This window comes from Phacochoerus africanus, chromosome 16, assembly GCF_016906955.1.
Source record: "Phacochoerus africanus isolate WHEZ1 chromosome 16, ROS_Pafr_v1, whole genome shotgun sequence".
Classification (NCBI taxonomy): domain Eukaryota; kingdom Metazoa; phylum Chordata; class Mammalia; order Artiodactyla; family Suidae; genus Phacochoerus; species Phacochoerus africanus.
Genome location: NC_062559.1, coordinates 22,834,498 through 22,945,724, shown reverse-complemented (window position 1 = coordinate 22,945,724; position 111,227 = coordinate 22,834,498). Strand labels below are relative to the sequence as shown.

Below are 111,227 nucleotides of genomic sequence, written 5' to 3'. Positions count from 1 at the left end.
CACAAGAAACAGGTTTATATCCAATCCCTCATGACCTGCCTTAGGATGTACTGCTGGCCCCAATGGACCAGCATTTCTGACAGATTGTCCATCTTCCACAGAGCTTTATATAAATACAGTAAGTGCCACAGACTGGGCTCCTAAAAAACCTCACTGCCAAATAGGTTCAGGCCATAAATGTGTGGGTCCACAGAGAACATTGGTATTCCCCTGCAGGTCTCCCTTTCCTGTAAAAATGAAGTGTCAGATTATGATAATTCTCTCTCCATCAAATGCCTATAAAAGGCAGACAAATTGAGGGAAGATAAAAGTTAGCAAAAAAAGTATGTAAGAATCAAAGAGGAAATAGCAAGCTGTTAAATGCTCCCAGGCGTTCATAACTGCTGTCATTTTGATAACATAGTTTCTTGCAGACCGTGAGGCCATAGCCAGCTTCTTCCAGCTGACAAGTCTGAGGTTCCTGCTGCTCTTAGAATTGAGTGATGTGTCTGCAGGAAGGAGCAAACAGTCTTGTGAGAGGGTCTGTACTTTCATAACCATGGGAAAGGTGGTAAGGTCTACCCACATCGGTGGTTTCAAACATGGAAGGTCATCACGACGGGGGAGGGGAGGTTGTTACAAAATACAAATTCCTGAATCCCACTCCCAATATTCTGATCCACCAGATCTGTTTTTGTTCCTTTTGCTTGTAATTTTTCTTATGTCTTATTAAAGTTTTACCTACAATGAAAAAAGCACAGATCTCCTTCTTCCCCTTTTGGGTTAGTGAGTATTAATGAGCATTCCATTAAAAACTTTTTGGCTTTTAGCTACACCTCTGTTGATATTTTTAAAAGTAATTTATGTATAATTACTATATGCATCCTTAATTTATCACTGCCTATTTAGTTAATATTTTTCCACTTGAACTAAACTCCTAGAGCCTAATAACAGCATGAACCTATCTACCCTATCTTTGGTAATATTGTTAACATATATTTCAAATTTATATACCTTATAAACTCTACAATACAACCTTATAATATTTGTATTAAAAGATAGTAATCTTTTTAAAAAGTTAAGAGGAAAAAAAAGATTTTCCTTTGTATGTATCCATTTATTTATCTTTCCTTTTGCTCTTTAATCCTTCCTGAAGATCTGGTTCCCCAGTCATGATTTTCCCTCAATCAAGAAGAAAATCATTCAGCATTTCTTGTAGTGCAAGTCAGCAGGTGGCAAATTATTAGCTTTTACTCATTGGGAATGTCTTGTGTTTTGCCTTTTTGAAATATATTCTTTCTGGAGAGAATTCTGAATTTTCTTTCAGCACTTCAAATATTTTGTTCCGTCATCTTTTAGTCTCTACTCTTTTCGATGAGAAGTCAGCCATCTTTGAATTATTGTGTCTCTGTATATAATATTTCAATGCTCACACACACACACTTCTGGCGGCACTCGGGATGTTGTCATTATTTTTTGTTAACCATCAGTTTGATTATGATAATGTACACTTATGGTTTTCTATGCATTCATTCTCTGGGATTTTTTTTAATCTGAAATTTTTGTATTTCATCAAATTTGGGAAATTTCAGGTATATGGCAATATTTTTAGTACAGATTCTTTCCCATTTTTTTATTAGCTGGGGTTCCCAGTATACATACATTAGACAACCCGATATTATTCCACATATGTCTAGATGTCTGTTCCTTGTCTTTAATCTTTTGTTCTTTGTTCTTCAAGTGAGGTTAATTTCTACTGATCTGTCTTCAACTATTTCTTCTGTCATCTCTAATCTATTCATCACATCATGTGACTTATTTCAGTTATTTTAATTTTTGGCTCTAGAATTGCATTTTTTATAGTCTGCATTTCTCGAAGTCTCTACATATTCACTCAATATAACCACCTTTTCCTGTTAGCCCTTGAATATATTGATAGAAGCAATTTTAAAGGTGTTTTCTGATAATTCCAGAATCTTATCCATCTCTGGGTCTGTTGATCTATTTCTATTGACTAATTTTACTCTTGATCTAGTGTCCTGATTTTATTTTGCGTATTTCCTGATGTTTGTTATATTCTAGACATTATGAATGATACATTGGTAAGAAGCTGATTCTATATTGTTCTCTAAGGACTTTTTTTGTCTAGCAGTTATTTACATTATTGGCTTCTCACCTTTAATTTGTGAAGGCTTACTTTTACATTCTCTTCTTTCTTTTTTTTAAGGGCTGCACCCAACAGCATATGGAGGTTCCCAGGCTAGGGGTCCAATTAGAGCTGTAGCTGCCAGTCTATACCACAGCCACAGCAATGCCAGATCTGAGCCGTGTCTGTGACCTACACCACAGCTCACAGCAATGCAGGATCCTTAACCCACTGAGTGAGGCCAGGGATCAAACCTGCATCCTCATGGATGCTAGTTGGGTTTGTTAACTGCTGAGCCATGACAGGAACTCCTATTTTTACATTTTCTTAAGTGGGCCTAATTTCAGATGGTTTATGTCTTAGGAAAAATTCCATAGGGCAATCCCTGTGATACTGTTTTTAGTCTGAAAACAGGGGTTCCAGTGGAAAACCTAAGGTATTTATCAAGCCATTTTGCTTGCATGACTCACACTCCAAATGTTTGTCTTCCTTGTAGTGGGCAGCCACTAAAATGCATGAACCTTTCTATCGTCCAAGCTGTTGCTTTCTCCATTGAACTCCTTGGATTCTCACCTTACTCTTCCACAGTCGCCAAGGATTTGAGGAGGGTTTTTATTTATATTGTGGTGCTCCTTCCTCTATAACTCTTTGCTAATGGGAAGTTATCAATCTTTTAGGTAGCTCCAGATTCCATCCCTTGACAACTCAACCTCAAAACACTGCAGGTCTGACCCAGAAATGTATTACATGGTCATCACTAACTACAATGGAGGGATATTGGGCCAAACAAACAACAGTGTTTGCCATAAATAGCATCGATGGAAAAACAAACAAACAAACAAGATCAAGACCCTCAGCAGTGGCTTTTACCCTTTACACTCTTATTGAAACTCTTCACTGCTTTTAACAGTAAAACTAATCACTGTGAAAATTTAAAACTGATATTTACATCTCTCTCTGCTCTTCTTTAACCCCCCCTCCACACACACACACACACACACACACACACACACACACACACCTGAAGAAGAGGAATAAAAAGGAAAATATATGACTGGTATATGACATTTCAAAATCACTTTGGCACCTGAAGACATTCATAAATATCCGTCTCTATCGCCCTAAGAGTACTAGTGACATTAAAAAAAAAAAAAAATGTGGTGTTCCCGTCATGGCACAGTGGTTAACGAATCCGACTAGGAACCATGAGGTTGCGGGTTCAGTCCCTGCCCTTGCTCAGTGGGTTAATGATCCAGTGTTGCCATGAGCTGTGGTGTAGGTTACAGACACGGCTCGGATCCCGCGTTGCTGTGGCTCTGGTGTAGGCCGGTGGCTACAGCTCCGATTCAGCCCCTAGCCTGGGAACCTCCATATGCCGCGGGAGCGGCCCAAGAAATAGCAAAAAGACAAAAAAAAAAAAAAGGGCAGTACTAAGAAAAGTGGAGACCACCCCCTTGTACCACATGCATAATTTTTGCTCTTTTATAATCTGAGAAAACAAGACAAAAAATTGTGCATGCTGTCAACCGTTTCCCTCTGTTACAAACACCCACTTCAAGGACAGTGACTGGAGGAGTTTCACACCTAAACACTGAATAAATAATAAGGTTATACAATGTAGTTTCTCACACTGAATTTTAATCTGATTCATTTTAATCACATAATCTCTCATTTCTAAGAAAAGGTTATCAAAGAAGGTATGTATACTGGAAATAAACAGCTTCAAATAAATACATGGAGGGAGTGAGGTCTCATCAACTGTTAAGCATAGTGAGAAAGACATATAAAGAGTAATTGTGTGATGTGGTACAAGTGTTAGCTAAGACTGTGGTGGTGATGATTTTGTAATATACAAGTGTATCAAATCAACACATTGTACACCTTAAGCTTACACAACATTATATATCGTTTGTATCATAATAAAGCTAGATTTAAAAAATAATGTTGAAAAACCTATGGACAACTATCAAACTAAATTAGGCTATCTCTGCCTCTGCTTATCTGAAATAAAATCTGTTTTAAATAAACCAAATTTCTTTACACATTTTTTTTTCCTTATGTAAAGGTCCACATTTATGGCTGACTTTTCTGTTATGAGAACATTCTTGACCCACTGGACATCTCCATTCTTCAGAATCTCACATACAGAGTTCTTCAAATTGTCCATAATAATCACCGTGGATTATGAATTCTTATTGTTACATGACGGTGTACATATATGTTAAGTGGACAAAAGACTCTCCTACATGAACCAGACAGACTATTCCGTAAAATTCACTGCCCAACAAAACTTTCATGAAGAAACTGAAACTATGGGGTCAAAGGTTTCTAAACTCATCTAAATTCATTAATGGTTTTAAACTTTTAGAAAAATATTGGCTTTCCAATAGACACATTTTTTTTTTTTTTTAGCTTATTTGTTCTATTAGGATAAGACAGGACAGGAACAAGGACAATTTGGTTTGGATTTAATGCAAGACTGATCTCATAGAACTTCTGATACTTCTACCCAGATTTATTTGTGATCAAAGAATCTTTAAAGAGATATGGATAGTGACTACATAGAAAAACCAGTTAATCTTCTGACACTCACCCTCATCTGATACAAAGTCAACATTGTTGAAGTTTAAAGCACCTATCTGTATCATATGCAATAAGTTTCTTTAGCATTCACAAAACCCAGATTCATTCCTTTCTCCTTTGGAAAGCAATTTCAAATGAATTTCTGATGGAGGAATAAACAAATGCAAAGGATCCAATTCACATCTGCTGAGTGAAACTGAAAATTCTGAGTACTGCAGAAAAGACCAAATGGATTATTTTCTGCCTGTTAAATCGAAAATAACTAAAGTGAAGACAATGATGTATATTAATCACCTTGATTTTGTGAAAATGGTCTACTGGCAGCAGAAACATGAATATCCTTGGTTGCTTCAAGTTTAACTGTTATTTTCTCTGTATGATTTTGAAATTTATTTAAGGGTGAAGCAAAACTTCATCATTGAAATCATGGCCTAATTTTTACAACTAAAAAAGCAGCAGAGTTCCTGTCAAATCTTTTAATATTAATTTGAACTTCTAATCATCTACAAAGTTCTAACAAAAATTAACCTTCTCATCAACAAGGGCATAAGAAAAAAATGAATACTGCTTAATTTGAGGCTTATGAAAAATGTAGAAGACCTTCACAAAGTTAACTTACAATCAACAAGGATTTTCTTGAATTATGCATTACATCTAGAAACCTAATGGAATCAAAAGTTTTTCCAGTGATAATTATAAATTGATCAACTATTTAATGAGATCTTTAAGTGGGATTTTTGGGGTTTTGTTGTCTTTTTAGGAACACACCAGAGGCATACAGAAGTTCCTAGGCTAGGGGTCCAATCAGAGCTGCAGCTGCCAGCCTACATCACAGCCACAGCAACGCCAGATCTGAGCCACGTCTGTGATCTATACCACAGCTCACGGCAACGCTGGATCCTTAACCCACTGAGCGAGGCCAGGGACTGAACCCATGTCCTCATGGATACTAGTTGGGTTTGTTACCGCTGAACCATGACGGGAACTCCTAAGTGGGATCTTTACGCAGAATTTAAAATGACATACAATACATGGTGTTCTACTTTACTGAAAAGATGTTAAATGATATTATACAAATTTTGAATAGCCAAAGCATTACTAATAGAGTAAAGCTCCCATTTTTGTATCAATTCTCCCTGGAGACATTTGACTAAATTTTTAAAGCAAGCCTCTTTTAGTTGCAAAATGGAAATACCAGAAAAGAGTGTGCTCTTTTGAGTAGTTTTCCCCTTATTCTGGAGAGTAGCAACATATTGTAAAGACTATCATAACTACCATGATGTAATGAGACTGCTTTTTTTTTTTTTCTGCGAGAATTTTTCTTCATGTAAGCATGAAGTGAGTAAAGTTAAAAAAATGTATTTATGTTTTATTCTGCATATGAGTCAATATATGTAATCTTCTTAAGATTCTGAAAAGTATAGATGAGTTCAAAAAAATCCCAAACTGTCAGCATTTTGGTTGGTTCTGCCTGTAATCCTTGGTTCATGCATATGATTTTGAGGGAAGGGACTTTTTGATTGAGAAATGTATTCCCAGTTCTCATCGCAGTGCTCTAAACAAAGGAAAGGCTCATGAAATGTGCTTGCTGAGTGAATGGATACATACACCAAATGGGGTCAGATCGTAAGTATACACCTTTCTTTTTAGCTGTAACAGTAAATTTAAGAACGTTCTTAAGCAGTCCCCTAAAATATGATCTTTGAAAGATGCATTATAATTCAATTTGGGGGGGATGACTTGTAATTTATCTAATCAGTACCCTGGGACTTTTGGTTGTTCCCACTTTTCCTAAATAGTATTTTTGGGGTATTAGTGTCATTCTCAATTTTTCATAGTTCATAAAAGAGGAAAACCCTGGAAAGAAGTAGATTCTAAATGAACACTGTAAAATCACATTTATCCTGTTATCTATTTAATTCAAACCACACACATAGAAATGTACTTATGAATTCTCTCTACAGATAGGAAAGATCAAATCAATTATTACTCCAAGGTTGGAGGAGGCACATAAGAGAAGCTAGGGCAAATCAATACTACCAATCTGTACTCTTCAGAAGTGCATTATAAATTGTAAAGGGTTATTGGAATGTATATTATTATTTCTTTAAGTCTTTAAATTTCCATTTAAAATAACACCTACTTCCTAAATGAACTGCCAGGAATTTAAAGAATATTAATGAATCTATTTTGGTTTGCCAGAACATTAGTGTTCCACTTGTTACAGGTTGAAATTAATAGCAAAAGCAAAAACAAAAACAAACTCCATTCAGATGAAAGATGCAAGCAATTAATTTTCCTTTTTCTTAAAACACTGAAAGGAACACAGACAATCTGAAGTTCTCCAGGAATAATCTTTCAAATGCCAAAGAGAAATTCTCATTTTGGAAGAGGAAAGCAACCAACAGGGAAGGAACTGTGAAAGGAATAAAGGTCAGTGATGATTCTGGACCAGAGATACTATTTTGGGTTCTATTTACTTTCCCATTAGGCTGCTTTAGGTTTGTGTGTTCTTAAAAGATGTCTGAAAGGCAGCCCGTAAGGCAGTTCTCTATCGTTTCCTTCCCTCTTTCTGCTGAAAATGCTCATTAAGTCTTTCAGTTATAGAAGGTGGAAGACATTTGTTACTGGAGAGAGTGAAGCCCTACGGCAGGGCAGCCAACAATGGAATACAGCAGAAGTGTCTCTGGCAAAACTGAAACCAAGATTCATTAAACCAAAGAAATGTCAGAACTGGAGGTATTTTAAAGATCACCCTGGCTCACTGGTTTACAATCTGAACTGCTGAAATAGTAGAGGACTTTAAAAGAGCCATGGGTAGAAAGTGGGAGTCTTAAAAGCATTTTAAACATTGCAAAAAGCTGGCAAAGTTGTACAGTTACTCACGAGAAATCAGCACTGATTCCTCGCTTTTGCTTAGGATTACATGAATTTAGTTAGCACTAGTTACACTAATCAGACCAAAAATATTTATTTATGTTGTCTTTAATAAATAAAAATGAGAAACAAATTCTTATTTAAGAGGTGAAATTTCACAGGTATAACCTTTTCAAACTAATCAGTGGTGAAAACTTGGAAACAAATGGTCTATCAATAAACATGATAGTCTAGTGACATGATGTGCCTGACTCTGGACTAAGTGAACTAGTGTGAAGCCTTGGACTGGACAGCGAGTTTGCTGATTCCCAGTAGGTGACAAGAAGGATAAGAAACCCCTTCTAGTTCTGCTGCTTCTTTCAAATCTCTTAGAGGCTGGTGCCACCCCACTATGTACAGCCTGCGTGAGGGTCGACATATAGCCTGTGAGCACCTCTTACTGTATTTGGGAACCCTGCACAGCCCTCTATTTTCAATAAAATGTCACTGAATATTTTATACCAATTTTAAATATTCATAACATCATAAGGTATTACCTTCTTTCTAGACTTATTTGCATTATATGAAAGTCTAAGGCCTTGAACCACAAAACTGAAGCTCTTCCAAGAGAGGTTCAACCTCTCGCTAGGTGTTTTTTGGCAGAAAGGGATTTCTGGTAAAGAGCCAATGATTAAGGGAAGCATGGAGTGGATTTTAACTCTCCAAAAGAACACAGATCTATTTAGAGTGGACCTGGGGAAATCACGTTATGAATGTCTGCAGGGCTGGCTTCCTTGCAGGAGAAGTAACTGCATTGTGCCATGTGGTTTAACCCCTCCTACCATGATACTGCAGGTGTGGTCTGGTTCTGAAAGATCAGTTTCATCACTGTCTTATAATAAACAAATGTTTTGTCATAAAGACTGAAGGATACGGAGTTCCTGTCATGGTGCAGTGGTTAACGAATCCGACTAGGAACCATGAGGTTGCGGGTTCGGTCCCTGCCCTTGCTCAGTGGGTTAACGATCCGGCGTTGCCGTGAGCTGTGGTGTAGGTCGCAGACGCGGCTCGGATCCTGCGTTGCTGTGGCTCTGGCCTAGGCTGGCAGCTACAGCTCCAATTAGACCCCTAGCCTGGGAACCTCCATATGCCGCGGGAGCGGCCCAAGAAATAGCAAAAAGACAAAAAACAAACAAACAAACAAAAAAAAACAAAAAAAAAGACTGAAGGATACCTGGAAGCCACGTTTCAGTAAATTTTAAGTTCCTAAGATGTGTACTATCTATAAGAACCAAACCTTATTTTCTGAGGTAGATAAATTACATTTACTACATGCTCTTTTTGTAATCTTAGAGTAGAAAGTAATTTTTCACATTTAATATTGAAAATTCAGTGCTTTCAATAGGTGTCAGTTATGGTCTGTGGAGCCATAAAATAAGCATTTAAAATATTTCACCAAATATACTAGTATAAAAAATGCATTTTGATTTGCATTTAGATTTAACTAAAACCATAGGGACTCAACACTAGCAGTGTATGACATCAATATTCTTTGTTTAAATCTCTATTACAAGAAGAAGAGACAAGTAAGTGGGATCATTACAAGCCCATTCCAAAATTAGATTCCATCCAATATTAAGAAAAAACTTTCTTGATGACTCACTGAAAAACAACTAATGGGGAGTGGGTGACATTAAATATAACTACTTTTGAATGATAAAAGCAGTGGGAAAGCCATTGTTTTATTCGTATTTTAGTTTTAGGTGACTCAAATGCAGAAACTGAGGAAGCTTTTACAAAATGACTACATTTTGTTTTTCTTTCTTTCTGGCCACACCTGTGGCATGTGGAGGTTCCTAAGCTAGGGGTCACAATGGGAGCTGCAGCTGCCAGCCTATACACCACAGCCACAGCAATGCCAGATCCGAGCTGCATCTGCAACCTGCACTACAGCTCACGGCAACACTGGATCCCAACCCACTGAGCAAGGCCAGGGATCAAACCCGTGTCCTCATAGTTGCTAGATGGGTTCGCTACCACTGAGCCACAATGGTAACTCCCAGAGCTGTGTTTCTTAATCAGAAAAAAATATTTTCATCCTTCGCAGTGTACACTGCAATGTTCAAACTCATCTTCCTGCCACCTCGACAAACTATCCCCTATTTAAAAATAAAAATCAGGCCTACTGGCACAGAATGATTGCTATTTATCTTGAGTTTGCTTCTCTGTATTTTTCAGAATATAAATGAGATATTGGGAAAATGGGATTTGAAATAAAAAACTATCCAAGCTAACCATTTTGGGAGAGGATTCTTTGGTCAATTGGTCCAATGATACTCACTTCATTCCATTCCCATTTTTCTAACAGCTTCACTAGATTGGGCCTGAAATGATCCAAACTGTGGTTTCCCTTTGTCACCACAGCACCAGGGCTTGCTTGGGATGGTAAGGAATTCAAAGCAGTAGGATAAATAAATTTCAAAAAATTTTTTAAGAGAATAACAATGAAGATTAATTTTTCTCAATCAAGTTTAGTAATTGCATCTAATTATTTATGAGGTGTCAGAATCTGGGTGTGGGATTCTGAGTGTTAAACATACATTATTTCACTTAATTCACTCTTCCATGGCTCCATTGTTTTCTGAGATGGGCGCTATCACCACTCCCAGTTTTCAAGAGAGGCTAACCAATTTGCCTCAGGTCAAACAACTAGTTAGGGACGCTGACAGGGGCTGAATCCATGCATCCTGAGCAAAAGCCCCAGGGTCTGATGCTACGAAAGCTCCCTCCCAGGTGATGATAATATGAAGCCAAGGCTAAAAACCAGACTGGTTCAGAGTCTAGTTCAAGGTGCTTCAGCTCAAATGGTTTCAAGTCCAGAAGGTAAAATAAATGAAGTAAGCAAATATAGACCCCATACTTTAAAAAATTATAAGTCTTTAAATAATTATGAGTTTTAATCAATCGGTCTGGCTGCTGTATGGAAGATATTCCATGTGTGGAAATTGTGTGGAAAGCAGGAAGGCCAGTTGGGGAGATATGGCTATAGTCAAGGTACCATGGCCAGCATGGCAGCAGAGGAAGTGGTATAAGAAGTAGTCAAATTCTGAATGAATTTTAAAGAGCAATCCGTGATGATTTTTCAAGTGGATTGGATGCAGGCTGCGAATCAAAGAGAGGAATCAAGATGACCAGACCAAAAGTTTGGGCAGTTAGTGCTTAGTGTGTAGTGCTCTGGTGTAGGTAAAATACTCTCCCAGCAAATTCCCGGTTGGGCACCACTGTGACACTTGTTTTGCTTATGACTAAAGCAATACCTTCCCTGGAGCACTGAAGGTGAAATACTGGAGCACACATCTTCCAAATGACTGTGATTCATTAAAATACATTCTTCTTGACATGAAACACTGAATACAAGACATCTCTTTTATTTCATTAACTGCAACTAGAAAAGAAAAAGTTAAAAGCAGCTAATTTTCTCAGTGGTATTTGTATCAGAAAGGAATTAATTTTTAAAGTTTTCTCCTGTAGTAAATTATTAAGGCTTCTAATAATCTTTGATTAGGCAGAGATATCTGAAACACTTTAATCATTAACAATAAAATCAAATTAAAAAAAAGGACCTCAAACAAGAGTCAAAAGGTAGGTAGCCAGTGGAAAATTCTCCTGCTCAATTTGGTCCATTTTTCTGAGCTTACTTCCCACCATTTTGGATCAAGTTTCTACTTTTTAAAATAAATCCTCTTAATGACAAAAAACATTCTGTTGTTTCATGTGCTTAATACAAAAATTCACCTTGTTACTCTTAAAATTGAGACTAATAACAGGTTTGTATCTACTAACATAACTTTTGATACTTAAGTACAATGTCACCTCTTGCATCTTCATATGCAAGTTTTGTTCAAAACCTGTAGTAGTCTATGTTGGGGATTTTGAGTTGTTTTAGTGCTCTTCTATTTAGCTCTTGTCTTCTTGACCTATTTCTAAAGGTTGTGTCCCATATGAATAATAAATGAATGAAAATGTGTGAGCTGACTTAAATGCTATTTTGTACTTTGTATTCTTTATCTTAACCTCCATTTAAACTCTGACCATTGTACAGAAATATCTGTCAATGATTCCAAAATTTAAGGGCAAGTTTATCATTCTAGAACCTCATCTAATGGGGAATAAGCATACAGGATTTCTATCCAACCCAATAAAACCATAACAATGCTTATTTATTGCAAACTATGTTTTCATCTGACTCCACAACAACTATAATTTTTAAAATGTGTTACCTTTTCTATTAACTGTTATGACAACTTGGGACAAAAAGTTGCTTAAAATGGAAAAAATAAAAATTAAAAAAAATAAAAAAAATAAAAGATTTAAGAGGTAGCTAAATTCAGCAAGAGAAATTCTATAAGAACTTTGCTCTCTAATGGAGGGCAAAAATCTGGTGAGCAATAGAGTTATATGTAAAGACAAATCAGCTTTTATCTGTGAGTTCATATTTCATAAAAGGAAAAAATCATCCTAAAGGTACAGGGGAAAAAAATAATGTAAATACCAGAGCTTCAGGGTTGTATATGAAAAGGTGCTTGTTTACAAACTACAAGATTTGATAGGATATTTTATTAATACATAAAGCTTTCAGTAAAAAATATGTTCCAAATCTTCAAAGTACTGTGAGTAGGTGAAATAAGAGAAACTTTTCACAGAAGTTGATAATGTCTTTCTTCGGTGGCTTATGGACAAGGTTGTCAAGTAAATTCCAACATACTACCCTGCAAAGTGAACTCAAAGCAGAGAATAAACGCAAACATGCGCTCAAGACACACGCTCACAGGAATACCAGCATGACTTTGTGGCCTAGATTTCAAGGGGAAAAAAAGAGACATTCATCAGGATGCTGCTATGGTCTAAAAATAGCAGAGGAGTCTCTGAACTATCCATGTTCCACCAATCAGCACATCTGAGGGAGAACTCCCATACGCACTGATGCATTACCCTTATCATTGTAATTGATGCCTAACACGTCTCTACCCATCAAATGCCATCCTGAATGGAAGGGGCATTAATCTCCATGCAAGATGATCATCACTTTGAAACCCTAAGTGATCTCAAATTTCCTAACAGCTTAAATCACAATACTGCAGGGAAAAATAATACATAGGACTACTGATTCATGTCCTGACTGCTGAAAGATATAATCTCACATACCTGAGCACACTGGTGACTTCTGATGCTATTTCCAAGTACCAGAGAGAAGAGAGGAAAGATCGCTCTGCCCAGATTTTGAGCCGCCTAGTTCTCCTTTTCCTGGAGTGGATGAAGGGATTTGACATGATCTGGAGACCCTGAGGGACAAACACAGGAAGAGATTTTTTTTTTATTTCCCCTAAAATTACGTTCTAGAACTTTAGCGTGACTCATCAGAGCCTTCACAGTGCCTGAATTTCCTAATGAAAAGCGTCACGGGAGGTGTTTTTCCTTCTTACATTAATGTAATTCTTTTCACAATGGGCTTTTCAAAGCATAAAAGAATATATCAAGACAGCTATGTCATGGCAGAGTCTTGACTTGTCTGAGGATGTCTGGACAGGCTTTCAAGATTCTGATCAACCTGAAAACCTTCAGGAGATATATGAGACCAGGTCGCAGGGGCTCCAGATTTATTTAAAGGGAAAATAACACCAGATAAAACACAGACTGAATACTACTACTATGAATAACTTTAAGATAATGAAGGCAACAAAACAGACAACATAAATACATTCTATAAAAATTTAAAATATCAAAATTGGCATGGTAAGAAACATAACACTTAAATAGACCCAATACCATTATAAAATTAGGAAGTGAAATAATCAGAGAATTCTCTACCAAAAAGTTACTTATGTTGTGTGATTACAAACAATTTTCTCCCTCTGTGTACTGACATAAAAAAAAAGTCTACAAAATGACAGAAGCAAGTTGCAGAAATATATTCACAGCATGATGCTATTTTTGAAAAAAAAAGTATATATAAGCATACTTACATGTTCTCAGGGAAGACAGTCTGGAAAAATTATACACCAAACTGTTAAAAGTGGTTTCCTCTGGGGGTTACTAGTTAAAGCAGGAATTAATTCAACCTTACATACTTAATGCCCTTTCAAATACTTACAAGTACATATTACTTTTATTTAAAAAAAATGCTGGATAAAAACAAAATTTGATGAAGCACATGGTCAAAATTCAAAACACTGAAAATAATCAGAATGTTGCACTTTATGAAAACTTCCAGAGAGTGTAGAAGAGAATTGGCTGGATTGAGAGTCACAATCAGTGACAAATGCATGCTTTGACTTCAGAAACAGCATGGCAGTCAGCTGGGGAGTGGGCAGGGGAAGATTTTGGTCCATTTCTGTGTGTGCATGTAGCCCAGGCACAGGATCTACACTGATTCGAAAACCAGGCAGCTGGTATTGTGTGAAGACTGCTTTCCCAGGTAGTCAGAGATTTATTCAGCTTCTTCTATTTTGCCATCACCAGTTTTTCTCTGTTCATTTAGAAACAACACCCAATGCGCAACGTGACCAGGGCAACAAAGAGACATGGGGAATGAGGCACTGCTTCTTGGCAGGTACAGGTCCCTCAGATAAAGCAGTATAATGAGGGTGGCTGCAGGAAAAGCCTGCGAGCAGTGCAGTTTGCATTATCACAACTTGATAAGGAAGAATCAACCTCCTCAGATCTTGTAAGACATGCACTCTCTTTCCATACATAACCGTGCAGGAGCGACAATCGGTAACATCTGAAACAATGGATGCTGAGGGGACTGAAACTGAGGAAGAGACTGGACACAAGCTACATTCTTAAATTTATGTAACTTTAAATCTGACAGGAAGATTCTACCACTAATCACAAGGACAACAAAGGGCACAGGGCTCAAATCTGGGCATAAAGAACTAGGGTCTAGTTGCTGCTCCAGAAATAGAATTGCCCTAAAATTTGGGTTTCCGATTTGGGTAAGGCACACACACCACCACTGGATAAACACTAGGGGTTGACGAACTCTTCTTGTTCAAAACAGAGAAGTTAGAAAACCAAACAAATGAGGACAATGTAGGGGTTTATTTAAAATAAAAACAAAACAAAGAAAAAGAGAAATCATGAAAATTCATAGGAAGAATTTTTAGGGAGGCTGACACAGTGCAGTGTCCCCTGCACCTCTTAACTCCTATTCTCCCAGAGGCTGGGTGCTTCCCTAAGAGAAAACGTCTCACTTTAGCATTCCTGGCATACCACGGATATGGAGACATACCTGTTCAATTATAGGGATCTTAAAAGTTCTGCCTTGAATATGTTTTGAACCAAGAGTGGACATCTCCAAAACAGCATCGTCAGTCTCTTTCACTGTCACAAACAAGCTGATAATTCAATAATGGGGGAGATGGGTAGTTAGGTCTGGAGATGTGCTAATATACTCAGGAACTAGAATTTAGTGTTACTATGAGCAGAGAAAATCCTGTTTGCCAGGAAGGTGTGAAAAAGTCTTTTGGTTAGAATAAGAGAACACATCATTGACTCTCTTTCCAATGTTACTTCAGATATTTAAGGCAGAACTCATTTGCAGGACACCCCATGATACTAGCTTTTGCTACAGAATCTTGATGTGGTCCATAGTGCAGCTTCTGAGCAGAGATTACCTGAATTCAAATGCTGGCTGGCACTGAATAATTTGTATGCGTTTAGTCAAGGCAACTCACCTATAAAGCCTCAGTTTTCTTCTCAGGAAAATGGTTGTTTTGAAACTAAAATATACATCAAGTGCTTACTTAGCACAGTACCTGGTATACAAACGGTCCTAAGTATCTGCAGTATTTACACACCTGCTTTGATTCTTCTCCTCAAATCATGCCTCAGCTCAATATAGGGCAAATAAATGAAAGAGTTGAAATGTGCGCATTTATTTATTCTTTACTTATATTGAACTAAGTAGATCTGTACCTCTCAGACTTTAGCAAATAACATACATAAATCTATACATATATACAAATATATAGAAGCATTTGCATAAAAATGAATATTCATGATTTTAAATTTGATGAATACTGTCAGGTAAAATGCCGACTATCATACTGAGTTAACCTCTCATACAGTGTTCAAGCTGAAATATATTTTACATAAGACTCTAACGAAAAGGGTTACATAAATAAGTCACTAACATTGCAAATCAGACCACTTGATTAAGCTGAGGTGGAAAAGAATAACTTATCACATCATGTGGTGAAACAAACACACACATAATTCCAGTCTGAAAAAAATGGGTTTAGCCTTAATTGGTCAATATCAGCCCTTAAAGGAGGCAATTCTGCCACTTCCACTTAAAGAAAAATCACTCTTTCCAGCACAGTGTAGCTCACTGAGACAAACACTTCTTCAAGGGGTACTTGTTTAAGCAGATCCTCTTGTATGAAAACAAAACAAAACAAATCCTTGTACCCAGTAAAAGTGGAAGATTTAAGGTAAAGACATTTTCTCATCTCATATACAGGCTAAAATAATCCACGCTACTGATATAAAAATCAGAACAGAAAAATTTTGAACCAACCAGGGATGGTATATGGCAGACAAATCAGTGACAGAGACATGGAAAAACCAACAGGGAAAGTGATTTTTAGGGTAGGGTAACAAAATACCTTCTCTTCAAGGACTGCAAAGAGTTAATGAAAATGCAGTCCTTACTTATTTGATGTCTCTCTTTTATATCCCTCATGGCCATCATATTGGACATTCTGTGCAACAGGAACATTTTTAACTTACAAGAGGGCGTTAAGATAACACAATGCCTATTTGTCAAAAAAGTTTTTAAGTACTGGTTAAAATGGAAAATAAACTATAGAGCTAAATTTTTATTCCATGTGTTATAACAATCTCATAGAAAATAGTAATGTTTTCTAAAATTACAGTATTTTACATATGCTAAGTTGAATGTCAAAATTAGATAAGATCTTCTGCAACTGTGGTGTCAAAAATCTGATAGCAAATTTGCTGCTCCGTTCCACTTGTGACATTATACGACTTGATGAAGCATTCCAACCATGGATATGCATCTACAAATCAAAAAAAGACAGGCTATTTAAGTATTAAAACTAAACAAATAACTCTGAAATATGTATTGAAGCATAATGCTAAGCTAGTGAAATTAACATATTTAATTTAGCTTGAAAAGTAAATAAATACACTCACCAAATTTAAAATCATCTGTTCTTCCACATATACACTGGATGCATGTTATTGTTTTGCAATTCTAATTTGAATTTTTTCCCAACAACCGGAAAAAGTAATTAAATGTGGGGTTTTCAAAATGTTTGATGGCAAAGGCAGTAATCCAAATCCCTTCCAACTTTTACTGCTTTGTTTTCTGCTGATTACTTACTGACCTCCCTTGTTCTGCTTTCTTTGGCTGACTGCAAAGAAACCAGCTACCCTTTCATGTATCTAGCTGAAACTCCCCCCAGGTACCAGGTACTGAGTCCAGGTAATGCTGGCAGCTACAGAGGCCATTTCCAAGCTTTGGTCATGAGCACAATAAATTTATAATTCCTAGAACAATCTGTTAATATTTCTTCAAGACTAAATCTGAAAGACATTTAATGGAGTGCTCAATACTGGCAAGTGTCAAGCAAGACAGGCAGTCTCCTACACGGCTGGTAGGACCATACATAGGCAAAAACTGTTCTGAAAAGCAATCTGGCAGTATGTATCAAAAGCCTACCAGCCTATGCCTTTAGATATGGCAGTTTTATTTCCAGAAATCCAACCAAAAGAATCCAAATAGCCAACAAAAATTGAAACTGAATCAAACAAAAGTGTATGTTAGACTTAGTTATGGATGTACAAAAACTATCTTTTTGGAATTGTTATAAAATGCAAAGATTGACTGGGGGGGAAAAGTCTGATTTTAAATAGCCCATATGGAGGAGTTCCCATTGTGGTATAGCAGAAACAAATCTGACTAGTATCATGAAGTTGCAGGTTCGATCCCTGGCCTGGCTCAGTGGGTTAAGGATCTGGCGTTGTCATGAGCTATGGTATAAGTTGCATACGTGTCTTGGATACTACACTGCTGTGGCTGTGGCGTAGGCTGGCAGCTACAGCTCCGATTTGACCCCTACCAGCATGGTAACCCCTATATACACCCGTATAGAGCCTGGTAACCTCTATATACTGTGAGTGCGGCCCTAAAAAGCCAAAAAAAAAAAAAAATTCATATGTCATGCCTGCAGCGCTAAAAAAGCATAAATAAAATAAAATAATAAATAACCCATAAAAGTTAAACTGACAACAGCTAAATCTGCAGCTGGTAAAATCTGTGACTGATAAAAAATTGTGTGAAGTCATCAAACTGTCTTAAAATGATTTAGATCTGCAAGTTTCAATGCAAAGAGAAATAATAGCAATAAAAGGAAAACTCAGTGGCAGTAGTTGTAATCAATACAATTTGACCTGGGCGTTTGGGGGTTTTTTGAGCACGAGCTACGAGTTCTCCTTGCTTGGTCCTACAGTTAACCTTTCTCTGCTCCAAAAAACGCCCCCAAAACAACAACAACAAAAATTTGACCTGAAGATGAGCTGATGAATCACAAATGTAACACAGAAAACAACTAAAGCTGACAAAAATATTAAGTAAAATAAAAACATCTAAAACCTGAAACTAGTTTATACTGAATAGACAATTTATCCATGGATTAAACTAGCTAAACAGAGATTATTATAGGAAATTTTTCTTATTAAAATTTCATCCCTGTTGATTTAATTTCAACTATAATGTCTGTATGCATAAACAGTATCAAATTGCATGTGATCAAAACTGCCTCCCCCTGTTAGATTCAAAATATTAAAAAAACTTTCCAATTCAGGAATTATGATTCGCACCAATTTTATCCCTCCACTGTCTTCATCAATAGGTAGATCACACAGTATAACCAAGCAGTCACTACTTAGTAGTTTATTTGGATTCATATTTCCATGTATTTATACCTCTAAAAGTCCACACATTAGTCACAGGCTAGGTGCTATTCAAGAAAAAGATGAACGGGATTGTTAAAATATTACTGCCTACCAATTTTTGCTCCTGTAGGACAAAACATATCCATAATCATATCCATAATTTCCTGAAGGTTATCACTGAGTAGGACTTCTGATGCTGGAATCTGGAAGAATTTTTCCTTAAAATAAAAGAAGAAACAAGGAAAAAACAAGAAAGAAAGAAATAATATTTATTGTCTTCAGAAATTATCATTAATATGAAAGTATGTGAATATTATCTAATTCAAATAATTTAGATGATTTAACCCTACAAAGATTGTAGAATTCATAAACTACAGTGCTAAACTCTAAAATCTGATTTACTACTTTAATCTAAAGACAGCTTTGATTTTTTTAAATGATTTTTATTTTTTCCATTATAGTTGATTTAGTGTTCTGTCAATTTTCTGCTGTACAGCAAAGTGACCCTATCACACATACATATACACATTGTTTTTCTCATATTATCCTCCATTGTGATCCATCATAAGTGACCAGATATAGTTCCCAGTGCTATACAGCAGGATCTCACTGCTTATCCATTCCAAAGGCAATAGTTTGCATCTATTAATCCCAGATTCCCAGTCCATTCCCTTCCCCTCCTCCTTGGCAACCACAAGTCAAGCTGTGAGATATATACATAAAACTCAGTTAAACTGTTTTAGACTTAACAGTAAGAATACTGATTAGAATATAGTGAGGCTTACTTCTCTCTTGACAGCACATATATTGACAGTAAAACAAATGCATAAGTGTTAAGTTTACAAGTTAGGTTTACTTACAGAATCCATGAGATAAGCTTCCAGTACTCCTGTTCCATCGTCAAGAGTAAATGTCATCACAAACACATGTTGTAGGGGTACAATACCCAGTACTAATGAAGGAAAAAAGTTGAAACCATATGAATTTCCTATTCTTTATAATCAAAGTAAATAAAAAATTATTTAATATTATGTACCTGTTAATTTTGTTTACTAAATTTAAGAGAGTTAAAAATAACCTCTACATGTATTTTTTGTTCTCTAATACCAATATATTAAGGTCATTTTCAAAGGGTCATTTTGGAACATTATACAACGTCTGTGTAGGGACAATGAGTCATGGACAATTGCATCTTTTTGTGGAATCCATATTCAAATAGGACTAACAAAAGAGGCAAGCAAGAAGAATTAATTAGGGCATACGGAAATGAATTAGGGCATACAGACATGAGAAAAATTGTTAATACAGAGGAATTGATTTTTAAGATCCAAAAGGTCTCAACAGGCATAAACTGTGAGCTAAAACCAAGAAGGATAAAACCTACCCTGAGGGACCACACAAGCAAACAAAGAGCTATATTAAGAACAGATTGAGGAAACCAAACTTGAAGTACCCAGCAAGAAGCTCAGGAAAAAATAACCTGGAATTTCACTGGACCACAAGAAAAAAATGAGTTAGCAGTATCAATAGAGGTGTATTAAAAGAAAAAGAAAACAAAGGCAAATATACAAGTATCTATATAATAAAAATTTTAGGCATGTAAGAGCAGTGTCCAATTTTAGGGGAATAAAGGATTTCTTCATATTTTATACTGGCCAACGTCTTCAAGCCTGTCTCCAGCACTGAGTGCCAAACTTTGAGAAGAGTATTGATAAAATGGAATGTTTATTGAAGAGGAGAAATAAAACAGTAAGGAATGAGGGAAAGTACCAAAGGAAGTGAGGGCACCTGCTTGGAGAAATAAAGACACAATGAAGGCTTGACAGATTTTCTTCAAATGTACAGTCTGTTGATCCTATAGAACTGGAAACAGATGCGCTCTAATTCTACCAGATAGAATGTGGCCCAGTTAAAATGATAGGTTAAAATGATTCTGCCTCAATTTTAAGTACTGTTATCATTAAGAGATATATTACTTTACCACATAATGAGTTCCCACTCACCGAAGAGTTTTAAGCCAAAGCTGGATGACCACAGTTAATAATGTGATATAAAAGGAAACCTGCTATTCCAGCTAAAGACTTGTATTGGGTAAAATTATAATAGCTATCTCCAAAACTCTTTTAAAACCCAAAATACTATGAAATGGAGAGATTTTTCACAAGTTGTATTTACAATTAATGATTAATACTAAAATTACTGAATATTAAAATGTAATAATCAAAAATATTTAAATAATAAAAATATTAAAAATGTAATAATTTAAAAAGTTTTCAAGTATTTTAAACATTTACTTTTTTGTCTTTTTTGTCATTAAATTTTAGGGCCACACTCATGGCATGTGGAAGTTCCCAGGCTAGGGATCTAATCGCAGCTGTAGCTGCTGCAGCAACGCCATAGCTGAGCCGCGTCTACAACCTACGCCACAGCTCACAGCAATGCCAGATCCTTCACCCACTGAGCAAGGCCAGGGATTGAACCTGCATCCTCATGGATACTAGTTGGGTTCGTTAACCATTGAGCCACAATGGGAACTCCTAAACAGCTACTTTACACTTTTGTTGTGACCACGCTGAATAGTTTTGCTTAAGAAAAATTAAACTTTATTTAGCTCAGCCTTTGCTTTGGTTTTGCTATATCTGCAAATATTGAAATATAATCAATGAGATCACTTTAGACAAAGACAATTTCAATCAAAGGACAGAATCTTAGCTAACCTTCTGCCACAGAAGAAGGAATCCACGTTGTTTTATCAGCCAAGGAATTTAGATTTTGAATTGATCTCAAATGAGAACACTGTTTACATCTGAAATTAATGAAAACATTAACTTATAATTATTACAACTCATTTAATTATTATAATATTTTTGATCTTCAAGCATGCATAGTTTAAAAAGTATATTAGTAAACAAAAGACCATTGCATCTCCTGTATTAAAATATGTATATTACAAACAGAATTATTAAAAAATGAGCTTCTTACAATAGAAGCAATCAAAAAACAGTATGGTTCAGAATAAATAACTCTAAATTGACAACAAAAGAGGTTCCAGGTGAAGACTGTTCATTAATTTGGCTAATTCCCTTATTTGGTAAAACTAGAAAGTTTAAAGATACAACTTCTAAAGACTGGTCCCATTTTACAGCTCTGTCAACAATATGTAATCACCAAGGTCTTAAATTTATAAATAGAGCCAACAGGAGAAAGTTATTCCAACTAAAGAAGTCAGTACTAGCACATATTTAAAGTTCACAATTCATGATGCCTAATACTACAGTTACCCTTTGTAATACAAATCAATCTAAAACTACACAATGTACTAAAATTGCACATTATTTAGTATAGGCATTTTGCTTTGCTTACAAACAAATTTTAAGTACAAGCAATTTACTTTTTATTATATATATTAATATCTAGATGTTGATAAGAAAATAAGTGTGGATAAAGTATCAATCTATACTTAAATAAAAAAAGAATTAACTATAACAAAAAAGGAAAGAAAATAAGCTTGAATAAAAATAGAAAAATCAACATTCAAAAGGTTCATGAGTACTTGCAATCTGAGGAAAAATAGATGGTAACTATATTACATGTCACCCCCTTCCACTCCTCAAATACACAAAAGTTGTAAGAGAAAAGAGGGTAACTGAATGAGGAGTATTGTTGCCTTAAAAAAAGGCTGCGATAAAACTTTACTGATAAAGCAAGTATACAAACTACAAAAATTAACGACAAACTAAAAGTTAAGGGCATAAGTAGAAATTAGAGAATTCATTACATCCAAAGTAAAAAAAAAGAGGAAAAGGAGAAAAATAGTAACACTTTTATAAATTAATCCAAAAGAAGACTGGAGAAAGAAATAAAAATAATAACCAAAAAGAGAAGGGCAGCAATAATAGTGGGGTAAGTGGAAAACAAGATGAAATGTAGAAATAAAACCTAAATATTTCAAAATTAACATATTTTAAACTCACTTATTTTAAAAAACTAAACTTAGCAATCATAGTCAGAGATTTCAGGATTACAGTATGAAATTTTCAACGGAAATCAAGACTTACACATTATAACAATGAGTACCACAGCTACGAATTTAGGAGTAGAAGCGGGAGCGGGTTGGTATGACAAGATGTAATCTACAATCCAAGGTTTCGCAAAGCAGAGCACTTCCAGGGTGAATGCCCCCAGCAAGGGGAAACAGAGATTCTATCCATACTGCCTCCTTCCAAACCTATACATCAGTGTCTAGTTCCTAATATATCCTGACATCTTCAAACTTCTCGGTGGCAATTAATTTATCACTTTGTGGCACAAAAATTCTGGAATTCAATCACTTAAGTTTTACTATAATGTGGCTCTGAAACTTTCTCTGAACTAATATGTAAATTCTTATGAAAGAAAGCAAATGAATATTAGCCTTTGGGGCAGACTTAGACCTAGCGCGTTGCAGGCACTCAATATACATGCTATCCAAAGAACAGGTATATGTCAAAAAACCTAGTACATATAAATTGGTACTCAATAACTACTCATTGAATATATAGTAACAACCAAGAAAAACAAAATTCCAAAAATTCTCATTATTGAAACCATACCCATAATGATGTATTTTTCCTTGTATAAGGAATGGTGCTGAAAGGTCGAGGAGTTCCAGGTCTTCATGGCCAGATCTCACAGGAATTACACTATGAAACTTCTTTGAGAGTTTACAGACTTCACTGAGTGTACCTCCTATTAAAAGAGAATAAGTAAACCCTTCAAGTAGTACAAATGTGAAGTTGGCAGCATCGAGCAACTACTGCATAACACATGAGGTCTAGTAAAAGACTTAAAGGGACTGACAGAAAAAGACAATGAATGTGATGAATTTAATATACTTCTACATTTATTGTTAAAAATAGTAACTTGTAAACTTAGGATCCTATTGATTAAAGAAACCACTGAGCAAAAATGCTGAGACTTGGGCAAGACATAAGGTTTGCAAAATATTAACCATCTTTTAAAATCTATACAAATCCCTCTTTATGCCAGGAACACTTTGGTTCAAATGATCTAGAAAAAAATAAGGTGAGAGCCAAAATATGGGAGGATTCTCATCATTAAATTTTGTACATACTATTAATGTCGATGCAAATTTGAGTTTGAAACAAATCTTTTTAGTTTAATACAGAATTTAAATAGAAATGCAAATAGTTCATGTAATATGAACTCACATATACTGTTCGTTCATTTTTCCTATGAAAATCATCACACTTACCCTAATGTTATGATAGGGTGGGCATTAAAACTATTACACTGGGAGTTCCCGTTGTGGCTCAGTGGGATACGAACCCAACTAGTATCCATGAGGATGCAGGTTCGATCCCTGGCCTCACTCAGGGGGTTAAGTATCTAGCATTGCTGTGAGCTGAGGTGCAGGTCACAGACATGGCTTGCGTTCCGCGTTGCTGTGGCTGTGGTGTAGGCCAGCAGCTGCAGCTCTGATTCAGCCCCTAGCCTGTGAACTCCATATGTCACAGGTGTGGCCCTAAAAACCAAAATAAAATGAAACTATTATGCTCGCTGAGAAGGAAGAGTATCCTCAATGGTGCACCACTATTAGAAGGCAGCTTTGTCTATGATACCTCAAACCTACTGGTACCTTGTGTAGTGTACTTTTCAATCAGATTGATAATTCTTCCTCTCTGGGGAAAGAGAATATGATTTATAAAAATACTTCTCTGTATTTCCTCAAATTTGTGTAAAATTTGTAATGTTAAAATTCAACTGTGAGGGGGAAGCATTTCTGGCATAGCAGAGTCAGAATGTCCAAAAATACACTTTTCTATAACAGCAAAAAGAACATTGGCAAAAATGGTCAAATTCAACTTTTTCAGAACTCTAGAAATTAACCAATGCTTGCAGCAATTGAAGGAGTGTTTATTAAAAAAAAAATGTGGATATATCTTGGTAAGAACAGCAAGCTTGCCGGCTCCTCTTTCCATAGCTCTGTGATAGCTGGAAACCACAGTTCTGCCATGTTGCACTATAGTTACAACCATAGTCTATACTTAGAGTTATAATATTCAGAAACAAGACAAAATAAAAACAGCTTACATTCTGATGAAACCCTTTTAAAGTGCTTGCTTTCATTTGACTTTACAAAAAGAGCTCTGTCTGTAAAGTAAAATGCTATTACTTCGGATGTACTTACAAGTTCAATAAATATTTACTTGAGAACCAGTTACATGCCAGGTATACCACTCTAGATTCTGCAGGTACTTAGATTAAAATTAAAATAACATGTATCCTGACCTTAGGGAGCTAACATTCTAATAAGGAAATAAATCTATAAAGAGACAGATGTAACACAAACATAATACAAGAGGAAACCTGCTCTGCTAGACATTCATACAGTATGTAATAAGAAACACTCAAATCCGCCTGATGAATCAGTGTTTGATGCATGTAGGTGGTCATTAAATATTTCATATGAATTTCTGAATAAAGGGAATTATTGAGTTTACTTCTGAAGATGTATTAGAGCAGAATTTCTCAAGAGGATAGCCATGGAATGGCAAAAAGGCACAGAGAAATGTACTAGATTTAGAAGATGTGGCTGGAGAGGGATGGGAGCTGAGGATCAGGAGGACAGGAGACTGAAAGTTTGAAGGATGACTGGTAATTGAAGACAGGATTAGGAGTTAAGGGGAGTTCTTCATTTAAGCTCCTCTGGACACTCAAGGCCAACTGAGTTGGCTGCAACACAGAACCCTGTGGGACGCAACACAGCAGAGAAGGCCCTGAAGGCACATTTGACATCCTCTAAGTCGGCCCTACAAGGACAGTTCTTCTGAAGCTTGATAGAGCATATAAACCGTCCCACTCCGTATGTGCACGCACACATGTTTGTGCATCTTTCTGTTTTTATATCTATCTCCTGGTAGAGATTAAAATATTGCTGATGGAATAAGATATCACATGTCACTCCCCAAAGTGGCCAAGTTTTTTTTTAAAGCAGTAGTATATTATGATGAGGGTAGAGAAACAGATCATCCCACACTCTGTTAAAGCACAGGCACACTGTGATGCCTTCACTGGAAAGTAACTGGGAGACAATTCTTTAATTCCTTGTACCCCCATAATTATACTTTATTCCGGGGGAAATAAAGTCTATCACAGTTACTATGTCAAAAAGCAGGAAACAATTCAGTTTCACCACTTACTACCTACACTGGGGAAGACACTTATCTTCTCTGTGGTCTATTTCCTCATGTATAGAAAACAATTTATAAGTGTACTAACTTCACAGGATTGCTGGGATGATTAAATGAATATATAGAAATTACAGTATGCTATAAATGTATTAAAACAAGAGATGTTCATATAAATAATACCAGTGTTGGTGTTCCTGTCATGGCACAGTGATTAACGAATCCAACTAGGAACTATGAGGTTGCGGGTTCAATCCTTAGCCTTGCTCAGTGGGTTAAGGATCCGGCATTGCCGTGAGCTGTGGTGTAGGTTGCAGACGTGGCTTGGATCCCGTGTTGCTGTGGCTCTGGCGTAGGCCGGCAGCAACAGCTCCGATTTGACCCCACGCCTGGGAACCTCCATATGCTGCAGGAGCAGCCCTAGAAAAGATGAAAAAAAAAAAATACCAGTGTTTACAGACGTTATTTTCTATAATGATTATACGTTATTTTCTAAAATGATTATGTGTTACTTTTATAAACAGAAAAATGTCAGTAATAAAAATTGTAATTTACTAGAATAAAGATCAGGGAGTTCCCGTTGTGGCTCCGTGGTTAATGAATCCGACTAGGAACCATGAGGTTGTGGGTTCGATCCCTGCCCTTGCCCAGTGGGTTAAGGATCAGGCGTTACCGTTACCATGGTGTAGGTCAAAGACATGGCTCGGATCCTTCATTGCTGTGGCTCTGGTGTAGGCTAGCGGCTATAGCTCCAATTAGGCCCCAGCCTGAGAACCTCCATATGCTGCAAGAGCAGTCTTAGAAAAGGCAAAAAGGCAAAAAAAAAAAAGATAAGTTCATTCACAAGACGAAAATAAGATTTCCTTAATGTAAAATATTAGATGAAAATAAGACAAAAGTAAAAAAGAAATGCAAAAATAAATTTGACTCGAAGTTCCATTCTTTAAAATATGTCAAGTTATCTCTACTTCTTTTAAGTGTCCTGTCCTTGATTTACTATCAACAGGTGATTTTCATTCTATTTTTATGAAACAAGAGTGACATCCAGAGGCCAAGATAATGGCAACTGTACATAACAAGCAGTTTCTTGAATATCATTCAGCTCAATGACCACCTTGGATCTCATTAAGATTACACGTAGGAACCCAACAAGATGGGCAAATGCATATACTTGCATTTAATGTATAATTTCAAAATGTCATTCAGATAAATGTGTATATATATATGTATGCATTTTAATCCAGTTGTTATATATACGACATTATTTGAAATTTAAATTAACAATATTATGACTTTGTATGTCCTAGGTTGCGCCAAATATATTTAACAATAATGAATCAGGTAATCAATAAGCAAAAGCAGTAATCTAATAAAACCATAACTTCAATATCATACCTTCTATCAAAATTAGACAATCATTTGACAGTGGGAGAATACCATTGTTTTTCACGAAATGAATTGCTACTTTTCGTTCTCCTTGATCTTTAGTGGTCCAGATTTTCGAATCATATAGTGATGTGTTTTGTAGTTTAGTATCTGGGGTTTTGTTTGCACCCTCTTGCAAAATTATATCCAAATCGCCCTCATGTGGAACTTCTTGCCTACAATCATCGACAATAAAATAAGACAAAAACAACTGTTATGAGCTTGGAAAGTCAAACTTAGCAAGTTATCCAATAAAAAAAAAATTGTTTACATGCTTATGAGCCAGCTACTTATTTTTAAAATATGGATATAAACTCACTTTGCACATTAAATGACTCTTATTCAATAGAAAGATATTTGATGATATTTCACATCTCTAGTTAGATCTATATCACAATTACATTAACCACCAGCAATTTCCTTGCCTAACTGTGTGATACAAAAAGGTTACTTATAATTATTTCCAGCAACAAACTGTTCTCCCGGGAAGGATGCTAAACTTCCCAGCAGGGGGTCCCCATCTTTCCTCCAGCTAAATATCTACTTACCACTTAAGTAATCTCACTTTTACATGATACCTACTCTACCAACCAACATTCCTTTTGACTCCTTTTACTCTAGAACAATATTTTTTAAAAGTAATGTGGCAAAGTACAATACAGTAGATATGGCATAAGTGGAATCGAAAGGTCTATATCCCCTTGTTCTGGTTCTGTCACCAATCAGCTTTGTAATTTTAGATAAAACCTCTTAATCTTTCTGAGATGATTTCCTTATTTGTTAAAAAAATGATCATAGAGGGTGATATTGTTTGGCAAAGCTACATGATTTTACAGAATTTTACCAAGTATAATTTTACGATACTTTAAGAACCATCTAAAATCTGTACTTATATTTTAATTCCAACTACCATTTCAAGCCCAAATGGACAGAAGATGGTCCCCCATTGTATTTATTTATTTATTTATTTATTTTGTCTTTTTACGGCCGCATCCGCAGCATATGGAGGTTCCCAGGCTAGGGATCCAATCAGCTGTAGCTGCCAGCCTACGCCACAGTCACAGCAAAGCGAGAGCCCAGCTGTGTCTGCAACCTACGCACAGCTCATGGCAACGACAGATCTTTGACTCACTGAGCCAGGCCAGGGATTGAACTCGTGTCTTCAGGGATGCTAGTTAGGTTGGTTAACCACCGAGCCATGACGGGAACTCTGGTCTCCCATTTTATAGATTTGATGATCAAAAATCTCCACAAACAGTATTATATTTTGAGGGGAAAGTATGTGTATATTAGTGCATTCAGCACACACGCAATGTACACACAAATATAATGCAGATGTTTGTACATTTACATATTATATACAGAGAGGGCGGAGAGTCAAACTGCATAAAAAAGAGAAAGGATTATAGATGATTTTGAGAATATGTCTTGAGCTAATAAGTACATACTCATTCTAATGTCTTATAATTTATTTACTTATATAACAACTGATGTTGAGAATAAAGACAATGAGGAACTGCGAAATCCTCCATTACCAACAAAAGTTTCAAATATGTTCACTATATTGTAGCTATTAAGCAGGACAGAAATATTTCCAACACAGCTTTCTATATTGCTTAACTAGAAATTTCAACTAACCAGAAATCTCTTCTATTTAAAAATTTTAGTTAATAATGGTTTACTTTCAAGATTTTTTGTGACAAATGAAAAAGTCTCCCCAAATGTTTTCAGTTTGTTTGCATTTATCAGAGCTACTAAACTGAATTTCAGATCTGCAAATCCCATCTACTTTTATTTATTATTACTAAGAAATATCAGAAGGATTTACTTTCTAAGAATTAGTGTTTTATCTTAAAAACATTACTTTCAAAATACAATACATTAAAATTATAATTTAGTCACTGCCAGTGCTTAAACTGATACATAAGAAAATATAAATACACAAATTTTATGAAATGAAACCTGTTACAAGTAACAGAAAATACTTACAGTGAATGACACTTCGGACAATAGAGTTTAACAGACTGAAAGAGTCTTCTGGGCTTATATGACCTTAATTTTGCTCGGACACGATACTGTTGAGGAGCTTTTTGTTTCAAAATAGCACACAGTGGGGTTTTCTCCAAATATTGATGGTCTGTAAGTACTATAAAGAAGTTTTAGATTAAGTTGGAGAACTCTAACCCGGATAGAAGTATATTCATGATGTGAATACCCCTGAAACAAACATACACAATCAAATCTACTTAAGTTGTATTAATTGTCAACCTTGGAATGTTTTAACACATTTGTCATTGTCTCTGTCTCTCCATATACACATAAACCTTAAAGATACATGATTCACATATGAGTCACTTGATAATAATTTCCAGACATTATGTCCTTTTGTCCTTAAGTACTTCAGTGTATATTTCATAAGAATAAAAAATTTCATTAACACATTACAGTGCAATTTTCAACAGCAGCATATTTAACATTGATGTAATATTGCTGAATCAACAGACATTCAAATTTCTCCAAATAGTTCCACAAGACTCTTGTTTAGCATTTTTTTTTTAGTATGAATGCTACCATATAAGTGATATTGTGGCCTTCTCAGGGCATCATATCAAGAGGCACAAGCTATCAGTGTTTGCATTCCTAGGGATATTAACTCTGCTGAGCTGATTAAGGTGATGTTCAGCAGGCTTCTACACTATAAATTTATTATTTCCCCCTTTATAACTAATAAGAAAGTATTTGATAAAGTATAAATATCCCAGTTTCATTAAACATTAGGGTCCTGCTAGTTTAGGATCCACTGATGAGTGACAGCTAAATAAATTACTACTATCATGACTGAAAAATGGTGATCCCCCCCAATTTCCTTTCATATTCATTAGCTGCCATTCTATTTTAAATAAGGGCTTTCCATTCAACTTTATTTATGATCCACATGGACTAACAGATTCTTATTTTATTCAATAAGTTCCCTTCCGTCACCAGTATTTTTTATTTTGATAAGAAAACTGTACCAGATTTGACACATGCCATCACTTCTTTGCTTTCTGGCACAAGATGTTTCAAAATCGTCTTATAATTCTCCTGTCCCAACCTTGGAATGTGCTATTTCTCCAAGGAGCCGATTCCTTTTAATTGGGAATATTATTTATAAACTAAGATCTATACATGAGGATTGCTCATTTTTACTGAGTGCTATTGTTTCTATGCCCTTTCATTTACAGAGCTAGGGAACATACGCACATGTTTAGATCTATCCTTACACACCTGCATACGTATGATTACGTATGTGAATGATACATATATGCATACATATATGGATACACATATCCATTTCTGTAACTGTCTCTAAAACCGTGAGTACATACTGACTCCTCCAATTCTAATACAATGCCACAGGCTTCTTTCTTCTAGTTCTCCCCCATTTCATAGTTATATACTTCTTCTCCAATACTGAGAAACTCATATTTTTATAATAGCATATTAGCGATGTTTATTTAATGGGCTTGTGTTTAAAAAATTTTCTTAATTTTTTTTAATCTTAGCTGAAGTAATAGAAGGTGGATGTCTGATAGATTAACTATCACTGCTAACATTAAAGTTTCGGGGCACATTTTAAGGAGCTCCTTTGCAGACACACCACTAAATACATGATGTCATATAAGATATTTTATATTCTCAACTAAAAAATAAGTCCCATTGTACTACTGCACATAATATGCTTTATAAACCTTAAAGATACATGACTTAAAATACATATTCAATGTAAAAACATATATTTTACTTGGTTCCATTTTATGCCAGGTAGGATAAAGTAGAGGAATAAAAGATAAATAAGGATGTATTTTTGCCCTGTGTTACACGCTCTCAATATTCGACAGGAATGAATTAGTTGGTAAGTATAAGGACAGACTTCATTAAGCTCACTATTATGCCCGTATCTCAAAAATGAAACACGGTCTTACTTGTAGCTGACAGCTGTTGACATCTTTCAACCTCATACAGTGATACTGATCCAGAGCCTATTAGGAGGAAGGAAAAAGGAATTACAGTTTTAAAATCCATTAAAAATTCAATGTGGCATTAAAAACTACAAAACATTACTGAGAGAAACTGAAGAAAATCTAAACAAATGGTGAAATTTGTTTATGAATCCATGTCATCTGTTCATGGATTAGAAGTTTCAATATTGTTAAGAATAAACACTCTTGGAGTTCCTGTTGTGGTGCAGTGGTTAATGAATCTGACTAGAAACCATGAGGTTGCGGGTTCGATCCCTGGTCTCGCTCAGTGCGTTAAAGATCCGGCTTTGCCGTGAGCTGTGGTGTAGGTGGCAGATGTGGCTCAGGTCCCGCGTTGCTGTCGTTCTGGTGTAGGCTGGTGGCTACAGCTCTGATTCGACCCCTAGCCTGGGAACCTCCATATGCCGCAGGAGCGGCCCTGGAAATGGCAAAAAGGCAAAAAGGCAATAAAATAAATAAATAAATTAATATTCTCCCCAAATAAATCTGTAGACTCAGTACAATCCTAATGAAAATTGCAGAGGCTTTATTATAGAAAGAGACAAGCAGATTCTAACTTCTAACCCTTAAGCGGAAATGCAAAGAATTGAGAATATGGAAGATAATCTTAAAGAACGAACAAAATTGGAGGACTCATACTATATGACTTCAAGACCTACTAAAAAGCTATAGTAATCAAGAGAATATGATACTGACATAAAGACTGATAAACAATATTAATAGAATTAAATAGAAATCCAGAAATAAATCCACATTGACAGGGTCATTTGATTTTTGATAAAGGCAGCAAAGCAAATCAAAGGGAAAACAAAACTCTTTTCAAACAATGGTTCTGCAACAACTGGGAAATTAGTATGAGGGAAAAAAATAAGTCATACCATACCACTAAGTATTGAACAGAAAGCACAGAAGTAAATCCACATTTATACTCATTTGATTTTTGACAAAGACATCAAAGCCATCTTAAAAAACAGTGCTCCAACTAGAAGTTTTTATCTTAAAAAATGTCTATGCTATACTATACTACAAAGCATTAAAAAAGAATAAATAGTGATGTGTGCAATGTGATGAATCTCGAAAACAAGTAGTATGTACAAGAGTACATAATATATTATTCTATTTATTTGAAGTTCTAGAACAGGCATAGCTAATCTACAGTGGGGAAAAAAAGAGGAATTTGTGGGGTGGGGTTGGGGCCAAGAATTGACTAGGAAAGATCATGAGTGAACTTTCTGAGAAAGGTCATGGTCCTAATTTTAAGAGGGATTTAGGTTATGGAGGCTTATGTATTAGCCCCAAATCATACAATTATACTTAAGTTGCCCACTTCATTGAATATAATTTACCTCAAGCATAAAAAAGAATTCTAAACAAATTCTGAACTCTAGTTAATGATGTTCATTCATTCAAGTGTTTAGGAGTCATACTTATGTCTGCAAATTACTCTGAAATGCATAAAAAATAAGATGGATTAAAAGAAAGAAAGATGACACAGCAAAGACAGTAAAATGTTAACCAGAGAATCTAGGTGGTGGATATAACAGTGTTGACAGTACAATTATTTCAACTTCTCTCTCTGTTTAAATTTTTTCCTTTTGTCTGAAAAATACATTGTGAAGGAAGTAAAGTGACAGGCAGATGAAATAATAAATTTACTAAATTTAATAGGATGATTCGATGAAAACCATAAAATATGATTTTAATTTGACAAAACAGCAAAAGTTGTGAACACAGCCATAAGTTTTATTAATAATGCTCTTTAAAGTGAAGAATTTAAAACAAAAATATATCCATATTTTGCAATTACTTTAGCTTACTACATTGAATTCAACATAACATTGTATTATAGTTTTATATTTATTGTGGCATCCTACACAAGCATATGCATTAACACTCCTTCCTCAACATTGCTAATAAATAGCATAAGAATCGATGGCAAGAGGACCTGAATGGACATCTTAAGCTGGCAAAGTAAAATTTCAACGAATCTGATTACTTACTATCTGCCATTTTGCAAGAAGCAAAAACAATGGCAAAACCTTAAAAGTAGTCAAATAAGAAAATAAGAGAACATATGTGCAAAATATATGCAACAGTCTCCCACAAACTGCTAAGAAAAAAGACAAAGAGCCCAACAGAAAATCCAGTAAAGGATAAGAATAGACAATTCAAAGAAAAAGGGGTAATAAGGGCCAATAAATATATAATAAGATTTTTAAGTTTCCAAGTACTCAGGGAAACTAAATAAGATATCACCTTTACCTAAGAAACTGTCAAAAATTACATACATTACTAGTGGCCAGTACCACTGAGAGTGTGAGGAAAGAACATTCTTCCACACTGTTATTTGCATATGAATCCTATGATGTTTTGGCATATAGTCTGGCATCATCTATGAAAATAAAAGATGTGCTTATACTTTGATCCTTCAAACCTACCTTTAGGAGTTTATTTTAGAGAAACAAAAGCATGGAAGTATAAGATTGTTCAAGAGTGTTTATTAAACATTTGTAAGAGCAAAAAACTGGAAAGAAACAATGTCTATCAAATGGAAAATGGCTGAGTTAATAACGTTAGATGCATATTATAAAATATAATGCAACTATTAAAAGAATTAGTTCGAGCTATATGAATTACCCCAGAAAGAGGTCTATGGTATATTATCAAAGAAAGCAATTTGTATAATATGGTCTTATTTTTGTAAAAATTTTAAACAGAGGGAAAAGTCGTATCTGTTTATGCAGAGTATACATATTTGTATTAACATGAAGGTGTTGAAGGAATCACAGAAAATGGTTAATTTTACCTCAGTGAGTGGGCATAAAGGCATGGGAAAGCTATGTAGCTTGATATTGTCACATGTACTACTTTTGTAATTTAAAAATAATTAGAAAAACCTTTTGAAAGGGGAAAAGACATTTCAGAAAGTATAATTACATATTATACTATCTTCAAATGATTGTCAGTTGAAGTAAATTTGCCTTCTAATGGTAGTTCAACTAATCACAGATCAGGTTAAATGCAATCACCAAGGTGACAGGAAATATGAAGAATTTTAAGGTGGAGAAAATGAAGAACTAAACATGTATAAAATATCAAATAGCCTGCAGTTGAATCTGACTGACTTTGCCATCAGGTGGCTAAGTGACCCTGGGCAAAGCAGATGACCTCCATCAAAGCTTCAGTTTCCTTTCTGTGAAAGGGAAGAATAATATCAACCTCATAGGAGTGCTGTTAGGATTAAGCATGCCTGTTAGGATTATCAAGCCACATATGTTAATTTTAGTGTTTATCACATTGGTAGAGAAAGTGAGTAAATCCTCACAAAATGGATCATAGTAGAGAAGGAGCTAGGTTGTAAAAAAAAAAAAGAGGATAGAAGCATGACATAAATTCTCAGAATATACAAGCAAATAATAAGACAAGAGTGGTAAGGAAACAAAGTTTATAGATTGAGTATTTTAAAATTTAGATTTGAATAGTAACCTATTCAGGTAGGCAGTAATATAAATATACAACAAATTGTCAGTATTTTGTAATCAGGCACTTGATTAACTCAATAAAGGCTGGGAATGCTAAGATATGAATGATCAAAAACCACTGGGGTTGCTTGAACTAAAGCAGCAAAAACCACCTTTGTTGTTACTTTTAGAAAGTAAGAAACAGGGAGTTCCTGTGGCTCAGTGGTAAAGAACCCAACTAACATGCATAATATGCATGAGGATGCAGGATTGATCCCTGGCCTCACTCAGTGGGTTAAGGACCCAGAGTTACTGTAAGCTGTGGTGTAGGTCGCAGATGCAGCTTGGATTTGGCGTGACTATGACTGTGGTGCAGGCCGGCTGCTGCAGCTCTGATTTGTCTCCTAGCCTGGGAACTTCCACGTGCTCTAGGTGCAGTACTCAAAAGCAAAAAAAAAAAAAAAAAAAAGAAAGAAAGAAAGAAAGAGAATTTATGTTGATAAAGCTATTTTACTCACTAAACTGGCAACACTAAAAATTGTCCTTACTTATTAGAAGTATGGGATTAACAGATGCACTCACCATATAAATAATAGGTAAACAGAGAGAGAGAACAAGATGGCGGAGGAGTAGGGGGACACGCTCGCCCTCTCCCATAAACACAACCAAAAAAAAGCACATCTACAGAATAAATGACTCGCACAAGAACAGCAACCAATCGATTGGCAGAAGAACCTAAACTCCATAACGGCAAAAGTTCGTGACATTACTGGGCAGAACGGGAGAAAAGAGGAGAGTGAGAGAAGGTGGAATCCGAGCGGGACGGGGCGCTCCCGAAAGGGAACTGCGGAGGAGAAAGGGATCCCGCACCCTGGAAAGTCACTACACGGGGGAAAGATCAAACGAACCGGAGGAATCTCCAGATGCAGAGAAGAGTGTAGCAGTAAGTTGGAGGTTGGAAAAGCCGATCCAAGAACCAAACGGACCATCTGAACTAAGGGCACAGTCACCAAAAAGTGAGACGCCTGGGTGGGGGGCTCTGGGCACCGAGTCCTCGGCTCCAGAGGTTAGTCCCCGGGAAAGGGCCGGGGGACGCCTGGGTGGGGGCTGGACACCGGAACCATCAGCCTCCAAAGGTTGGTCCCCGAGAAAGGGCCGGGGGACGCCTGGGTGGGGCTGGGCACCGAGACCTAGGCTCCAGAGGTTAGTCCCCGGGCCTGGGGGGGGCAGGGCAGAGCGGAAACTGCTTGGGAGGTCTAGAAACAATTTGACGGGGCAGAGACTGCCTGGGAGACTAGAAAACAAAGCTGTCGCAGAGCAAGGAAGCAATACTCTAGGGGTGGGGAAGTGGAAAGCCGCATCAGAGGGAACCTGGGAAAAGAAGCCTGGTCTGCGCCCCGTTGCTGGGGAGGGGAGAGAAGAAGGTGTGGGTCCCCATAGAATACCCCCCCCACAGCCACAGCAAGCTTACAGGCCCGCTAGCTAGCTGAAAGCTGTGCTTCCCAGTGCATCCCCTCCCCCACCCCCGCCACCCCCTACGCTCTCGCCGAACCTGGGGCTGCCTGCCATCCAGGAGGGCTGGCCTCAACAATTGCCTGAAGCCTACCACCGCAGGGGCTGTCCCTGCACAGGCCTGCTTGCCCTTTGGAGGGGCTACACTTCCACAGAGCAGCACCAAACACACCACCAGACCCCGAGAAAAGGCCTGCAGCCCAGAAAAGCTAGAACAAGCCTAGCCAGGCAGTGAATAGATCTGCCTAATTCCCGGAAGGTTTTTCTGAGTCAGGCTGCCCCGGGGAGGAGCCTCTTCGGTTTCCAACGGCCCTGCTACCCGCCCTAGCCCCCAGGGGGTGCCCTAGTGGATCAGCTGTATAGGACTGCCAGCTCCAGGCAGGACCCCCTACAGCCCAGAAAAGCTGCAACAAGCCTGGCCAAGCCGGGAAAAGATCTCAGACGGTCTTTCTGAGTCAGGCTGCCCTGGGGAGGAGCCTCTTGGGTTTCCAGTGGCCCTGCTACCCGCCCTAGCCCCTAGGGGGTGCCCCACTCCCGCAGAATAGCTGCTCAGCACCACCAGCCCCCTAGAAGAGCCCCTACAGCCCAGAAAAGCTGCAACAAGCTTGGCCAGACTGTGAAAAGATCTGCCTACATTCTCAGGCCATCCTTCTGAGTTGGGCTGCCCTAGGGAAGAGCCTCTTAGGTTCTCAGTGACCCAGATAGCTTCTCCAGCCCCCAGGGGGTGCTGCACTCCTGAGGAACAGCTGCCCAACACTGCCAACCCCCTGCAAGAACCCCACAGCCTAAAAACACCAGAGCAAGCTCTGCATGACCAAGTGAAATCTGCTACCATCATGGTGTGGACCTCCCAGTCCTGTCTGCCCTCAGGAAGCCCTCCTTTGCTTCAAAGAAACACTGTTAGCCCCATCAACACTCCAGAAAAGCCACACTGCCTCAAAAAAGATGGACCAACAACGCCAGCCCTCAGGAAATATTCCACAGCAATGACAAGGCAAACACTGCCTGATAACGGAGAGTACAACTCCCTCAGGAGAAAGAAAACAACAAGCAAGATGAAGAAGCTTAGAAGCCACCCCCAGTCAAACCAACAGGACAACTCACCTAAAACAGTCAACAATGAAACAGATCTCTGCAGTCTGACAGACCTGGAGTTCAAAAGAGAATAGTGAAAATACTGAAGGAATTAAGAGAAGATATGAACAGTATGCAGATACCCTCAGAAAGGAAACTAGAAAATATAAGGAGGAGCCAAGAAAAAACTAGAACATTTCATTTGCAGAGATGCAACACTGAACTAAGGGACAGTAAAAACCAGAATGAATAATGCAGAAGAACGAATCAGTGATATGGAAGATAGATAATGGAAATCACTCAAATCCGGTCAACAGACAGAAAACCAAATCAAAAAACTGGAAAGCAATATAAGAGACCTATGGGATAATATAAAGCGGGCCAATCTTACGCATAATAGGATCCAGAAGGAGTAGAAAAGATAAGGGGATGGAAAATATATTTTGAAGAAATTATTGATGGAAACTTCCCAAATCTAAAGGATACTGGGTTCAAGATACAAGAAGCACAGAGGGCCCCAACAAACTCAACCCAAATAGACCCACAGCAAGACACATCATAATAAAAACTGGCAAAAGTTAGTGATAAAGAGAGGATCCTAAAGGCAGCAAGAGAAAAACAGAATGTTACCTACAAGGGAACCCCCATAAGAATATCAGCTGACTTCTCCACAGAAACACTACAGGCCAGGAGGGAATGGCAAGAGATATTTAAAGTGCTAAAAGGAAAAAAATATGCAACCTAGAATACTCTATCCAGCAAGAATATCATTTAAATAGAAGGGGAAATAAAAATTTTTTCCAACAAACAAAAACTTAAAGAATACTGCAACACAAAACCCAGGTTAAAGGAAATATTGAAAGGCCTTCCTAAACCAAAAAGAAAGGAAGGAAAGGGAAGAAAAAAAGAAAAGAAAAAAAAAAAAAGAAATAGAAGGAAGAGGAAACTAGGCTGAGAGGAAACCGCAATCAGAGAGCAGTCACTCACAATAACGCCAGCATACAGATTTAATCATGAACATGCTTCAAAACAAAATAAATTAAAAAGAAAAAAATAAAAGAGTCATCAAAACCATAAAATGTGGGCAAGGGATGTTAGGAAGGAAATAACCCTTTTTGTTTGTTTGTATGTTTCTCTTCTTAATTTTAATATAGTAATGAAGTGTTTGAACTTACAGGACCATCAGGCTAAAACACACAATTATGGGAAGGGGTTAGCATACTTAAAAAACAGGGCAACCACAAGCCAAAACCAATATTGCATTTGCAAAAAATGAAAAAAAAAAAAAACACTCAAGCAGATAATAACAGGAGACCATCCACCAAAAAAAAAAGAAAGGAAGAATGGAGAACCATAGAATCAACTGGAACACGAGGTTCAAATGGCAATAAATAATCATCTATCAATTATCACCTTAAATGTCAATGGACTGAAACGCCCCAATCAAAAGACACAGAGTGGCTGAGTGGATAAAAGGCAAAACACCATCAATATCTGCCTACAAGAAACTCACCTTAGGACAAAGGACACTATAGATTGAAAGTGAAGGGGTGGGAAAAAATTTCATGCCAATACATTACACGAAAGCAGGATTTGCAATACTCTTATCAGACAAAATAGACTTTAAAACAAAAGACATAAAGAAAGACAAAGAAGGACACTACTTAATGATTAAGGGATCCATCCAAAGAGAGGATGTGACTATCGTCAACATATGCCCCAAGTACAGGAGCACCAGATACATACAAACAAATATTAACAGACATAAAGGGAGAAATTGATGGGATAAACAATCATAGTAGGAGACTTTAATACCCCACACCAACGGACAGATCCTCTAGACAGAAAAACCGATAAAGCAACAGAGATCCTAAAGGAAACAATAGAAAAGTTAGACTTCATCGATATCTTCAGGACACACATCCAAAAAATCAGATACACTTCTTCTCAAATGCTCATGGAACATTCTCAAGAATCGACACATACTGGGACAAAGCTAACCTCAATAAATTTAGGAGCATAGAAATTATCTCAGTATTCTCTGACCACAATGCCATGAAACTACAATCAACCATGGAAAAGAAATTAGAAAAAACCTACTGCATGGAGACTACAACACATGCTACTAAAAACCAATGGGTCAATGAGGAATCAAGAAGGAAATTAAAAACTACCTTGAAACAAATGATAATGAAGACACAACCGCTCAAATCTATGGGATGCTGCGAAGCAGTGCTCAGAGGGAAATTTATAGCAATACAGGCCTTTCTCAAAAAAGAAGAAAGATCCCAATTGACAACTTAACCCTCCACCTAAATGAATTAGAAAAGAAGAACAAAAAAGTCGAAAGTCAGCAGGAAAAGGAAATTATAAAGATCAAAGAAGAAATCCATAAAATAGAGACTCAAAAAAACAATAGAGAAAATTAATAAAACCAAGAGCTGGTTCTTTGAAAAGGTGAACAAAATTGACAAACCCCTGGCCAGACACTCACTAAAAAGAGGAGAGAGAAACCCAAATAACCAAAATTATAAATGAAAAAGAGAAATCACAACAGATACTGCAGAAATACAAAAACCACTAAGAGAATACTATGAACAACTATATGGCAACAAGTTGGACATCTGGAAGAAATGGACAATTTTCTAGAATCTTACAGCCTGCCAAAACTGAATCAAGTAGAAACAGACCAACTGAACAGACCCATCACTAGAAATGAAATTGAAGAGGTCATAAAATCACTCCCTGCAAATAAAAGTTCAGGACCAGATGGCTTCACAGGCGAATTCTATCAAACATATAAAGAGGATCTGGTGCCCATCTTCCTTAAACTCTTTCAAAAGGTTGAAGAAGAAGGAATACTCCCAAAGACATTCTATGATGCCACCATCACCCTCATTCCAAAACCAGACAGAGATACCACCAAAAAAGAAAACTATCGGCCATATCATTGATGAATATAGATGCAAAAATTCTCAACAAAATCTTAGCCAACCGAATCCAACAACATACCAAAAAAATTATACACCATGACCAGGTTGGGTTCATCCCAGGTTCACAAGGATGGTTCAACATACGCAAATCAATCAGCATCATACACCATATTAACCAAAAAAAAGTCAAAAATCATATGATCATCTCAATAGACACAGAAAAAGCATTGGACAAAGTCCAACATCCATTCATGATCAAGATCCTCACCAAAGTGGGTATAGAGGGAACATTCCTGAAGATAATCAAAGCCACTTATGATAAACCCACAGCAAATATAATACTCAATGGGGGAAAACTGAAAGCCTTCTCACTCAAATCTGGAACAAGACAGGGATGCCCACTCTCACCACTGCTCTTCAACACAGATTTGGAAGTCCTAGCCACAGCAATTAGACAAACAAAAGAAATAAAAGGCATCCATATAGAAAGAGAAGAGAAAAAAAGCAGTCACTGTATGCAGATGACATGATACTATACATAGAAAACCCTAAGGACTCAACCCAAAAACCCCTTGAACTGATTAATAAATTCAGTAAAGTAGCAGGATATAAGATTAACATTCAGAAGTCAATCACATTTCTGCATACCAGCAATGAAATATTAGAAAAGGAATACAAAAATATAATACCTTTTAAAATTGCACCTCACAAAATCAAATACCTCGGAATACACCTGACCAAGGAGGTAAAGGACCTATATGCCGAGAACTATAAAAATTTAATCAAAGAAATCAAAGAAGATGTAAAGAAATGGAAAGATATTCCATGTTCCCGGATTGGGAAAATCAATACTGTAAAAATGGCCATACTACCCAAAGCAATCTACAGATTCAATGCAATCCCTATCAAATTACCCAGGACAGTTTTCACAGAACTAGAACAAACAATCCAATCATTTATATGGAAGCACAAAAGACCCAGAATCGCCAAAGCAATCCTGAGAAACAAAAACCAAGCAGGAGGCATCACTCTCCCAGACTTCAAGAAATACTACAAAGCCACCGTCATCAAAACAGTGTGGTACTGGTATCAAAACAGACAGACACACCAATGGAACAGAAGAGAGAACCCCGGAAATAACCCTGACACCTAGGGTCAATTCATCTTGACAAGGGAGGAAGAACATAAAATGGGAAAAGAAAGGCTATTCAGCAAGCATTGCTGGGAAACCTGGACAGCTGCATGCAAAGCAATGAAACTAGAACACACCCTCACACCATGCACAAAAATAAACTCCAAATGGCTGAAAGACTTAAATAGACGACAGGACACCATCAAACTCCTAGAAGAAAACATAGGCAAAACACTCTCTGACATCAACATCATGATATTTTCTCAGGTCAGTCTCCCAAAGCAATCGAAATTAGAGCAAAAATAAACCCATGGGACCTCATCAAACTGAAAAGCTTTTGCACAGCAAAGGAAACCCAAAAGAAAACAAAAAGACAACTTACAGAATGGGAGAAAATAGTTTCAAATGATGCAACCGACAAGGGCTTAATCTCTAGAATATACAAACAACTTATACAACCCAGCAGCAAAAAAGCCAATCAATCAATCAATGGAAAAATGGGCAAAAGACCTGAATAGACATTTCTCCAAAGAAGATATACAGATGGCCAACAAACACATGAAAAAATGCACAACATCGCTGGTTATAAGAGAAATGCAAATCAAAACTACCATGAGATACCACCTCACACCTGTCAGAATGGCCATCATTAATAAATCCACAAATAACAAGTGCTGGAGGGCTGTGGAGAAAAGGGAACCCTCCTGCACTGTTGGTGGGAATGGAAACTGGTACAGCCACTATGGAGAACAGTTTGGAGATACCTTAGAAATCCATACATAGAAGTTCCATATGAGCCTGCAATCCCACTCTTGGGGATCTATCCGGACAAAACTCTACTTAAAAGAGACATATGCCCCTGCGTGTTCATTGCAGCACTATTCACAATAGCCAAGACATGGAAACAACCCAAATGTCCATGGACAGATGATTGGATTCGGAAGATGTGGTATATATACACAATGGAATACTACTCAGCCATAAAAAAGAATGACATAATGCCATTTGCAGCAACATGGATGGAGCTAGAGAATCTCATACTGAGTGAAATGAGCCAGAAAGACAAAGACAAATACCATATGATATCACTTATAACTGGAATCTAATATCCAGCACAAATGAACATCTCCTTAGAAAAGAAAATCATGGACTTGGAGAAGAGACTTGTGGCTGCCTGATGGGAGGGGGAGGGAGTGGGAGGAATCGGGAGCTTGGGCTTATCAGACACAACTTAGAATAGACTTACAAGGAGATCCTGCTGAATAGCATTGAGAACTTTGTCTAGATACTCATGTTGCAACAGAACAAAGGGTGGGAAAAAAATGTAATTGTAATGTATACATGTAAGGATAACCTGACCCCCTTGCTGTACAGTGGGAAAATTAAAAAAAAAAAATAGGTAAACAACAAAGATTTATAGTATAGCACATGGAAGTATATTCAATATCTTGTTAATAACCTATAACAGAAAAGAATCTGAATTTGTACACCTGAAACTTATGCCATGTTGGAAAATCAACTATAGGTTATTAATAAATTAAAAAAATTGTCCTTACTTGAAATATTTGAAAAGGTGTCCTCTTGTTGTGATTGACATATACCATCTAAGCACTGACTGGCTGGTAAATCTGCAGACTCTAAAACCCTATAATTGAAAGAATACAATTTTAAATTGCATAAAACAAAGTCAAATAATGGTCAGTTTAGCTCTACCCATAGAAACCAAGAGCTTACTGATATTACATTAAAAATTCTGTGTGTGTGTGCATTCTTCAATAAGTCCATAGCTTTTATCAATTTATCAGGGGGTTCTAAGAGACCCTCAAATTTAAAAAAAACTAAGTCTGGAAAAACACAAGTGGAACAGTGGGATGATGTAATACTGCAAACAAGCTGTGTATTTAGTAGATGACATGCTAGGTCAGAACAATCTCACTCTAGACTCAAGGAAGGAAATATTATGCTGCTATATACTGCATATGAGGACTAAAGTAGGGAAACCAATAGGAAATTATTAAAACAGCTAATTGAAATGATATCAAAATCACACTGATTCCAATATACTAAAACTTAGAAAATAGTTACAGCATTTCAATTTATTAAACAAGGTATTTTATATATCTCTTGGAATATATGCAGAAGAATTATTTTTATTTTTCTGGAATACTGGTCTAAGACTTTTTGCACACAATGACTAATAGGAATACTTCAGGGAAAATGAAACCACGTACAGCAGGATTTAAGGTACTGTTCACTTTCTGGGCACACTAGAAGTTCTAAAAATATGACACCCTGAAACATTTCTGCTATCTATTTTATCAGTTCCATGCCCTTACAAAAGGCAGTATTTTCATGGAGGATCAAGTATGTTTGGTATCCTAGATACATATACTAAGTTTTCCAAACTTTAGCTAAGCTCCAGTTTCTGCTCTTTGTTGCTGTACTTGGAGAAGGTGCACAAAGGGTAGAAGAACATTAAGTGCAAAGAGTAGATGTAAGAGCCTAAGTAAATGTTGGAAAACTTGGACTAGAAACCTAGCTCTGTAACTATTTGGTTATTTGAATCTATAATATTTGATTTGTTACATTCAGGTTATCTATTTAAAAAAAAAAAAAAAAGGATACTGGGGGAGTTTTCTTGTAGGGCAGGGGGGTTAAGGATCTGGCGTTGTCATTGCAGTGGCTTAAGCCACTGCCATGGCGCAGATTTCAGCCCTTGGCCCAGGAACTTCTACATGCCCTGGGTTCAGCCAAAACAAACAAAAAATTGATAATAGCATAAGAGGCTCTGGGAACCAATTATAAGGAACCCACCTCAGAACATTATTATGTTAGAAATCAGCTAAATACCTTATTTAAAATGTCTAAATAGTATCTAATATGCTTACTTTTTCAGTTGATCCACATCAGAGTTACTTTCTGGCAGGACTCTGATTCCCCGACCATAACTGGTACCTCCATGGAGATGAAACTCCAGGGCTAAAAATGTTGCCGTGTTCTCTGAATTGACTGACTGGAGCTTTGTGTGGAGGCTATAAATTCTAAGAAAGCTTCCAACCTAAAAATAGATTATTGATTATTTAGAAAATTGAGAAAAATCAATAATTTCTCATAGTCACAATACTTAAAAGCCAATATGGGACACAGACCAATAACTAGGAGTGTTAACCCATAAGAAAGGATACTAGTATGTTATACTGGTGTCCACTCAATATCAGCTGTAGGACACTAAACCAAAACATGTGTGATGTGTGTGCAGGCACATATGTGTGTGGTGTAGATGTGTAGGTATACAGATATATGCATGTATAGATATGTTTTTGCGTGTTTGCATGCATATTTTTTCAAATGTAAAGACACTTCCATTTTAGAGATATTAAAATGTGGAATAAGATTGAGTTTTTTTTTTTTTTTTTTGGCATTTTAGGGCTGCACCTGTGGCGTATGGAGGTTCCCAGGCTAGGGGTCCAATTGGACCTAGAGCTGCCGGCCTACACCACAGCCACAGCCACAGCCACATCAGACCATCAGACCCGAGCCACATCTGCGACATACACCACAGCTCACAGAAATGCTGGATCCTTAACCCACTGAGCAAGGCCAGTGATCGAACCTGCAACCTCATGGTTTCTAGTCGGATTTGTTTCTGTTGAGCCATGATGGGAACTCCAAGACTGAGTCTTAACATTGGTAAAATACAGTAGTTAAGATACCTATTACCTAAATCACATCTGAGCCCTCTATATAATTAAGAAATCTATTTGATTAAGGTTTTTGAAAATAACCTGCTTTAACTAATTTAAGGTAAGATTTAATTAAATACGATCACTAAGACACTCTCATTATAAGAATACTAGAAAATATTCCAAGTATTCAATACTATATCAAGGTAATACATTCCCTCTACTCCTTAAGTTCTATGGAAAGAAAATGTGTAATAACATTGAGTCCATATACCATTAACGTGAAACACATTCCATGAGTTCAAGTATAGAATTAAGCTAATTATAGTTTTGAACCAAATGTCCTATAGTTAATTTTAGATGTTTTGCTAAACTTAGTCTTAAAAATATCTTTAATTACAGAGTATTTGATATTCTTTTAACATAGAAGACTTAAAAAGAGATGCAGAGAGTTTGTTAAAGAAACTGTCACACCTACTCAAAGAAGGAAGCCATATAGCCTAAATCACATTTATTTTTATGAGGGATTCTTAAAAGCAGGAGTTAGTTATCAACTAGGATATTTAACTCATTTGCATAAAGCAGCACTCCTGACTACTGAGGACTATGGGACTACTATTCTCTTTTTTCCCTACAAGGTCAAGGCTGAGTAACAGTGGTGAGATTCTGTGTAACAGAAAAGCTGTACATGGGGGAATATAAAGAAAGATGAGGTAGTAAAGTAACCTCGCCCCTTTGCTTATTGTTCTTTCAGTTCATTGTATTTCTCTTCATCACCCTCTAGATTTGATAGAGAGAAATGAGGGGAAAAAAGAGGGGGAAAATCCACATTGCTGGATGCTACCAGTTCATTCTCAAGGGTCTTTTTCCCATCCAATCATGGGTTTCACAAGAGGAGGTAAACTGACAGAACACTGTAAACTGGCTATGATGGAAAAAATAAAAATCATTAAAATAAAAAAAAAGAGATAAAGCATTTTAGTCTTTTCTTCTCTGACTTCTTCCTCTGACAGAATTGCAGGGAAGCAGGGTAAATAGGGTCAGAGAAGGAAGACACAAAAAGAAAAAAAAAAGGTGTCAGTTGTACTATCTTCTTTACTATTTTAATTCCTAATAAAACAAAATTATATTTTAAAGACAAAGAGAAAATTTATTTATATACATAGGCTATAAAGATGACAAACTGTTATTTCCAGAAATTCCTTCTGGAGGCAGCATTGTACTATTTTTTAAAGCTTGCTAAATATACTATAAAATGAGCCAGATGCTCTATTATAATAGACAAATATATATAAGACAAACAGTCTTGTCAATAATGTGATAAGATTCTAAAAATATAAGTGCAGGGAGTCATAACCCAAACACTATAAAACATCTCTTTAAAAAATTGTTATTAAAGCCCATTTTAATACAGAAACAATAAAAATAAAGCAAAGGACATTGGCTATTAAGAAATCACCGTTACTTTAGAAATAATTTAAATATTCCTTCCTTATAAATTTCCAAAAATTTCCTTTAGGTTTAATATTTTTGGTGTGTGTCTTTTTAGGGCTGCATCAAGGCATATGGAGGTTCCCAGGCTAGGGGCTGAATTGGAGCTATAGCTGCTGGCCTAGGCCACAGCCATAGCAACCTGGGATCCGAGTCACGTCTGCAACCTACACCACAGCTCATGGCAATGCTGGATCCTTAACCCACCGAGTGAGGCCAGGGATCAAACCCGCAACCTCATGTTTACTAGTCGGGTTCATTAACTGTTAAGCCACAACGGGAACTCCAAGGTTTAATATTTTTAATGACCTGCATATGTCTGAAAATAATCAAACTATGCTTCTTGGGTTGCTGAATGCCAAATATAACTATGTATGTTTTATAATTACTGTAAGATTGTATCAGAATAAGTCTGGGATTGAAAATATACTGCTTTCATCTGCAGACAAAAGGTTTGAAAGTTGTGTATGTGTGTGCAAGCAAAATATTTAGGGAATGAGACAACTTATTTAAAAAGTAGGTTTTAGGCAAAATGTTAAGGATAACTTAGCTGTAAAATATATATAGAATTCAATTACATTGTACTTTATAATGGCCTTAACTGTTCTCTTTATTAAATAAAAACCACACTGTTTCTTGTTTCTATACAACAAAAACATTCCATACATTTCATTAAATATGTAATTTCAAATAAATATACAGGGAGTTCCCATTGTGGCTCAGGGGGTAACGAACTTGACCAGTAACCATGAGGATGCAGGTTCAATCCCTGGCCTCACTCAGTGGGTTAAGGATCTAGCGTTGCTGTGAGCTGTGGTGTAGGTCACAGATGTGGACTGGATCCTTTGTTGCTGTGGCTGTGGTGTAGCCCAGCAGCTGCAACTCCGATAGGACCTGTAGCCTGGGAACTTCCATATGCCACAGGTGCTAGTGCAGCCTTAAAAAGCAAAGCAAAATAAAATGAAATAAAATAAAATAAACATACCATTTTAGGAGTTCCCTTGTGGTTTAGCAGGTTAAGGATCCAGCACTATCACTGCAGTAGCTCGGGTTGCTGCTGTGGGGCAGATTTAATCTCTGGCCTGGTAACTTCCCATGGGTGTGGGCCAAAAAAACCAAAACCGAAACCCCATTTGAAGCAGTCACCTTTGAGTGTTGATTAGAATTCACTGGTATCAATATCATCCAACTCTGGAGATTTTTTAATTTACTGCAAAATGTTTGGTATAGAGGATGCCTCAAAACAAATAAAATGTTACGTCAATGTGCATTAATTAAATAAAAACCTACTGTTAAATTACTTATAAACAGATAAAATCCTTCTTATGCTATTGCATTGCAGATAAATATGTCATATCTTTAGAGAAAATTTAATTGCTCTACATTTTCTTAATTGTATGTGCTCATGGCACCCCCTAGTGGGTGAGATAAAGCAGACAAAAAGGAGATGAAAATAAATCTGAGGAGTTCGCGTCGTGGCGCAGTGGTTAACGAATCCAACTAGGAACCATGAGGTTGCGGGTTAGGTCCCTGCCCTTGCTCAGTGGGTTAATGATCCGGTGTTGCCGTGAGCTGTGGTGTAGGTTGCAGACGCGGCTCGGATCCCGCGTTGCTGTGGCTCTGGCGTAGGCCGGTGGCTACAGCTCCGATTCAATCCCTAGCCTGGGAACCTCCATATGCCGCGGGAGCGACCCAAGAAATAGCAACAACAACAACAAAAAAGACAAAAAAAAAATCTGAAAAAAATTCATGGCATTCATGGATTCATTCATTCACAAGCAGATATAACTTATTTCACCCTTACTATATGGAAAGCACTGTGGAGGGTGGTGCACAGGACTTGGACAAAAAAATCAGGACAACAGAGGGGGACAGAAAGACCAAACTATCTAAGTAGCATAGGGGAGTTCTGTGGTGCAGTGGGTTAGGATCTAGCCTTGTCACCAAAGTGGCTTGGGTTGCTGCTGTGGTGTGGGTTCAGTTCCCGGCTGGGAACTTTTGCATGCAAGGGTGTGGCCAATGTAAATTTTTTTCATTTGCAAAAAAACTCTATCTGTATTTTAAAAAGACTTTAGAGTTTTCATTGTGGTGTAGCAGAAACGGAATCTGACTAGGAACCATGAGGTTGTGGGTTTGATCCCTGGCCTTGCTCAGTGGGTTAAGGATCTGGTGTTGCCATGAACTGTGGTGTAGGTCGCAGACACAGCTCGGATCCCGTGTTGCTGTGGCTCTGGCGTAGGCCGGCAGCTACAGCTCTGATTCGACTCCCTAGCCTGGGAACCTCCATATGCTTCGGGTGCGGCCCTAAAAAGACAAAAGACAAAAAAAAAAGTAAAAAGACTTTAGAATTGGCTTTATCATTATATTTACCTCTGAAATAAGCTAATCAATGCAGATAAAATCAGGGAAAAGCATCAAAACTGTATCTTCAACAATCTTCTCTGATATGAAAGGTATGAACATGGTCATAAAGGACCAACAAAGTGTAGTTATCACCTTTCTTGACCTGGACTTTAACCCATTTTACTGAGGTGAATGGGATTATTTGTAACACAGTGTGAAAGTGGTAATATTTCATCCTTTAAGAACATTTATTTACAAAGGAAATGGGGCACTAAAATTCAGAACTAAAAAAATTACAATTTGCTTTGCCTGTTTTCTTCCATTAAGTACGCTGTATAACTCCCTAAAAGTAGGATGGAAGCTATTTACAATAAAGAAAATCATTTCTTCATACTGCTTAAGAGGATAGGCTCCGGAAATAGACGTTACACATTCAAACACAGGCTTAGTGGCTATGAAATCTTGGACTTAACCTCTCAGTGCCTCAGTTTTCTCACTTGTAAAACAGAAATGATTATAATACCTATTGTGAGACACAGTGCTAAATAAATATGAAGTGCTTAACAAATTTTACTATTAGTAATGTTATTATTGCACCATTCTTTGCTAGAAAGATACTTTTAGCATATATATATATATATATATATATTTTTTTTTTTTTGTCTTTTTGCCTTTTCTTGAGCAGCTCTTGCGGGCATATGGAGGTTCCCAGGCTAGGGGTCCAATCGGAGCTGTAGCTGCCAGGCTAAGCCACAGCCACAGCAATGTGGGATCCAAGCCGCGTCTGTGACCCACACCACAGCTCACGGCAATTCCGGATCTTTAACCCACTGAGCAAGGCCAGGGATCGAACCTGCAGCTTCATGGTTCCTAGTCGGATTCGTTAACCACTGCGCCACGACAGGAACTCCAGCATATATATTTAATAAGATAGAGTAAAACGAAGAAAAACATTCCTTAAGATGTTATTAATAAGCAAGAAGTGCCATAACTAAACAGTGTACTTTTACCTAGAAAACTATATATCAAAAATAGTGAGCATATTCTAATAAACTGTATGGTACACAAAGACACACACAATTTATATTTTAGACTTGGATTAACAATTTTTGAAACTAATGAGTACAAAGTTATAGACTGGATTTTATCAACCCAATTAACAAAGCTTATCATTTAGGTTTACAAGTATTTTATACATCCTTTGTCACTTTACGTATTTATTTATTTGGTCACACCCATGGAATGTGTAAGTTCTGAGGTCAGGGATTAAATCCCGGCCACAACAGTGACAATGCCATCATGGAACTCCACATCTTTTGTCATTTTAAAGCAGTATATCTTGAAGAATAAATTTTTCCTTCTTACTTCCATAGTGAAATTGGGCACAGCTTTAAGATATTCAGGAAACACTCTTTGATTTAAAAAATGTTCAAGCATTATAATTTAATATATCTTCTAATAATGTATTTCAAATACAAATTTTAAAAATCATAAGAAAAAATAACATTATAATTTAATATATCTTCTAATTATATATTTCAAATACACATTTCACAAATCAAAAGAAAAATTAAAATTTGGAGTTAATTTCTAGACTTCAAATATCATCTAACACATGATTTATCCTAAAATGTATAAAAATACAAAAGAGCAAACACGCTTGCCACTCAACATCACCTTCAGAGATTTGGCCACTTGAACATGGTTATCATAGACTAAAATGTCTATTGTCAGATTTTGCAGCCGATGGATGTGGTTTAAATCACCTTCAAAAACAAGGTCTTGTATTAAGACTCTCCAAGATGGGAACGGAGTCTTGGTGCCATCCCATACCTGCATAAGAGGGAAGCAAAGTTTATGATTTTTTTGTAAAACTGCGGATGCTAAAGAAGCTTAATTTACTGGTAATATAATTTAACAGCAATAAATGTACTCCCCCAAATATCTTCTAAACTTTAAATATGATGTATATTCATTCTTGACTGTAAAAGGACCATGTACACATAGGAAATGAATAAAATATAAGGAAAAATAGTCAAACTTCTATGAGCAAGCTTAGAAAAAATATTAACATATTGAATTTACTTTTATCTTTTTCTTCTGTATATTTATATCTTTTGTTCTTTTTACTAAACTGGCACTATGTTCTACTTTTCATTTCTTAGTTTATTATTGGACACTTTTTTGATCAATTTAAATATTCTTCTAAAATAGGATTTTCAGTGTCTTCACAGTATTTCATCTTTAAGATAGTAATTAGCCTGTGCTGTGCTAAGGTTGGAAGAGAGGAGGTCCAGGCTGTGCTACACTATAAATGTGGTGTTTTCCAAACAACCCAGTCAAAAATGGGTAGAAGACCTAAACAGACATTTCTCTAAAGAAGACATACAGATGGCCACTGGACACTTGAAAAAAAAAAAATGTCTGCTAGTGTCAGATTACAGGGGAAGTACTGAATAATGTTGGTGACAGTGCTAAGTTTTAAATAAACAATCATGAGTTTGTGTCACTCACTCGGTTTCCTAAATTATTCAAAGAATCAGACAATCACTTTGGGAGTAGTAACAGTATGTCATATGCATTTTTCTTCACTTGGAATTTGGTCTTTCATTTTGTATACACTAGTTTTGAGACTCTAAAATGACTTTACAAGGAGCCTAGCCTGTTAAGGGTCTGTCGTTCTCACTGCTGTGGCTTGGATCACTGCCGTGGTGTGGGTTTGGGTCCTGGCCCAGGAACTTCCACATGCAGAGGATATAGCCAAAAGTAAATAAAATAAAATGACTCTACCAGACCAATCCATGAGTCTTTTGGAGCAGGAGTTGAGAGAGTAGAGTGTAAGTCAGACTTTGTTTTGAAATTCTGGAACTTTTGTAATTTTGTATCAAAACTCAATCTGTTAGGAGTTTGATTATATGCAGATCTAATTATTTTTTTCCAAATAGATAACAATAACCATTTAACAATCTTTCTTTGCCAATCTGAAATATGATATTATTTTACAGTATATTTAATTATTATATATAATAAGACTATTTTTGACATTCCTAATCTTTTCCATTGATCAGTATTATCTAATTTCATAATATTTTAATATCTGATATGGAGGTTCCATTTAGTTTTCTTTCTCAAGCCTTTCTGGCTTTGTTCTTAATCATTTAATGTTTCTAAAAAAGTTTAGAATTACAGTCAATTTAGAAAATAATATAGCTTTAATTAAAACTGCATTTTATTTAAAAACATTTTAGGAAAGAATAAACTTTTTTTAATTATTCAAGTTTTTTTTTATGCTCCTCAGTAAAGTTTTGTAGTTTTCTTCACAGAAGTTCAGATACTTCCTTCATGAACTCTTGCTTTATAGTCATTAAGACTTTCAAAGATCTTTTGTTCAATTACATGTTCTATTTAGTTCAGAGGTGTAGGAAAGTCATATTTAACTAATATTTTAAACTGGTTACCTCACAGAAAAATTTTAAAAATCCAATTAGCTATTCAGTTAACTGTTGGGGCTTTTGTAATGCTGTCAGTACTGACCTTCTTTTTTTTTTTTTTTTTTGGTCTTTTTTGCCTTGTCTAGGGCTGCTCCCGAGGCATATGGAGGTTCCCAGGCGAGGGGTCCAATCAGAGCTGCAGCCGCTGGCCTATACCAGAGCCACAGCAACACAGGACCCGAGCCACATCTGTGACCTACCCCACAGCTCATGGCAACACCGGATTCTTAACCCACTGAGCAAGGCCAGGGACCGAACACGCAACCTCATGGTTCCTAGTCGGATTCGTTACCACTGCATCATGACAGGAACTCCAGTACTGGCCATTTCTTAAGAAGAGTTAAATCTCTTATTTCTTTTTCTTAGTGAATTTCCTGAACATCATACAGCTGTCATTATTGACTCCAGAATCCCAACACTAGACATTTTGTTTGTTTACCTTCAACAGAAACTGTCACTATGTTAAGGAGGTATACTTTTAATTTTATTTTGCTAAACATTTTCGTAAATATTTTTACCATTCATGAACATAAATATAATTTTCCTGAAATCAAACCATTCTGATTTTTAAAAATAAACTGTGCTGGATTATATATATATACACACACACATCCCATTTATGTAAATGTATCTTTATATCATTCCCAATTTAAAAATTCTTTTCTTTGTCTTTTTAAAAATCAGAATAACGAAACTTTGTTTTCCAAACCTTCAAACTTAACAATTTTAATTTTTTTCTATTTAATAAAAACCATTAACTATACATAACAATCCTTAAATACCTTACTATTAGGAAACAAGTATTTTCATACATGCCTAGGAGTTTGCTAAAAGAGCATTAAACTCTGTGGAGGGTAATCTAGTAAAAGCTATCAAAATTTCAAATGCACGTACTATTGACTCATCAACTCTATTTCTAGCAATTTATCTTAACAGCTCTATGAGCACATATGTAAAATGATAAATCTTTAAGTCAACCTACTAAATGCAACAACAGAATGCAGGTTAAAGTAAACTATGCCATACTTCCATATGATTAAAAAACAACAATAAAATGGTTGAGGTAGCGCCCCCCACTCAATTCATGTCTACCTGGGGCTTGTGAGTGTGAATTGGAAATAGTGTCTCTGAAGATAAGGTCACGGTGGATTAAGATGGGCCTTCAGTCCAGTGACTAGTATCCTTGCAAGAAAAGGAAAATCTGGACTTCAAGACACAAAGAGAAAAAGGCCATTTGACAACAAGAGATAGTGATTGAAGTGAAGCCAAAGAATGCCAAGGATTGCCAACAACCACCAGAAGCTAGTGAAAGGCAAGGAAGGGTTTTTCTCAAGGTCTTGGAGGGGGTATGAACCAAAAATGTCTTGACAGAAACTCCCATGTATTAAAATAGGGTCTTCTGTATATAACTATGCATAGTACAATTAGGATGATTTAAAAAATCAGGATAATAGTGATTTATTTCTTTAGCATTAACTGGATAATTTATGAGATTCAGTCTTAGATTAGAAGCATTCTGCTTTTTTTCATACAGAAAATTAAGCTGTAAAATCAGAAGACTGCTTTTAACATAATTTTCTGGTTTATGTGTTTTTTGTTTGTTTGTTTTTTTAAATTTCCAAACCAGATTATAGATTAGATACATAAACTATCTACCAACTCTGGCTACCAACGACTTCTAACAAATAACAAACAAAACACTAAAGCTATGAATATTCAAAAAGTATAAGTACTTAAAGGAAATCCAACTTAAGAGTTTAATTTTCAGAAGTCTAAGTTTTCTCTATTCTGTGTAAAAAGAATAGGGAAAACTGTGGATTAATGTTAGTAGGTCTAGAGAGATATTAAATCATGATTTTAATGCAAGCTACTGATGTAACATGTCTACTAGAATAATTTAAATGAATGTACTATAGTTACTAATAAAGGAACCAGTATTAGTGTCATATCTAAGTTGAGATGGGAAATAATTGTATGATATTCCTTGCTGATCAGACCTCATTTGGAATAAGGTCTGGCTCTTTTTGTTTTTAAAACAAAATTTAAAAAATTATTTTTGGTTTGGGATAGAAAAATCAATTTCAGAAAAAAAGATCACTCAAAGTTTGACTTCCTGTAGATAAATTGAGTAAAATATTGCTATATATTCCTCTCAACATATTTTTTGCTATGTATATAATACATTTTTAGTATATAAATGAAGCTGTATTAATCATTAATCACTGAACTTTGTGAATATCCGTCTCAATAAATATATGTATTTAATGTCATCTGTCACAGAATATTCCGTAATACATAAATAACTCACAAAATTCTCTATTGTTAGTATCTGATTTTTTCTGATTTTTGTTAATGTAAGAAATATAAGGATAAATAGTCCTTTAAAGGCATTTTTCCACATTTTAACTTATTACTATAAAATAAATTTATGAAAACAGAAATGTTCAAAGAGTATAGGAAGACTTTTGAGATTTCTTTTAAACTGTCTTCAAGACAGTCTTATTAATGTAATTTCTTACATTCACATTTGAATGCTACGTTTTAAAATAACATTTACATGAAAGCTATTTTTACTCATCTGAAAAGGCTATCTATGAAAAAGGGGCCCAGGTACTTGTTCTTGCTTTAGAGAGAAAATATAGATTCAGCTATGCCAGCAAAAGGTGGCAGGTTTGATCTCTGAATTTAAGAATTTAGTAACAATACAGCAGCCAAAAGACGGCGACTTCTCTGTGTTCAGTGATTAGCAAAGGCTCATTGTTAAGTAGGTCACTTTGGGCATCAAGTATGACTAGCTGACCTAAGATTCCTTCTCATTTTGTTTGGATGATTTTATGTTGCTTTAGCTTCAGCTTTGTCTTACTTGACTTGTTTCTCTTTTTTAATACATGCCTTTACTTTTTCAGAGTACTTTATGTGTATATAAATGGGCTATTTTCAACTTCAAAAACTTTATATTTTATTCAATGATTTCTATCTTTGCTATTCCTTAATATGGGCAAAGTATAACTGGCAATAATACTAAACCCCAATATTTGTCTAAATGTCACTGTATTCTATTTCCTGTTTTATCATTCCAAAGAGTCAGAAGCTAAAGATACAACCAGAGGAGCAGGGCTGAAGCAGTGTTTGTTTAAATGCATCCTGCCGAGGCTGGGAAGGTGAAGATAGTATCAGACAACTATATTCTCCAGAAGCTATTCATAAGTAAATTTGGATAAGTGTAAACAAAGATTAGAGGGGTCTAATGTTACATTTTTTCTCCTATGGATTTAAAAACAAAACAAAATACACCAGAACAATAAATTCTTCAAAAATCCATGATCAACCCATGAAATAGGCAGTGAAATGACATGGGAAGAGAATCCAACATCAATGGGCCCAAAAAAGCAAATGAATGAAAAGGAAGAATATATCTTGACAGGGAAACATAAATATACATATTCAGAACTGCAACTTAAAAACAGACATATACAAAAATACGATACCTTTTAAAATTGCACCTCACAAAATCAAATACCTCGGAATACACCTGACCAAGGAGGTAAAGGACCTATATGCCGAGAACTATAAAAATTTAATCAAAGAAATCAAAGAAGATGTAAAGAAATGGAAAGATATTCCATGTTCCCGGATTGGGAAAATCAATACTGTAAAAATGGCCATACTACCCAAAGCAATCTACAGATTCAATGCAATCCCTATCAAATTACCCAGGACAGTTTTCACAGAACTAGAACAAACAATCCAAACATTTATATGGACCCACAAAAGACCCAGAATCGCCAAAGCAATCCTGAGAAACAAAAACCAAGCAGGAGGCATCACTCTCCCAGACTTCAAGAAATACTACAAAGCCACCGTCATCAAAACAGTGTGGTACTGGTATCAAAACAGACAGACACACCAATGGAACAGAAGAGAGAACCCGGAAATAAACCCTGACACCTAGGGTCAATTCATCTTTGACAAGGGAGGCAAGAACATAAAATGGGAAAAAGAAAGGCTATTCAGCAAGCATTGCTGGGAAACCTGGACAGCTGCATGCAAAGCAATGAAACTAGAACACACCCTCACACCATGCACAAAAATAAACTCCAAATGGCTGAAAGACTTAAATAGACGACAGGACACCATCAAACTCCTAGAAGAAAACATAGGCAAAACACTCTCTGACATCAACATCATGAATATTTTCTCAGGTCAGTCTCCCAAAGCAATCGAAATTAGAGCAAAAATAAACCCATGGGACCTCATCAAACTGAAAAGCTTTTGCACAGCAAAGGAAACCCAAAAGAAAACAAAAAGACAACTTACAGAATGGGAGAAAATAGTTTCAAATGATGCAACCGACAAGGGCTTAATCTCTAGAATATACAAACAACTTATACAACCCAGCAGCAAAAAAGCCAATCAATCAATCAATGGAAAAATGGGCAAAAGACCTGAATAGACATTTCTCCAAAGAAGATATACAGATGGCCAACAAACACATGAAAAAATGCTCAACATCGCTGGTTATAAGAGAAATGCAAATCAAAACTACCATGAGATATCACCTCACGCCAGTCAGAATGGCCATCATTAAGAAATCCACAAATAACAAGTGCTGGAGGGGCTGTGGAGAAAAGGGAACCCTCCTGCACTGTTGGTGGGAATGGAAACTGGTACAGCCACTATGGAGAACAGTTTGGAGATACCTTAGAAATCCATACATAGAACTTCCATATGACCCCGCAATCCCACTCTTGGGGATCTATCCGGACAAAACTCTACTTAAAAGAGACACGTGCACCCACATGTTCATTGCAGCACTATTCACAATAGCCAGGACATGGAAACAACCCAAATGTCCATGGACAGATGATTGGATTCGGAAGATGTGGTATATATACACAATGGAATACTACTCAGCCATAAAAAAGAATGACATAATGCCATTTGCAGCAACATGGATGGAGCTAGAGAATCTCATACTGAGTGAAATGAGCCAGAAAGACAAAGACAAATACCATATGATATCACTTATAACTGGAATCTAATATCCAGCACAAAGGAACATCTCCTTAGAAAAGAAAATCATGGACTTGGAGAAGAGACTTGTGGCTGCCTGATGGGAGGGGGAGGGAGTGGGAGGGATCGGGAGCTTGGGCTTATCAGACGCAACTTAGAATAGATTTACAAGGAGATCCTTCTGAATAGCATTGAGAACTTTGTCTAGATACTCATGTTGCAACAGAAGAAAGGCTGGGGAAAAAAATGCAATTGTAATGTATACATGTAAGGATAACCTGACCCCCTTGCTGTACAGTGCGAAAATAAAAAAAAAAATAGATATATTTTATTAGTACTAAAACAAGAATTACATAAATACAGAATAAACTATACTATGTTTAAAACATAGATCAGGTAATACTGCTTTTCTCTGGAAGTGTGGAATAAAGAAGGAAAGTTCAAAAGTTGCATAAAAATACAGGATCATTAAAAATGGTCAGGTTTTAAGTTCTTAATACACAGTATGCATGTTTATTCCATCAAAATGCTGAAATATAAGCTTTTTATAGATATATAGGTCATTCCAACTTACCATTTTAGGTATTTTAAAATATCTACCTTTAGAAGATACGATGCTCCATCCACTTCTGCTTTGCCCAAGAGCTGACAAGTCAGGTCAAAATACTGCATTGGCTGAACATCACACAATTTCACTAACGTTGAGGAAGGTGAAATGTGAGTAGATGCCCAAACACGTAAGGCTTCCACCATTTTGTGGTCCTCGGTGGTGAAGTTAAAACACTTGCTTGAAGTACGAGGTATAATAGGAGCTCCTAAAGTTCCCTCGAATGTCAAAGATGCAAAACCAGAGCTGGTGATACCTTGAGTCTCCTTTTTATATACCTGGATCTAAGAGAGTGGGCAAACAGAAAACAAAACAGAAACAAACAAAACAGGTTACTGATCTAGAGCCTAGGAAGTAGAGACACTTGAGAGAGTATAAAATCTTGCCTACATAGTCAATAGAGGACATAACTGTTTACATATTCTGTTTAATTAGCAAACTAAATTACAAAATCTACTGGGCTATATTAATATGCACAGGCACCATGATAACTGTAAAACACTACCCAAAACTTATTATTTTTTAAGAGCTGGGTGGTAGACTACCTAATATTATCAAGCTTGAACTTTTGCTAACAAAATACTTATCAGGTTTTTTTTTTTTTTTAGGCTGCACCCACAGCATGCAAAAGTTCTCAGGACGGGAATCAAACCCACGCCACAGCAGTGACACAAGCAGTGACACTGCCAGATTCTTAACCCATCAAGCCACCAGGGAACTCCTTTATTAGTTTATTAAGGTAAAATTTATAAAAGGAAACAAGATAATACGTAACAGTTACTTATGAATGTTATAGGGAAAACTAGAATACTTAAAATATAGAGTCTGAAGTGAATAGAATGCAGCTGAGGCTAAGGTTTCATCAGTCTAGCTGAGAGAGCTGAGATAATGCCTTCAAGATGTTGAATTTTGTGGCTCAGTTATTAGATGCACATGCATTTATGATTGTTAAATTGTCTTTATAAAGCAACCCTTTAGAACTTGTGAAATGCCCTTTTTAGTTTCCCATACTACTGTCTGATATTAATAAATATATTTATAAGTTCATTGGAAATTAGAAAATATACCGAACTGAAGGATACCTAAGTTGTGATGTGTTAAAACTTGTTGGATATAACTAAAGTAGTAGACAATTTTATAGGCATAAATGAATATATTACAAAAGAAGAAATGTTAAAAATGAGAAATTTAGACTTCTATCCCAAGACATTACACAAAGAATATTTTCTGAAACCCAAGGAAAGTAGAAGGAAAACTTAAACAAGGTAAGAGAAACAGAAACATATAGTAGAGTAAGTCAAAATTAAAAACTGGTTCTTTGAAGAGATTAGTAAATATGATAAAGCTAGAAAGACTGATCTGGAAAAAAGAGAAGAAATTATAAGAGAAGTTATAACATCAAGCCTGCAAAAATGGATTGATCATTACAAATCCTATAAACACCTAAAAAATAAATAACATTATGACCAACTTTATATCAGTAATCTGACAATCTGGATGAGAAAGACAAACTTTTCTAAAAATTAAATATATCAAAACTGATACAAAAAATAGAAAATCTGAATAATCTCATTCCTCATAAAGAAATGTTAACTAATTAATAACACATCAATTAAAAAAATCACCAGGCTCAGATAGCTTTATCAGTGTATTATTCCAAGCATTTAAGTAAGAAAACCCCAGTAATCTTGCACAAACTCCTCTAGAATTGAAAAAGAGGGTACACTTTCTATTTTCATAAGGCAGCACAGCTTCAATTTCAAAATGTGTCAAGGATATTATAAAAAAGAAAATTAAAGATCTAATACAACAGGAAAATAATAAAAGACTTCAAATAAAATGTAGGGACAAGCTTCATAAACTGGAGTAGACAAAGAGTTCTAAAACTATTAACATATTGATTAGCTGGTTTAAAAAAAAACACATACTATCTAATAGCTCTACTTTCTTATTAAACTTTTTTTTTACAGGATGCAACTAGTCTGAATGATGGTATCCATCACATTTCTGTGGAAGGAGGTCAGGTAATTGGTTCAAATGAAGAGGTTTCCTAACAGAAATCATTTGAAGCTTGATTTACATTTCTTCTTATCTCTTTAAATGCCTGATGTTATGTTCTAACAAGGCAACCACATAATTAGTGCTAACTAGTTTTAGTGAACAATATGGAGTTCTGTTCAAACAAACAGAAGTTCTAGACAGTATAATTTATACCTTCAGCCTGTGAAAGCGAACAATATCTCCATTTTTATAAATTACTGGAAGGGCTTCATAATTTCCACTGAAGAACAGGCAGGTTAACTTTACATTTGTCTGGTCCACAATTGTTACAACCGAGCAATAATCTGGAAAACACAAAAATATTTTACCTGACTTTTTGCATTTTAAAACGTTCGACAAAATAAGAAAAATGCTGAGTTCAAAACACCAATCTTTATTTCTCCTTGTAATTGCCTTCTAAGAAAAAGATCAAATCACATGAAATTTTCTTGTCTCTCAAAATGCACTGCCAAATTTCCAAGTGTTCCAAGAAAAGTAATTTTATAAAGTTTAGTAGAATAAAAATAAAAACCCTACTTAATATAAATTGTCTGAAGATATAACTTTTTATTACCTCAAAGTTTTGAAACCATGAAGCAGATAAACAATTCAATAATATAATTTATAAAGCAAACATAATTAACTTTGGAGTGAAAACAAAAGACCAAAGATATTTGCAGCAAATGTGATGAACAGTCAATATACTTCATAAAGATACTAGGAAAACTGGTTATAAACCCCAAGACTTTACAGTAAATGTGAAATTCAAATGAACAAACAATTCATAGAAAACTCAAAAGGGAAAACGATGGTTTGCTAATTATCTACAAAAGGTTACACATTAGGAGGGGCATTTTATACAAGTAGGCCAAAAAAAAATTGATAGGTTGCCATGAAAGCAGTAATTTCAAACACTGATAGCAGCAAAAACTGTAACAGATGCTGCCTTTTAATATACACGTTTCCGAAACTGTGAGAAAACGTGTTTTCTTTCCTTCCCAGTACTGTAGTATGAATGACAGCACAGAGATAGAAAAGGATAAACCCAGAGAGGAGAAGGGAATGAAGGAAAGAGGGAGAAGATATCAACAGATTTCAGGAAGTTGGGAAAGTAAATGTTTAAGAGGAAGCTTATCAGAAGATACTATAAAGTGGCTACAGCAAAGACAGAGCCATTTACATTAAGGGTGGGAACGAAAAATAGAGCCCAAATCAGGGCTAATGAAAAGTTTACACACACAACTGTTTCACTGACCACCTATCCTAACCTCCACTCTCCCTGAAACTGACTACAGGTAGGCAGACAGGGTATCTTAGTCTTTACAGGCAGCCCTTCCCAGAACACAGGCTGTTTTTCAAGGGAGTTTCACTGATAGACCAGGAAATGTTAAGCCTTTTGATTTGAGTGTTAGCATCCAGAATAAACCTCTCTGCATTATCACATGTGGGTCTAGAGCCTGATAGATGGCTCTCTTTCTGCCCATTTTCAATAATCCAATCATTGTGCCCTATTTATCTCTATCAGATTTCCCATTTAAAAAAGATCAAGCTGGAAAAACAAACTTCTTACATACAAAGCAAAGGAAACAAATGTCTACAATCTAACAAAAGACAGAGCAAAAATGAGTGGAGCAGGGAGAGGAACCCAGGGTATGCCAAGAGAAGCAACCTCAGGGGACTGCACAAAGAAAAACACAACAGGTGTGTGTGCCAGGGTGTGTATGTGCGTGTTCAGAATTCTAAGTGGGTAAGAGGAGTGGCTCTATGTGCTGGTGGAGATTGATGTAGAGGAGCCTCCTGCCCCCAGCTGTGTTTTAATCTAAGTGACTCTATGTGAATGAAAATGGCATCTCCTTAGACTGCATATACTTGTGCACTTTATATCTGAACTGTCATATGCTAAGTCCCTGTTCCTAGTATACCTTCTTCCTCTTGGCTTGCATTTTCTCTTTTCAAAGTACCACCTGTGACTTTCAGCGACTGGTGTTCAAAACCTTTTATAAAATAAGATTTTATTAACAAAGAAAGAAAAAAGAGAACCTTTCCACAGAGCAAGAAATTTCTTGAAAGCCAAAAAATCTACCCTGCATACATACACAGAGTGATGAAATATTGAGAATTTTCAGGCATATGAGACTTAATTCAGTGAAGATATTAATAGTGGTGGGAGCAGAGTGAATGGTATGCAACAGAAGAATCGCCATAGAGAAGCTATAGGTGAATCACCAAGCTTGTATAGACTGAATAAATCCCTCTAGAATTTTAATCTCCTTAGAAATTACCTCCACCACCCTAGAATGCTGAATATCTCACTGATGGTTATTATTCTGTATTTTAGCAGCAAGGAACTCTACTTAGTCTCTGCTTTACTGTTGTCCAATCCAATTTTTTAAAAACATTTACATAAATTAGCCTAAAATTTATTGAGTAAATAAATTTTACTTAGTATTAGGTATACCTATAGTGCAGGAAGAATATTAAATGAACACGAACACCTTCTCCGATGAAGTTTACATTTTCCTTATATTGATTTACAGCCTTAAAAACTAATGCTGTAATCTCAGCTTGTGTGTTATTTTACATGCCAACATTTGCTAGTGTACAAAGTTTATACTCTCTGTATACGTAATGGTTCCATCACAATAAAGGCAGAATTAATGATCTAGATGACATTTTCGAGAATAACTGGAAACTGACATTTAAGCGTGGCACTGGATAAACAGCCAACCTTAAGATGTCTTTGGATCTTTGGTCAACAGCACATTAAGCATTCAAATTTTAGAAAAGTGGTAAAAACAAAAGATTTTATAAATTTCATACTCAACATTGTAGTTCCACACATAAGAGACTTTAAATTTTAAACCATGACTGAAGTTTTACCAGAGTCTGAAATTATGCTTAATGTTAAAGGATATTAGATTTTGGTAAAAGATATTTATAGTTCTAAATATAGTTTGGTGTTATCAAATAGTAATTAATAATGTGCAAAATAAAATGTCAACATTCCAAATTAATTTATAGAAATGGAATAATGTACTTTACTTCTAAGAAAAAAAAACAAAACACAAAAATATAGTACTTATGTTAAGCAAGGTATCTTATTTCCAGGCCTATAATGTGGGGGAAATTTCATTATTTAGTGGTCAGCAATTACTGAGGATTTACTCTATGCCAGGTAATGTGCTAAGCAATTTATATGCATCATATCCCTGAACTCTTAGGTAGTTGGATGCAGCAGTTTACAAACAAGAGAACTTAGTTTCCTAAAAAGTCTAGGTTATGACCCAAGTGTGAATGTCTTATAAGTCATATGTAACTCAGTGTATCTGATTCTTGTTTCTACATTTAACCAGAACACTGCACTGTCTCCAAGTTGCATGTTTCTTAAAAACATAATAATCTCAAAGAAAGTAAAATATTATGCTCAAAACTATGATGGAGGCTTGAAAGTTTTTCTAAGTAGGAAAACTATATCAACTATATTATTTACTATTTCATACATTTGTCTTGAAATATATTAAGGGAGAGTTCATTACTGAAGAATTAGTGTATCATTATAATGAAGCTTCACCTATGAATTTATTACAGAAACAGAACCCACAAACATTATCACAGAAAGAATCTACAATTAATTCATTCTTATGTGTATATGTATTTTTATATTCTTTGGAATAATTATTTTTTGACTCATAAGCTGAAGGAAAAGAAGAAAAGGAGACAAAAACGAGTGTCTCCTGAGGTATTTGAACAAGAGGTAATTCCTAGTGAAAAGATAAAGGCAATAAAAGAAGATGTGTATCTAAGTGTGAGGCTATTTAAAGAGGAGTTAAATGAATTGTGAGTGGTAAGAAGAAAAAGGAGAGCACAGTATTATAAATCAGGAGTTGGTAAACTACGGCCCACAGCCCAAATCCAGTCCACCACCTATTTATTATTTTTCCAAAGCATTCAACTTGTTTTCAAAGACACCAGTCTTTTCACATTTATACTCATCTGTTTATAGAGGATTTAATGAAATTACTTAGAGTAACAAGTAAAAGGAGCACAAAAAGATTTGGAAAAGTAATTGTAAGAACAGAATTCTTACGAGAATACAATTCCACTAGATGGAGCAGAAATAAGTAGAGGCAGATGGGCTAATCAATTCCTAGTCACCAATTCTAGTCATCAGTGCTCAGGATGACAAAAGCATCAGTAGAACAGTTTAAAGGATGGAGTGGAGAACATTGTTCATTTGTCAAATTAGATAAGAGGTTCCTTAAGAAAGCATCTAATTTAAACAATAACTTAGCTGTGAGAAGACACCCAATGTGTCATTAAATAAACTATATAAATAATTATTGCATAACAAATGATACATGTGTACATGGGATATATTTCTCAGAACAGTGACAGTATATAGAAGACTTCTGAAGAATGCTGGAAGGAAAGCAGATAATCTTCAGTCAGAAAACACAGATAGGCTTCCAGATTTAGTATTAAGTCTTCACAGTTCACAGCATCTTTGACACACAACAGGTGACCAACCATCTTTACTAAATTAATGCATATCATTACCTAAAGCGAATATGTGGTACCTATAAAAATTCTCCCTGAGGCCTACTGTAGACTGAAAATCCTTTAGCCTCTTTGTGCCTCAATTTCCTTATCTAAAAAATGGGGAAAATGATAGCATTCACCTCATATGATTGTTAATATTAAGTAAGTAATAAGATGGAAAGTGCTTAAAAGAGCACACAGAACATGGTTAAATGCCAGATATAAGAGCTGACCAGTGGTGATGGTAGTAGTGGCAGCAGCAGCAACAGCAGCATTTCTATACTGCTAATTAATGATAACATTCTTTTACTTTTTTTTTTTAAGGCCAAGCATGTGGCATATGGAAATTCCTAGGCTAGGGGTCAAATTGGAGCTGCAGCTGCAGGCCTACGCCACCACCACAGAAATACCAGACCTGAGCCACATCTGTGACCTACACCAAAGCTTACAGCAATGCTGGATCCTTAACCCACTGAATGAGGCTGAGGATTGAACCTGCATCCTCATGGACACTGGTTGGTTTCTTAACCCACTAGAGCCATAAAGAGAACTTCCTCTTTTCTTTCCTTTTTTAAAAAAATAATCAATAATGCTTTATTATAAATTTCAAAGTTGCTAAGAGACTAGTTCTTAATTGTTCTCACCACAAAAAAGAAATGATAATTATGTGAAGTGTTAGCTGATGCTGAAATGGTAACCACATTTTAATATATAAATGTATTAAATAAACATATTATACATCTTAAACTTATACTATATTATATATCAATTGTATCTCAATAAAGTTTTACTGTTAGACTAAATTTTAATTAATTTTATAGAGGAGCCTTATTAGGTATTTTATTTTTTATGTTAAGAAAGAATAGAGAATCTCATATTTTTATATTAAAATATCTAGGATGCCATGAAGGTAAAACCAGGTAAAATTTTATACCAATTTGAAATGAACTAGAACTAATACTTACATAATAATATATACTACCTCTGAGGCACTAGAATAGTGCTTTAAATATATTGAGTCTGGTGAGTGGCTACTTCCATTGGTCTCATTGAATAGGTAAGGAAACTGAGGCAAAAGTGGGGTACATAGCTAGCAACATATTGAACATAACATTCTTTTTTAATGAACTCAGATATGACCGTAGAATCTGTTTTAACAAAGTTCCTGAAGCTACTCTGCCAGGATACAGTGCCAAACTGATCACTGTCAGTTCATGAAATGGTTAAACATAGACATAAGGAACTGCAAACGAATTTCAACTTGGATTTCCACTGGAATCGCAACTAGTTGCTTTTAGATATGGTGCTATGAATCTTCCACAGAGAAATATCTTGCAGTTAACAAGAGTATCTGGTCCTCAGGAAAAACTTCACTTGGAACACAGTTTCTGAAAAGCTACAACGTGGAAAATTGCATTGATCACTTACTCAAAAATCTAAAATGCTGCTGCTGTGGCATGGGTTCAGTCCCTGAACGGGGAATTTTGACATGCTGAAGGTGTGGCCAAAAACACACAAACACACACAAAAAGGCTTTTTGATTATGACAGAATTGCGAGAGAACTTGTCTCTATAGGGTAATTCTATCATGATCAAATTGCAAACAAGTAGGAATTGGCCCTATCCCTTCCCAGTTCACAATAAAAATTATGGATAATGAATTGCTTGAAAGTGAAGCTCTACCAACCTTAACTTAGGTCAATAATCTCTAAACTTGATTCCAGGGAACAAGAATTTCAAACAGTAAGAATCAAAGTACATTAAAAAGGCTTCCATGTTTGAGTAATTTCAAGCAAAAATATGTTAAAAATAAAGTTAAATAGATTTATTTATTAAAACTTTTCAGAGGTGATAAAGTGCTAATAATGTATCATGAATCTCAAGAGCCAAATACAGCATGCAAAATTTCCCATTTTTTCATAGAATGTTTCACAGAACTGGGTTTCTCCCACTGAAAATGCTTTGCTAAAAGCTTATGTAGATTAGATATGAAAGTCATTTTAAAAGAAGTACTACTGAGAAAAGTGGAGAGCTTATAGCCTCACTTGATGAATTGGCAGACAGCTCTTCAGGATTAGTTTACTGCTGTTTTGGGACTTTCTCTTCAGCAGATTTTGCCTCCCTATTATCTACCCTATCTCCTGGCAATCCGCTGTTCTAGACTTTTTGCCTCTTTTTTGCCTTCTTATCTCCTCCTTGTGGTTACTTACAAGAGATTAAAAAAAAAAAAAGCCAAAATAGTAAAGTCCCATTTGAATGTTTTCTGATATCGAACCAACTGCTACACTGACTTCCTCCACCCCTTCCTACAGGGGAGGAAAGGGGTGGCATCCTTACTTCACCAGAAAATGCAGAGGGGCAGCTGCCATCTTGAAGACCGTTTCCCAATTTAATTACATTAACTGTAAAACCAACTAACCAAAATAAACTTTGAAGCAATCAGGTGAGATAAAACCCAGTCAAATATGTATGTAACCTTATAACTTGTCCTTAATAATGCAAGTAACTGGCAACCTCTAGAGCAAAGGCCCAAAGACAATCAGAAAAGTCTAATATAGCTTCCATCTTCTTTATACTAAAGTTTATAGGCATTTTTACTATTTCCTACACAAATGAGTAATTTTAAGCCATAAAATGATAATCAAGGCTTTCCTTTTTGTTTAGAATGTCCAAAAGTATTAAGCACTTGGTTTTATACTATTATGGATAGACAGAAACGCTCATAAACTTGCACTACAAGTGACAGATTTAAGTGGACCAACATGAACAAAAAGCCTGTATGTTTCATTGTATGTAATATTCCCTCCCCCATAAAAAACTGTAAATAGACAATGAATTCTAGTTATTGCTACTGATACAGGTGCTAAAATATTTAGGGATTATATGTATGAATATCTTCAACTTACTCTGAAGTGGATCACAAAAGAAATCAATTAATGGATCCACTAATGATGGTGATTTTATATGGGTGTTCATTGTATAATTCCTTCAAATATTTAATATATTTAAATATTTTATAATAAAATTCTGAGAAAAATAATTCATAATTGTTTTCACTTAAACGCATAATTTTTAAATTAAATACTTCCTGTATAATAGTATTTTCATTAGTTATTTGACTGGAATATCTTTATAGAATCTTTTGACCTGTTAAATTCTCAAAAAATTCTGAATTAGTTATATCAGAATTTAAAAGGTGTTAAACTTATCCATAGTACCAAAAAAGAAAGAAAATAGTTTGACAGTATTATAAAGGATAATATTATGAAGGATAATAAATAAATCAATAAACTATAACTTTGACCTTTGTTCTTTTCTCAACTTGGAGTATTCTCCTATCTATAACTCTGACATGAATCTTATTTGCAGTTATAGAACGTAACTGTGGGTGGTACAGAAGTTTTTCAGTAGTACCATGTATACTGGAAAACAGAAAAGAGTTATCAGAAGTCTGATGAGTCTGCTAAAAACTGATGGACAGCTGTTGAGGTGTGGTAAAGACCGGAGTGTACACACTCTGTTTATGTCTCAATGATCAGAACTATTTCTAGTGTTGATAGAAATTCCCTTATATTTCTAAGTCCTCATTCTATTGCTGGTGTATGTTCTCATTAATCTTTTGCTTGAATCTAATTTATACATAACACATACCACATATAAATACAATAAATCTTTCAAATTTTTGGCATAAAAGAGAGCCTTCTTATCACGACAATTTCTGCAAAGCAGAGAATATGTACCTGGTCAATCATTCCACTCTAAAAATCAGACTCACTGTTTTTTAACTAGCAATAATACCCAAGCACAGACACAAATCCTATGAAGTCCTAATACTGTTTTCCAAATAAAGCAAAATATTTCAAATTCCTAAAAGAATTAAAAGTATAAAACAATAAGGAATATTCCAATGTATAAATTAATTTTCACTTTTTTTCATTCCAGACTCCTATTTTTTCTATCCTTTTCATTTTTTAACCAAAAAGAATTTTTTTTGTTTTTTTTTATTCAGGGAATGGGAAATGTGAAGCCAGGGTTATCATATAACTCTCAGAATACTGGAAGTTTTTGAGGAAACTTTAAAAACTGTCTATTTTTTAAGTCACTTCTTTAGAAGTTATACATTTCAGGAGAATGTCCCTTATTTTATTTATTTATTTACTTATTATCTTGAATGACTCTTGTTTTAAAAACAACTCTGCCCTCAAATAAACTTATAAATTCAAAAAGTAACATTAATATATCCATACCCACTATAATTCAGTGTTACACAACTCACCAAAAAGCATTTCAAAAGTATTCACAACAGAGCCTAGAAAACCATATCAATAAATTAAATTGTTTTTCCTTTTTCAAGTAATTACAGCAATATACTTTATAAACACTTGGTGTAGTAACTGAGGGAAAGGCACATAAATTATTGCACTCAAAGAAATACTGCACACTGAAAAGACAAATTGAAAAAATTATAAAATCCCCCTATACAGACACTATTTCTCAGATTTTATTTCTCCATTTCTACAGCTTTAATTTTGGACCACTGTTATAATATGGAATTCTTTTTCTCATCTTCATGTTTTGTTTTCCCTACATTAAATCGCAAAAAATTAAAACAGCATTCTTGAAATATGCCACTACTCTTAGTATGGATATTTCTGAGTTGTTAAAAAAGGCTCACATTTAAATATATACAGATACAAAGATGTGTATATAGTTAATCAGAGAACTAGTAAGTAAAAAACTACTTTATCAACATCAAGGATTGTAAAAACAGAATTTAAAAATACTCCATTTGAAATTTACTTCTTAGTATATTAAATATAACTTTAAGTATTTTCTTGCGGGCATGCCCCCACACAATCAATTCAGTTACTGAGCTATACGCCGAGATAGACTTACGGTAGCAATATTCTTCAAACTGTCATCTACCTGCTGCAAAGAAAGCACTCTAGAATAGCATCGCTAAACATGAGGGTATTCTTTCTCAGACTCTCTTAAGGTTATCTATAAAATAAGGAGGAGTTTCAAAATAAAATTTTATATACATATTTTATATACATATTTTTAGGATGTATATACTTATAAAAGAAGGAAACAAAAACTCAGATTCAAGAAACAACCAGCATTAAAAAAAAAAATCTGTCCAATAATTTGCTCTCAAGAACAATAAAGGCAAGTAGCAATCTAAATGAAATATTAGTTTTCAGGTTCTTTTACAAATTAACATTATAAGCTACTCATTTTAACAAATACTAACAAGGCAAACTGCTAGAATAAGTTTTATTGAACTGCTCCAAAGAAGTGGTGCTCTATCAAATAAATAAATAAACAATCCTTTAATAAAAATATTTATTTTCTCTATGTCTCTTTTTTTTTAAGGATTAAGTACAGGTTTTATTTAGTTTTTTTGATTTTTTTTTATTTAGTTATTTTGATTTTTTTAATAGTTATTTCCCCAACACAATTTTTTTTTCCTACTGTACAGCATGGTGACCCAGTTATACATACATGTACACATTCTTTTTTCTCACATTATCATGCTCCATCATAAGTGACTAGACATACTTCCCAGTGCTACACAGCAGAATCTCATTGCTAATCCATTCCAAAGGCAGTAGTTTGTATCTATTAACCCCAAACTCCCAATCCACCCCACTTCCTCCCCCTCCTATCACTTATATCTGGAATCTAATATAAGGCACAAATAAAACTTTCTACAGAAAAGAAAATCATGGACTTGCAGAACAGACTTATGTCTCATTTTTGACTCATTCCCAAATGAAGGAAAAATAAACTCATGAAACTACAGTCAACGTACAACTTCATATTTTAATAATAAAGTTAAAAAACTAAAAGATAATTTCAGTCTATGTTCTTGGTAGTTAATATCGGCAGGGAAGGTAGGGAAAGTAGAAAGGATGTTTAATAAATCAGTATTCTTTCTTACTTTATAATACATAACCTCTAAAAATGCATATTTAAACTTTTGATAAAGGACTGACTTTAATATTTTCAGCAAGACTGTGTTTAAACTGTTGGTAATTTAATTACTTTAACACTTAGGTAATACTTCATGTAACTTGATATAAATCTGGAAAAGATAACAAATGATAAATTAAGCCCCATATTCAGCAATCTTAAGCAATTCACTTAATTTCCTCAGTATGATTAAGTGTAAATTGCCTTGGAGTTTTATTATAAGGGAGAGCTGGTAGTTCATCTAAGAAAGGTCTTTAATCAAAGAAGTATGCATGCATAAATTATATAATCCACCAAAAAAGTCCTCCATGAAAGCTGCTTTACCTCCTTTCTCTTACTGCACTGTTGTGTTTAAATCACTCAGTATTTTAGCAACAGTTTTCCATTTATATAAAAGTTTATTACTGAAACACTAAAGGCTATGGAGGCAAATCTCTGAATTAAGGCAATATTATGACATAATCTTATTTGTTTACAAGAAAACTTTCTATACAATACATGTGTAACAGCATTCTCTATTATGCTATTATGCTGGTGGGAAGGTAACATAATTTCCACTCATGATTTTATAACATTGCAAAAGATCACAGGAGGCAAGAAAGAGAAGAGAGCATAGACAGTATAACAGAGATATAGGTTCTAAAATAAAAACATGTGCACATGTGCCCGTGTACACACACACACACACACACACATATTAGAAAGATAGGTAGGTAGGTAGATAGCTATTCCACGAGTTTATAAATGTTATTCTGGAATTACATCTGGAGGAGTTTTTCTCTTATGTTTGACTCTACGTACTGAGCCACCACAGATAAGAGATGGTATACCTATGTGTAAGGATTTATACTAAGACTGGCAATGGTCTTTATCTTTACAGAGTTTGTGTTTAAAGTGCGGGAGACAAAACAATAATTTTTAGAATAACTATAAAAGTACACTGATATTGAGCAATAAAAAGGAACAGACTGTTTATGCATGCTACAAAATGGAACCTCAAGATCATTATGCTAAGTGAAAGAAGACTAGAGTTAATATGAAGTGTCTGGAAAGGTACAGAGACAGACAGCAAATCAGACTAGTACTGGGGATGGGAATGAAGACTGACTGCAAACAGAATGGAGATCTTTTTGTATGGTGTTGCTTGTTTACACCCATGAAAATAAAATTCACTCTTGCTTAAATCAGCATCAATCACCCAAATGTCAGCACCTGAAATCTTGCTGATATCTTTTGTTAACTATGATCTCCTCTTCTGTGCTATTTGTCATTAAAAGTTACACCTATTTTTAAACTGTCATTTTAATTGCAACTTCAGAGGGAGCAAATATAAACACAGTTGTTCTACCATCTGAATCTTTCTTAAAACTTGATGAAAACCATAAGCATGAACAAGATCAGAGGTTGGCAAACTATGGCTTGTGGGCCAGCTGCCTGCTATAAAAACAAGTTTTACAGCAACACATTCATTTCCATATTGCCTACGGCTGTTTTCATGTGACAAGGTAGAAAGGAGTACCTGTGACAGAGACTACCTGTCCTGCAAAGCCTAAAACACATACTATCCAGTGCTGTAAGGAAAAATTCAACTCTTAAACTACATTAATAGTGGGCTTACAAAAAGGATACTGGAAATAAAAGACTAATAACAGCATGCTACTCTGAAGCAGGAAAAGAAGCTGAAGTACTCTACAGTACCTTTTTAAAAAAAAATTTTTTATCAAGTTGATTTATGACGGTCATTTCTGATGCACAGCAAAATAACCCAGTTATATACATACATACATACATTCTTTTTTTCACATTATCCTCCATCATGTTCTATCACAAGTGATCAGATATAGTATCTTTAATACTTACTCTTACTTAATTTTTCAAAGTAATGGTATTAGTAGAAACAGCCCAGAATCAAACGCAGTAATATTTACCTGACTAATTTAAGAAATTTCAAGATTTAGTATAGCAGATAAAAGATCATGATATTCAAAGCAACTCTCAAATTATCTGTAATAAGAAAAACTGCCTAAGAGACAAAAACACCCAAAGAGACTAGCAATCCCACTCCTAAAAGATACCTAAAATATACCTAAAAGAAAAGAAAACATATGTTCACACAAAAACATACATATGAATGTACACAGCAGCATTATTTGTAATAGCAAAAAAAAAACCAGAAACAACCCAAAAGTCCATCAAATGATGAAGGGATAAATACAATGTGGTCAATACATGCAGTGGGATACCAGTCAGCAACAAAAAGAAATGAAGTACTGATAGAAACCACAACATGGTGAACCTTGAAAACATTGTGGTAAGTGAAAGAAACATTAATACGAATAGTTTAGAATAAGCTATAGACTGAAAGTAGATTAGTGGCTGCCTAGGGCTGGGAGGAAAGGGGGAGTTTGAGAGCTAAGAGGTGTGGAGTTTCCTCTAGAGGATGTGAAAATGTTGACTGTGGTGGTAGATGCACAATCCCATAAATATAGTAAAAGCTACTGAACTGTACACTCTAACTGGGTAAATTGTGTGTGAATTATATCTCAGGAAAGCTGTTTTTCTTTAAAGGGCCCATCTGTATCAGGTTAAACAGCTGCTTTAAAGCACTAAATGTATGTATTACAGTTTAAGGGCGATGTAAATTTATAGGTATTATTTTTCTTCCCTGTTTATATTTTTTCAGCTTTTACATACCATTAAAACTATTCTCACCTATTCTTAATCACAAACAAACTCTCCTCAGATTTCAAAAGGGTTACGAGCATAGTTACCAAATAGATTGTCAGCCTAAGAATACTTCCCCACTAAGCTAGTAGACATTTATTTTGTGGATACCAAGACTCATAAAATTAGGCTTCAAGTATAAGTCGAGCTTCATATTGATAAGCAACAGCCAGGAATGCCCATGGAGAGGTGGCATTCCTCAACAGTGTGAGACACTGCGAGCTGGTAAGTAGCAAAATATGTGATTTCAGCAGGAGAAACACAGCCTGTGCCATTTCTGACCCAAGTTTCCACATACATAAAAGAAACAACAAAGAAAGGCATCATAGAATTTAGTAAATAAGAGCTGTGATATTATGCAGAGAGCCATGACCCTGAAGAATACAGGCAATATGAATTTCACAGAACTAAAGAGTTAGTCTCTGTGGTTCACAAACAACTTCAGTGTTCTATATTATAATGCCTCTAAACTCTTTTATTCTTAATCTTATATTAAATATATCACTAGCTGGAGATGGGAGTGCAATAAGTCTCTCAATGGAAAGAGAGAAACTCTCTTTCATGACTTTAGAGCCTTAGGTGGTTTAAAAGTGGCAACAGGTTAAATCGTTCAAAGATCAAACCTATTTTGGAAATAGGACAATTAATAACATATTCAGCAGAACTTCACTATCTCTTGATTGGATTAAATATAAAGCTTAGCATTTACATGTATCTAGAGTTTCAAAAAATTTCACAATACGTTCATAAACATACACTACACTACCCAGTATCTTATTAGTTAGGCAAATCCAACCAGCCGCTAACCTCTACTGATCCTACTTCCATCTTGTTTTACAATCACATCTTTTTCTTCCTTCTCAGTGTCACAGCCCAGGTTCACGTCCTTTTCCTTTCATAATCAGGTTACTGTAATCATTTAATAGTGTCCATTTATCTCCATCTTTTCCTCTCTACAATACCAGCATATTACTACCATGCTGCTTTTTTCCAGTCTTGTCACTCTTCTCCTAAAATATCTCCAGGTATTTTCTACTGCACATAGAATAAAGTCCAAAGTATTTAGCCAGGAATGAGACAATACAATTTGCCACTAATACATCTCTCCAAATATATTCTCCACCATTATTCTTCAAGCACTTTACACTTCACACAAACTAACTCAGATATTCCTTGTGTCAATCCTGCAGTGCCCTGATACTATGTTGCTCGAATGTCTTCAGATCAAATCCAAAGTCTGTCACCTTTGTGACCTTAAGCTTCTTAAACTCTCTCAGGTTTTTCATCTGTAAAATGGGAATAATAAGAATCTAACACAAAAAAGCTTTTTGAGGATCAAATGAGATATAACACATAAAAAAATATTCTTACAACTTAGGCTTAATTGTATGTAATCTTCAAGGTACTGTCCATTCAGGAAGGCCCTTCTCTAAAATGCCTTCTCCAATCCCCAGAAATGTGGGTTTCTCCCCATTTTAAACCTTCACTAACAGCACACATCACTTTCTATCTTGCACAGTTTTATTTTTAGTATAACTTGAATATAGAGAGTATAAATACACACATATATGCACCTCTCTCCCTTAATAGCTCATAGATGATATTACTCAAGTCAGTATTACCTATTATTTGAATATTGAGGTAAAAAAATTGTACTGATACAAAGTTCAGACAGTAGATTTATTTTGATCCAGAATTTATCACAAATTGAAGATAGGTTTGTAAAGATTAATGTGATTCTACCAGAAGAATGTTCTGATTATCACATTTGTGTCCCTAAGAAAGATAAGACGGATGAGCCCCAAAACACAGATGCTCTTATCAGAATCTTAGGAAGAAATAAGGCAATAAAAGATAAATCTATAATTTCAAGTATAACACTACATTGAGTCTTTCTTAAAACTTTTCCATAATTATCCAAATAGCCACAAAAACACATAAAGGCATGTGAGTAAAATGTTATTCACACATTAATTACCAAAGGTCTGGTATATAATAAGGATTGTATTAGATGCTACAGAAGGGAGAGAAACTAGAGTGAAACTGATAATTAAATCACACTGTGATCAGTGCAATGACAGGCACTTTGGGATCAAACGGGGGTGCATCTAACCTACAGGCTGTTGGGATGGGGGCATGGGTGAGTAAAGCATGCTTTGAGCAGGATTTTTCAACCTTAGCAGCACTGACATACTGAGCTAGATAAAACACTGTTGGGGGAAGGAGACTGTCCTGTGCAATGTACAGTATTAAGGGGCATATCTGATACCTACGTACTAGAATATAGTTGGACCACCTGGCTGTGACAATTAAAATTTCTCCAGACATTGCCATGTATCACTGGGGTTGGGGGGGTGGAGAGCAAAATCGCCTCTATGGTTGAGAACCATAGCTTTAGAAAAATACCTAAATTCTGAAGGATGACAGTTTAGCCTGGTAAAGAAGAAATAACATTCTAGGAAAAGAGAACACCGAGAAGACCCAATCAAGAAACCAAAAGTAGACAAGGTATATGTGGAGCCCTTAAGTACCTCACTAAGGCTACTGAAAAGGGAAAAAGGCAAGAGGTTTTAAAAAAAAGAAGAGGAGTTCCCGTCGTGGCGCAGTGGTTAACGAATCCGACGAGGAACCATGAGGTTGCAGGTTCGGTCCCTGCCCTTGCTGAGTGGGTTGACGATCCGGCGTTGCCGTGAGCTGTGGTGTAGGTTGCAGACGCGGCTCGGATCCCGTGTTGTGTGGCTCTGGCGTAGGCCAGAGGCTATAGCTCCGATTGGACCCCTAGCCCGGGAATCTCCATATGCCACAGGAGCAACCCAAGAAATAGCAAAAAGACGAAAAAAAAAAAAAAAGGAGAGAGTTTTCTATGTTAGGTATCATGCCATCTGCATACAGTGACAATTTTATCTCTTCTCTTCCTATTTGGATGTCTTTTATTTCTTTGTTTGTCTAACTGCAGTGGCTAGTACTTCCAAAACTATGTTGAGTAGCAGTGATGAGAGTGGGCATCCCTGTCTTGTTCCAGATTTTAGTGAGAAGGCTTTCAATTTTTCTCCATTGAGTATTATATTTGCTGTGGGTCTGTCATAAACTGCTTTGATTATGTTAAGGAATGTTCCATCTACACCCACTTTGGTGACTTTTTATCATAAATTATGTTGGACTTTGTCAAATGCTTTTTCTGCATCTACTGAGATGATCATATGGTTTTTGAACCATACATAGAAAATCCTAAGGACTCAAATCAAAACTGCTTGAATTGATTAACAAACTCAGCAAAGTAGCAGGACATAAGATTAGCATTCAGAAGTCAGTCACATTTCTGTATACCAGCAATGAAATATTAGGAAAGGAATACAAAAATACCCGATACCTTTTAAAATTGCACCTCACAAAATCAAATACCTGGGAATACACCTGACCAAGGAGGTGAAGGACCTATATGCCGAGAACTATAAAAATTTAATCAAAGAAATAAAGAAGTTGTAAAGAAATGGAAAGATATTCCATGTTCCCGGATTGGGAAAATCAATACTGTAAAAATGGCCATACTACCCAAAGCAATCTACAGATTCAATGCAATCCCTATCAAATTACCCATGACATTTCTCACAGAGCTAGAACAAACAATCCAAATATTTATATGGACCCACCAAAGACCCAGAATTGCCAAAGCAATCCTGAGTAATAAAAAACAAGCAGGAGGCATAACTCTTCCAGACTTCAGGCAATACTACAAAGCCACAGTCATCAAAACAGTGTGGTACTGGTACCAAAACAGACATATAGAGCAATGGAACAGAATAGAGAACCCAGAAATAAACCCTGACACCTACAGTCAATTAATCTTTGACAAAGGTGGCAAGAACATAAAAAGGGAAAAAGAAAGTCTATTCAGCAAGTGGTGCTGGGAAACTTGGACAGCTGCATGCAAATCAATGAAACTAGAACACACCCTCACGCCATGCACGAAAATAAACTCAAAATGGCTTAAAGACTTAAATATACGACAAGACACTATCAAACTCCTGGAAGAGAACACAGACAAAACATTCTCTGACATCAACCTCATGAATGTTTTCTCAGGTTAGTCTCTGAAACCAACAGAAATAAGAGCAAAAATAAACCAATGGGACCTAATCAAACTGACAAGCTTTTTGCACAGCAAAGGAAACCAAAAAGAAACCAAAAAGACAACTTACAGAATGGGAGAAAATAGTTTCAAATGATGCAATGGACAAAGGCTTAATCTCTAGGATGTACAAGCAACTTACACAACTCAACAGCAAAAAAGCCAATTAACCAATGGAAAAATGGGCAAAAGACCTGAATAGACAGTTCTCCAAGGAAGATACAGAGATGGCCAACAAGCACATGAAAAAATACTCAACATCCCTGATTATTAGAGAAATGCAAATCAAAACTACCATGAGATACCACCTCACGCCAGTCAGAATGGCCATAGTTAGTAAGTCCACAAATAACAAATGCTGGAGGGGGTGTGGAGAAAAGGGAACCCTCCTGCACTGTTGGTGGGAATGTAAGCTGGTACAACCACTATGGAGAACAGTTTGGAGGTACCTTAGAAATCTATACATAGAACTACCAAATGACCCAGCAATCCCACTCTTGGGCATATATCCAGACAAAACTTTCCTTAAAAAAGACACATGCACCCGCATGTTCATTGCAGCACTATTCACAATAGCCAAGACATGGAAACAACCCAAATGTCCATGGACAGAGGATTGGATTAGGAAGATGTGGTATATGTGCACAATGGAATACTACTCAGCCATAAAAAAGAATGACATCATGCCATTTGCAGCAACATGGATGGAACTAGAGACTCTCATTCTGAGTGAAATGAGTCAGAATGAGAAAGACAAATACCATATGATATCACTTATAACTAGAATCTAAAATACAGCACAAATGAACCTTTCCACAGAAAAGAAAATCATGGACTTGGAAAATAGACTTGTGGCTGCCCGATGGGAGAGGGAGGGAGTGGGAGAGATCAGGAGCTTGGAGTTAACAGATGCAAACTATTGCTCCTGGAATGGATTTACAACGAGATCCTGCTGTGTAGCCTTGAGAACTATGTCTAGATACTTACATCGCAACACAACAATGGGAGGAAAAATTATGTACACATGTATGTGTAACTTGGTCCCCAAGCTGTACAGGGGAAGATAAACAATTGGTCCTACTGTATAGCACAGGGAATTATATCCAATCTTCTGGGATAGACCACATTCTAAAAAAAAGAATGTGTGTTTGTATACGTGTGTGTGTGTGTGTATGATCTATATGTGACTAACTTTGTACAGAAATTAAAAATAAAAAATTTTTCAAAAAGAGGAGTTAGAAATTGGAGGAGTTCCAAATTTTGTGACCTTTAAGAAAGGTAGACACAGGTACCTTCTGAGTATGTTCTCTGTCTCCTTCCCTCCCTCCAGAATTGTGTGGGGTGTACCCTAATGACACGGCCCTGCATAAAGCAAGTGATAGAGTTGGTATAATATTCCATTAATTTTGAAGAGGTTCTGCTTCCTGGCTTTGAAATACAAAATTTAAAAAGGATGCCTTTTTGGTAGGTTTTTTTCTTTTTTCCCTACCAGTGAGTTAGTAATATACTTAAATACATTTCTATTACATTCTCTATTTTCACAAACTGAAAAGCTGTCTGTTGTTAATTAGCAAGTCTGTATCCCCATGATTTAGTTTGAAACAAAGTTGAAGGAAGTTTAAACATCTCCTTAGCCTGGGGGTGGGTAGTGGGGGTAGGCTGCTCTCTGCGAAGTAACATGAATCTTACTGCCATCAAATTCTCTTAAAGGTCATATATGCCCAAAAGCTGAGTCATTCTGTGCCAAAAAATTTGCCCCCAAACTTAATATATCTTCATTTTATTTAAGTCTACTAAACTTCAGCTTCATCTAAAGGAAAATTTAAAAGCTGTGTAAGTGCCTCAAATATTATTTTTTTTTTGTCTTTTGTCTTGTTTTTGTTGTTGTTGTTGCTATTTCTTGGGCCGCTCCCGAGGCATATGGAGGTTCCCAGGCCAGGGGTTGAATCGGAGCTGTAGCCACCGGCCTACGCCAGAGCCACAGCAACGCAGGATCCGAACCGCATCTGCGACCTACACCACAGCTCACGGCAACGCCGGATCGTTAACCCACTGAGCAAGGGCAGGGACCGAACCCGCAACCTCATGGTTCCTAGTCGGATTCGTTAACCACTGCGCCACGACAGGAACTCCAAATATTCTTTATATTTTCAAAAGAAAACTGGAAGTTCCAGAAAAAAAGACTATGATTAATGTGTAAATAATATAAGAAGAATAATTAAAACTACTAATAGTAAAACTTAGAGTGAGAGGCCAACTACTTCAGCTTCTAACATATTCTTTTATAAGCTAAAACTCATTATACTTCTTCGTTAAAATCCAAACACTAGGACAAGCGACCAATTGTCCTAGTGAATTTACTGTTATGCTAAAAATTTCCTATTTATCCTATCAAGTATTAATAAGTTATTAATAACACATATCGTGTTTAACATTTACCTTACAAAATGTGACAGGAATAAATACATACACACACACACCCTTTAAGCACTCTGGTAGTTCCTTTAGTCAGAGCACACAACTGTGCCTCATGTTAGTTAGCTGATTACCTGTAGGTCTCCCTCACTTGTAAACTCCTGAGTGATTTTATCTAAAGATAACAATCTATGAGTCTATAGACAATAACTGAGTACTGTCCAAGGCTACACAATGCTGGCAAAGACAGTTTTTAATTGAATAAAGAATGTACCACAAGTTTTAAGAAAGAATGAGAAAAAGTACTGATATTTTGATTCATCAAAATAATTCAGTTATAAATTCATGAAACATAGGGTAACAGCCTAAATAAGCAGGCTAACAACTTTGTAGGGGAAAGGTCATGAGAGACAGAGTCCTAGAATATGGACAGAAAACCAGATGCAAGCCTCAAGCTTCATCAAAGAAGTCATTCCTGAATATAAGAAAGCAAGTCATACAAAGGTCTAGTGACAGGGGAAGAAAGATCTTTCTCCAACTTCATTCTCCAAGTGGAAACCTACTTCCTAATGGCATGGGAAGTACAGTCAGGATATAGCGCTGAACAAAGGTTTAGCTCTTTTCAAATCCTCAAAGAGATAAGTGATGACCAGCTGGGCTCTGGATGCCCTCCATTCCTGAAAGTAAGATGGCCAAGCCCATTTAAGAAGAATCTCAGGAGTTCCCGTCGTGGCGCAGTGGTTAACGAATCCGACGAGGAACCATGAGGTTGCGGGTTCGATCTCTGCCCTTGCTCAGTGGGTTGACGATCCAGCGTTGCCATGAGCTGTGGTGTAGGTTGCAGATGCGGCTCGGATCCCGTGTTGCTGTGGCTCTGGCGTAGGCCGGCGGCTACAGCTCCGATTTGACCCCTAGCCTGGGAACCTCCATATGCCGTGGGAGTGGCCCAAGAAATAGCAAAAAGACGAAAAAAAGAAAAAAAAAAAAAGAAGAATCTCAGCTCACTCCACTAGACATAAGTTTTTAGTTCTTAGGAAATGAAAAACTCCATGCCTGCCCAAACCAAGCTGCCCAAACCTGTATCTTATATAAAGTTTAAGGCCATCATTCAACTTTAAAAAGCAAATAAATAAAAATAAATGTCATACATTAAACCAAAATGTATATTGCAGTTCTGATCTTAACTGAATATTCAAATAAATTTGCAATCTGTGGCTCAAAGGGAGAACCTTTAATATTGTATATTTAAGTCTTTACTTATGCATATGTATTTTTCTAGGACAGGCTCTATAGCTGTCATCATATTTTCATAAAGGTACAGAACTGCAAAAAGGTTAAAACTTCTAAATATGCGCTATTGATTTTAAAAAATAACTAAATATTACATTTAATTTTATGTAATTAGATACTTTAATCTTTTTTGATGAATCAGAAGGACTTCTGGTTCTTATGGAGTACCAATGAGTCATTAATTACTCAGTAATTAATAAACTTTCTTCCAACCATTTTAATGTGGAATATGTGGGAGTTAATACACTTAAGAACTAAAAAGACAGTAACTACATAATCATTAATAGGCAAGCAATATTACTCATGCAAAGCAAAAATATTCAAAGATTATGCTACATGACATGAATGCACAAGTGCCAAGTGAAAATAGCAGTTTTACACAGTTTAGTAGTCCAGAGTTAACTGGTCTGTTTTAAGCAACAGAAAAAGAAAAAAAAAAAATCCTAGGGCCCAACATCCTTGCACTCTATCCTAAGAACTAAAAGAAAGTAAAACAGGGGCTCTCAGAAGTCCAGTATTTTGGATATAATTTTAGTAATTTGATTACCATGCTCAGAAAGTAGCTAAAACACTGAATAGCAAGAGAAAAAGTCTGTTTCTAAAAACACTGTAACATCCCAAACTGCTAGGTTTAATCAAGTTGCTTTTCTAAAAGAGAAAATTTTGATAGGAGGGGATGTATGGAAATAATTCAGCAGCATAAGTATTTTTGAGGAAAGCTAGGGAGCCACTGGTAATGTGCCACATCGTGCGGCACAAAAAGGCTGAGTTCTCTAGGGCCTCAAAATTTGGGGAAAGGAGGAAAAAAAAAGAGAGGTGAACAGTAAAATCTAATGATATGACTATTCTGACCATTGACTATTATCTCCCTTCCTCTGGACTCAAATATTTGGAGAGTAAGCATAAACAGGATTTTCTCTATTCTTCCCATTTGCACAAAGTTGGCATTATGATATTAACCAAGCAAGCATGACCATATACCATTAAGTACGGATAGAAATAGTTTATGACCTGCCTCCATTTACTTTATTTAGCAAGGACAGACAAGTAAAAACAGAGTGAAAGTGTCGCAAGTTTAAAAAAGTAAGCTATAAGCTATTTCTTCGAACATGAGACAAAAGTAAAATTAAACTCCTTTATATGTGTTATCTAAGAATATGTGTTCAACATTATCTCTGCAAGGCAAAAAAACTGCATACCTAGCTCTATCTAGCCAGCTCTTCAAAGCAAAAGTAAATGTGAAGATTTCAGAGATAACTGCTATAAAATCTCAGAATCCCAAGACAAAGGCAATAAACTTTGCCTTCCTATATGAAAGAGCCCATATTATGTACCCCCGATGAGTCATTATCAAAATCAATTTCGATGATACAATGACCTTTCAATACATATTTCCATAATCACTGAGAAATCCTCAGTTTTCATGATGAATCTTATAACAAAGAATAAGGATGTATCTATAGTCCTTTTAACAATAGAACTGATAGTCTTCTGCAAGAATAAAACCTATAACTCCTCCAAGACTGAATATAAAGCTTGGGAAATAAAATACTTGCTACAGAAATAAGACAGCAGCAGCTACAGTTCATGTGTAATCATTACTACTGAGGATGAGAAGTCTTCCAGAAAAATTTGAGTCAAGAAGGATGCTAAACTGCATCAAATTGCCTGTACTGCACTGAATTTAACACTAATAAAATTAATTTTAATGAAAATTTCTAGCTAGTGATATGTTAACAGAATAAACTTTTCTGAAGCACTTAAGCTTGAGTTGCATAAAAGTAATTTTCCTGCACTTAACTATTATTATGGACATCAAGATGTTAATACTTTGGTTGTGGCCTGGTATTTGTGAAATAATGTTACTTTATGTAACACAAAAAAGGGCCTAGCTGTGGACTGTTTCTGTACATTTCCTCTGGCACTTCTCAGCAGTAATACTAATGAAGTTGATCCTTTCCTGAACACAAAAACCACTGCTATTTGTCTGACTCTCCTGCAGCATGTTGAAGGATGAATTCTTTTTTTTTTTTTTGTCTTTGCCTTTCCTAGAGCCACTCCCTCGGCATATGGAGTTCCCAGGCTAGGGGTCTAATTGGAGCTGTAGCCGCCGACCTACACCAGGGCCACAGCAACTCAGGATCCCAGCCGCATCTGCAACCTACACCACAGCTCACGGCAACGCCGGATCCTTAACCCACTGAGCAAGGCAAGGGACCGAACCCGCAACCTCATGGTTCCTAGTAGGATTCATTAACCACTGCGCCATGATGGGAACTTCAGTTGAAGGATGAATTCTATCAACAGAAATAAAAACGTAAGTGTAACTAAAATCATAATACAGATAGTTTTAAAATGCTGCCATCTTGTTGGTAGTAAAGACATCTCCCTATATCTTAAGACATATTTTAGAATTTCAATGAATATGATAAGATAAAATTGATGACATTCATTTTAATTTGGTATCTCAGAAGAAATAGAGAAACATCTTCGTAATAAAACTTGGCTTATTACTACTCATGAATTTTTTTATGAAGGGATTGGATCTAACTAAACATATCTGATAGATATAAGATGCGTATGACTACATAATATTATAGTTCCCCAATGCTTTCATTATATATACATGATTTAATAACACTGTTAGAAGAAGAAAATGATTATGTTAATAACAACTTAAAATTGTCATCAATATAAAAACAGCTATCATTTTATAATACTATCATTTCATGTTATTTGTCAGAATATATTTGCTGATTTTAATGACAAGAATTTGCAACATATCAGAGTGCAAAAAAGTTTTAAAATTATATCTTTTATCAAGTTAGATGGACATTATTACCAGTAACATAGCTTATTCTGAAATGTGGCGGGCCAATTAGAGCCAGCCAGATAACACTTGCAAATTGAAGAGGAGCAGAGTGATTACACCTTTATAGCAAATTCCCAGGATGGCCCATGTAAAATTCATTTTCACTGGGGGAAAAAAAAAAAAAAATCCCATGATATGAAGAAACTTCTCAAGTTAAAGTATGCAAATGTATGTTGAATGGTATGATGGGGCATGGAAAGCAGACTTTGGAAAGAGTAAAATGGAATGAAGATATTCAAGAAGTCTGTATTTAAACAAAAATTTCTCTGTTTCTTTAATGTGTTTTTCTCCCCTTCCTAAAACAACAGAAATCAGGGTTTTCAATAAAATACCTCTTTGTAGTCTGCAGACTTAGTCACTACCTATTTCAAACTTCTCATTTCTAGATTTAACAGTTTTCACATGGTCGTTTTCACATAAAATAAAATCCTGACTTTAAACATTAACAAAATATTCTGGATTCAGAGTCCAGAGTGCTAACCATTACACCATGGAACCCCATAAACATTAACAAAATATTCTAAGCACGTGAAAATAAGACTTCTCCCCCAACCTCCCCACCAAAAGTATAACTTAAGCTCACTCCACAGTAAAATTTATATAACTTAATAAATAAAATCTTTCAAAATTATCAACTCAATGAGAACATCTTTGTGTTCCCAGCATGAACCACAGCAACTGGCACACAGTAAGTAGATAAAGACAGTGTTTCATCAACAAGACCACTGTTTCACATTTTTAAAACCTTACAATGGACAGTGAAGCATACAGTGATATGTAAAATGATGATGTCTTTTACAAATGATATTTCCAATTAGATTAAATAGAGTAATAAATGTTAAATTTAGTTGAACTGAATTAAACCAAGGTGAAAGTGTGTTGTCTGTTAATGACACTATCTCTCAGAAAACTGCAAGTTATGTTTTTTGATTCGTCCTTTTACATGTTAATCTGTATAAAAACTTACATGATTATACAGAATAATTAATTTTTAATTAATCTTTAAAAACAACTCAACTCCTATGTCTTCTGACTGGGGTGTTTAATCCTTTTATACTTAACGTAAATTACTGATAGTGAAAAACTTACTATTGGCATTTTTCCTAATTGTTTTTTATCCGCCTTATAGCTTGTTTACTCTCTTACTGTCTTCCTCTATGTTTCACTGATTTTCTTCTTTTGCTGACGCACTATGATTCTCTACTCTTTTGCATACCTTCCATAGGTATTTTTGTTTTAGTCATCACAAAGTTACTTAAAACAATTGTTACAGTTATAACAATCTATCTTGAGTTGATAAAAAACAATCACATACAAAAACGCTACACTTTTATTTCCTCCTCTACATTTTGTTATTAATTTCACAATTTATATCTTTTTATACTATGTACCCAGTAACATACATTTACAGGTAGTTGTTTTTTTATACTTTTGTCTTTTAACTTCAATACCAGAATCAAAATGATTTACATAACATCATTATGGTATAGTATTCTGTACTTGCCTATTTTCCTTTTCTAGACTATTTTATACTTTTCATATGCTGTCATGTCGCTTTTGGCATTTTTTTCTTTATTTTTTCCTTAGAAACTAAAGTCCAGATTTATTTTGCAAATATACTGTCCAAAAAACATGCATCAGTATTGTTCGGCAATTAAATAAGTCATAATTGAACTTCTGAGACTTGGAGTACTAAAGGAGCTATACTCCTGAAACCAACTAAGCAGTTCCAGTCCACTAAAATCTTGACCAGTTTTAACACCTACCAGTTCCTTTGCTTAGATATGGAGGCTTGAAGAACTTCACGACACCATAGACATTGACAATCATGCCACCCTTAAGCTGATTCAGGGGCGTGTATATATAATGCGTTGCTGGAACCTAAGAGAAGACAGTGAATATATCAATATTAAATATTTAGATTTCAGAATCACGTTATGACCAAATTTTTAAATTAGCAAATCTATCTGCCTTTTTTCAAGTGTCTAAAAAGAGGCTGTTGCCTGAAAAAGAAAAATAGAGAAAATACAGAGCTTATAAAGGTTACTATATAATCCATGTAGATTTTCGTATAAATAACTTTGATCATAAATGGTGTAATTTATACACAACTCTAAAAAATGCAATTTAAAAGATTTTCATTCTGGTTTTTAACCTTACCTAATATTTCAAAACTTGTCACATGTATTTCTTTTTTTTCCCTTACACTGTTATGAAGATTTTAACTGAGGCCTAAATAAAGCCAGGTTTTAATTATAAATAATCTCATCAAATCATAATATTAAAAAATAAAAAGAAAAATAATTGGTCAGTATATGGGACAGAAGAAAGAAAATAGATGCTCAGCTGAGAAACTACCCAGACCCAATAAATTATCTTAATAAATATCTCCCTAATGTGGAGATGAATGGAAAGTTCAGCATAGCACAATGACCCTAACCATTATGGTCTTCCCTACTTGGAACTCACCACCAGCAAATCAACCTCTTGATTATTATTTGGCTCTCAATGTAAATAAGCCAGCATATGAGTGTTTGGCAGTTAAGTTCTATTATAATGATTCAGAATACCTGAGCTTCCTGAAAAACTATTTTTGCCAAGTTCAGAGGCTCTTTCATTTACTTCTGCCTTATTTACTGGTTCATGGATATATCAAATATTTGAAGCTGACCTATCTATAACAAGTTTGAAAAATACTAAAATCCGAGCAAATTCACAATTATGGCTTATAAATTTTTTAAAAAGTACATCAATCTTTTTATTGGTTATAATTTCCCTAAATAACAAATTTAAATTATACTGGTATAGTATTATTCAAAACTTAAAATCTGTGTCCTGTAGTCACATCAAATAGAAATAAAGTCCTTGGACTCCATTAGAAGCTAAAGATTTAAGAACATAGGCAGAACATAAACTTTATATTAAACTTTACCAATGTACTACCTTCTTCCCAATTTCATTCAGGTATAAGCAGCTCACCTTTTAAAATGGGAACCTTCCCACTGTTATAAAGTAACAAAATTATTATAACATATTGAAAAAAATGATAAAAAAAGAGAAGAGCAAAATGTATCACAAGTATAAACTGCTTTACTTAAAATTACATTTGTCAAATCATAATTCAGCAGATAATGATCTGTTTAAATACGAGCTGGTGTAAAACAAAAGAAATAAATTTTCTTGATATTTAAAAGCAGTAAAACTTGATGCAAATTTTTTCCATTTTAATTTTCTTATACATGTAACATGTGCAAAGTAATCAGCACATATTCCAGACAAGATTAACCAGATATTAATGATTAGACAAATATATTAACTCAAGTGTAATATTATCACATAATGAAAAAGTAGCAATTATGTTTTCCCATTGTACCGATACTATTTCACAATCAGTCTATAAAGTCGAATACATATGTGTGTGGGGGTGTGGGGATGGGGAGGGTTTTTAAATTAAAATGAGTATCACCTTACCAAAGACATTGATTCTGTAGAAAAATCTCTTACAGATTTAACATAAACCTGAAAAAAAAGGGAGAGGGTTTATTTGTAAACAATGTCAAATGTGATTATACACCTTTGATTGTAGTAAAACTATCCATTTAACTTTATAAGATTCAAGTTCGCCAGGATGGCATATAGTTATGGCTTATAAATTGAGTGACATGTGCAAAGTTGTCTAAGCTAAGCTTCAGTTTAATTCATTAATCTTAGTACCACAGTACCACACCTGTTCCATATAATACCCCGTACAGACAAAACAACAACAAAAACAGGTAGATGTTGCCCTGTAGGCATGCAGTTTAACCCAACTCTTCTCCACCTGACAGCCTTAACCAAATAGGGAGTCTCCAAATCTGTGTGTGTTGGAGTGGGCAGGGGAGGCAGCGGGGTAAAGGGAATGAAGAGCGAGGGAGAGAATGAACAACCTCATAGAGAACGAAGTAGGAGAAAATCAGTTTTACCTAAAAGGGGACACCTGACGAATTTAAGGTAAAGTCAAGTAGACCATCAAAAGAAGCTGAAGGTATAATTGCAAAGAATAAGATCAGGTTTAGAGTGTCTGAGAGGTTTTAAAAATTTCATTAACAAATAACTATCTTTAAGGGATAGTTCTCTTCTACATGGAGTCATTCTAAACATAAGGCCAGAAAAGGATTTCTATTTTATTGATTGACTGCTTTTTAGGGCCACACCTGCGGCATCTCGAGGTTCCAAATCGGAGCTGTAGTTGCCGGCCTCCTCCACAGCCACAGCAAGCCAGGATCCCAGCTGCCATCTGTGACCTACACCTCAGCTTGTGGCAACACCAGATCCTTAACCCACTGAGCAAGGCCAGGAATTGAAACCCGCAAACTCATGGATACCAGTCGGGTTCATTTCCACTGAGCCACAAGTGGAAATCCAAAAAAGGATTTCTGTTTTTTTTCTCTTTTTTTTTGGTCTTTTTGTCTTTTTTTTTTTTTTTTTTTTTTTTAGGGCTGAACCCACAGCATATGGAGGTTCCCAGGCTAGGGGTCAAATTGGAGCTGTAGCTGCCAGCCTGAGCCACAGCCATAGCAATGCCAGATCTGAGTTGCATCTGTGACGTACATCACAGCTTGGGGCAATGCCGGATTCTTAACCCACTGAGCGAGGCCGGGGATCAAACCTGGTGTTCATGGATACTAGTTGGGTTCATTAACCACTGAGCCATGATGGGAACTCCAAGGATTTCTATTTTTTAAATTTAAATATTCAATTACAATTCACACCAAATAGTTTACCTGCAGATTTACAGAAATACTACTTCTATTCCATCGTTTTAACTTATTAAAAGCACAATATGACTAAAAAATTACACACTTACATAAACAGTTGATTGGAAGTCCTCAGATGCTTTCAAAAATAAGCTATGTTTACCATCTTTGCTTGTAGATGCTGCTGACAAAACAACAAATCCAGCCACTGCAATGGTGTCCTACACAGGAAAAAATAATTTTAAAATCATAAAATACCTTATATTCTGAATGCCATATAGATACTTGTTTTTATTACTATTTAAAAACAGGAATCATTTCTAAAAAATGAAAAAAATTGGTTAGCCTAAACTTATTTAATGCTTTTCTGTATATAAGATTGATATTACTACCTCCTATAAAGGGTATCAGCAATGTAATTACAATTAAGTACAATGTCCCACTTTGTGGACCAGGAAAATACTATCTAAATCACTTAGAAACTTTTATTGATTTAGTGGGACTTCAAAAATCAAGGGTTATCTCAACTTACGTAAATAAGTTTGCATGAATAAACACAATGAGGAGATAGTGATGACCCAAGAGTATTACAAATGGAAATTAAGCAAAACAATCTCAGAGAGACTACTTTAAGAAAGACATACCGTTAGTGGAAAACTCCATAAATTACAAAGTTAACATATGTACCTAAAGATCTGAGGTACGAAACATAAATAAGAAATTTCCATTTATATACTAAAAGTAACATATTTTTTCTACTTAGGTTTACAATTGTAACAAGAAGCCAATCTCCATTTATTCCTGCTTCTCTCATTATTTAAATCTCCCTTTCTCCCTTTTCTTATTTTCCAGATACTGTAACATCCACATTGTCAGTTTTGTCTTGCTGCATAAAACACACACAGACACACATACACACACACACAAGATAAGAAATATATATATATAAATTTCTTATCTTACTTGTCTATTTAACACAAAAACCTTAAAATACACAAATTGCTGGGCTTTAGGTAGTTTCCTTCAATAACCTTAATCTCTATCAAACAAAAGTCGTTTGCATTCTGATTTTGTTTTTCTTTTCATGGCAGCACCTGCAACATATGGAAGTTCCAGGCCAGGGGTCTAATTGGAGCTGCAGCAACACCAAATCTGAGCCATACCTGAGACCTATGCCATAGCTTGTGGCAACGCCAGATACTTAATCAATTGAGTGAGGCCAGGGATCAAACCCACATCCCACAAGCTATGTCATGTTCTTAACCTGTTGAGCCACAGTGGAAACTCCTGCATTACTGATTTTTGCTGTGCACATGCAAGGGTGTGGTGTCAGTCCTCAGGGTTCTCTATTTAGAGCCATTAACCAGGCTGTGAACACCTTGAAGACAAGAGTTATGTCTTATTTTGCTTTGCATTTATAGGGCTTAGCACAAAAGAGGCCCTCCATAAACTATCTGTGCATCAAAGGATCCTAAATTGCCTTTCTAAAAATCTCTGGCACTATTAAGATATTTTAGCTCTGCACATTTCTGCATTTTATTTTCTTCTGCAAATGCAATTGTGCCTGTGCTGTTAATGCTAAATAGCCACAATTCTTTATAGTTGAAGTGGGAGAAAATTTTCATGCTCACTGAAGATTTTCCATGGTTCGATCATGTTTTAGGCAGTTTTAAAGGGGAATAAAATAAACAGTAAGATTCATTCTGGAGTAAATTACGTTCACAAATTGAAAAATATGCAGTTTTTTCAATTTACTATAGGCCAGCAGATTCTGATTTAATCAAAAACTGAACATTTTAGTCAAAGTTTTAAAGTTGTTTAATCAAACTAGCACACAAGATAAACAGAAGTGGGGATGTTATTGGTTTGTCAGCCCTAAATTTTCTTCAAACTACAAAAAAATAACCTATCTTTTTAAGTGTCTTAAACATAAATATTACACGGAAAGATATAAACACAAGCACTAAGGGTAGAGATGCACGTTTTTCTATTTTTCTATATTATCTAAATTTTTAAAGAATAACAAACATTTCTTTTATGATGGAGAAAACATTTTAAATAAAGAGAATAAATCATTAAAAGCAGGAAGGACATCAGTATTCATAAAATTTTTTTCAAAAGTCTCCTCTAACATTAGCAACACAACTCAGTGAAAAGTTGTAACTTTTCCTTGAGCATACACTCCACAACATGCAAATAACAAAAATATTGTTTAATATTTCAATAAATATTTACCTGAAATACACATCTAAACAAAAACTTTAATATTGACTCTTAGGATTCACATCCCAAGAACTTATTAATCATAATGGCTTTCAAATTAATTCAAATACATAGAGGATAAGAAAGATAAATATATAACAGGCTGTATTTTAGTTTATATAAATATTCATTAAAAATGAGATTTAATAGGTATTGTTCTAAGTTTCTGAGAAGAGCATACTGAAGCCATTCAAACAAGGATGGGAATTACACAGGTCAGTGGAGATTACTGCTTTCTGTTACATCAGGGAAGGTGCCTATTTCGATCTGCTGAGAACAGTTTTTGGAAACCAGCCTGAGAAGCATAACCAAAAATAATAAGGAATATAGCCAAAAATAATAAGCATAACCAAAAATATTTGCATGAATATTACTGAAGTGAAAACACATTTGGTATAACTGAAATCTCTGAACTAACTCAGGATACTCAGATATCAGCAAATTTCCCTTTTGTGTCAAAGGGCCTTAGAAAGAGTGGGCGCTCCTCATTAAACCATTTTCTTTTTAGTTCAGCCAACAGGAATTGTTCTGCCCAAACCAGTTTCAGAGAAAATGAATGAAATCAGTACAGGTCTTTTTAACGCAAATTTTCTTTAAAAATAAACGATTAAAAGGGGAAAAAAAATCAGATAACTTGCTTGCATATAAACAAATACGGTTTTTGCATGCTAATAGCTCCTAACGAGGAATAAAATCAGTGGTGAAATAGGAAGCAAATCAATAGGTAACAAAAATGCAAACCACAAAACTAGTGTACTAATTTGCTAAATTTTAATGGATAATTAAAATTCTCAAGTCATTACACTTAATGAGCAGGAAGAAGGGAAGAAAACATGAAACAACTGACAATCCCAAAAGAAAAACGTATTTGACTTTAACAGGCATTAAGTAATTTTTACTATACTGACCTTGCAAATATGGCTGGGTTATCATATTTTAAGACACTGCTAAAGAGTAAAAAGGGCACAGGGAAGAGCCAGGGACCTGATGTCACTGATAGTGCAGTGATTGACAGAAAATGTTTCTCTGATATTATAAAACATGTACTTCATGGGTATTAGAATCTATTGGATCATGTAACACCAAGGATACAATTGGAATAAAACATGTAATGTTAGCATAAAAACCAAAACCTTTAAATGGTCTACAAATCATTTTATGATCTGATGCCTACTCAGCTCACCAGCCACATTTTGTGTGACTCACTTTGGAATTCTGCTTTTCCATACTTCTTTATAAGCATTCCAGGATCCTCACTCATGGCCTCTGATATGCTGTTCTTTCTTACTGACCTACTCTCCCAGAACCCCTGTGCTCATTCTTCCTGCTACTTTTCTCATTCTGCTACTCAGTCTTCTAACTACATATCATATTTGGATAAAATAATTAATTACATAACATTGGGATTAATTAATCCCACTCTTCTCCACTGAACACTAACTGCTCCATGATGGGAAGGTCCGTAACTGTCTCATTCAGTTAAAAATGTCTCTGACATTGAGCACAGAAGACAAAAAACATTCAATAAGTGTTTGGACAACTCAACGAACACTTAAATATTTGAATATACCCAAACACACACACATAAAAACATACTTTCATTAAATCTTAACATAAACTGTACAACTACTATAAAACTTATTTCACCGAACTTAGCATTTTAGAATTGTGAAGGACCTTAGAGATCACATGTTCAAACACCTTCATTTTTCAGATAAGAAAATAAGGGTCAGAGAGGATAAATGAACAGTCTTAAGGTCACATACAGCTAACTAATTCTAAACCAAGACAAGAATCTAGATCTCTGGACTTCCAGGACAACTCCCTCCTCTTTTGGAACTAAATCTTGAAGAGATGGGAAAAATGGTATTAACAAATGTCTATAATTTTGACAGTTTTGTGATAACATTCTAAACTTTCAAAATTTTTTGGAAAAGTCTTTCCTACTTTAGATCTACATATTAATGTTAAAACTTTAAGTGGAAGCTAAAACTGTAAAAAAAAAAAAAAAAAGCTCCACATGGAGGGAGTTTCAATTAAAGCATTTGCATTCCCACAAAATGTTATCATTACTCCAGTAAAGCAAAGCTGTTTTAGGATTGCTGTATTCAAATACAGAGCTAATCTTAAGGGAACAAGTGACCAGAAAGATGTAAGAATTAAACTAAACTATGGCCTCCATCTTCTCACCATTATATTTTAAAAGGAGAAACCTTGACTTAACCTTTATCAACATCCTCTGTTATCTGACAAGTACTAATTAGTCATACAGTTCTATTTTAATGAATATTACGTAAAATAATATTCTCTCTAGTTCAAGATGTGTTGTGAAATAAAGCAATATTACGTATTTCCATAGCAGAAAACACCTTCCGTGTCAGTTAGAAAAATACTAGTATCTAATATACCATACATGTTTTATAGATACATGCACATGCTTTGCTGATTTGTTGTTTTATAAAACTTTTACATTGTTTCTCATAAGAATTTAATAAATATAAGAATCTTAAGGAAGGATAAAGATAAAAATATATTTAAAATACAGACATACAGATCCCTAATATTCAATACCATGTATCTATTTTTAAAACAATTCTCTAGTTCAAGATGTGTTGTGAAATAAAGCAATTTACAAAATATGGACACTATGCTGTCACTGACAGAAAATGTACATACATATTTATATGTATATATGCATATATAGATATACATATACATACTTAAGTGTGTGTGTATATATATGTGTATATATATACATATAAAAGCTGGAAGGAGACAAAAAAGAAAAAGCACAACAGTGATTTTATCTAACAATGGGACTAGGTGATAGGAGTGGGATCAGAGGGAGGGGGGTGGCTTTTGCTTTTCTGGTTATACCCTTCCATGCTGCTTGAATATTTTTAAAATCATGACTACACAAGAATAGCAAAATCTTCTAGGCCAAGTATTTCCAAGACCTAATTCAAGTCCACAATATCTCCTAGAGTCAGGAAAACAATACAGTTGTGGAGATAGTTTCTCCATTTACAACAAGTCCTTTAGCAAACTTTGGCCTTAAAATGCCAATCTTTTTTTTTTTTTTGTCTTTTGTCTTTTGTTGTTGTTGTTGTTGTTGCTGCTATTTCTTGGGCCGCTCCCGCGGCATATGGAGGTTCCCAGGCTAGGGGTTGAATCGGAGCTGTAGCCACCGGCCTACGCCAGAGCCACAGCAACGCGGGATCCGAGCCGCGTCTGCAACCTACACCACAGCTCACGGAAACGCCGGATCGTTAACCCACTGAGCAAGGGCAGAGACCGAACCCGCAACCTCATGGTTCCTAGTCGGATTCGTTAACCACTGCGCCACGGCGGGAACTCCGAGAATACAGAATTTAAATGCTTTTTCAAAAAAAGAAAAAACATCAAGGGTGTTCCCATTGTGGTTTAGTGGCTTATGAACCTGACTAATAACCATGAGGATGCAGGTTCGATCCCTGCCCTCACTCACTGGGTTGGGGATCTGGCATTGCTGTGAGCTTCGATGTAGGCTGTGGATGCAGCTTGGATCTGACATGGCTGTGGCTGTGGCAGAGGCCGGCAGCTGCACCTCTGATTTGACCCCTAGCCTGAAAACTTCCATATGCCATATGTGCAGCCCTAAAAAGCAAAACAAAAGTAAAAATTAAAATTAAAAAAATAAAAACAAAAAACCCCCCAAAACAAACCCAGCAATTCTTAACGAATAAGAATATATTTCAGATTATACTTACGGATGAATTCCTTCCCAAGTGACCAAGTTTAATTCCTCAGGCCACACACTTCATAGTATCAAATGAACCAAGAGACCCATATGCTATACTAGATTAACAAAATTTTTAGGGAAGAGGTAATAACAGAAGATAGCTGCTTTTATTCAATTATTTACTTAATGTAGAAAAGAGTGGGAAAAATTACTGCTCAGGAATTTAAAAAATTTGACTTTAGAAATTAAGGATCAAATGTTCTCACAGACTTACATGCTATATATTATCTCAAAAACTGAAAACTACTTTTCTCTAACTATAAACACAAACACATATACAACTAATCAATTCTGTTGATTCAACCAATACTTTAGTTTTGGTCTTTATACATCCATGATAACTTCTAGATTACTGTTAAGCTCTTCACACTGATTTCCCTACCTTAGTCTCCTCCTGAAAGAAGAAAATAAATGGAAAAACAATTCATGAGGTAATGAGGAAAACTGAAACACTGACTTGATATTTGATTATATACATGAATTACTATTATTTTAGGCATAATGATGAAATTGTGTTTATGTGTATATACAAACACGAAGACATACAGATATGTATGTGTGTGTACACGAATACATAGATGATATTTCATGATTTATAAAAGCTGATGTTAATATTTCAGTGCTATGGAATGTACTCATACATATAAACACACATATATAATTTTAGGATTCTTTTTCTTTTACATACTGAAATTTTTATGGTTTAAATTATATAATTCCTGAAATTTGCTTCAAAATAGTCCCTGGTAGTAAAATAAGTAGATGAAACAGATGAAATAAGAGCCAGTAACTACTGAAGTTAGATGATGGGTAAATGAACATTTTTTACCTAATTCTCATCATTTATATGTACATTTGAAAATTTCCATGATAAAAAGTCTAAAGACCAATAAAATGTCCCCCTGAAAATCCAAATGTCTACTGTTTAATGTTTTTCCCCAAATCCAGGCAGATTCAGTTTATTGAGGCTGCGACTGCAGTTCTATTATAGCTACCACCATTAGACTAGAGAGGGCTCCATAAAGTCAAACACTGTGTCCTATTTCTTTTTGGTTTCTCCAGAGCCTAGCACAGGGTCAAGCAAAATGTCAGTCCTTAAAAAATGTTTACTGAACCTAAAGGAATGTAAATAAAAAGAGAAAGAATACAGACAATTTCATTCGATTGTGTGGTTTTGCAGAAACTTTTATGTTTTCACATATCGCTTGTTGGTAATAACCATAAATCAAAAAGGATTGAAACCATACATCTAATATTCCTTCAACATCATATTAGAAGTACTGTCTAACTCTAAACAACTTATCTGGAGACTTATCAATGACTCAACAGTATGTTTAATAGCTCTATGCTTCAATATTATTAATGGCCAAATTTGGTTTCGCAAATAGCTAGAGAATCTCCAATTAACATCAAAGATGTCATATGATTTTTTAACTTTATTTTTTAAATTGAAGCATAGTTGATTTACAATTGTCATATGATTCTTAAAGAATATTTACTAATTTGTCTTTTGGGGCCATACCTGTGGCATATGGAAGTTCCCAGACGAGGGGTCAAATCAGAGCTGTGGCTGCCAGCCTACCACAGCCACAGCAACGTGGGATCTGAGCAGTGTCTGCAACCTACACCACAACTCATGGCAATGCTGGATCCTTAACCCACTGAGCAAGGCCAGGGATTGAACCTGCATCCTCATGGATACTAGTTGGTTTCTTAAACCACTGGGCCAGAAAGGGAATTCCAGAATTTCATTCCTCTTTATGGCTGAATAATACTCCATTGTGCATACACACTATATTGTTCATCCATTCATTTACTGATGGACTCTTGGGTTGTTTACGCCCACATTTTGGGCATTATAAATAATGCTGCAATGGACACTGGCATACAAATATTTGTTTAACTGTCTATTGTCAATTCTTTCGGGTATATACGTAGTAATGGAATTGCTGGGTCATACCATATTTCTGTTTTTAGTTTTTCTACAGAAATGCCACACTGTTTTCAACAGTGGCTCTGTCATTTACATTGAGTGGACTTGGCATCCTTGTCAAAAATTAGTTACCCATAGATATATGGGCTTATTACTTGATCCTTAATTGTATTTCACTGGTGTATATATAAGCCTATCCTTATGCCATTTCCACACTGTTGTTTATAATATATTTGTAGTGAGTTCTGAAATCATGAAGCATGACTTTATTATTTTTTTCTATTGTTCTGCTATTAAGAGCCCCTTGAAAATCCAGGAGTTTGAGGACAGACCTTTCCATTTCCACAAAAATGGTTACTGGAATTCTGATTCAGATTCCTTTGACTCTGTAGATTATTTTGGGTAGTACTGACAACTTAACAACATTTAGTCTTCCTACCCAAGAACATGGAGGTCGTTCCATTCAGCTAGGTCTCACCTTATTTCTTTTAGCAATGTTTCTTAGCTTTCAGTGCACAAGTCTTTCACCTCATTGGTTAAGTTTATTCCTAGATATATTATTCCTTTAGACACTATCATACATAGACCTATTTTCATAATTTCCTTTCCAGAGTGTTCACTGTAGGTGTACATAAACACAACTGATTTTGGTGTGTTGATCTTGTAAACTGCAAAACTGCTCAATTCATGTATTAGTCTAGGTAGCTTTCTTGTGGATTCTTTTAAGATTTTCTATATATAGGATCATGTCATCTGAGAATAGAGACAATTTTACTTCTTCCTTTACAACTCAGATGTCTCTTATTGCTTCCTTATTTAATTGCTCTGTTCCAGTACAATGCTGAATAGCAGTGGTGAAAGCAAGAATTCTTGTCCTGTTTTAATCTTAGGAGGAAAGCTTCCAGCTTTTCACTACTGAGTATAATGTTAGCTCTGGGTTTTTCATAACTGATCTTTATTACATCAAGGAAGTTCCTTTCCAGTTCTAGTTTTCTGAGTATTTTGATTATGAGAATGTGTAGAATTTTTCAAACACCTTTCCTGCATCAATTAAGATGACCATTTATGTTTTTTTCTTCCCTTTGGTCTATTAATGTGATACATTACAATGAGTGATTTTCTTATGTTGAATCAAACTTTGTTTCAGGGATAAATCTTCCTTGGCCATGGTGTTTACTCCTTTTAATATGCTGTTAGGTTGGGTTTGATATCTTCTTGAGGATTCAGCAGACATTTATTTTTAAAACAATTATATATAAGATACTACAAATATAGTTACAGCTCATATTATTTTTTAGTTAGAAGAATTATTTTTTAATTAAATGAGAAAATGTACATATCTTTTAAGACATTCTACTAAATACTAAAAATTAATTCTAAATCCACTTATAAAACAATAAAGTAGTATAAATATATTTTACCCCATCGTAGAAAACTTTAGCACAGTCTTTCGCTAGTTTTCCAAAAAGTAATATGTTGATGGTGTTGATCTCCGAATTTGAATTTTCCTGTTCTATGGAGAAACACACAGAAAAAAACTACTTTAGATATAAAAGTTCTATAGATACAAGAAATTTGTTGACAACTCAATTACAAAATCTATACTTCAAAATGTAATTATGAAGAAGAGTTCTTAAAACATTTATAATTCACTTTTAGTTTACTCTAATACCTTATTGCAAAAACAATGTACAGAATGCTACTAGGCATTAAAACAAAAATTACAAGTTTCAACTAGAATATGTTTTATATATTGCTGTAAATACCACATTAACATCACATAATGACCATTTTCTATTTATTTTCCCATATTTATAATCAAGAGAAATTGAATAAGATACAATTACTCAATTTTTATAATGTAATACTCCCCCAATATTTAATTTTTACATTCTAGTAAGCTACAATTATCAATACATTAAGTTTTAACCTAGACCAAGTGTGTCATCCCCTAGCAGCCATATATTGAAGAGGGTGTGTGTAAAGACAAGCAATCTGTGATTGTGATGAAGAAAATTACTTGAAAATAAGAAATGAACATTCTACAAGGAAAATAATTTGGATATTTAGGCTCTGGCAGAGCATCTCCCTAATCTTCATTCTCCAGAGGTCACCCACCTAGAATCACTGAAGCAAAGCCAAATGCTAAGACGCAATTACTAAGTCATCTGAAGGAGGTCTCATTCACATCAGCTTCCAAACATTCAACACCCCAAGAAACTGCCATCATATTATAGTTTCAAGCATCTATGAAGTTCATGAAAGATCCTTCAAAAATCTGCAGTCTTATTTGTGTAATTTACAACTCTTGAGTCCGTTATTCTATCATCTAGCAATGAAATAACTATCACACATTTGCCTACTGCCTCCTGTCACTTACCTCTTTCATCCAACTCTTTAAAACAAGTACATATATATGAATTGAAACAGTAATGATCCTAAAAAATAAAAAATATAGTGGCTTCTAATCAAAATATAACATACTTCTTTAATAACTTATATGACCTATCAGATGTCTTCTTGCGGCCACGAAAGATTAACAGAGACTATTTATTCTCCAGCCTTAAAGAAACTAGAAAACTAAGGAAAAAAAATATGAAATAACAATAACAATTTTCAGACACTAGACCACAGAAAATGCAGGAAAGTAATCTCTTTAAGAAGGAAAACAAAGCAGTAGTCCTTGCTTACTTCCTGTAGAGAGTTTCTAGGCAGCAGAAAATGGAGGTAAAATCCAAAGAAAGGCCAGTAGCCTGACTGAATTCAGAAGTGTTCAGATCTGAGGGCAGCAAGGTGGCTAGAATTTGCAGGACAGAGCACTAAAAGGAAGAATGTGGTACATGTAGAGAGTGAGCTGGAGGTGAATGCCTTCAGGTCTTTATGAGTACTGATGTCTAAACACGCAGGAGAAGAGTATTCCAGGAAGAAGAAGAATCACTTGAAAGGAATACGCAGAATAATCCTGAGACTCAAAAAGCTCTGAACTGTTCTGGTTCCAACAAAACAGAGTGGAATCCTCATACACAAAACACACAGTAAAACTGTTAGAACAACATCTCCTTAGTGATAAGGCCAAATGAGCCCCCAAATAAAGGCTGCTCTCAGCCCACCCTAACGAAGCTGATAAAACTGATTCCATAATAGCTCAAAGACAAATATTTAAAGGATGACAAATAAATCCAACATTTGATATCCTAAATATCCACAATCCAGTGAAAAACTACCAACCATGCAGAAAGGAAAAGCACATAAAGGCGGGGGTGGGCAGCAGGGAATCAATAGAAAATAACTCAGAAATGACAGAGATTAATTGGATATCTAGAGAGGATTTTGGAACAGTTATTAAAAGTATATATTTAAGGGAGTTCCCATTGTGACGCAGTGGCTTAAGAACCTGACTAGTATCCATGAGGGTGCAGGTTTGATCTTGGGCCTTGCTCAGTGGGTTAAAGATCTGGCATTGCTGCAAGCTGTGGCATAGGTTTCAGATGTGGCTCAGATCTGGTGTTGCTGTGGCTGTGGTGTAGGCTGGCAACTGCATTTCCGATTCAACCCCTAGCCTGGGAACTTCTATACACTGCAAGTGTGGCCCTAAAAAGACCAAAAAAAAAAAAAAAAAGTACATGTTTAAGAAAGGAAAAGAAAACAGATGAGGAGAAGGGACAGATATGAAAAAACTCATGCTGAACTTCCAGAGTTAAAAAATATAATATTAGAAGTTAATAGTACACTGACTGGAGTTAACAGCAGATTAACAAAGAAAATGTTACTGAAAACTGGAAAAATAGAGAAAAAGCAATGAAAAGAAAAGCTGATTTTAAAGATTAATAAAGTAAATCTCTAGGCAGAATGATCAGGGGGAAAAAATGATAGAAAATCACAAACTATCAAATCAATGAAATGAGAAATCACTACAGACCCTACCAACATTAAAAGCACATTAAAACTATATTATGAATGATTTTATACCAATTTGACAACTAAAATGAAATAAATACCCTTCGAAACACAAACTATCAATGCTTACTCAAGAAAAAAAATGAATGATCTGAATAGCCTTACATATTGAACTTATAATTAAAAGCTTTCCCACAAAGAAATCCCCAGGTACAGTTGGCTTCACTAGTGAATTCTACAAACATTCACAGAAGAAGTAATACAATACTCTTCCAGAAAACAGATAAGGAAGAACCATAAACAACTCCTCTCTGAGGACACCATTACCCTGACATCAAAACCAGTCAAAATTATTATAAGACAGAGTCCAATCATATTTTTCATGAATATAGATGAAAAATCCTTAACAAAATACTAGCAAATCAAACCTAAGAATATACAAAAAGGACAATATGTCAGGCTTACCACCTTATTCTGCTTTATTTTTTTTTTCAAACTACTTTTCTACCAGTTATTACTTTATGTAATTATTTATTGAATGTATTTATCCCCCTACAAAATTTACATTGCCATGAGGTGAGAACTTTGTTTTGGTCACTGCTGTCTTCCCTGTATCTAGAACAGTATCTGATATCTAGCTAGTTTTCAATAGTTGTAGAAATGTTGTAATTCAAAGTTTCTTTCCCATTCATTGCTACACACCATTTTTCATGCATTCAACTGATTTCAGGCTTTAGATGAGATCAACCTTGGTCCCCAAGTATTCCAGGGTAGCTCTTCCTAGCTTATCAGAATTATTTTAAGGTTACTAGGCAGAAGGAATTATCTCACATAACTATATCTAGGTAAGCATTAACATTCTGAAAGTAGCATTTTTTAAAAGTGTGCTAAGCTGTCTGGGTCACATTAGCAAAACCAGAAGTAGTGGGATGAGTTAGCTATTGTGATAGTCTAGATTTGACGTTAAAGGAATCTAATGTAGTTTAAACAGAAGCAATGGGGGAGATGGGAGAGGATAAATTTTGGAGAAAAAAATTTAGAGAAGAAAAGGATAACTTTTCATTCTATAGGTTTTTATACTAGTGTGCATGTATCCATTAGAAATCATTTGTGCCTCTGTGTTTATGTATGCATATATAGTTACCCATTTCTAGATTTTAAGAAAAAATTTAAGCAGAAACAGTCTTATATTATATACCTTGCAGTCCAATCTTCAAAACAGCTCTTTTGTTTTCACCATAAGTTAAAGAAGAGATAAGTGAAAGTTTTCCCTGAAATGAGAGAAAAATAGTTACCCAGAAAAACCAAAAGAGACTATAATACCAAGATATGAGTGAAAATCAGAATAATTTTTTTTAAAGCAATATACTTTTTTCAAGAACTCAAAGCTCAAGTCATTATTTTTAAGACATGATGAAAGTGATTTTTTTAAAGAAAAATTGAGACCTAAAAATATTCTAGGTTCACAATTTAATTTCTTAAACTATCTTTTAGATAAATAATGTTAATTCCTCACTTCACAGATAAAGATGAACCAGCTCAACTTTATAGATGAACTAGCTCAGCTTCATTTTAACCTGTAATAGTGTTCTCCAGTAACGAAAAAAAAAATGAAGAGTTTGCTCCTAGGAAGAAACTAAACTTATTAAAAATTTAAAAGTAGAAAATGATATTCTCATGAATAAGGACAGTGTAGACAAATCAATGGACTAAGGCACAACAATAGTTTAGCCTTTGTTATGCTTCTGTAACTAACCAGCTCTGTCAGCTTAAAAAATGTTATTTAATCAGAGTCTCAAACAGGAGTTCCGTTGTGGCTCAGAGTCGCAAACAAAATGTAGCATTTAATCTGAATAGATGCTACAATTTCTTCAAGATCTAAAATCTGATGATTCTATGAATAAAGCATCATAGGCCTCTGAAACCTTCCACACAGAAATGTAATTTAATAAAGTTTAAAAATAGATCTTAAACACATATCTCCCACACTAATATTCTAGACTTTGACACAGCTAACAAAAAATAATAGCTATATTCATGCATCAATTTTATTTATAAGACAGGAAACAGGAAAAAATTAAAATGTGGCTATGAGCAGTGCATAATGATTTTGTCAAAAGTAAAGGTAGGAGTTCCCATCGTGGTGCAGCAGAAACGAATCTGACTAGGAACCATTAGGTTGCTGGTTCAATCCCTGGCCTTGCTCAGTGGGTTAAGGATCTGGCATTGCCGTGAACTGTTGGGTAGGTCACAGACGCAGGTCAGATCTACGAAGCTGTGGCTGTGGCGTAGGCCGGCGACTACAGCTCCGATTAGACCCCTAGCCTGGGAACCTCCATATGCCGTAGGTGCGGTCCTAAAAAAGACGAGAAAAAAAAAAAACAAAAAAAAATGAAAACCAATAACAAAAAAAAGGTAAAGGTAAATAGTTCCATCGAGGAAGCAGAAAGCTGAAAAGAGCCACAAAAAGATGGACAACGTACAAATTTCAAAACTTATCTTGACACACCAGAGTTTAAGTCAGAAGGCATCCAACTAACCAGAAGTCTAGGAAATGGGAAGTACCTCTAGGGAGAGATGGGAGGCCAATGAGCTGAGGTCAAAGAGCAACTAATCAACCAGAAATCTAAGGGAAAGAGAAGACCACCAATGAGAGATGGGCGGTAAGCCCTTGCTTACCTGAGGTAAATGGCAAATGCTGCCTGACATCTTTAAGAAAAATTCATCTAATTTTTAATGAGTTGCTAAAGGCCAAGTATGGACTAAAGGAGGGACATGGAACCACTGGGAATGACAAAAACAAGGGGTATTCAAACCCACTTATAGCTCTTCTCCACAAACCTGACAAGGTATGGGCCAGGAGTGGGGCAAAGGCGGTGGCAATTACTTCAGGAAAAGCAGGAAACCCTGACTGGAGCTTTCTTCCCTATCTTTCTTTTATTTTTTTTTCAATGATATTTCCATTTACTTCACTTTCAGTAATAATTTTTTTTCTATCTCATACATGATTAAACACATATTCTGCTTTAAAATTAACAGACATAATCAAAAAAACAATGGCTTATTTTTCTAAACAAGTGAACAAGCTGCTGAATCTTAAGGCCTCATGTGCTGCATCTTATTATTTCTGTTGAACAATAAGACCTTCTATTTTGATTATTTCTGGTAAAGAGCAATTTTGTTTCTCCAGTGGTTTCCATCTGCCAGTTGTGACAGATGGTATAACATGGTGGCTACTGCTTTCAGGGGATTCTATCAGGTGAATCCTCATTTCCAATGCAACAGTAGTTGGCACTTTTTCATCAAAAGTCCATCCATCAGGACTTCTCTATCGCGGTTATCAAGGAGTCCTGCTTTCACAGCCAGGGCGTCACTCTGCTGAATATGATATTTCTGAAATCTCATGGATATTCATTGAGTCGTTTTTAAACATTTCTGCAAGCAATATTCTGAACAGGTGTTCTCTTCAGGTTTTACTTCTCTTGTTGTGAAGTCTTGAACACAGTCCAAAAAGCAGGTTTCTATAAGTTTATTGTCGGTTCCAAGAAATTCCTTAAACTATTTTATCTGATCAGATTCTGGTATTTGTGCAGCCATATTCCTTGGTACATTTATTAGTCACCTTTTCTGATGCAATGAGTTTCCTTTCTGTTCTGAAAAAGTAGGCCTCAAATCTTTGCTTCAAAGTCTCCAGTGAGGCCCAATTTCTTACTTAAGCACAGACTCCCACATATGACACCAGTATAAGGCTGTGGGGCTGTGCTGCCAGTATAGTCTTGGGGCAGAGGGTCGGGGTCAGGGCGGGTTCTATGGCTGCTGGATGAAAGAGAACACCCCTATCTTTCTTTTAGAACAAAGATTTTAAACTGTTGGGAGAAGGGCAAGAAATCTGAATCTTAGAGCTTTGGTGAAAACACACTGCAGTTGATAAGGGAAACAGAAAAAACATCTTCCCCTTCTAGGGATGAGCAACAATAGATACATAGGTATAATAACAAGACCTACACTGAATCACTTGGTAGGCCTCACCCTCAAGACTCAGGGACACAATGCCTGACATGACTGAGGCTTAATCACAACAGAGGATACCCACTCATCACAAGGCCAACAAGTGTTTTTATTTTGTTTTGTTTTTAAAGTAAACTGGTCTACCACTAGAACAGAAGCACAAGAGCTAGGAGAGAAACCTCACCTGAGACAAAGTCCAAGGGGAAGGCCTAAAACTAAAGGTGGGGAGACAAACGGAAACACCCTCTGGGCAACCAGACCCTTAACCTAAATACAAACTAACTCTAGAGGAATTCAAGGTCTGTACTACACTGAAGTAATGAGAGTAACAACAAATCTGCAATCTAGCTCAACTCCTGACTAAAAATTAACTCAAAACACCACAATGAAAACCTAGCAAAAAGGCCTCCAGGTTTTTTGGGAATAAAAACTACTGACCTCAATTTCCACTGCATTTCACAAAACACACCACTTACAACCACAAACTATGCGGCATACATAAAAGCAAGAAAAGACAACATACTAACAAGACACAAAGGTATCAAGATAACCATAACCAGATTAAATTAACCAAATTAAACTCAAAGCAGGTGCATTTGATACCCCTGCACCTGATCCAACTGGAAGAAAGCTCTCGGTGAGACTTTGGGATGACTGATAAAACAGTTACTGGAATAGGATACTGATTTCATAAAGGTGGAGAGAGAGCAAAAAACCCAGCCACCTAGAAAGAAGCACCCCGCACTGGGGAGGGGCCCTAGGACCTGGGAAAGGAATTCCTTAAACATCAGGAGGCATAGAGGGAGGAAAGCATTGATAATCTTTGTCGTTCATAACTATTCCAGAAGTCATTCCCTCACCCCAAAGGAAAAGGTAGTGGGGCTGCTCTCACAGACTGTAGGGAGCTTTGTAAGTAACGATAACCTCATCTGATAGCTCTAACCATCAACCCACAGGGCAAGACCCAGGTCCTGTACCTTCAATCTAAGACACCTCCAAATCTTGTCCACAAATTACAGGGCAAGTGAACTGGACAAGCAAGACATTTAACTGGACGCCCTCAAGCAGTCTCTCAGAAAAGAAGGATTAAACTGAATTATTGGGACTGAATTGGGGCCTAGAGGCTGATTAGCTAGCAGGTCACACGGGAGACCTCATCAACTGTTACTGCCTGACTTAGCTATGTTCTTCTTGAAGGAGCCCCCAACAATTGTAAACTGTTCTTTTCAAGGGCAGCACATGCCCTTGAGATTGTGCTTCTTGTGTTAATAGCAAAAACTACCCCTTTCTCCCCAAATGTGATTTGCTTCTATGGGTAGTTATAAGAAAAGTCAACTGTTTAAGAAAACACCTCAGTTAATCACGCAGCCCTCAGTTATATATTACGTAGGCAGTTTTACCTACAACAAAGTCATTCCATTAGAAAGGTGGTTTGAAATTTGCTCCTGTCCTTAGCCGAAGTGAGCAAAGAAAAATGGAACCTGAGTTAAAGAACAAGTTTTGGAAGTTAAAACATGACTGTATAGTGAGAGATTTTCAGGGAGATTTATGTCCCCAGAGTTAGGTGTTTATATTTCAATAAGGGATGGATGAAATCTAGACACTTTCTTCACACTCTAAATAATGTACTTACACCCGGCAAATTAGGTTTCTCTCCCTCTTCCTGGAGGGGAGAGTGAAGTTAGACAGCTGACTGAAATAAATCGCCAGATTCATCATTTCAAAGTTCCTCTCCTCCAGTGCAAAAAATCCCTTTATAAGCACAGGAAAACATCTAGCCCTCACTGTACTGCCTTTACAATAGGGCAATGAGGGGATGAGGGATGACGGGCTGATGTGATTACTCCTGAGGGCAATAATAGCAGTTGGCCTCTACGCCAGAAATCTCATGTCTGCTTTCAGGAGACAAAAAAAGAATATAGACATTACAAATGTTTTGTTATCACCTCTTAAGATTATGAGTTTTCTCTGCTCAGTGTCCCTCAGACACAATACTTGCATGCACAATATGAACCTAGGCATTGCCCCCGTAGGACTTGGTGAGGCAACAAGAACCAATGCAACATAAAGTTCTCATTGTCCTGTGTCTAAATGCATTCAGGCTCCTTGTCTCCCGACCAGTCAAATCTACTGAGCTGCAGCAGGCTAACTTAGACACTGGATCATGCATTGTTCTTAGGAACTACTTGATTATGCAAAGGAAATAAAAACCTAAGTTTACATAAAAACCAGTACATGAATGTGTATAGTTGCTTTATTCATCATTACAAAATACTGGAAAGAATCCAAATACTGCTACACCGGGGAAGGGATAAACAGACTGTGATGGAATTCTAGCAACAAATAAAAAGGAATACTATCTATACACAACAATCTTGGAGAAACTAAAATGTATCTTGTTTAGTGAGAGAAGCCAGAATCAAAAGGCTACATACTGATACTTGCAACAAATAATACTGTACATCAGCTATATTTCAATTAAAAAAAAAAAAGGCTACATGCTGTGTGATTAAATTGTCACGACATTCTTAAAATGCAAAAAAATAATACACTCTCAGAAAACTGGTCAAAAGTGGCTGTCAGGGATTGAAATTAGAGTAGCAGATGACTATCACTGGGTGGGGGGGTGACTGTTCTATAGTTCAATTACGGTTTTAGTTATATGTTTTTTACACAACTGTGAAAACTTAAAAAACTGTATACTAAAAACAACGAATTTCACAGTAATATGCATTTAATAAAATTCAAAAAACATAAATATGGAGTTCCCGTCGTAGCGCAGTGGTTAACGAATCCGACTAGGAACCATGAGGTTGCGGGTTCGATCTCTGCCCTTGCTGAGTGGGTTGACGATCCAGCGTTGCCATGAGCTGTGGTGTAGGTTGCAGACGCGGCTCGGATCCCGCGTTGCTGTGGCTCTGGCGTAGGCCGGTGGCTGCAGCTCCGATTCAACCCCTAGCCTGGGAACCTCCATATGCCGCAATAGTGGCCCAAAGAAATAGCAAAAAAAAAAAAAAAACCAAAAAACATAAATACGTTTCTTGAGATATCTACAGACATGAAAGTTCCTGTTGTGGCTCTGGTTAACAAACCCGACTAGCATCCATGAGAATGTGGGTTTGATCCCTGGCCTCACTCAGTGGGTTAGGGATCTGGCGTGCCGTAGGCTGTGGTGTAGGTCTCAGACGCGGCTCAAATCCTGCGTTGTTGTGGTGTAGACTGGCAGCTATAGCTCCAATTGAACCCCTAGCCTGGGAACCTCCATATGCTGAGGGTATGGCACTAAAAAAATGACAAAAAGACAAAAAAAAATTTAAGCTGACATTTTAATTATATCTAAAAGGGTTTATTATAGTAACACTAGTAAAAATACTACAATTTTAAAATATTTCACTAATATTAGAAAGGAAAAAAGAAAATAAATATGGGTATTCAGGAGACTGCTTAGTCAGGAGTAAAATAAGAAATTAGCAAACTATTGTATCATCTAAATTCTTCCACATCAAACACACAAAATAAGAGATGAAAAAATCAGGTACAGTTCAGTAACAATTAGTATTAATGATCTGTATGAAAGAAAGGAATAGAATCACAGAACTTTATTAAGGTAAAACTATTTCATGTGAAAAAAACTATCAGGAAAATGGAAAATAAACAAAAGAATAAAAGACAAACATCTACATGGAGGAAATGGATTAGAAGGGCAAAACTGAAATGTGGCATTATTTCTCCTTCTTTTACTATCAGACCTATTTTAACAATAAACCAGTTACCTCCTTCTTATTCTTAACTTTGTCCCAAACTTAACTATACAATAACATTAAAAATTCACTAAACAAGAGTTCCCACTGTGGCTCAGTGGAAACGGATCTGACTAGCATCCATGAGGACCAGTTTTGATCCCTGCAATCTAAAAATCCTCAGCCGAAAAACAAAACAGAAATGAAGAAAAAGAAACCGTACTTCCAAGACCAGAAGGAAAAAAAAGTGCACAGCATACAAACACACATGCAACTGATATCCAGAAGAAGGAAAGAGAAATAACATGGTGAGAGAAAAAAAAAAAAAAACAAAAAAACAAAAACAAAAACAGGAAAAATGAGCTAATAATTTCCCTAATATGATGAAAAACATTGACTTGTGGATCCAAGAAGCTCAGTTACCTATAAACAAGAGAAATTCAAAGAAAAACCACACCTAGGCACATGATGATCCAACTGCTAAAAACAAAACACAACCATTCTGAGTTATTAAAAGTTTTACCTGGATATATTTCTGGCTATAATCACAATCTGGCTGTAGGGATCTAAAATCTATTTTGTGTAATTTACTTAGCAGATCAACTTGAGGCACTCCATTGACTTCTTTGATTAATTCAAGTGGCATATCAGATCTTCTTCACAGCTCCGTTGAAAGCAAATTCAGTTAGGGAAACTGATAGATTACAGCTGAAAATAAAAAGACCAGTGTTTTATCCAAAATATAGTCAATAATTTCCTTTAAGCTTCTTTGATTTAGTTTTCCTTCTCCATTCCTATAAGTTAGTTAGTCACACTGATGGTGAAGAAGAAGGAAGGGTGGATTATTCTATAATTTCATTACAAGGATCAACTCACCTGTTCTCCTAAGGCATTGAAACTTAACTCTTTCCTACTTAGTTCTGTATTTAAAAAAGCACCTCTTAAAGCCAGTTTTAGACTCTGCGAAAACTGCATTAACAACTGTCCTTACCACTGTGCTTTAAAATGTACAAGCTATGCGGGCAAGGAAACGGGGTTTAAAAGTTTTGTTTTTGTTTTTTAACCTCTTTGGCAGTTGTAATAATGTGTAGAAAAACTGTGCACCAAAGCTATTATTCCAAAATACATATCAGTTACCTCCTCCCTCCAGCCTCTATGCAATCGAAAGAAACGGCTATTGAACTGATGTTGCCTTGTACATTGCAGTTTCGACCATTTTCCTCAAACTTCTTGCTCGAGACACGCAATATTTAATTTTATTAAATATTTAATTTTAGCGTTGCGAGCCAACCTTCCCCAAGCCAGTGGAGCGGCGTGAGGGCAGGGATGTAGGTTAATTAATTTTGTCAGCTGCTCACAAAACGCCAAGTTCAACAGAGCAAGCTCCCGAGAAAGACAACTGTGAAGGGTTTTTCCGCAACAACTCCTCTGAATTTGAATCTAAATTAAATCAGCCTTTTCATAACATCGATTCAGATCGGGATTCACCTTGTACCTTTTTTCATAATATCGATCCAGATAGGGACTCACCTTGTACCCAAGCAACGAACTCCACACCTACTTGGAAATTGACTCACCCGCGGTCTAAAGAGAAACTAGGAAGCGTTTACAACGGCGCGCCGGTGACGTCACTCGCATGAGAAGAGACCCAGTCCCACGCATGCGTACACAGTCTCTTCCGACAAGTCCAATTATGAGGCCGTTTCTAGGCGTAAGATACCCTGGACGTTGCACCTTTGGGGATACTGCGCCAGGGGGAACCTGGGGGGGCGGTACGGTTCTGGAATTCCCGCCACTCCCCTCAGCCCCACCCTCGCTTATCCCTCCAGAGGCGCTGGTAGGGGAGCCAGGAGCGCTGGGCCGTGCGATTCTTAAATCATGGAACCAATGAAAAGCCTTCGCAAAAACCAGGGCAGGATGTGAGATTCCGTTTGGTAGATCGGAAGCTCTTAGGGACAGGGCTCTTGATTTAGCCCCCTGTTCTCTTCCCCTAAATGCAAGCTCTCAAATGCAGTTTTTACAAAGAGTGATGTTCTTTTCAGACATATTTGATTAAGCTTTTTATTGGTTATAGGGCTATGGTTTTGTGCTATAATTAACGACATGTTAAATGTGAATCCCCTGCTAATTTCTTATTTATACCTTCAATCATTTGAATGAAACCACCTCAGTGCAAGCCTATAATAACGAATTACATAAATATTTCCAAGGCTATTTTGGACGAAAAAATCTGCTGTACATATACATTTGCATAAAGAAATAGCTAACTAGATTTAAAAGAACTAATTTTCACAGTAAGAAGCACTTGGTGTTAGTCTACCCTTTCTCTCCCACCTCTATATTCATTTACAGCATATTAACCAGTGGTAATTACAGTTTGAGGTCAGCAGCTGTCCATTTGAGGAAAACTATGCTAAGTAAGGCTTAGACTCTCTCCTTGTTCCAACTTTCTTTCTTTCTTTTTTTGTCTTTTGTCTTTTTTAGGGCCGCACCCATGGCATATGGAGGTTCCCACGCTAGGAGTCTAATCCAAGCTGTAGCTTCCGGCCTTTGCCACAGCAGCATAGATCCCAGCCGCCTTTGCGACCTACACCACAGCTCACAGCAACACCGGATCCTTAACCCACTGAGCAAGACCAGGGATGGAACCTGCAACCTCTTGGTTCCTAGTTGGATTTGTTAACCACTGCTTGCCTAAGTGAACTTCTCCACCTTGGCTCTGAATCCTGGACATGTTCATCTCACTCTGCCATCAATTACATATCTTCTCAATCTATATTTTCAACTTTTCCTTCTTATTTTTTGTGTTGACCTGAAACAAACAGCTTTCCAGATAATGCTCCAGCAAAGATGGGTTTATTCAGCAGCGCAATGCAACTCAGGGTCTGCAACCATGAGGAGACATCTAAGTCCAGAACTGGCAAGAGAAAAAGAGGTTTCAGAGAGGAGAAGGAAGTTGGG

At 35.8% G+C, this 111,227-nt stretch overlaps 1 protein-coding gene and 1 pseudogene across 1 annotated transcript; both read right to left on the bottom strand.

Moving 5' to 3' along the window:
- Positions 1–12,166: 12,166 nt before the first annotated feature.
- On the bottom strand, positions 12,167–109,882 carry POT1 (protection of telomeres 1). Its single transcript, XM_047763242.1, has 20 exons — positions 109,797–109,882; positions 108,790–108,974; positions 101,717–101,789; positions 98,043–98,134; positions 88,756–88,866; positions 87,381–87,428; positions 85,676–85,790; positions 60,139–60,269; positions 57,918–58,208; positions 50,491–50,646; positions 44,185–44,354; positions 42,853–42,941; positions 31,128–31,184; positions 29,152–29,308; positions 27,133–27,338; positions 23,140–23,275; positions 21,265–21,353; positions 19,408–19,499; positions 18,660–18,765; positions 12,167–16,647 (listed from the first exon to the last, which is right to left on the bottom strand). The coding sequence occupies exons 2-20, from the start codon at positions 108,910–108,912 to the stop codon at positions 16,535–16,537; spliced, it is 2,355 nt and encodes a 784-aa protein (XP_047619198.1). The 5' UTR covers positions 108,913–108,974; positions 109,797–109,882; the 3' UTR covers positions 12,167–16,534.
- LOC125117401 (mitochondrial import inner membrane translocase subunit Tim9-like) lies at positions 103,027–107,259 on the bottom strand (annotated as a pseudogene).
- Positions 109,883–111,227: the final 1,345 nt, after the last annotated feature.

Excerpts from the sequence above, each read along its gene's own strand:
- POT1 (XM_047763242.1), bottom strand. The coding sequence starts at position 108,912 with ATGCCACTTGAATTAATCAAAGAAGTCAATGGAGTGCCTCAAGTTGAT. Across the intron at positions 60,270-85,675 it reads ATATCTAAGCAAAGGAACTG|ATTATTGCTCGGTTGTAACA; the intron begins GTAGGTGTTAAA and ends TGTGTTTTCCAG. Across the intron at positions 27,339-29,151 it reads TGTCCGAAGTGTCATTCACT|GCAAGAAGTTCCACATGAGG; the intron begins GTAAGTATTTTC and ends CGATGATTGTAG.